Here is a 121,896-nt window from a genome sequence, read left to right as displayed (position 1 = left end):
CTGAACTACATTTACTTACTTCACTGCTCCACAGCTATTTATTGTATTGTGGTTAGGAGGCTAAACTAATACTTGCACAGCTATTGCAACATATATTCCTATATCTTTTTTGTAGCTTGGTGTAGCCATTTAGATAGATAGATAGATAGATAGATAGATAGATAGATAGATAGATAGATAGATAGATAGATAGATAGATAGATAGATAGATAGATAGATAGATAGATAGATAGATAGATAGATAGATAGATAGATAGATAGATAGATATCTGTTTTCCTCAATCAGTGGTGACTAGTGACTGAAGAAGTCACTTGGATGAGTGACGAAATGTTTGTCCCACTGAAAACGCTACGTCCCGATGAACATAATCAACTTTTGGAGATTTACTTACCTGGATGATTGAGCATGCATCAAGACGTTTTAACCCATTTTGGAAAGAACTGCCTAAAGCACGTACGTCAGTATGAGCAAACAGCACGTAAAATGGCGGATTACAGGAACCACCTGAGATTCAGCCTCAGATGCCGACAAAACAGGATTACTCCTAAAAGTCTGCAAATGAGCTCTTCAGTTAAAGGCTTCCGGGCAACAAAAATCCTCCAGAAGGCACAGCACCAGCTGCTTAATGAATGGGTGAGGCAAACAAATTTTACCATCGACATGCTAAAATCTCAAGAGGAGCGGATCCAACAGAGACTTACGATGCTTCTAGATGAGAATTCTCTTAAAAAGGTGTTTGACTTCACTGAGAAGGCTCATCTAGCACAACACAAGAAGTCTAAGACAAGACAACAAAAGAAGTTTGACTTACTTGTTGTACCAAAACCACAGCAAAATACGGAGAGTGTCCTAAGTGGCCAGAAGAGAGAAGGATGCGACACCGAGGATGTGGACAAGTGGTTGAAGAATTTGTCTGACAGACAGCTCAGCCAAACAGAGAAAAACATCCTTGCTAAAGGGTTGGATTTTGCTGTCACACCGAGACAAATCCCACTAGTGGAACTAATCACAGCCACAGAAACAGCAATTTGAAATACAACAATATTGCAGAAGTGGAAGCAGAGCAACTACAGACGCCTGTCTCAGCAATGCAAAGCCCCCAGCAGATACTAACCCCCACTTGCTCTATGTATGAATATATGAGTATGAGTGTATGTTAGTTAAAATCACTGACAAGGCATACAGTGCTTGTGTGAATGGGTGTGTATGGGTGAATGCGGTATAGAGCGCTTTGAGTACACTAGATTAGAAAAGCTATAGATATAAGATAGATATAAGAATCAGTCCATTTACCATCTACAGGAAGAGGATAGATAGATTGTCTGAAGCAGTTAGAACAAGACAAGGCTATCGACCAGAACCGTAGGCTATACCCAGGTGATTCTACACCAAGTCTGTATGGTTTACTGAAGATACATAAACAGGGTGCATCTTTAAGACCGATTGTCTGTATGATCAACTCGGTCACCTATAACATCTCAAAGTTTCTGGCTTTGATCCTCAACCCGCTGGTGGGCAGCTCTGAACACCACATCCAGAACATGTTGGATTTTGTTGAGAAGGTGAAAGATGTCATAATGGAGGCATATAAAACCATGGTCTCGTACGATGTTACATCTCTCTTCACTTGCATCCCAGTCACGGAAACGTTGGAGGTGGTTCGCCCAGTTTCACCCATCGTGGCCAATTTGTATATGGAAGAAGTGGAAAAGAGCGCTTTGCTATCCTACCCTGGAACACCACCAAGTTATTGGTTCAGGTATGTGGATGACACCTGGGTGAAAATTAAAACTGCAATTCATGGATCACATTACAGTTTTTTACAGACGCTAGGACACATTTCTCAATACTTAGGTCACTTTTGCAAAACTCCTCACACAGTGAGCACAACAGAAGTCTATGTGGGCTAAACTGAGGATCAGTTATCATTGTTTTGGCACAAAATGCATTCAATGACTACATCTCTCAAATTTCATGAATTATTTTCTCACTCAGACACAACAGCTGCCAAAAATCTTTGTACGCACAGGACATTTTGCATGTACTTACATACTGTTTTCAAAACTGTTAAACTTATGGTCAAAACAATAACATAATGCAAAACTGAATAAGACAGCAAAATTCAACAGCAATATTTTATTGAAACATATTTTAAATCTAAAAATGCAGTTTAACCAGCCACAGCTGATTCTCATTGTAGATGAAAATCTACACAGATGTTACTCCTTCAATTTCATTACAAAAGGAGACAACTGCTGAATAGGTTTGTTTTGTGATGTAAACATGGACCCAGCCAGAAATGGAAAAGTGGCTGAAAGAGGAAGAAGAGTGGCTGGGAGGGGGCGAGGAATACGTATGCGTGGTGGAAGAAGAATAAGAGGAAGATCAAGAGCTGTAGTCTCAGATGAGATCAGAGCTACTGTAATTGATCATGTAGTAAATCATGGTCACTCAATGAGAGAGGCTGGTCAGAGAGTGCAGCCAAATCTGCAACGCTCTACAGTGGCATCTATTGTTAGAGTTTTCCGGCAAACCAACAGGTAACTTGTATTCTGCAAGGGCATTTGCACATTTCAGAAGTAAACAAGCTTTTTTGTAATTGTTGTTGCATTTCTGCTTAGGACTCAACGGTTACCTCACACAGGAGGTAGAGGACGGATGTTCACTGATGTGCAGGAAACTGCCATTGTTGATATGGTCATCAGAAACAATGGGATAAAACTCACTGAAATTAGACACAGAGTCTTGGCAGACAACGTTACTTTCGCAAATATTCACAGTGTAAGCATAACAACAATTTCTAGAGTCCTGAAAAAACATCAGGTCAGGATGAAACAGTTGTACACTGTGCCTTTTGAGAGGAACTCTGAACATGTCAAGCAACTCAGGAACCAGTATGTCCAGGTAAGATCACAATAAAATACAGATCTGTTTTTGAACAAAACCAAACACACACAAAGACAATTTTTACAAATTTACTACTGTAACAGCTTATGTTGCCTTGTGGATTTATGTTAGAGAGTCATGGAGATTGAAGGCAGGCAAACACACCACATTTTCATCTTTGTGGATGAGGCAGGTTTCAACTTGGCCAAAGCACGGCGACGAGGGAGGAATGTGATTGGGAAGAGAGCCACAGTGAATGTCCCGGGCCAGAGGGGTGCCAACATCACAATGTGCGCAGCAATATCCACTGATGGACTGCTGTTACACAGACCACTAATTGGGCCATACAACACTGAACGGCTCCTTGCGTTCCTGCATGATCTCTATGGAAGGGTTGTGCTAGGTGAGGAAAGGGATGCGGAGAGAAGGAATCAGCCAACATTTATAATTGTATGGGACAATGTGGCATTTCATCACTCCCGTGCAGTCACCGAGTGGTTTGCAGCCCATCCCAGAATGGAGTCTCTTTTCCTCCCACCTTACTCTCCATTCCTCAACCCCATAGAGGAATTCTTTTCCTCATGGCGGTGGAAGGTTTACGACCATCATCCACATGATCAAATGTCCCTCCTGGATGCAATGAATGCTGGATGCCTGGAGATATCAGCAGCAGATTGCCAGGGATGGATCAGGCATGCCAGAAGAGTCTTTCCTAGGTGTATTGCCCTAGATGACATAAGATGTGATGTGGATGAGAACCTGTGGCCAAATGGAGAAGACCGAGTAGATTAGCATTACTATTGTATGTGTATCAGTGGATGGTGTGTATACAAATTCTTGTATTTTGGGATTACTTAGTGCAAAAAAATAAAAATACATAAACAAATATTAACGAATTCTGCATGATGTCTGATTCATTCCAGTAACATATATTGAAATTATAAACAGAGATGTGTCCTTGTTTTACACAAGAAAACACTGTGTAATGCTACATGTTGTTAGTGTTTTTTAGGTCATTGTTTTGTGGGTGACAAAGTGTGTTTGTCGGCTGTCAACCTTTGCTAGTGTTCTGGAAGAATGAGTTTATTTGAGACCTGAATAAAGTGTTTTGGTAGTTGTAGTGCATTTTGAATGTGAAATGAACTGCTTTGCCAAGCTGAAGGTCAGTTAGGAGAATTGTGTGAAGAGTTTTGCAAAAGTGACCTAAGTATTGAGAAATGTGTCCTAGCGGCTGTAAAAAACTGTAACTCAGTGGACCGACACATCAAATTCACCAGAGAGGATATGAAAAGTGGCAGGTTAGCCTTCTTAGACTGTGAGATTTCCATCAGTAATGGGGGACATCTAAAAGCTGATGTGTACCGGAAACCTACGCATACGGATCAGTATTTCAGGTTTGACTCTCATCATCCACTGGAGCACAAACTGGGTTTTATTAGGACGCTACAACACAGAGCGAACACCATCTCCACAGACACAGTGGCCAGGGAAGCAGAACAACATCACATCAAGAAGGCCCTGAGTAAATGTGGTTATCCCAGCTGGACTTTTGTCAAAGCTGGGAAGGCTCCTAAAGAAAGCTCCAGCTGATCCAGGAGAGAAGGACAACCTGCCTAAGCAAAAACCTGTAGTGATCCCGTACGTGTCAGGAGTATTGGAACAGTTGAGACGCATTTTTTCACCGTGTCTCTGTGGCTTTCAAACCCCAAAACACACTGCGCCAAAAATTGGTCCACCCCAAGAATCGGGTCCCCCAACACAAACAGAGTAACATAGTGTACGCTGTTAAGTGCCAGGAGGATTGCCAGGATTTATACATCGGGGAAACCAAACAACCTCTGGCTAAGCAGATGGCACAACACAGAAGAGCTACCTCGTCAGGCCAGGACTCCGCAGTCTATCTACAGGCCAGTGGACACTCGTTCAATGATGAGGATGTACACATCCTGGACAGGGAGGAACGCTGGTTTGAGCGCGGAGTCAAGGAGGCCATTTACGTGAAAAGAGAAAGACCATCTCTGAATCGAGGAGGGGGCCTAAGGGTACATCTTTCACCATCTTACAATGCTGTGATTGCAGACATTCCCCAACTCTCTGTGAATGGTACTCATGGCCATTGATCAGTGGGCCTTGATCAGTGGTTGTTGATGAATGGTCATGAGAATTTGCATAATTATGATTAAGGAACTGACCTCACAGCCCTTTCTTCCTTCAGTGGGCTTGTTTCAATCATTATGCAAATGTACAGCCTGACTGCAGGTCAGCTGAGACTGAAGAAGTCACTTGGATGAGTGATGAAACGTTTCTCCCACTGAAAACGCTACGTCCAGATGAACAGAATCAACTTTTGGAGATGACTAGCTGTCATTTTTGCAATGCCCTTTTTGCAACGCTTACAGCTTATCGACTTCAAGGCATGCAATTGTAAGTTAAAGGCTAAAGATCCAGCTATAGCATGCTAACCGAAGCCTGTAGAGTCTCAGATGTAGCTGTTGGTTTTTTTCTGTGTTGTACAATATGACTTAGGTGTCACGGGCTGTGACGGCAGACCGTGGAGTTGTAGAGAAAGCAGCGAGACTCTAGTGAAGGACAGTGGATTTATTTGTAGTGGGTAGACAGAAACAACAACTATATACAATTCTGTGACTCCTGTGGCGATTCCCCTATGAATCCCACACAGTGCACGTGTCCATAACAGTGAAAAAGGTGTGGGAACACTTCCGGGTTGCAGTCCCCTCAGCGACCCCAAAACATCCGGGAGCACACAGGGAGAAAGGACAAAAAAGGGAGAGAAAACCACCAAAACATAACATACGCAAAAACATATACGAGAAATACATGAGCTCTGGGTCATCAGACCCAGACCATGACATTAGGGGTTACTTTGCTGGAATATTCATCCCCTGGAAGATTGTGGCATTATGCTAACACACACCTGATTGCTTCGGTCCTCCAAACTGCTAAAGCTTCAGCTTTTATAGAGGTTTTCATGTTTGCTGATGGCCAGTTAACCAAGTGCATTTGATTAACAGCAGGTATATAACAGCACATATGTAACAATCATTTCAATTTCAATTTCAAGCAGTACATCGTTTTACCAGACATTGCGGACACTGTTTTCATCTTAAACCTGCCCCTGAAGACCTGATGCAGAATTGTTGTGACAACTCAGAACTGTGACACATAATAATCAAGCGGGGAGTTTCATGAAGCTTGCTTTTATTGAAAAGCAAGTATGTGCAAGTACTCTCACAAGTATTTCTCAAGTAATCATCTCAGCTGGGTTGTACAAATAGTTCACTATCAATAACACATGAACTATCATGGAGATATCTTCTCGGCAACACAGTTGTGAGATGCGTAATGAAATAATTACCATGTAAGACCTACAAGGTCTAAGTACCCCATAATTACAACTCAGGGTTTTACAGGAAACAATGAAATAATTAGACTGTAAGACTTGCGACTAAGGTGTAAGTACCCTGTAATTCAGTGTAATTTTGGACATGTCGCAGAAACATAATATTAACATCAATCGAAACAGTTTAGGGTGGCCTTAGGTCTGATCTCATGTTTCTTCTTCTGCAACTTTCTGGGCATCTCCTTCTTTGGAGATGACTCAGTCCGAGAGGTGTTATACCAGTTTATAATGTTTATTATTTTGTTACCATGTTGGCTGCACGTCATCTACCTCTGTGGCATTTTATGAATTAGACATGTGCAATTACCCTCCTTTGGCATATAGACAGGTGGTATGGTCATGTTCGACGCCACTGAGACCAAAGAACTCAAAACATAACAGTTAGCATAGGTATGGTTCATATACAAATTGCTTTGGATATGATTCTTTAAACACCAAGTCTTGTCTGAGTAAGACAGCAATAACTGTTGTCAATTAATTAATTCCTTTTCTTTTCCCTTTTAAAAAAATCCTATCCCCAAATTATTTTCTTAAAATTTTAAGTTATTTAGTTTTTTTAATTAATTTTTCCTATTTTATTTTCATTTATACTTTCTATTTTTCAGTTCTACCTGTGTCCACCAGGGATAGTGGGTGACATGCAGTATCATCCTCCCTGTACAAGATGGAGCCAGATAGTACTTTACCTCAATCCTACCACTACTTGGTACTCGCTCCTTTATTTTTCTTATGGTGGATACACACCGAACGCGATAGAAGGGACCAGAGCTTCAGGTTAACATGTAAAGTCAATGGAGGAGCGCGATGAAGCGCGACTGGGGGTCCCGCGAAACTTCTAAAGCAGATTGGCGACACGAAACGAATCAGGAGCCTGGTGACGTGACGATCGACCTAGTTCAAAGGGGTGTCGTGCCAAAGTAGGTATCCCCGACAGAATTTGTTTCCCCTGCCTTGAGCAAACGCTGGGCTGTCCAAATCACGGACAAACAGTATCCCAGAGTGTTGATTTTTACTTTACAAACACTTCTTATAATGACTAACTACTCCTGAAATTTTTGAGATGTTACCTCTTTATACAGGAAAGTTTTATAATGGGATACAAATAATATCAGGATGATCCTGCCACAATTTGTCCCCCCTGTGTAAATCATGGACAAACAGTATCCCACATTCTTGATTTGTAGTACACAAACACTTCTTATTATGAAGTATTACTCTGGAAACTTTGGAGGATTTAGCTCTTTATACAGTAAAGTTACAGGAGGATAAAAACAATTATCAGGCAAAATGTTCTTGTGTTAAAATAATCCCGTCCGATACCACGTGAGAACAATAAATATATAATTCTCTGTTGTAACCCTCAAACTGAATGGTAATGTAACGATAGTAATTGTTAACTTTTACAAAAGTAAAGCATCAGTACTTCCTGTGTGCTCCCGACGCAGGGGAAACAAATTCTGTCGGGGATACCTACTTTGGTGCAGGTCCAGCCAAAGCCATTCATTCTTCATTCAATATGGAGGAAAGGCTCATCAACGCTGTAGACAACCACCCGGTGCTGTATGACCCTATCTGCTTTCGTTACCGAGACCTAAAGGACCTAGCTTGGAGGAAGATATGTGAAGAGATCGGGCAACCTGGTAAGTTCATTCATTTCTCTTTTGAAATTTTTGACTGACCCGGGGAAGCCGCGCAAAAGCTAGCAAGCCCGCCTACTGTCCCGCTATTTTCCCACTCATGTACAAATACCTTTCCGCTAACAAGATAATGTGTTTATTTAGAGGACATCTGCAGGAGAAAGTGGAGGAGCCTCAGGGACACATACTCCAAGGAGAAGAGGATGGAGAAGGAGAAGAGGAGTGGGTCTGCAGCAGGATCGGGACGAAATGGAAGTTCTTCGCGGCCGAGGACCAGGGACAGCCCGAAGAGGCAGCAGGGGAGTCCCAGTCAGAAGGTATGTTTACAATTAATTAATGTAGCCAGTTAATTTATGCATGTTGTCATGTAGGTATATATGTTATTGTTTATTAATAAACAGTATACAGTGGTCCCGCTGTTCATCCTTCACTGCCTCGCTTTTTCACAGATTTGATAACCTTCACGTCCAATAGAAAAAAACAGCACAAAAACACCCATAACTATGACCCTCATTAGGAAATAGTCACCTGCACCGGGAGGGAAAAAGGCGCACAAAAGTGGCGCGCAGACGGAAAAAAAACGCGGCATAATAATACTTTTATGTTTTAAAATCTACAAAGGTTTGCACTTTGAGAATCAACTTGTGAAAACTGTGAGTAATGTTCATGTATGTCTGAAAAAAAAGTGTATAAAGTGTGTGGCGAGGGACTAGTTATTCTGAAAATCCCTGCTGCAATAAATGTGGGACCACTGTATATAATTTCTCTATGGCTATTGTTTTCAACCTGTTAACTGGGGTGGCTGTAGCTCAGGAGGTAGAGCAGGTCACCTACTAATCGGAAGGTCGGTGGTTCGATCCCAGTCTGCATGTCAAGTATCCTTGGGCAAGATACTAACCCCAACTTGCTCTCCGATGCATCCATCGGAGTATGAATGTCGTTAGAAAGCACTAAGTGTAGATGAAGTGCTTGTGAGAATGGGTGTGATTGGGTGAATGAGGCATGTTGTATAGAGCGCTTTGAGTACTCCGTGAGAGTAGAAAAGTGCTACATAAGAATCAGTCCATTTACCATTAACTTTAATATTGTCTTGACAGAGCCAACTGATTCTGCAGCAGAGCCATCCCCTGTTGCTTCTCCTGGCTCCCCAGTCCCTGGACCCTGAGCTCCTGCTGCTGCACCCACAGGTATGTAATTGTACATGTACATCAAGCACTGATAACTTTTTACTCGCTTGAATTCCCTTGTGATTACCTTTACTAAATATCTTCAACCAATCTGATTATACTCACTGCCGTGAGTTCTGGCACACTGCCGTGAGTTCTCAGAAATCTGCTCCTTGAGCACAAGAAATTACAACATCACAGAACGCAAGTATGGCGAAGCTCGCGGCTCTCCAACGGGAGATTGAGAGACCAGTGTTGGACTGTAGAACTGCTTTGAAATTCATATGAGCTGTTCGCACTAAAGTAAAAAGCACCATCACTTCATGCGGATAGCCCCTTTGGCGCCAGCGGCGGTCTCAAGGCTGGAGCCGAACAACAACACCCTGATAACGACTGTGTTTAGTCTGTTCCTTCCCATTCCATGCAAGGCCACCTGGGTTGGCTGGAAGACTGTTTACTTAGCCTGGCAAGGCGAAGGACACTGTCTCAGCTGAACTATGGACACGCACACACATACACTTACACTGATAAGCACACACTCATCCCCCTCCCTTTCCAAACACCTTCAATGCTTGTTTCCTGCGGGGGAACACGGCGGGTCTGTGTGCCGCGCTGGAATGGTAGCGCTGTGCAGGGCGGCTGCTGTGTTCGCTTCGGATTACTCCTCACCCCCGACCCAATCCTGTGGCTTGTCATGTCTTTCACAATGTTGTGCTGTGGACATTTATGTGCTTTTTGTGCAGAGGAGTTTTTTTGTTTCCTGTTCTCATGCTGTCCTACCATGGAAGCACAGCATGAGTAGAGGTCTCTTTTTTTCCTCTTGTACTTTCCCATTGTAGTGTACATTTCAGTGTTTTTCTGTAACGCTACCGATCTCCGACTTGTATCCCCATGTAATGTCTGTGTTGTGTGTCTAAGGTCGGGGGGGGTCCCATTTCACTGCAGGGCAACCTGCATGTGGCGAATAAAGCTTTGATTGATTGATCGATTGATATAGCCTGTTTTTTTCAATGTTGAAAATGAAAATCTAGTAGCAGCCTTCTCATTACTTTGTGTTGTTTTGTGCTTTGATTTACAGGCCCACAGAGGAGGACAGCTCCGAGGCGGACGAGGGACGGGTCCCAGGACTGTCCATTGGCGGTGGAGCTGGCCATCCTGGAGTCCCTGAAGAGGCCACACCAGTCTCCAACGGAGCATTTCCTCCTCAGCCTTGTTCCTGCTCTGAAGAGCATGCCACCTCAGACGAAAGAATTTGTGAAATTTCAAATTTATAAATTAATTTTTGCAAACAGCACAGCTGTGTTAAATTTGGACCATTTTTTGAACCATTTTTTGCTGATTTTTTTTTTTTTTTTTTTTTGGGGGGGGGGGGGTTGTTTTGGAAGAAGCACGGTATCTTGCACTTTCCCTAGCACTTGAATGCAGGCTACATTTGTGGATCTGTGCAAAGCTGACAGCATGAGGACGTTTCAAGAGCCCAAGTACTGTAGACCGCTGCAAAAGTGCAGGTTTTTTTCTTCCTGTTCACAGGAAGGAGGCACCACAGAAAACATCAATTAACTTTTGACTTTGTGGTAACTGCATCTTGAAGTGTCAGAAGCTCAAAGTGACAAGCAAAAAATCATTAGGAAGAAGTGAGACAGCTGTTTTACAAGTGCTTCTGTTAAATCTTCCATGATACTAGAAACCAACCCTGAAACTCAGACGGACACACCTGTCTGTTTGAAGGGATCATTTTAAAAGTTTTTACCACCAAATTATTACTCACATTTTCTCATGCATGACAATGTGAAAGAGGGACTGAGAGAAGAATTTGGCCTCAGTCTGTAATTATCTATAGTTAGTTATTGTGTTTCCCCCCCCCAGCAGACTGTCCAGCTGGGTAGCAGGCAAGGCAGGACCCAGCTCCAGGACTTTGAAACAAGAGCAAAAAAAGAGGCAGCTTTGTTGCTGTAACTTAGAAAACGAAAAGAAAAGCTATGAACTAGGGAACTGCAAATCTTGGAAACTAGAAAACTAAAGGAAAGACTAGGAACACACGAAAGACAGGACTCACAAGAAATGCAGGAACACAGCGTGAGTGAACAACACATCCTTAAACAAAGGGACATGCAGACAATATATACACACCGGGTATTTAGGAAGCTGGGAAACACCAGGGAATGCAGCTGAATGAAATAAGACTAACAAGACAGGGAGAAGCAAAACTAGACAATACACCGATGTTGACCAAGCCTATGAGCTAAACTTGAGGGCTGAAGCTGAAAATTGAGGATGGAACTGCTCAGGAGGCAGGCAACAGGTGGAGCCCGAGGGTCCTGCTCTGCCTGCTCCTGAGTGATACTCTTCCATAATAGTGGGTCACCTAGAAGACTGCCTGAGGAGTCCGGTCTCCTTTATTGACGCATGTTGCCTGCCTTTTAAGCTGGGATATTTGCCTGAGCATTATTTAAACCAAATTGGTGATTCCTGCTCCAATGTGGAAATCTGCTTCCTGTTATGCCATAAAAGATTAGCAACTCATCTTCTCCTTGGTTCAGATGTTCTGGCTTTTCCATGCAAGACAGTCACTTGTGGTCTAAAGCTCTGGAGACATTGGTGGACTTACCTTTCCTTGGATTTTACAGAGACTTTGTATCAAGCTCTGCTTGAAGACTCTTTAAAATAGTACTACTTTTACCTGCATTGTAAATGAAACCACAGAATTAGCCCTCCAAGTCTTGCATTTGAGTCCGGCCAGACTGATTGGTCCTGACAATTGATACATTTTGTTTTTCCATAAAGATGCAACTAGTAGAGATGGTGAAGATGGACAAGTTTAAATACTTTGGGATAACCACCCAAAGTAACAGACAATGCACAAGAAAGGTGAAGGCCAGGTGCAGTGGATGGAGAAGAGTGTATTTGTGACAGAAGGGTAGCAGCAAGGGCGAAAAAGGTTTACAAGATGGTAATGAGATCTGCTATGATGCAAGTGTGACCAAGTGGTTGGTGGGGTTAGATAAAAACCAATAACAACAATGTCAACTAGTGGAAATATACATTTAAGAAAAATAGATAAAAAACGAATAAAAGGCCACACAGATTCAAGGATGCACACCGAGGCAGGTTGGCTCCAATATTAATACAGTTTTATTTATGCTGATAAAAATAAAACATTAAGAAAATACTGAATGTAGCGTCGTAGTTGACAGTGTCCTAAAAGTACAATAAAACAACCATGGAACCGGGACTTGACAGCAGCCGTGGACCCAAAAGAAAACCGCACGAAAAGAAAATCACTACAGCCGGCACCCAGTGCTGTACAAAGTGTGAAACCACCACCTAAGGTCCCAGGGCCACTGGCACGTCCTCTGTTCACTGGAATAAAAACACAGAACAACGAGTTAAAAGAAAAGGACGCTGAGCGTTAAGCTCGCTACATATCATAAAAAACTAAAACTTCAATCTTTAATAGCGCTAATATAAACGCGCGCGCGCACACACACACACACTCTAACTGGTAGGCTTACACCACACGAGTCAAGCCACAGCGTGTGCTGGTTGTAATTGTCCAAGCCTCGATCACAGGCCGGTCTGGCTCCCCACAGACTGGAATCGGCAACTGAGGCGGATTAAAGTTCTCAGCACGACACTCGGGCAGAGGATCGCTCTAGCCCGATCACAGAGGGGTGGGTGCAAGCAGCAGGTCAGAATAAAATTTAATAAAATCAGGCGAACCAAAAGAAAAAAAAAGTAAGCCCACTTAATAAAAACAGTTCCACGAAAATAAAAGACGACACCACACAAGACAGCAGCTCCACCGAGGAGGAGCCCTCACAACAGCGGCTTCCAATTAAGGTCGGGCGGTTCGCCACGGAGAGGTCAAGGCAGCAATCAAACCCTAAAACAAAGGATAAATGTAACTTTAGCCTCCTGTAATTGTGAATGCTTAAAGTAGTTTGAGCAGCTTACCCCAGGACCGGAGGCGCTATCCTGCACTACCAGAGAACTCGGGCACCTCTCTCCGCAACGCTGGAGTGAGACAGACAGTGTTCTGGGAATCCATCCTACCTGACAAACCATACTACCCGTTGTTTCTGCGCATGCGCACAACACGAGATTAAGTGGCGAACCGTACTGCCTTTGTGAATATTAGGCAGAAAAATACTCTAACGGGTAAAATGAAGTGGCAAACCGTCCTGGCTTTATAATTATGAGCTACAAATATACTCTGATGGGCAAAGTTAAGTGGCAAATGGTCATACCTACTTAAATGTGTGCTGGAATTACTCTGTGACAGCAGAAATGTGCATAAACTACTTACGGTAGGACGTTTTGCCAAAGTAGGATGGTTTACGCTACAACCAGGCCGCAAAACTATATTATTTTCGGTACTCGGTATTAATTACGGTACTCGGAGGGAATCGGAGGTTAAGCGAGAGCCTACCTGTAGCTGTCATGCGATCTGCTCACTTGCTGATCGATCCGTAGCGGTGTACCAGCATTTACTGCTGCTTTTCGCCAAAAACACGAGAGGATGAACCAAGAGAAAACTTGCTTCCTTTTATACGGACCGACGCCGCCCTGCAATCAATATGCAGGTGGATTCACAATTAACCTAGTTGCGTAGCCGAGAGCGAGCGCAGGAGAGAGCGAGGGCGGTAGAGCGAGCGAGGGAGAAAAGGAGAAAGGCGAGTAGCCCATCCGGCTACATAAGGTTTAGAAACAGTGGCACTGATGAAAAGACAGGAGGCTGAGCTGCAGTGAAAGAGGCAGATGATTGGCTTGGAAAACATTGAGCGGTCTCCATAGCCAACATATGGAAAAATGAAGCTAAAAGGAGAAGTTTCCATGTATTTTCCATATTTTCCTCCTGTGTTTTCTCTGACTGTGTCTTACTATCTGTGCGAATCTGTTCAGTTCGTTCCTCTGTTAATTTGAAACTTTGGTCCTCATTGGCTGTCTTATTTTTTCTTTACTTTGTTCTTCTTCCTGTTATGTGTTGATTGTCTTTAGTCTGCCTGTTCTCAGTGTTTTGGGGACTTGTTGTGTAAAGACTCTAAAAAGACTCTTTGAATTTAACCTATTCACTGGGAGCTTTTCTTCAACAAGCTGACTGCTGTCTGTCTGATTATCTGTTTAATTTCCCCATTCATACATTTGATAACAAAACACATACCAGAATGCTATATACCTTGATATTGTAGAGTTATTATCAGTTTATAGCAAAATGTACAGCTGAGCCTTTATAACAATCCCCCTGTGGAAAGTAAGGGAGCTCCAAATTGTTAACTAGTTCATCTTCACTGAAATATTTATGGTACATTACAGTAGCAAAAACAGTTGAAATTAAATTAATCTGTACGTCACTTTAGACATATAACACACTTATCAGTAAACAATCATTTATCAGTTGCACAGATCGACAAAAATGTATTTCATGTCGTGTTGAAGATGATCTAAATATCTAAAGGATGATGAGTGTTAAAAGGGAGGCAACATTTTGAAATGTGTAATACATGTTTAAAATGTAAATATTTAACCTTTACATCTTTTTCATTGCAAATCACCAAACTCAGTCTTTCTGGGTCTGACTAATATCACACGTTCCTAATTAAACCCTCTAATCACCATTAGTTTGATCCATATTATTTATCTTCAGTTGCCCGAGTTTCCTGTCTTTCAGGTCACAGCTAATTATCAGATGTTATATCATTCATTTTTCCATTACCAGGCATTATTCTTATTACTCCAGGTCGATTGAACTAACTTTCCAATCTCAACTCAGGGCTAGACTCAAAGTTTGTTAAATCTGTTTTCTGTACCAGGTCCACTTTCCTGTTCTAGGTCTCACACGTTACTTTTTTCCCTGATGGCTCTTGGTATTGTGGATTTCTATGCTTTCTTGCTTTTACAACTTGAAACTTTCTGTATTTTATGTCAGAGCCAGTGTGCTCAGAATATATTATAATATTTGATGCATATAATACTCTGAAGGACCCAACCTAGGAGCATATAAAATCAATATTATTTTCCAGCCTTCATTCTGTCCTAGAGCTCCCTCTAAAGCGTTGGATTGCAGTGGCTACAACAATAGTGCCAACCTGAGGTGAAATGAATCCTCAGTGGGCCTTCCACCTCCATGACTCCTCCATTCACCACACCAATTTTCCAATTCATCCAGAAAATTTGCGCTACCTGGGACAACGTTATTTTGCCTCTCTCTCTCTCTGTCTCTCGCTCTCTCTCCCTCCGTTATGTAAGTGTGCCCTTATCTTGCTGCAGCCTACTGTCAGCTTGACACAAATACAGACCGTCACTCTCTGAGCAAAAGTTTCATTATTATTAAGGTCGGGCTGTGTGTGTGGAGGAGGTGGGCGGGTGAGAGGGAGAGAGAGAGGACTGAGGAGTCCGTGGAGAAGCGGCCGGGAGGGTGGAGGGGCAGATCTCAGGCAGAAAGCAGGAGGCGCTGCTTGCAGTCAGAAAGATGCTGCTCTGACATGCGGACCCCCAACGATCCTGACCGCGACACTACGCTTCTACGTGCCCGCCTGACCACAGATAAACCAGCTGACACTCTTTTCTTCTCTTGAGTCTCTCTTCTCTGCACTGGGTTTGTTGCCATGCCGCCGGCCGCCTGCTCGGTCGATTACCGACTCCGCTGCGTGTTGCCCGCGGTGCTGTGGATCGGGCTGCTGTGGAGCAGCGTCTCAACAGCAGGTATGCGTTTGATTTCTCGTGCGAAACCAGAGTGATGTCTGATTCTGCGCGTTTCTGCGCTCTCTGTCCTTCTGCGTCTTGGTTCGCATCCAAGTGGAATGATAGAGGCGCCAGTTGAGTTTTATGCACCGCAAAAACACCTCGTCTCCGGGCATCCCTCTGCTCCTCTCAGACACCTCCTCTCGCGCGACTCGCAGTAGGGCAGGGAGAGGAGCGAGTCTGAAGCAGCGTCTCGCTGTTTACTGCGCCAGCAGCTCCAACCACTTTGGCACAGCAGTACGGGCTGCACATGCAGCCTCAAATCCTCCATGTGGACACGAGTCCATTCGTGTGCGTGGGAGCCACGATCAGGCACGAGTGGATGCAGAGACAAAGAAAAATAGAGAAATCACCAGTCAGCCAGCTCCGCAGTTAATTGGGAGAGGGGATTCCTCGAGTCTGAGCATCAGCATGCAAATTAGAAAGCAGGCTGACACTAAGTGAGGAACAAAGTTGATGTCTCAAACACTATCTATCTATCTATCTATCTATCTATCGAAAAGTTAGCGTTCTAATCCCTGATATTTTTTTGGGACCCTTCTTTCACTTAGAAATAAGTCTTCTGTGTAGGCCACTTCTTATTTTCCACCATAGTGGTGACCTTATGAAGAAAAAAAAATCCTCAAAGAAAAGAAAATGGTGGTGAATGGATGGTTTGCCTTGGTTGAAACTAGCTGGCAGCTCATAGCTTCCCATTTTGACCTTTTAACTACCATCATTTCAGACCATTGAAATGGTGGCACCATCTGTGAAAGCCCCATGTTTAGCTAAACCTCTTATCCTGGCCTAAAGATGTTGTTGTTCCTAAAACCAACAGCATGGAAAATGCTCATGCCATGTTTCCTGCTTCTAATTTAGGTGACATTCAGTGAGATCTTTATGGACGAAGGTAACAATAGGTGGGTTGCAAGGAAAAAGAAAATTCTTAAATCAATAGGAATTACCTGAATCATTCCACTCCTTCGGTGAAATGATCCAGAACATTTGTCCCTTTGGGAAAGGGTCACTGTAAATCAAATTGTTGTGAATGATCATCTTCAGATGAGACTGTTTTCTACAGTGATGACAATAACCTGATCTGTAGAGAAGGAGAGCTTACTGAACATTTAGAGGACAAAAACAGTGAGAAACCTGTGCTATTTGCTTTACAGTCATTTCATCTTTACTTGCTGAACACCTAAAGGAGATTTTGTGTTAAACAGCATTTGTGGCAGCCTCATCAATTGCAAAGGGCACTGAAGCTGTTGTGACAGCATGTGGTTGTCTAACGTGTTTGAACATGTTTATGTTGCATTTTCCTTTCATTTTTCTGTGTATGTGGTCATTCGGGTTAAAATGGTAGCTGTTAAATGTATTCAGATTCAGCATTTATCTCTCTTTATTGTGCCCTCTGTTGCAAGTGGTGGAGTCTGTTATTCCTGCACTGGGTTAAAATAAAATCAGAATGTTAATCCTTTTACCGTCATTAAACATCAGATGTTCAACGAAATATAGAAGCAGCTACCTGGTAGCAGCATTTAGAATAAAAATAATAAAAACAAAGAAATAGCTAACAAAAACAAATCTAAAAATACCAGCTATAAAACTGTGCAAATGTACAAGGTTTATACAAATGTGCAAGGTTGCTCTCAAGTAGGGCTGCCACGATTAGTCGACTAGTCACGATTACGTCGACTATCAAAATCGTCGACGACTGATTTAATAGTCGACGCGTCGTTTGAAGCTTTGTAAGATCACAAAAGACGCAGGAATAAGTAGTTAAACCCCGAAGAAGAAGCTGTGTCCCTGAATTCATAGTGCAGCCCAGCTCAGTTTACAACAATGGATAGTTAGTTTTAATATTACTCTTATTATTCTTTCTGGGTCACAAAATAAACGTTTAACATATTTTCAGGCGAGAATGTAACTGTATAAACCTCAAATATCTGCTCAGTTTATCAAGACACCACATATTTTCAAAAGCGCTTTTTGTAGACGTCTGTTACCCACTAGCTCGATAGCTAGCCGGGGGCAAGGCTCACAAGAGCCCGTGAGAACACCGGACTCCCGGCAAATCGTTTTCAAACCCACTGCCGTCTTTCGCTACTCAGGTTAAATATATATAAGTCACTTAGATAACTTCAAAATGTTATTGTTTGGCTTTTTTTAGTATTTTATTTGTTCCTGAGTAAATCGGTTTGGCTGAGATTAAAGTTATAGTTTTTACACAGCTGAATAAACGTCAAGAAGACAACTGATTATCAGAAGTGTGAGATGCTCGAGAATATACTCCGGTGTCCTGTTATATTTTAGATAGCAAGGAGTTTATTAAACTTCACCGAAACAATCTGCAAATTTCATTAAAATCTAATAAACTATCATCTTGTCTTTATTTTTAGTTAGCACATACCGTAAACACTAAAAGCTGTAAGCTAGTGATAGTTATATAAGAGCAGGTGCATGCTGGTGCAATAAGCTGTACGTTGTACGTCCAATGGATACATGATCTGATTAGTCGACTAATCGCAAAAATAATCGGTGACTAGTCGACTATCAAAATAATCGTTTGTGGCAGCCCTACTCTCAAGTATTGCACTTGTCTTGTGTGGTAGTGATGTGTATGTTTATGTGTGAGTGTGTGTTACTGTATGTGTGCATATGTGTGTTGTATGTGTTCATGGTCCTGGTTTGGATTAACCTGTAGAATCTCCTAAAGGCCTACAGGTCGAACAGGTGGGATGCAAGAAGTAGGATGGGTGTAGTCTCTCAGCTCTGTTCAGGCAGTGGGATGTGTAGATGTCTGCAACAGAGGGGAGGGCGTAGCCGATGATCTTCTGTGCAGTATTGACTACTCTCTGGAGCTTCTTCCGCTCAGCCTGGGTGCAATGTGTGAACCACACCGTGATACACTATAGCGAGTGGTAGAAGGTCAGCAGCTTCTCACAGATGTTGTTCCTTCTGAGCACTCTCAGGTAGTGCAGATGCTGCTGTGAATTCCTGATGATGGTGGAGGTGTTTGCATTCCAGGAGAGGTCAGCTTATGTAGAGTGGAGGCAGGTCTACTCTGTGCCTTCTACAGTCCAGGATCATCTCCTTTGGCCTTGTGTTGTTTACAGCCAGATTGCTTACTGAACACCACACAGACATATTCAGCACCTCATATTCTGTACTGTGATGGGGTTTCAGAGCCCATCACAGTCTCTGCTATGCAGATGACACACAACTTTATCTATCATGAAGCCAAATAACACACAGCAATTGGTTTAACTGCATCCAGGTCTTTATAAAGACATAAAGAACTGAATGACATCTAATTTTCTGCTTCGAAATTCAGATCAAACTGAGGTTATTGTACTCGGCCCTGAAAATTTTAGAAATATCCAGATGCCATCCAGATTCTTACTCTGGATGGCATTACCTTGGCCTCCAGTAATACTGTGAGGAACCTTGGAGTAATTTTGACCAGGATATGTCCTTCAATGCACATATTAAACAAATATGACTGCTTTCTTCCATTTGTGCAACATCTCTAAAGTTAGAAATATCCTGTTTCAGAGTGACTCTGAAAAACTAGTTCATACCTTTATTACTTCTGGGCTGGACTATTGTAATTCATTATTACCAGGATGTCTTAAAAACTCCCTGAAAAGCCTTCAGCTAATCCAAAATGCTGCAGCAAGAGTACTGACAGGGACTAGAAAGAGAGAGCATATTTCTTCAATCTTGGCTTCCCTTCATTGGCTTCCTGTTAAATGCAGAATTGAATCAAAATCCTGCTCCTCACATGCAAGGTCTTGACTAATCAGGGCCCATCTTATAGAATAGAATAGAATTCAACTTTATTGTCATTGCACATGTCACAGGTACAGGGCAACGAAATGCAGTTTGCATCCATCCAGAAGTGCTTTAGCCATGATATAGATATATTACAATATATATTAGCAATAATATAGATATGTAAGTATATTACAGAAATGGGTCTATTATGGTATGTTATAATGTACACGGTATGAAGTATGTTATGAATATTCTATAACTATAAGTATGTACAGGCTGTAGTGAGTACAAGCTATGTACAGGCTATGAACAGGATATAAATATGAAATAAAAAACTATACAGAAATCTGAGATATACAGTTATACAGAAATGTGAACTATGCAAGTTATAAACAGTTGTAGGATTAAAAATTATTGTATGTACAGAATGATTATTTACACAGAACTATACAGTAGTGCAGTTAAGATAAGTGAGATATGTGGATAATTTCTACAGAGGCTATATAAAATGCTAGTGGTTGTGAGTGGTGGTTCAGTCCATGTTATTATTGTGTGTTTGAGGGTACAGTTGTCCATTGTGTGTGTGTGTAGGTGGTTGTGGGTGTGTGTATGTTCAGTCCATGAGTTTAATGTGGGTCAGATGTCAGGAGGCAGAGTTCAGGAGTCTGACAGCTGTGGGGAAGAAGCTGTTCCGGTACCTGGTGGTCTTAGTCCGGAGGCTCCTGTAGCGCCTCCCAGAGGGCAGGAGGGTGAAGAGTCCATGTGATGGGTGACTGGGGTCTTTGATGATTTGCCCAGCCCTTTTCAGACACCGCTTCCTGTAGATGTCCTTTATGGCAGGAAGTGGTGCTCCGGCAATGCGCTGGGCAGTTTACACGACCCTCTGCAACGCCTTCCTGTCCGAGGCAGAGCAGTTCCCGTACCAGACTGTTATACAGTTGGTCAGGATGCTCTCGATGGTGCAGCGATAGAAGTTCACCAGGATGTCTGAGGACAGGTGGTTCTTCCTCAGAGTCCTCAAGAAGAAGAGGCGCTGGTGAGCCTTCTTGACCAGCTTGGAGCAGTTGGTCGTCCAGATGAGATCCTCGGAGATGTGGACTCCCAGGAACTTGAAGCTGCTCACACACTCCACAGCCGTCCCCTTAATGTGGATGGGTGGATGTGAGTCAACATTCCTCCTATAGTCCACGATGAGCTTCTTAGTCTTCTCGGTGTTAAGCAGCAGGTTGTTTGTGTCGCACCACTCAGCCAGACGATCCACCTCCTCCCTATAACCTACAATAACCTTATCTTAATGACCTTGTAGTACCATATCACGCCATTAGAGCACTTTGCTCTCGAACTGTGGGCTTACTTGTTGTTCCTAGAGTATTTAAAAGTTGAATTGGAGGGAGAGCCTTCAGTTTTCAGGCCCCTCTTCTATGGAACCAGCTTCCAGTTTGGATTTGGGAGACAGACATCATCTCTACTTTCAAGATTGGGCTTAAAACTTTCCTTTTTGCTAAAGCATGTAGTTAGGGCTGGATCACGTGACCCTGAATGCCCCCTTAGTTATGCTCCAATAGGTGTAGGTTGCTGAGGGATTCCCATGATGCACTCAGTATTTTTTCTTCAGTCTCCTTTCTCACTCACTGTGTGTTAATAGACCTCTCTGCACTGAATCATACTTGTTATTACTCCCTTGCTCTCTTTCACAGCACATCTTTTATCCTGCTTCCTTCTCTCACCCCAACCAGCCGCAGCAGATGGCTTGCCCTCCCTGAGCCTGGTTCTGCCAAAGATTTCTTCCTGTTAAAAGGGAGTTTTTTCCTTCCCACTGTCGCCAAATGGCTTACTCATAGTGGGTCATATGATTGTTGGGTTTTTCTCTGTATGTACTATTGTAGGGTCTACCTTACAATATAAAGTCCCTTGAGGCGACTGTTGTTGACATTTGGCACTGTATACATAAAATTGAATTGAATTGAATCCCTGTATGCAGATTAGGGTTAGGGTAGTGTAGAACAGTGAGCTCAAAACACACACTTGTGGAGAGCCAGTTTTGAGTGTTCAAGTAAAGGAGAGGTGAGGACCGAGTTTGTCAGTCTGTGGGCAGTTGGTGAGGAAGTTGAGGATCAAGGAGTAAGTGAGAGCCAGGACAGGTCAGACAGTTTCCTCACCAGGATGTTGGGGATGATTGTGTTAAAGGTTGAGCTGTAGCTATTGTGTCCTCACTTGACCTATTTGCTGTATAGGCAAACTGGTGGGGGTCTCCAGAGGGATGGTTGACCATGGTAGAATGGCTTCGAATGAAATGTTCCAGGCGCTTAGTGATGACAGGTGTGAGTGGAATTGAGTTGAAGTCGTTCAAGCCTTTCGCCGATGATTTTTTAATGAATGTTTGGGTCCACAACCGTGTTTGTTTACCCTCTGAAGTTGGTGACACACTGGATTCCTTGCCACACCTGATGAGAGTCATTATTGGAGAGGTGATTTTCGAATTTCTTTTTGTGGTCCAGTTTTGCTTTCCTGGTCCCCTTCTTCGGGTACCTCTAGCAGCACTATGTAGTTTCCTATTACCAGACCTGAAGACAGAATTGCAGGCTTTGAAGAGTATTTTGACAAGGATGTTCATCCAGGGCTTCTGGCTGGGGAGCACACAAATTTATTTTTTCACTGTTACATTTTCAGCACATTAATTGTTGTAGTATAGAACAGCCTTTGTGTCAACAGTTAGGTCCTCATTGTGAAAAAACACTCCACACAGTGTGGGAAAAAAGTCTGTAGTGGCTGAAGCATGACCTTGAGCCATGTATGCTTGTTTTATGTTTGTATAAATGTATTCCAAAGTGTTTCCCCTCCGGTGGCACATCTTACATTCTGGTAGAATCTATGCAGGACAGACTATAAGTCCGCGTGACTAAAATAATTTGTGATAATATGTACGCTTTTGGGGTGAGGCCGTTGTAATGTTTTGATGATGTCTGCTAATATCGAGAGCGCTATGCTAGGTTTAGCATTGAGTAGAAGGTAAACATGTGTGATTAGCACGACTCTTAGCTTGCTTGATGGAAAAATGGTCTGTGTAATTCTATTATTATATGACCAGTATACAGATGACAGACTGATAGTGTAACCTTGTAAGACTGTACTCCAGTGCTACTGGTTATAAATCAAGCTCACTTGTCAGGTTTTTATTCAAATATCAGTTTAATTTTTGCAGGATTTAAAAATCGAGCTAGCATTTGTATACATTTTTATGACACTGTTTGGAGAATTGTTATTGGTGGTATACATTTTTCAGGTAAACCACTGCAGAAAACAAACACAAAATACAAAAGCCTACTTAACAGTAATCACTGTTACTTAACAGTAATCACTGTTAAGTAAAAAAAAATACTCTGATGCTGTAAAAAAATTTAAAGGTGTGATAAATAAATAAAACTGTTAAGGCCTAATAGCAGTGTTGATAGCTGACCAGACAGTAGAAACTTCAGCTTTGCTAATTTGTGTCTCCCATATGGAGCGTTTGACTGTCGCTGCTTTTGGAGTATTTCAATGACCTGAAAATCATATCACTGGCTGTGTGGTAGAGACCACCCAAGAGCTTTGTGCTTCAGCTTAAATGAGCGAAACGTTGCTATTTTATTAGTCTTAGTCTTGAGTTAGCTTATACATGTGTTTGGAGGTAGCTTGCCAACCTTTATTATTTGAACCGTTCAGTGTTCCACCCTGTGCTCTAAATAGATCACTTCTTTGGAGTCTAGATTGGGTCAGCCCCTAAGCTAATGTCGAATTCTCACACAAATAGCAACACCCATCTTTTATATACCGTCTGTGGTGCAGTTCTTGAATTCACAAACATTAACATTAGATTTAGAGTCTTCTTGCATGCAGAGGAGGATAGAAGCAATGTTGCTTTTAGCCCTAAACTCAGTAACCATCCATTGAAGTTGTAGAGACTGGATCCCTAATAAAAACCTGCAGGCAGATGGTTTTGACTTCTTCAGTGATTTCTCAGCACGCTTCAATCATCTTGCTAATCCTTGTCTGTCTTTTCTTCCCCTGTAGTCTTGTACATTTGTTCAATTTGTGAGTGTGCCCCACCACCCCGACACACACACACACACACACACACACACACACACACACACACACACACACACAAACACACACACACACACACACACACACACACACGTATCATGCACTGCATCATTGGTTTTTCTCACTGTTGGTGTATGTGTTTAATGAGCTTCCCTAGCAGAGATGTAGTGTTACAGAGCCGGCTCGTGATTGTGCGGTTATGTGTTAGTGTACGTACTAGTGTTTTTTAATGCGGATTGTGCCTGCAAATGAAGATAGACTGGATCATTGCGTGGTCTCATTTCTCGGGGTAAGAGTGATAATCTGCTAGAAAGAAAGCTTGACAACTGAGTAGAGATTCCAGAGCTCCAGCTGGGAAGCAAAACCAATTGCAGCTTGAATCCAGAGTGCAAAACAGAGATTTTTATTGACCCACACTGACAGTGTTTTTCTTGTAAAAATATCAATGAGGCATGCCCGCTTCATTTAAAAAATATAGATCTTCTCTCCTCAAAAGAGCATCCATCTTGTAAGCCGCTTTTCTCCTCTACTCTCATCACAGCACCTCTCCAACTTCCTTTCCCCGGTCTTCGTTCACTTGGCTTCTTTCTCTTCTTTTTTCTTTTCCCATTACTTGAGTGAAGAAGAAAAAAAATGGAACCAGGAGGCAGACAGAGGAAATTGTTTCTTCTGGTTGAATACACCCAGGCTTATTATGCAACAAGATCCTCAGGCACCAAACTTTAGAAAATATTGTGCCAAGTTAGCATCACAAAAAGAAACCAAATGAGAGGAAGTAAGGCTAAAGTGTAATGAACCAAGTTGAGAAATAAGAGCAGCAGAGAATATTAACTAGTAGAAAAGCAATATCTCGATTTCTGTATATGTCCACACCACATGTATACTTACAGACATTAAAATGGTTATTTTACACACTTACACACACCTGCGTAACCTAACATCACATTGATCCTATAAGCTGTACTTTAATTACAAATTTTATACCACTAAACATGAGTGAAATTAGTTGGTGGGACAGAGGAGGGACAGGGACAGGGTGAGATAGAAGCAGGAGATCCACTGTGGTGACTCCTAAATGCGGCAGCTGAAAAAAAAAGAAAAGATCTCACATCAGTTTAGACCAAAAAACTGAAAACATTAATGTTATAAAACTAATTAGATTAGAATTAGGTTAGAATTCAGGATTTTTAGTAGTTTGGTTATGGTATGAGTGAAACAAAAATATTTTTCAATATTCTTTCATCTAAATACCTGAAAAAACCTGGACTAAAGAGTAAAATAATCAGCAGCTGGATTCAGAGTGAAGCAAATGCTATCAAACACTCTGAAGTGTAAAAACTGAAAAGGAGAACGTGCCAGTAAGGGGGATAATGACTTTGGAAACCTTTCATATATAATATAAGGATTTTCAAGAGAAATGTTTTTTTTTTTATCTTTAATCAAAAAATATAATAAAAGCTGTTTTTGAGACTCTGTTATCAAAGTGGCATGAAATTAAGATCATGTAACAATAATGTAACATAATATGTAACATGGCTGTAAATATTGAGCTTTACTAATTTTAGCAGAGCACATTTCAAGCGTTTTTGTGCTGTATTTGATTCAGAGAAGAATTACAGCATTAGTGGTGGGAAAAGCAGCTTTACAGAAAATGTTCACACTCTCAGTTTGTGTGTGTTTTTGTGTTTGTATACTTAAAAGATAGACTGTGTAGTTTATCTATAAATCTTGCAATCTTAACTTTATGTGGCCAGAGGTACTAGAATGTTTTTTCTGTTGCAAAGAGAAACTACCAAGTCAATCATAATCAATAACAAGAAGTTATCAGGCTGTGGACTTGTCAAGTTATAAGACATTGTAGAGCGTTTAGCACCACTTATTAATAGATTTAAATATATTATTTAAATATATTATTCAAAACTGTATTTTTGATTCAAAACTTGTGCACCCAATTCTTGTTTTTAAAGTCAATAAAACTGTATGCTGTACAATGTAATTTAATAATTAAAAGCCCCAAATTACCATGACATTTTATATATAGTTTACTTTGTGTAATATGCATTACTCAACTGTTAAAGCAGTCTTTTTCAAGGGTGCAATTTTGTCTGTCGCCAGTCTGTCGAAGGGCTAACACATGGAGACAGAAAACCATTCACGCTTACATTCACACCTATGGGCAATTTGGATTAATCAATTAACCTATCCCCACAAACTGCATGTCTTTGGACGGTGGGAGGAAGCCGGAGTACCCGGAGGGAACACATGCAAACACAGGGAGAAAATGCAAACTCAACACAGAAAGACACCAGCCTGATGGTAGAATTGAACTCAGGACCTTCTTGCTGTGCGGCAACAGTGCTAACCACCGTGCCGCAATTTTGCAATCAGTGTTTTCATAAAAGCCTTTTTTTCATGCATTTACTACTACTGGTGACAACACACACGAGGTTTAAGGCCTGGACAAGTTTGAAACTTTTTGTCCTCCACAGTGGAAATTGCTGAAAATAAAAGTGGGTATCACTTTAGTCAGCTCCCAATTTTATAAATTCTGCACTCAGCTTTGTAGTCTCCAAAATAATTGAAATGCAGCCAGATGCTGCTCATTTCATATTTTCGCTTGTTTTTTTACTTTTCCCTGACATCCTTGCATTTAAATCCATCTCCCGTCTCTGTGTGTACCTGGCGTGTACCACTACACTTGCTGTCTGTGAAACTTCTGTCCCCCTTCCTTTTTTCGCATAATGCTATGATCCTAGTCAGTCTTTGCATGTGTGTGCCCATCATAAAAAAGTCGCCATACACACAGCAGGTAAGAAAAAAGAGGTTCTTTTAAGATGGAGACAGGCAGGAAACAACTGCAGCACAGGCAGAGCACAGGTGGGCTTAAGGGGTTTGGCCTTTTATTTCTAGAAGAGCTCCTCAGAATATGAGTCTCTGATTCCCATGATTATACAGATCACTGTGCTGATGCTGTGTTTTCTTATGAACTACATAGCTGCAGAGATCTGTGGTTGTCCACCCTTTTTGGGACAAAGCCAAAAAAGGTTAAGTTCTTTTAAAGTACAGTGGTCACTCGTTTATCGCGGGAGTTTCATTCTAAATATAACCCACGATAGATGAAATCTGCGAAGTAGCCAGCTTTATTTTTTACAATTATTATAGATGTTTTAAGGCTGTAAAACCCCTCACTACATACTTTATACACATTTCTCAGACAGGCATGAACATTTTCACAATTCTCTCTCTTGTTTAAACACCCTCAAAGTTCAAACCTTTGTAGAAAAACAAGTCCAGTATTATAGAATGAAACCAAAGATCAAACCCTGTTTTCAGGTCCAGAACATGGTCACAGAGCAGCTGTGAGAGAATTCAACATTAATGAATCAATGGTACGGAAGTAGAGGAAGCAAGAAGAATGAGTTGAGTAAAGTTTGCTTAATGTGCCTTATAATCCAAAAAATACGGTAACTTCTACCTTCCTTTAGCATGTGCAGAAGTCCAACTTTTTGTGCAATGGTTAGCATCTTCCCCTGCCTCTGGGTGCTACCGCAGGAGCCTCTGACTTCGTCAACATTGTTGTGCTTGTTGGGGAGAAAACTTACAAACATACAGTAAAGCACTTTAGAGTCACACACGAAGATTTATGTAAATTTTTCAAGCTGAACGCGTTCTGTTCTGTAAAAAAAGAAAAAAAAACATGCAAAATTGCACAAAAAAGAAAATCAGCGAAACAGCGAGGCTGCGAAAGGTGAACCGCATTATAGCAAGGGACCACTGTACAAATAAAATAGGTTAACACATTGATATTAGTATTAATTAACCAATCATTTTATAATAGTTTCATTTTATGGGAATTAAAACTACATATCCTGTTGCAACCCCTGTAGAGAAAATGTTGTATTTTAAGTATTATCTTTTCAGTTGGGAGTGTATCTATATCCCTGTTGGTGTTTGCTGCATCTGGAGTATAAATCCCTCACAAACTGTCTTTTCAGTGAGTCCATTTGCTCATTAGTCCCAAAGTCTCTAAAATATAGTCTGGGCTTCTGCGCAAACTTACAACATCTTATAACAACATCTTAGTGAATTATTAAGATTTGGGGGGACGTTATGTACCTCCTGTGCTGCCCTTCTGCTTCTAACCCAGGCAGTGTTCACATGTAAGGAAGATGCCCAAAGAAGTACCAGGTCTTAGCTGCAGTCATCTCTTCAGCTTGGCACATCTTCTAAGACCTTTATGACACAACTTTTATGAAGGGGTCTGAAAGTGTGTGTGTTTGCTGTTCAGTGTGATTTATTCTGTCTCAGCATCCATGATTATCCTCTCTAGGATGGCTTCAGGATTGCACAGATGCTGCTGACACATCCCTACAATAGAAGCAATTAAGCGAAGCTTAACTTTGTGTGCATCTGTTGTAATCCATGCTGTGTTTGCAGTTGAACTAAACTATTTTGGGTTGGTTCTGCTTGAGGCTTCTTCTTTCTAGAGCTTTCCTCTTTAAACCTGTTATGGGGTGGAAGTAGTTTTAATGTTTTATTCTGTGTGTTTTAATGGTTTGGTTTTAAGTTGTGGTTTTATGCATGTCTGTGTACAGTTTGCTTGCTTTTATTTTGAAGTTTTTAATCTTAATCAAAGAAAATATCCACACCTGCTCACTCTGCATGAAAGATGGGAAATTAGGGCAGACAGGGAGCAGTCACAGTACAAAAGTGGCACATGCATGAAGGCAGCAGCACTTCAGCTTGAGCAGCAGCAGGATGAATAGGCAGAATGATGCCAAGGAGATTGGCCTTGAAACTGTTTGTGGAACTGTTGTTGAATATGATGGAGGAGTTGGACCCAGTAGGAAGGCCTTTCCAAGCAAGACATAACCGGTGAAAAGAGTGATTTCTGTGATGGTTGGTGCTAGAGCATCTATTTCAAGACTGTTGCACCTGTACATATATGTATAGGATGGACTTCTAGCTTGGTTTTGTCGTAGTTTTTTTAATGCCCTTTGTTTGTTTTATTGTAAATAAATTGTTAACTGCTACACTTGAGTTTTTTCTCCTTGGCTATCACTTCCTTTTATTTTTTTCGCTGCTCTCTACCCGATGGAAAAGGACCCCCCTCTTCCTTCTCTCCCTCTCCCTTCTCCTTTTCCCTCTTCTTTACAAAAATGTGTATTAAACTATTTATGAATGGTTGAAAGGCACACAAATGTAAACATAATGAAGTTATAGAATAGCATTTTTTAAGGAAATGTAACTGTGGTCAGGTTATTTCAGTTTGATAGTTTCCTCTCAAAGGTCAGTACTCTCAAGATGGCTAGTGTCACTTGTTCAAATGGGCACTTAAAAGTTCATAAACGTTGAATACTTTGTGGAAACACTAATCGTAGCAATAGAATTAACTGAAGTTCTGTCACAGTTATAAAAAGTAATATTTTTAAGCCTTTAACGTAGAGTCAGTTGCTGTTTGATACTTTAACATCTTGGATAAGACATAACTCTCGTTTATGCGTTCCTGCATTTTAATGTTGTTACTGCACCTTACACTGTGTTCTGCATTTCCCCTGTTTTCATTCATCATTAGCTGCAGAGCACTAAGAGGATAGCATGATTCATTGTTGCTTAACTCAACCCAAGCACAGAGAATACACTACGCACGCACACAGACAGGGAGACAGACAGACAGACAGACAGACAGAAAAAGCTCAGAATTTCTTTTTTCTTTCTGGTCAAATACAAATTGCTGTGTCCTTTACTTGAATCAACAAGTTCTCCAATAAACCACATCCGCATTGGAAGGATGGTGGTGTCATAAATACACTTCCATTCAGGAGATTGGAGTGGGAATCTGACACCTTTCACATGAACCTGCAGTTAAAAGTGCTTCAGATGACAAAACATAAAGTGTTAGTGTTAAGTAATGCTGTGAGAAAGGCACATTTAAGATTGTGGGCTCTGGATGCAAAAATGAATTACTGGCAAGAAGTAAGAACAGAATCAACAGCTTAAGGCTGCCAGGAACAAGAGCAAAAACTAAATTGAGGAAATTTGCCCAAGAGAGAAAACAACCCTGGAAAATTAGGCTGGGGAAAACCAGAGGCCTACACTACAAAGCAGGATTTTGTATTAACCAGGTAAACAGGTAACTGTTTTTTGTACTACAAAGTTGGGTCACATCTTACCAGGGTACATCACCACCACAATCCATGCGGTGAACCTAAAAATACACAAAAAACAATAAGTTATCATCCAATTAGTTTCTCATCTCTTGGTTACCTTGTTAGGCTTCCTTATACATGCAAATGTTGGTTTTAATACTTTTTGGTTAGTCGATTTCAACAAAAAAAATAAAATAAATAAAAATAGTAAAATTAACCTCAAGAGAATCATGTTAATAAATGAAAGGTTTTTGTGTTACCTGACTGTTATTGAGAGGTATGGGACACATCTCTTAAATAAATCTGTTTTATTGATTTTTTCATTTTAATATTAATAACTAAAATGACATCTATGGTGTTACAGGTCAATTTCGACACATAGATATTTACATCAAGAAAAGACAAAAAAATTTTTTTTTCAGCAGTAGACCTTTAATATATAGGACATATAGGGTACACTGACCATAGAAGCAGTGGAAGACTGAATGGCTATAACATAAAAAGAAAGGCAAGTGGTGCAAACCTGTCTCCTAAAACTCAAAAAAAAGAAACCACGAAAGGAAGTAAGCCTGTTTCCCAAAAATGTCATGCTATCCCTTTTAAGCAGAAGGCTACGCATACTCAGAGCTCCTGGTTGGATATCGTTGCTGAATTTGTTCAGAACCTTTGAGCTTCAAGATAGGAATAGAAAAGCCAATAAAGAAAAGGCAAATGACAGAATTCTTGGAAGGAAGAAAACTGTTTCCTCCCCTCACAAAATCTATATTTAACGCCTGCTACCCACAGTCGCAGTCAGAAAAGACATTGAAAATGTTGTTCATTTTTGCTCCACAGCAAATGATGAATTGTGATCCAGAAAGAGATTTGATATGGTTGTCTGGGATTAAAGTGACATTTTGGAGTTTCAGTCTGAGTGAGTTACACCCACACAAACGCACCCTGACACTTTGCCCTGTCAAAGTCACTCCGAGCAGACTGGCAAAATCAAGTGTGTTTGCAACCAAGCCTTTAAAAAGTTAATATTCCCATTCCTATTTGCCTCAAAGCTAATAAACCATGTCACCGCTCTGCTCCCTTATCTATGTGCCTTTGATACGGGAATCCCACTGAAGAAGGTCTTTTGATGCAATCGGCAAACCTAGCCTATGTGTTATAATCCATGCTGCTGATAACTGCGCCTGTCATGCTGTCGAGTCAATGTGTTTGTCTCCACTCGAATAGCTTGGAAAGAGCTGGCTAAGTATTTTGTGATTGAGAGTATGTATGTTATTGCTGTTTGTTTTTTATTAATCCATGATATACTCCCATGTGGGCTGTAAGGTTCAATGCATCAGCTCTTCTCTGTTTTGTTGCCCCTCAAAGGACTGATTGATTGATTTATTCATGTTGTGTGGTGCAAAGACTTACAGAACAGCAAACCCTTGTCTGAGCTTTTGAGAGATTTAGTCTCCAAAAAGTTAAGAATGTATTTAAAGGCTGAGAGAGACGTGCTAAGCCTTCAGCCTTGGTCTAAGCAGAACTGAGCTTCCTGCAAGATGATGACTGCCCATGCAGGACAGTTGTTTTTGCCAGGTTGAGCAGAATCACAAAGAAGTCTTAACAAAAGTCTAAAAAAAAATGCCGAAAATGTGTGAAATGCTGCTGCTTGCTGCAGCTTTTTCATTCTAAAAACATTTTTGGGTGGTTCAACTTAGAAAGCCAGAAAGTACAGTTTGAAAGGATTATTTTGGAAGCTTTATGGGTTTCAATTTTTTATTTAGCTTCATATATATTTAAATTAATTTCCCACCCTCTAGGCAATCATTGCTTTCCATTATTTTCTGTGTACAACACAAATCAGCTTCCAGAGGCTTGAGATTTAGTTGTAATAGCTAATCCAATCACTGTATTTTTCCAAATTGTTACAGTTACAATGACACATTGTAACTAGATGGTAATGCAGTTGAGGAGAGGGATGGTTTTAACAAAAGTCAACAGCCTCTTGTCTTAGATAAACGAATGTACTTACCAAAAATCTGCTCCCTGTCCCCCTCACGACTGATGTGCCTGGTGCAAACATACATGTACGTTTTCAGGGTGCGGGGTGATGTGGTGTGGTTTTTGCAATCAAGAGCAGGAAATACATTAGAACATGAATAAATATTACAAAGAAGAAGCCTTGGTTCCTGGGTATGATAGGACAACTCATAGTCCTGCAGATGTTCAGGGATTCTATGGATCCTGCTAGGACCGGGACTTCGTGCATCATCCCGATCTCTGGATGTAGCCATGTCATAGGTGCAGCACATCTGGTTCGAGGGACTACTTTGACCAGAATGGTGTACGTCAGTTCAGTGCTGGGTTGTACTATGATAGTTATCTTGGTCAGAAGGAGAGGCTGACATCCAGGGAGTAGATTGTATGAGGTGGAGTTTATTTACATGCAGATGGATGGTACAAGGAGGTATGGCATAGTGTAGGAGGATGTGTCATGTTGGTCATGTTGTGTGGTTTCTGCGATCAAGAACATGAAATACATTAGAACTTGAATAAGGATTAAAGGGTAATACAGCTGCCCACGAATTCCACCACAACAAATCTGCTAAGGAAATGGATCGATCTAATTCCGCTCCTTAGGAGCGTTCACATTTAGTAAAGCACTATTCAAATAGGCCACAAGCTGTAACTTCAACACAAGGGATGAAATATTTATATTGAGGCAGGTGGTCAGTAGTCAACCCATCTAGTTAGCCACTACATAATACACCCATATTACGGCATTCAAAGTCACATGAATTGGTAAAAGGAACAAATAAAGCTGGAACAAGGCCAGAAACTATCAAATTACTGGGCCACACAGCTTTTGCTAATTAGCATATATGCCAAAGATAGTTAGAACCAATATGCACAAAAGTAGTAGGGTGAAGCATTGAACTCATGTTTATTCATAACAAACACAGAATGGGCTATTTGCTTTGGTTCCCAGCAGCTCTATCCTGCATCCTCAGCCCAGAAACTAAGTCAGGCTGTCCAGGTCAGGAGCTAATCCCATGACTGCACTAAGGCATCTGGGTAATGTAGTCCACCCTAACACAGACCTTTCTACAATTGGTTCAAATGACAAGGAGATGGTGTCTTTGCATCAGGTTCAACAGATTTATATAGCAAACGTTACTTACATAATTTCCTACTATGTTTATAATTTAACAGGAAACGGGACACAACCCTTTTCTCTTTTTCTTTGTCTTCATAACTTTGCTCATAGCTGCTTTGATTCTTTGCTCATACCAAGGCTGCTGTGTGAATAGCGTTACCTTAAGCCAGTTTGCATTTGTTTCTTGTCCTTGTTCAGCTGGGTGTAGGTGATTTAAGTGTCTGATCAGGTTTTTTTAAGAAAGACTTTGATGTTTTAGTTTGTGTCTTCGGTTACAGTTTCCGTACTATCGACATGTTAGTGAATGACTGTGAGTGTGCATGCAACTATTTGTGGTGCTGTGCATGCACGAAACAGACCAGGTTGTAATGGGACATGAGAGACTAATGGGGCATTTCTGGTCTCTGGCCTTTTTTTTAACATAGCTGGTAACATGAAAACACAGATATGTATAGACTGGGCTAAAACATGCATGCACACTAGAGTGAACAGCTTAACTTGCAAAAACAACTAAGAACATGGGAAGTCATTAATGGTCATGATTGTCTAAAGCAGTCAAAGTGTATCAAGATTTTTAGTCCGAGGAGAGTTGGAGCTGTCTCTTTTCTTTGGCATCACTCTTTCCCTTCCTTTCCCCTCCAGCCCTCCCTACTGCTAAATGGAGGCAGGCAGGAGTGTGAGGAGAGTTTCAATGACTTGATGTCTGCAAGTGCACTCACATTCCAATGTTTCTGCTTAGTTGAGTAGCTAACAAACATGTAGTCTTTAGCACGCACACACAGATTTGTATTGCTGTTGCATACTTGTTAGAAACTTCATTGACTGTATTCATTCCCATTCCCCCTGTGACATTTCCATTTAATCCTATCCTAATCTAAGCTTCTAAATCCAAATCTTACTCTACAGCAGCCCTGAAAAGAAGTAAAATTTTTCTGACTGGAATATTTTCTTCTTCCTCCTTTCTTTTTGAGGACATTTAATCCTTGTGGGGATTAAATAGGAAGACGTGTAGAGTTCCAAAACTGTGGCAGCAAAGAACACACTACTTTAAAACGTTTTGACTTTTCAGCAAGTTCATTTTACTGCAGCTACTTCATTTTCACATACTGTAGCACTCCACCTCCACCTCATTGACTAGATTATTTATCAAGGGATTCTCGGCACTAGTGCTTCTAATGCCCATGCTATGAAAAACATATTTATAAAATGTAATCGCTGATGTGAAATGTGAGGCTCAGCAATCATAGAAGTCCTTGACAGTCTTCTCTTTCTCATTGATGTCCACCTGTGAGCTGTGGCACAGTGCGCTATGTACAAACTGCCATGAACTTTTAAAAATGCCAAGACTGCATCATAGCAGAAACCACAAAAAGCAAAAATCTGGCTGTCTGGGTTTTCAAGATTAAAGATTAATTTATTTTTCTTCTACAGCACACTGGTTTCTCTTTTTCTAGAAATCCTGGATGACTGTCACATGATGATCTGTCAGGTCCAGCATCAACCCATGATCACAGACTGTATATAAAAGATGGACACAGCCACTATGAGGTCACCCTTTTGGTTGGTCAGTTTGGTGGTACATACAATTTGCTACAACATGACATCTGATGCTGAGAGTAAAGCAGCTACCATGTTTACGGGTGTTTCAGCCTCCTCAGCTCTAGTGCTGACTAACCTGTCACAGCTTGGTGCTGGTGCTCGTGATAACCCATCTGCCAGCATGATGTATTTTAAAGGCGTGCAAAACAACTGAAAGTCATAGCGCTGCAACGCCATCATCATGCGCTGACTTCTGGGTTACATGTCGTTGAGGTTATTTTTTCTGATTGAAATGAGAGCTTTGTGATCAATTCAATTCAATTTTATTTATATAGCGCCAAATCACAACAAAAGTCGCCTCAAGGCGCTTCATAGATACAGAGAAAAACCCAACAATCATATGACCCCCTATGAGCAAGCACTTTGGCGACAATGGGAAGGATCAGTCTCTTCTGTAAAGGCTGCTAATCCATATACATAGCTTTGAAATTTTCCACAACCAAACACTAAGCCCAAAGTCTCTTTTTCAATCTGACCATTGTGTTTTTCTGGACGCATATGCTACAAGTTGCCATTTGTGTCTGTTCTTCTGGAGCAGTGCAGCTCCCAAGTCTTTGAGGCATCTTTGGAAATTTTGTTGGTTTTGATGGACCAACGAATGTGAGGACTGAGGATGTGAGGATAGTTTCCTTAAGTTTTTTCCACTCTTTCTCATGTTGGGCCGTCCACTCGAACACTGTATTGTGCTCTAGCAGCTCCCTGAGGCATGATGTCTTAGAGGTAAGATTAGGAATGAACTTACTCAGGAAGTTGATCATTCCCAAGAATGCAAGACACCTTTTTTTGTGAGTGGGTGCAGGCATATCCAATATGGCTTGTATTTGACTGATCAGATTCCACCCCTTCACTTGTGACCTTGTCTGCCAAAAAAGGTCATCTCTGTAACACCAAAGAGGCACTTGTCTCTATTCAGTTGTAGTCCGTTCTTTTTAACTCTCCGTTAAAGTTTCTTCAGCCTTTCATCGTGTTGTTGTCTTGTATTTCCTCAGACGATGAGGTCATCTATGTAGACTCTGGTGCCTTCCAGCCCTTCTATTAAGGACTCCATTGCTCTGTGGAAGATCTCTGGTGCTGATTTAATGCCTAATGGGAGCCTTAAGAAACAGTAACACCCAAATGGTGTGTTGAAGGTAGTGTACCTGCTGCTTTCTGGGTCTTGCCTCAGCTGCCAAAATCCACGTGAAGCATCCAGTTTCCAAAAAAACGTAGCCCCTGTCATTTCACTCATTATTTCCTCTCTCTTAGGGATCTAATAATGCTCTCTTTTAATATTTTCATTTAGATCTTTGGGCTCAAGGCAGACTCTTAAAGTATCTGTATTCTTTTTCTTGACAGACGTGATAGAGTTCACCCAGTCTGTGGGCTCTTCCACTTGTTCAATGACACCCATCTAAGTCATTCTTTCAAGCTCTTTTTTTCAAACTAGCCCTGGGTGGAGCAGGCACTCTCCTCAGGGCTATTCGATATAACGATATATATCGGATGACGATATGAAAACGTCTATCGTTTCATACTACGCTATTGCTTGTTTGATGGTGCTGCAAAAGAAACTCTTTTTTTCATCTTTTTGATGGTCACTGTAGATTTTCTTAAAGTCCTCTCTTTCTCTTATATTTAATATAACCACACTACGGACGGACAAGTGACTGTTTTTATGCGTTGTCGTTAGCAACAACGACGGTAAAACCATCGCGTGGCTCTGCCGTCCGCTGTTTGTTTTCCACATAAACCTTTCACAATAAAGCTGAAGATCCTGTTGAGATTTTTCAAAATAAACGGAATCACGTGAAAGAGTGTGCAGAGTGTTTACGGACGAGAAGCAAAAAAAGAGCCGACAGGTGCTAAAAAATAAAGCTTGGAACAGGCTTTTCCCCGCAGCACGCCCTGTAATAAATACTCGTTTCAACTTATGTAACTCTCAACTCCAGGTGCACGACGCCCAGCTGAAAACAATTCACGCAAGTCAAGCTACCCGAGATTCACAGAATTTACAGAAAATGTACAATTTTTGTGATTTATATTGTTGTCGGGATGATAAATGTCTTATATCAGGATATGAGATTTTGTTCATATCCAACAGCCCTACCTCGGGGCATGCAGCACAGGCACAGCATCATCCTTGAGCTGGATTTTGTAGGTGTAAGGCAATGTTCCATGTCCTTTGAAGACTGAAGGAAATTTATTGATAATGTCTGAACTTCTTTCATACTGTTGGTGTTGTTCCAGTGTTTTGCCTTTTTTGACAACTTTCATGTTGTCAATATTACTCTGATAGATCCTCTTTACTAGTCCTAGGTCCTCAGATGTTTAATCTTCTAAAATTTACTTTGTCCATTAGGCACAATGGTGAACAAAATGTTATGCTGTTTGCCTTTTGAAGCCAATTTAAGTCTGCATCCACCTTTTGTTTGTATTCGCTGGTTATTGTAAGCCCTCAGAGATGGGACTTTTTCTGTAAATCTTTTAGGCTTCTCAGTCAGTGCCTTGAAATCCTTCTCACTGATCAAGTTAGCTTTGGCCCCTGTGTCAATTTTAAATGTTACAATTGTCCCATTTACTAGCAGTGGAGCAGTCCATTTATCATCTGTGACTGAACTAACAGTTTGACCAGAGTTAATTCTGGAAGACTGTGCACTGACATCTTTGCCATGTGACACCATCTTAATGAATAAAGGTTTCACTTAGTTTATTACTGTCATCTGTATCTTCCTGCACAGTGTGTACTTCTTGTCCTTTATTCTTGGAGAGACACATTTTTGCATAATGGTTTTGTCCTTACATTTTGCACTTTTTTTCCATGTCTTGGTCTGTGTTTCTCACCACATCTTTTGCAAGTGAACATTTCTTTATCATACATTTTGTTTTTGTTGTCATTGTTTTTGAATTTACTCCATGGCTTTCTTTTAATTAACACAGCATTCACTGTCTCATTTTCTTAATGCACTGGTCCTTGAGCAGGCTCTGTAAAAGTCAGTACATGTTGTCATGCTAGCTCACTGGCTTGACTTTCCAACGTCATTTCTGTTTCCCTAAACAGTTTCTCCCAGAGGTTTTTCTCATTAATTCCAAACACTATTTGATCTCTTATCATGGAGTCTCTGAGATCACCAAAATTACAAGACTGAGCTTTAATCTTGAGTTCTGTGAGAAAAGTATCAAATGACTTGCCTTGGTGCTGTAAGTATGAGCGAAATACATATCTCTCGTATGTTTCATTTTTCTTTGACAGACAGTGCTTGTCAAATTTCTTCATAACTTCATCAAACTTGTCTAGTATTGAAGACCTCTATTGCTTCTGCACCGGCAGTGGTGAGCAGCATGGCTATTTTTCTTTTATCTGGTTGTCGATCCACTCCGACAGCCCCAATATACAGCTTGAACTGCTGTTTGAAAATCCTACGTTTCCAGTCAGTTTCAACTGACTTGGTGGTTTTATTGCATCCATCTTGTTGTGTTGTTTTTTACTCTTGACCCTACTCTTAGTGCCATGTAATGTTCTTATTCATCTAAGAATAAAACATCAAGAATTGTTCCTTGTGCAAGCTTCAGCTAGCTGTTTATTTCTAGACCTCCCTGTCTTTTTCTCTTGCCTTATCCATTCCTGGGTGCCCCCTGTGGGTAGCTTCTTTAAATGCAACTATCATTGCACCCTCTTAGACTGCAAATTCCCATCAGTAATGGGGGACATTTAAAAATTGATGTGTACCATAAACCAATGCATACGGATCAATATTTAAGGTTTGACTGTCATCATCCTTTGTAACACAAACTTAGTGTCATCAGGACGCTACAACACAGATTGAACTCTGTCCAGACAGACACAGCGGCCAGGGAAGCAGAAGAACATCATATCAAGAAGGCCCCGAGTAAATGTGGTTATCCCAGCTGGACATTTGTCAAAGCTGGGAAGACACCTAAAGAATCCAGGAGAGAAGGATAATTGCTGCGTGGTGCCTTATGTGTCAGGAGCGTCAAAATAGCTGACGCTTATCTAAACAACGTGTCACTGTGACTTTCAAACCCCAAAACATGCTGCACCAAAAAATTGTCCACCCCAAGAATCCGGTCCCCCCAGAATAAACAGAGTAATATAGTGTACGCTGTTAAGGGCCAGGAGGATTGCCATGATTTATACATCGGAGAAACCAAACAACCTCTGGCTAAGCGGATGGCACAACACAGAAGAGCTAACTCATCAGGGCAGGACCCCGCAGTCTATGGACACCTTCAGGCCAGTTGCCACTCCTTCAATAATGACGATGTAAACATCCTATACAGGGAGGATCACTGGTTTGTGCTTGGAGTCAAGGAGGCCATTTATGTGAAAAGGAAGAGACCATGTCTGAATCGGGGAGGAGGCCTAAGGGTACATCTTTCACCATCTTACAATGCTGTGCATGCAGGCATTCTCCAGCTCTGTGAGTGGTACTCATGGCCATTGATCAGTTGTCATTGATCAATGGTCTTTGATCAGTGGCTGTTGATCAATGGCCATGACAGTTTGCATATTAACGATAAAGAAACTGACCTCACAGCCCAATGTTTATCGTCAATGGTGTTAGTGTCAGTCATTATGCAAATGTACTTGTAACACAGTATACTTAATCACTACAGAATGTAGAGAAAGTTAGGGTCTTTGGGCTTATGCTCTCTAGGCATTGACTAAGGAGTGAATAAAACAGCTAAAAGAACAGTTAAAGCATTTATTTAACCAAAACCATAAACAATCATTTAACGTTTCACAGTAATGTCCATGTTTGTCAGTCCGCGTACTCAGTGTCATAGTTCAGAATTCTTTTTAGTCTTTTCAGTTCAGGTGTGTGGAGTGTGTGTGTATAGTGTTATTATATATAATCTTCTGTGGGGTGAATCACCAGAAAGTAAGTTTTTCATGGTTTTACATAGGATGTGGTATACACTGGGCATACGCTAGCTGGAGTGACTAGCGCAAAATTTATGTTAGGCTGTCCATGGCGCTCTGCCTGTTCATAATTTCTTTGCACCTGCTCTACATATACTAGATTAACTGCTCCCTGCCATTTCAAAACATGTATCTCTCATCCTTAAAGAAGAATTATTTGGCACTATACCTGTTAGTGAAGAATGTGTTGGTTTCACAACACTGCTTTCATAAAGTTGTCATAAAGTTTCGGATACAAACAGAATTAACAGTTTTTTTCCATGTTTTCGTCAACGGTGTGGTTTACCTTAGCACAGCTGTAGGTTTTGTTCCTATTGGTCATGCCGAAATGTGTTACAGCACACCGCAGTCAAAGTTCCACCTGCAATATGCACGAGGACAGTATGCCAGTGCGCTTGCACTGCGCTTTTGACAGTACAATGGGAAGCATTATTTTCTACTGCAAGCAATAGAAAAGAATGGGTTTATAGTGCAGTGCAGCATCTGCCCCATTCTGTCTGAAATGGCCTTTACACTAGGCTACTCTTTACATTGCTTTCTCTGTACTCCCTAAAATGATCTGAAACACAATGCCCCAAACACTATGAAAAATGCCTATCCAAATGAAGACACACATATGATCTTACTTTTAGTTTTTATAAATGAACACAAAACTAATAGCACAAAGCAAAGATGAAAAACAGCTCAAAGAGACTTTAAAGCGATCATCACAGTGAGTCTACTGTAGAAACATGAACCAGTAGAAACGCAGACTGTAGCCTGACTGTTGATCACTTTGTTAGGTGTTGAAGACCAGGCTCTGGGCTGCTGGTCTAGGGTTGGCATGCACTCAGCTTTTCTTTTCTTCAATAGCTTTCTTTCTTTGCAGATTTTTTGCAAAGAGATGAAGTTCTGTTAGCAGTATAATGCCGCTGTTATTGTCCTAGAGGCATTTTCCACTTTACCATTGCACTCTTGACACTTTGTGCAATAAAAATAAAAGTTATGTCCATCTCTGTAGCGCTCCACCATTTAACCCCTTCTCCACACAAACTGAAATTGCACAGAATTTTTTTTTTGATGTGTACATAACTGAAGAACCTTTGTAATGCACGTATCAGCATAATTTTATCTATGTAATTAGTGAATTCAGTACAGTAATGCATTATATTATAACACTACTGAAAATTGAATGTGATTACACCTCCAGGATTACCTGGAAATATCCTTAGTTTGATTTATGCAACTATCACTTGGCACACACCGTGTACTTAGAAAACATATTTTTTATCTGATATTATAACTCGACCTGCATTTTTACTGCAGCCAAAAACTATGGTAGCCTGTGAAGAATGCAGCTGCGTGTGTGTGTGTGTGTGTGTTTACAGTAATTCTTCATGGGGAACACACGTATCAGGAATGTACTCTTAATATTGTTGCTGCCAGCTTTGGGTCTGATAAAGCACTATAAATAGCCACCAGCTCCTACATACAAATTACGAATGCAAATTAAACACAGTAAAGAAAGAAAACAGAAAAATAAAAATACAAAGGGGCTTTCTCCATATTTTACCTCAGTGTTTAGGCTGTCACAAAGGAGTTCATCACTATTGCTGTCAGGTTTCCCTTTTCAGTTTTGCTCAAACCTTCTTTGACATAGCTTTGCACTCTCAGACTTGACTGTGTTAGAGTAACAATGAAAGTTTGCAGTAACTGAGGATGACTGACTTCATCTCTTCCTTCTGTTATGAGCATGTTGCCTCCTTTGTCAAACAGACACAGTCACCTTCTTTTCCTGCAGTGAAGTCGCCACAGGTTTATTTGTGAAAAACACTAAAAATATACAACCAGCCTCTAAATGTCGAAAATAGTGTAATGTGGTGAGCACTGCTTCAGAATCATGTACTTAAGTCTCCCAGAATATAGAGTGAGCTTGGCGACTTCAAATGGAGACAAGGCAGTGAGTGAGAAGGAGTTTACGTTTCTGGAGTCTGATATTCATGGCTTCAGTCATCCAAACTAATAACAAACCACATGAACAAGGAAGATGCATCACCCCTTTACTTCTTCGACACTTCATTTTCTGCATTGTCATTAAGGTCAAACCAGCAGCAACAAAGCAGTTCTAAACCAGTATGTGATTGTCTTTATAAATGATTAGGGGCACTACTAAAGCATGGTGAATAGAACCAAACATGATTTTAACTCCAAACTCTTCTTACTCAACCTCATCTCTGATACATTTGTTGTCTTTTTTTTGGGGGGGAGGGGGGGGGTTGATATTTGTAAATAATTACTCAAAGAATCTCTTTTCAAAGTAGAATTACAGAAAAACACAGTTATTGTCTGAATTGAACCTTGTTACAGATAAAACCACACTGTGACTGCTTAGGTGAGATGTATTTTGTGAGTTCAGTAGTGTACATTTTGGCTAAACAGAGAAAAATGACTGTGTCATATACATGATGAATAAACTTATATGAAGCTGAGACCTCTCTGCATTGAATCAGACTTGTTATTAATCTGCGGCTCTCTTCCACAGCTTGTCTTTTGTGTTGCCTTCATTCTCTCACCTCTGCTGGAGGTTTCTTCCTGTTAAAAGGGAGTTTTTCTTTCCCACTCTCACCAAAGTGCTGCTCATAGGGGGTCATATGATTGTTGGGTTTTCCTCTGTATGTATTATTGTAGGGTCTACCTTACAATATAAAGTGCCCTGAGGTAACTGTTGTTGTGATTTGGCACTGTGTAAATCAAACTGAATTGAATATAGTGAACATATTGATCAACACTGGCAACATTAACCAAAAAAACATTTATATTCATTTACAGTGGCTTTGTGCCTACTAGATAAATCTAAAGAATAAATTGAAACTGTAAAGCTTGAGGCTGTAGAACAAAATATTACAGAGCTAGAGAGAGAGCCTGTTTCAGATAAAGGTTGATTTGAATCTAGTATTTTTCATGTAAATATATACTGATAAAGCCATAGAATACACCTAGGATGTGCATGACCTGTTCTAATATTGTTCTAAACATTTAAAAAAAATCCCGTCCCCTGAGAGAACCCACCCAAACACGGGGAGAACATGCAAAATCCACAAAGAAAGATCCTGGCCTGCTGGTGGAATTGAACTCAGGACCTTCTTGCTGTGAGGCAACAGTGGTAACCGTGCTGCCTCTCAGTTAAAAATTAACAACATTACATTTAAAACAGAAAGTACTCACTGTAACACTGAGCTAAACACTCCCATCTTCAGTCTAGACAGGAAAGCACAAACACTTGTTGTTGTGATGGCCATAATGGATCAATTCAATTCAATTCAATTTTATTTATATAGCGCCAAATCACAACAAAAGTCGCCTCAAGGCTATTCAAAGACTCAAAATCAATAAAACTGTGTCTTGAAATAGATGCAGCTATCCTGATCACTCTGAGCTATAGTCAGTGTTCTCATTTTCAACTAAACTTTTGTCAAGGACCAGCAAGAGGTCCTTTTCATCTGATCATTGTGATCGAGAGGTCACCCAGGTATCACTGTACCCTGGCGAGCTCCCAAAACAACTTATGCTACAGCTATAGCCTTTGAAACATCAAAGCTTTCCCAGACAAAAGGCACACGCATGCTGCCTCATGACCTTTCATGCTATTGCACATGTGACCTTTCACAGCAGATACATTCGAGCCAGTTAATCAGTTGTAAGGAAAAATGATTGCTAACCACCAGGTTTAGAGTCAGTTTAGCACTTTTGCTGCGAGTAACAACAGTATAGGTGGTGTATGGGTTAGGTAGTTAATTATTAATATTAACAATAAAATTACTAATATCAATATCCATGAAACTTTAAGTTTACTAATAGAACAGATCTGAGCTTTTATTTGATGGACATCCTAGCTCTTATCTCCTTCATAATAGTCAAACGAGCTTGCAAAGAAAAGCTGAAGAAGAACTGAAGAAGCTTCTCGGATGAGAGGTGAAACGTCTTCAAGCAACTTAAAGAAGTCCAGACGCTTTTCTTTGCAAGCTCCTTTGACTACGATGACCTGGATGACTGAGAACCTTCACAGACTCCTTCATAATACATTGGACATAATGCTAATATGAAAAAACCCATTTAACTCTAAGAGAATAGGATACTGTTATTTATGAGTGTACTTTTCATGGTCCTTCAGTCCTCCTGTGCATCTCTGTCCTTTCTCTTTTCCTCGCTTCATTTTGGTTTTCTCTCTGTCTCCCTCTCATCATGAATGTGTGGTGTGTTTTGTGTGTGTGTGTGTTTGTGTCTAACCACGCCTTACTTTGCAGGGGAGGGATCCTTCTGGGATCTCTGCCGTCCTCCAGCGTACATCTAAAGCAATCAAGCCCACTTGTTTGTCATCGGCTAATCAGCTGGCTTCTACTTATACTGACAGCAAACCTTCAGTTTTCGCCTGAGCGTAAAACAATCCTCAGATGAAGAGATGAATTGATGTTTTTCTGGTGCTGTAACACCAGCTGGAAAATAAGCTGATTGTCAAGGGTGAAAAATGTGAGTTTCACATTGACTCAATTTCCTACCTAGGCTACATTGTAGAGAAGGGGTTGATCAGAGCTGACCCAGTGAAGATCAAGGTGGCAGAAAAGGCCTTTTCGAGGATCTCATCATTTCTGCACCCATCCTCATCCAGCTCGTTACCACCCAACAGTTAATGATGGAAGTAGATGCTTCTGATTTCGCAGTTTGGAGACATCTTATTCCTCTGCAAAGAAGGTAAAATGCACCCTTGTGCCTTTTTCTCTTATTACGTAATACAACTATGATGTGGTGAGCAGAAGTGCTGGCAGTCAAGATGGACTTAGAGGAGTGATGCTGCTGGCTTGAGCTGAGTGGATCCATTAATTAATTTGGACTGACCACAAAAACCTTGCATACCTGAAGCGGCCAAGCGACTGAATTCAAGACGAGCCAGGTGGGCCCTCTTCTTTGCTTGTTTGAATTTTCTAAACACTTACCAACCTGGCTCCTGGAATGTCAAACCAGATGCCTTATCCTGACAATTTTCAACTGCTGACACTACTGTGGAGGAGATTACCATTCTGCCACCGTCCTGCATCATTGGTTCTGTCCTGAGAAATCGAGTCATTGGTCCGAAATGCCCAGCGGGACGAGACCAACCCAGGTAACAGTCCTGAGTCATCCACTGGAGACATACTGTGGTTATGAACAAAATTATGCTCAGACTTCCATCGCAAACATCCTAATAAGCCCAGTGAGCGCCAGGAGGATCCTTCTTGGATCTGTCCTCCTCCAGCGCACACGTGAAACAATCAAGCCAACCTTTTCATGATCTGTTAATCATCTGGCTTCTATTTATAGTGAGAGCAAACTTTCAGTCTTCAACTGAGCATTGAACAAACTGTGGTAGTGAAACTTCCTCTGATCTGTAAGTCTGCTTCCCTGTTGTTTCTCTGATTACTTACCTGTCTTCTAGTCTGCACAGAAGCCCCAGCATGTATCTCTGGAGGAGAGGAAATTGTGTGCAAGAGATTTATGGAGAAGAGACTGTTCCTGCGCCAAGAGTGATCAGACACATTGGATTTTCACGATCAGACAAACCTGCTTTGTTGACCTTTGTGTAAATAGAGATTGTGGATCTTCCCTTGATCACTGTAAACATACTCACTGATTCTGATCTTCTAAGTCTTGCGTTCAAGTCTGGCCTGCACATTGGTTATGACAATACTAATCCCTCTTTTAATTTAAAAGAGAACTAGAAACCCTTCAGTGTTGGGTAAACTATTCTAATGATGTGATGAGCACACTCATGCCATTCATTTGATTATGTTTATATTATTTGCACAGAGAGCTAAAGAAATTGACTTGGATTCATCAACCATAAGAACATAAAAGGTGATGGTGGGTCAGTTGGTGTTTTGAATGCACAGTCATAGGTGGGGCCAGGTATAATATTGATTCCAAAGTATTTTAGCACAATTTACTTTATTTCTTGAGAGGACACCACCCACTCTGATTACATTAGTGGTAAATATTGGTAAACTAGGAAATATTAGTAAAGCCAGAATCAAATACCAGCTATTGTCTTTAACTAACTTGTGAATGTGTGAAGAGCAGAGATTCTGGCAGGAACTTTGCCATCCCAGCCATGGCGGCAATCCCACCTTACTAGTTTTAAAGTGTTTAGTCTGCTGAGTGGTTATTTTCTTGCCCCAGCAATGTCCTCTAACCTTTTCTGCTCAGTGTTCAGAGGGTAATGCACTGCTGCTCAGTTGCTGTTACTATTTGTTGTTGCTTTTCTAAAGATAGTATTGATACTGCAGTTCCAGCAGTTTTGGTGGAAAGCAAGCAGGGTAATTATTTCCTGCATTTTGACTGAAGGTGCTGATCACTGAAATGTGCTGCTCTAGTTGCTTGGAGTGGGATAAAAATTTGCAAACGCATTTGATAACGATTTAAATGAAATGTAAAGGTCTTAAAATAAGACCTTATTTCGATTAAATCAGTGAGTTTTAGTCTGTGCAGTGAGTAAGAAGTCTCTTGGCTGACAATCTCTTCAGACAGCTCAAGACAGCCCCATCAAATAATAGCTGTCAAATAGTAAATGTCACAGCACATTTCCCTCAAACAAACCTCAAAAAATGCTACAAGTCTGCCAGCCATCATCATGTTTACTGGGTAACAACAGTAACACAACCTGTGCTTTAATGGTCAGGTCTGGTTTTTGTTATTTGCCCAGTGACTGAATGAAATGAATTAAGTTGCAGAGTAGCTATGGAAGCTGTCAGCACATTACTTGAGAATATGACAGGAAATTAATTATATTATATCTTCAGCAGACTTTGAGTTTTAAACCAAACTCAAGGATACATGTTGAGCTTCTCATGATTCTGTTTAGGAGCGTTTCCATTTGCTCTGTCTGTAAAGGACAGTGTTGGGAAGGTTACTCTTAAAATGTATCCCACTACAGATTACAGAATACATGCCCCAAAATGTATTTTGTAACGTATTCCGTTACGTTACTCAATGAGAGTAATGTATTCTGAATACTTTGGATTACTTATATTATCATGCTTTTTATAACTACATGAATGTATTATTGCTGTGTGATTTATTACTTTTACTGAAGGTTATTCGCCATACTAATACAAACTAGATTTTTAAATCTTAATATAAAATGAGTAACAGTAGGGTGGACATTAGGTAAGGCTGCACTTTTAGCAGCGATCTTGTATAGAAAACTATTCCGCGGGTATATGAAACAGGTCTGCGGCTCCGAACCGTAAAGACATAAAACCGTAAAGTGACCTCTGGCTAAAACATCGGGTTCCGTGTCGGGCTTGTAGCAGAAAACTAGCTTTACTTTGTTCTTTGGGTCAACTTTGCTAGCTAGAGACAGAGAGAGGTGAGAGACAGAGAGAGGCATTGAAAGGCTTCTCCAACTGAACTTATTGTGTCGGAGGAAAACACAAACACAGTGTACAGTCGAGTCTTAATATCTTACTTACAACTGGGCTTGTCAGGCACTCTTTTTGGTTGCAGAGGTTATTATTATATTTACATGCTTCCAGCTCCCATTTCTTCTCGGTGACAACTCGTACTTTGTGACTCCCTCCTTTTTTCTCCCTCCCTCGCTTACAGACACATAACGGGAATGGCAGTCCATTCTCCCTGCAGCACGGACTACACTGCCCATGAGGCTACATTCTTTAGGGCTATGCCTGTAACACTCTGCCTATTGCCTTCATATCAATTAATTTTTTTGAATAATTTTTAAAAATATTTCTTCACGTCATTAAGTAGAGGTGACATGGGCCGCGAGATTGAGACACAGACATTAGAGCCTCTTAATGCGTGTTTTGTTTGGGTTTCCACCAAAAATAGAGAGAGCATAGCCTAATGGAACAGGAAAATACCGCTGTGTAATCCATTCATTTCAACAAAGTAACTGTATTCTGAATACCACCTTTTTAAACGGTAACTGTAACGGAATACAGTTACTCATATTTTGTATTTTAAATACGTAACGGCGGTACATGTATTTCGTTATTCCCCAACACTGGTAAAGGAACATGTCTTTCTCATTAGAAATCATTGCTTACATAGTTCAAAGTCAGATGATGCCACTCTTCCCAGAAAGAGGGTAACTGGAATGAGTAGAACAACAAAATAAAGGTTTGAAGCACTCACTGGAGGACAGTTAAGGACAAAGCACCAGTCATCCATGGCCCAAACACTTCCTAGAAAAGTCTATCCACACTATAAAGCTAACTTAACAACACGTGGTGTTCAGGTAACAAACTGCTTTACTGATATTTTACCACAATTCTGTTTTCTGCTTTTATTTTCTTTTAATCATATCATGAATGTGATTTAGAAACACACTCTCACAGACCATTATAGTGCATTTCCATTGTGATTGAATGGCAGCTCTTATTTTGCCATGCAGCCCAGTCACACCAAAAAGATCTGTTGTTAGGCTTGTTTCCTTTATTTGTCTCAGTGTGGTATTTAATCTGTTTTTCATCTCAAGCTGTGAAGACAAGTCAGACAGAAGGTACACAGTCTCTTCACTCAAAATATACATCCAGTAATTCTTACTTTCCCCACTTAGAGACTCATTTATTCTATGCTGTAACATTTTCCATTGATTCTAGTGTGTTGTTTCATATTTTACCAGGGTCAAGCGCATATCAAAGATGTTCTATGAATTCATGCCTTCTTTTTTAAGGTCTTTGTTTGAAGAACAAACCAAATGGAGTGTTCACGTTTGTTTAAGAAGGAAAGAAGGGCTGGACTTAACTTTTTTGAAGGTGTTTCTCCTTTCATTCAATAGGTTTCTGAAGAAGTATACTGTAAAATCTAATTAGTTCCCAGAACTCAAAAAAACTAAGGAAACTCGTTGCCTCAAAAAAATTGAGTAAAGCTTAGCTAAAAATTACTAAATTAGGACAACTTATTTATTTTGAGTACTCTGTACAAGCTCATTTGCTCCCAGAACTCAAAAAAATTGGATCAAGTTTACTTAAGATGACCAAGTTAGGGCAACTTATTCATTTCGAGTACACCGTACAACCTCATTAGTTCCTAGAACTGAAAAAAACTAAGGAAACTCGTTGCCTCAAAAAAGCAAAGTAAGTAAGTAAACCTTACTTAAGATGACTGTTAGGACAACTTGTTCATTGCAAGTCTGCAGTATTAAGAATAACTTGATATTTCTGACTGTACAATACTAATTGTTTACCTACTGACAAACATTTCAAGTTCAACTAAATGAAAAAACAATTTGTGGTAACCTGAATATGATTAAAAATAATTAACAACACTTTTTGTAATGATGTTAAAATCAGCCCAACTTTTATTTTCAAATGCAAAAAAGTATAACAGCCAACATACTGGACACTGTTCTCTTGAACAACAAACAAACTCGCGAGTCGAGAGCGAAGAGAGGTGAAACCATCTCATTTGTGCCTTCATATTGTATGAAGTATGAAGTATGAAGGATCAGACTGAACTGTTGTGTTGTTCAATCATTTGTCAGACTGTGTTGTTCAGTTCAGTCATCTTACGATTTTAATATATTACCACTAAATTTATTGACTGATCACTGGTTGGTAGCACCACTCTATTAAAAAGTTAATTCTTCAGGCTGCAGGACAACAGGTTAACTGGTGTCTGTCAGCAGTGGATGAACTCAGAATTTGTTAGCCAGTGTCAAGTTTTCCAGTTTTAACAGTAATGAGAGATGTGGGCATGTTTGTGAGTGTAAGCTGGTCTTCATTGCGTGTTTGTGTGTGTGTGTGTGTGTGTGTGTGTGTTAGTAGGCGGGTAATGCATTCTGTTTTATTTTCATCTTTTAACTTTTGTTGCGATGCTTAGGTACCTTTCTCAACCTCCGCTTCAAGTCAGTCGGCCTCAGGTTTTCGTTTTTCCTTAACCCGATTTTCATGTGTCCCCACACTAAAAACAGTTTCATTGATCCTCCATGTTCTCTTCTCCCTCCTTGTTATATTGTTCCTCCTTCCCACCACTGCTGTCTGTCTCTCCCACATCCTGCAGCAGTTCATAGTTGTGTGCATTATCAGCAGTCATGTGGGCAGTTTTTCTTCAACTTTGTCTTGTTTTTCTCAGTTCCTTCCATTGAAACTTTTACTCCATGTGTGGCAAATCTAAAATTCAGACAAACTTTCCAGCTCCATTCACACACAGTGATATTGTGAACCTTCCAATTCCCATCTTGTGATTGGGAGAGCATGTGACCATCCATGATGGTGTTTGTATATGCTGCTGGTCTCCCAACCCTTTATTGACTAAGTATCATACAGGCCGCCTGGACCTATTTGGTAATTTTGTCTGTAAAAGGGCCAGAAATTAAGTGAATGCTTTTGCCTGTTTTTTTCAGAATAACCTCAGCTTTCAATATCTGGCAGTCATTTTACATTATTGTATTGTTAATACAATGGAACAATAGTCTAAAGTAAAAAAAACAAACAAAAAATTGACTTATAGTTAAGATTTATAGTTAAGTGGAAACTGATATTCAACATGAACAAAATGTAACACAACATCAACTTGCTCTGGAACTGTATTTTGTCATTAGAGAGAGGTTAGTTGTCCTTGAAGCTTGTTTTTCAGGATAAGACGTACATGGAGGTGAAGCTGTGAAATATTCTGTCAGGGTAGGTGTGGAAAACAGCACGGCTCCTTTTAGAGAAGACAGTGGATTTATTTACAGTGCGGTAAAGGTGCAACAGTTCAATATATATATATATATATATATATATATGTATATAAAGTGATGGGTGCCCAGGTGTGGTCTCCTCCTTCTCCTCTTAGCAGTGCTCGTGACCGTGAAGTGAAAACACACGTAGTGACTCCTTCCAAAACAGTAATCCCAAGTGGCTGTCCAGCTCCTGTGATCTCTCTCCGTTTCCCTGCTAGTGGCAAACACACAAACACACGCAGAGTAATTAAACAATCCTCAGCTCAACGTAAACTGCCACAAAAAAACATCTGCGCTGCTCTACTGTGCTTCACACAATGATCCAGTGCTGAGTGAAGCTTGATCGCCCTGTTAAGAAGGCAGCGCTGGAGATTGCGGATAATTGGCTACAGCTGGCCGGCTCCGATCAGCAACAGGTGCGGCCAGCCTCAGCGTGGGAACACTCTCGGGAATGCTCGTCACCGCTCAGAGGTAAACAATCCCTTTACGAGAGAGAGAGAGTGGAAGAGAGGGGGAGGGAGCAACACGCACACAATAACACACGGGCAGGCAGCCTGGCGAGGGCTGTCGGACCATGACAGTACCCTCCCTTTAACGGGAGCCTCCCGGCGACCGACCAAACTTGTCTGGGTGCTGCCTGCGGAATTCTCTCACCATATTGTCATCAAGAATAGCGGATCGCGGCACCCAGCAACGCTCTTCCAGACCATACCCCTCCCAGTCCACCAAATATTGGAAGTCCCTACCGCGTCGCCTAGCGTCCATAATCTGCGTTATGGAATATGCAGGTGCGCCGTCAATAATCCGGGCAGGTGGTGTTGACCCAGCAGGTGGGCACAACGGGCTGGTCTGGACTGGTTTCACCTGAGAAACATGAAACACATTATGAATCCGCATATTGCGGGGCAGAGACAACTTCAACGTCACTGGATTGAGGACCGAATGAACAGGGAAAGGCCCGATAAAGCGGGGGCCCAGCTTTTTGGACTCAGTCCGAAGGGGAATGTACCTGGTTGAGAGCCATACCTTCTGGCCAACCCGGTAAGCGGGTGCTGGGGTGCGGCGACGGTCTGCCAAGCTCTTGTTCCGTTCCGCCGTCCTAAGCAAGGCCGCCCTAGTTGCCTTCCAGGCGCGCCGACATCGACGAATATGATGTTGGACAGATGGTATGGCAAGCTCACCCTCCATGATGGACAGGAGTGGAGGTAGGTAACCTAGGGAGGCTTCAAAAGGTGACACACCCGTTGCAGTCGACGTACTGGCGTTGTGGGCATATTCAATCCAGGCCAACTGCTCGCTCCAAGTGGACTGGTTAGATGAGACGACACAGGCATGGCCTCCAGTTCTTGATTTGCCCTCTCTGCTTGGCCATTCGTCTGAGGATGAAAGCCAGAAGACAAACTGACCCGGGCCCCCAGTTCAGCACAAAACTCCTTCCATACCCGGGAAGTGAACTGGGGCCCTCGGTCCGACACAATGTCCTGGGGAATGCCATGTAAACGGAAAACATGCTGGGTGAGGAGTTTAGTAGTTTCCAAGGCAGATGGGAGTTTAGCCAGGGCCACAAAATGGGCTGCCTTGGAAAAGCGGTCAACAATGGTAAGTATAACAGTATTACCTGAAGATGGTGGCAACCCGGTGACAAAGTCAGATTGTGAGACCATGGACGGCTGGCGACAGCAAGTGGCCGTAACTGACCCGAGAGTGGAGAGCTATGAATTTTGTTCTGAGCGCAGATGGTACACGCAGTGACATACTCTTGGATGTCTTTCGCCAGAGCAGGCCACCAGAACAAGCGTCGTAAGAACTTAATGGTACGGTTCTTACCCGGGTGGCAGGAGAACTTAGCTGTGTGTACCCAATGAATGACCTTGCCCCGGACAGCTGTGGGAACATACTGTCGGCCCACTGGGCCCGAACTGGGACCAGGTTCCAGTTGCTGAGCCTCCCTGATCAACTTCTCAATCTCCCACGTCACCGCACCCACCACACAGCTGGCCGGGATGATAGTCCTCACCTCCTCCTCCTCCCCCTCCCCAATGGGAGCAAACTGGGGCGAGAGGGCATCTGGCTTGGTGTTACGCGACCCTGGCCTGTAAGTGATGACAAGATCAAAACGAGTAAAAAACACGGCCCACCTGGCTTGCCGGGCGTTGAGGCGTTTGGCTGTCTGCAGGGAAGACAGATTCTTATGGTCCGTCCAGACCAGCACCGGATGCACACTCCCCTCCAGCCAGTGGCGCCATTCTTCCAAGGCCAACATGTAAAGGAGTATGCAGGGAAACAAGCGGGACCCCCAATCTCCTGGCTAAAGTCTCGTCCATAAAGCTTTGTTCCGCGCCTAAATCCACTAGTGCATTACAGGAATGAGTTATGGACTGAAAGATAAGTTTGGCGGGGCAGCTGAGGTGGGGTAACACATCTCCCGTCGCACCCATCAGTAACCCCACCGCTACTGACGGGCCAAGTCATACAGTTTTGTTAGTATTATTTATTCAGCCTGGCAGTTTCTTTGATTCTTTTTTTTATTTTTTAAAGAACATGAAATATTCAAAGTTAAGCACAATATCAGCATACTGAAATAATAGAATTTTTACAGAATTTAACCAGTACTAAAATCAGGCTTTGTGTCTGTCATCTTATATCATCAGAGAGAAAAGACAGTTCAACTTCATGTTTGGATACTTCTTTATGAAATGCACTCTGCAAGTTTGTATAATAAAATCTCAGAGAAGATCTGGTTCATCTGGTTCTTTTTATTATAAAACCAGATCAAACACTCACCTAATGCCACCCTCTCTCTCTTTTCTGTTGCTGTTGTCTTCTTTTCTACTTCTTTAATCTGAACATACCACAGTGAATTTTAAAGAAATATTGTCAGTATCTCGCAGGGCCAAATGGCCGGTGTGTTTGAGGAACAGACCCAAAAGCAGAAACACGGGGCACAGAACTGAACTTTAACAAAAAGCGAACATTTTGTTCAGGCTGTTAGAAAAACACAAAAACAAATAGCAAAGGCGAAAAACTAAACCATAACCTGAACTGGGAAAACTAAAGCCAGACATAGTAAACCTCTAAATATAAACGTGAACATTAACATGAACCTGAGAAAACCAAGACTTGAGAAAACATTGATTCCAGGAACATGATGCGAGGAAGACAGACGACCCGACAATGAATAAAGGGAGACAGAGGACTTAAATATACAGAAGGGTAATGAGGGAAGTAGAAACACATGGGGAACACAGCTGACACAAATGAACATGATGCCGCTCAGGAAGAAAAACTAATCACACTGAACATTGAACACAAGACTGTCAAAATAAAACAGGAAACGTAGAGGGACGTAAGATGGGACACGCAAGCTTGACAAGAGGGTCGAGGGAAAGCAGACATGAGAGACAGAGAGAGGGAGCAAGGGAGAACGAGAGGGAGGAAGCACGAGAGAGAGAAAGAGGAGGAAGCATGAGAGAGAGATTTACAAAAAGACAATAAACTTAAAGCTGGTTCAAATGACACAGAACCATGGCACAGTAAACAAACGTGTTTCTTCCCATGTTTAAAAATTAATTATTAGCTACATTTTTGTGACAGATATAGTAGATAAATCTTTAATATATTTTTTTTATATTTATTGAATGGTAAACTAAAAAGTACCTTGAAACAAGTCTTTCAGCCGTTATTGTTCATGTGTGAGTGTGTGGCCCCTAAAGTTAATGATAGCTGAGAGAGAATTACTGAAGTTTTGTTTTATGAAATGCACTCTGTTTTATGAAATGCACTCTCTTCATAAACAACTCAGCAGATCAAGTTGATGCCAAAGAGCTCAATTTTGGTTTCGTCTGACCACAGCACAGAATCATTTAGATATTCACTGGCAAACTTGAGATGGGCCTGTACATTTGTCTTCTTGAGCAGGGGACTTTATAGACAGTGTGTTACCAATTGTATTCTTGTGGCTGTGGTCCCATCTGCCTTCAGGTCATTAACAGGTTCCTCCCATGTAGTTTTATTTTGATCTACCGATGTCTTCATGACCAGTTACACCATATCACGAAAAATCTTGCATGGAGCTCTGGACCAAGAACAGTTGATGTTCATTTTACATTTCTTCTATTTCCAAATGATTCCACCAACAGTTGTCACCTTTTCACCATGCTTATTGCTGATGGTCTTATAACCCATTCTAGTCTTGTGCTGTCTCTTGTCTCTAATGTCCTTTGACATCTTTGACCTTTGAAAATTTTTCCATTCCATGTTTTCTATCACCATGGATAAGACCAAAGAGGAGACTCTTTGGTCTTATCCATGGTGATAGAAAACATGGAATGGAAAAATTATTCTACGGGCAGGTGTCCTTTATGCACATAATCAGTTGAATTCAGGAGTATCTGAAATGTATTAACTGGCTATAATATGTGTGCCACATGGGCACACCACCAATCTGTGGGAACCACAATTTTGGCTGTGTTGAAGTAGATCAAATATGTATCTTAATCTATCTTTTTTTCTGTATCTTTGATCTCTCTCCATTAAAATAAAATTATCATAAAATTAGAGACTATTAATTTCTCTGTAATGAGCAAACTTACAAATGCAGTGGAAGATCAAATAATTACTTCCTGCACAGTAAACACACCCTGCAGACCATCCACTAAACTGGAGTAGAGCCACCAGAAATCTAGTGCATGAAAGACCCAGCAGGAAGGTCAAAATGAGCTGCCGAAATGGCAGTCATGTCCAAATGATAGAACCAAAAGAAAGTGTGTAGTGATGAACAATCAGGTGCAAGTAAAATATCAATAAGAGAATTCAGATCTGCTGCTGTAATCTAGTGAGATTCCAATTCCATTATTGATATAACTTACATATTCGATTCCTTATTGATTCCCTTATTGATTCTCAATGGCTCTACTTTGAGAGTCATCTCTAAACAGCATATCAAACATATTACATTCATGCAAAATAATTACATGCTTAGTGGTCAAATGTTTGTGCATGTTGGAGGTATTTCCCCTCTTTGTTGTGATCAGTGTCGGTGTCATAACTCAAAAAAACTAAAGTAAAAAAGTTATTACACATATTACACAAAAAAATTCTTAAAATTAATGCAGTACATTACTTAATTACACCCAGGAGAAAGACAATTATTAAACTACTCATTACGTTATTTGCATGTTACTCTGTAAAATTATCTGATACACACTGCCTCATAATTACCAATTAACAATATAAACCTACAGGCTACAGCCCTACACACCAACACAAATCCCTATCCTAGTGAGGACACAAGTGATCTTTCTCTTAGTATTTGGGTCTGAACACGAAGCTGAAAACACAAATCAAAGATGAAAACCACCACAAAGAGACTTTAAAGTGATCACCAAAATGATTCTACTTTAGAAATATGAACAGGTAGAAACGGAGGCTGCAACCTGACTGTTCATCAGTTTGTTACCTGTTGAGCTGGAGCAGCGGGTGGCTTCACCACAAATGACGGCTTACTTTATTACAGTGCTGGACTGGGGTCAGCATTTACTCAGCTTTAACATTACTCTGGATTCTTGGCTAGCTAGTCTGTGCAGGTGTTTGAAAAGAGTCGAAGTTGTGTTAACAGTAGTTTCTGTCCTGGAGCAGTCTCCACTTTACCATCAAGCTCTCACCCTTTTGTGCAATAGAAAAAAGTAATGTACCATATTCACGCTGTAAACCACACCACTATTTTCCTCCTCTGACACACAAACTGAAATCAGTTGATCATAGCGAGAGGGCAAGAACCAGTAAGTGAGATCGATAGGCAGGCAGACTAACGATTCCAAGGTATTGGACTACTGGGATTCTCATCCCTATTAAGGACATAGATCAACTGGTAAATCGAGAGCTTTGCTTTTACACACAGCTCCCTTCACCACAACGGGCTGGTGCAGGGTCCACATTACTCCAGCCACAACACCAATCTGTCTGCCGATCTCCCCCTCCCCTCTCCCTTCACTCGTGAATGAGACCAAGAGATACTTAAATTCCTCCACTTGAGGCAGTAAATTCCTCCCACTTGGACGAAATGAGGAGGCTGAGGAGTGTGATCCCTCTGTAGTTGGAGCACACCCTGCAGTCTCCACTCCAGTGTGCCAATCAATGAGGTATTGCCCCTGATCGCCACTCAACATTGCAGAGGCATGTCAACCAAGACAGTCCTAAAACATCCAGAGCCTTCAGAAACTCAGGGTGAACCTCATCCACCCCAGGGGCCCTGCCACCAAGGAATTGTTTCACTGCCTCACCCCCAGGTATAGACAAGTCCCCAGACTCTGCTTCCTCTATAGAACATGTGTCAGTGGGTGGGATTAAGGAGGTCCTCAAAGTATTTGTTCAGTTGAAGTCAGTAGCACTCCACTCACACTATACACAGTGCATGTAGAGCACCGCTTTCCCCTCCTGACTCACATGATGGTTTGCCAGAATCTCTTCGAGGCAGTCCTAAAGTCATTTTCCACGGCCTCTCCGAACTCCTCCCACACCTGAGTTTTTGCTTCAGCCACTGCCCCAGCCACATTCCCTTTGGCCTGTCATTACCTATCAGCTACCTCTGGAGTCCCGCAGGCTAATCAAGCCCAACAGGAGACCATCTTTAACCTAATGGTTCTAACTTAACCTTCACCTCTGGGATCCACCATCTAGTTCGGGGGTTACCACCACGACAGGCACCAACCATCTCTCTGCCCGAGTTCAGTGCAGCATGAAAACTGCAGTGGAAGTGCTGAACATGTTCCATTTGGACCTAGTAAGATGACAGAGTCCCCAGGTGGAGTCCCTTTAAGCACCCCGAGAAGACTAGGTACTCTGAACTGATGTTTGGCACTTAGGCGCAGACAACAGTCAGGACCTGTTCTCTGACCCAAAGGCACAGGGAAAAACCCTCTCGTCCACCGAGGAAAACCCCAATGCACAGACAGCAATCTGAGGGGATACTAAAATACCCACTTCAACCCACCGTCTGTCACTAAGGGCAGTCACCAGACTTAGACAGAGCCCAGCCCCTCTCCAGGAAACTAGTTCCTGAGCCCAAGCCGCCCAACTGTATCTAGCTGGTACCTCTTGACCTCATGCACTACCTCAGGCTCCTTCCCCACCAGAGAGGTGACGTTCCATGTCCCAGTCACTAGTGTTGGTAGCCGGGGATTGGGCCACCAGGCTCTCCACCCCTGGCAGCCGCCCAGCACATACTGCACCCGACCCCAACGGCGCCTCCTCCTCCCCAATTAACAGGAAAAGATTGAACCTATTTCTAATGGTCTGTGGTGTTTAAAAACTGCTGGATGAAGCTTGTTATTTTTTGTCACTGCATCAATAAGTGAATTACAGCTTCTGATGGGACTTGACAGGTTGAGCTCCTGTGGTGGTTCAAAGTTATATCTAATAAATATGTCTATATTCTTCCTACAGGGATCCTGCAGTTGGTGAAAATATGCATCTCTGGACATAATGATGATATTGATAATAAATTCTGAGATTATAAAGTGACAATACTTTGTCACTAACTAACTATAAGATTGTGAAAGGATGCAGAAAACCTAAGAAGGGATAGGTTAAAATTTAGGGGGTAACAGGTAATTTCCACTAATTTTTGACAACCCAGGTGACCCAGATCCAGGTATATACAGCAGTCTAATATGACTTAATCCAGAACGAAGTGATACTATTTTTGTATATGTTTGGCTTCTGGATCACTATAATAAGCATAATTTTGTCTAAAAATATCACTTAAAGAACTTGAAAAAAAAAACAAAAGCACACTAATACAGCAGATCTGTATCAGGAGCAAAAGTTTTCAGCATCTTTAGAAAACTAATGTTGCCTGCAAAGAATTCAGCTAAATGTCTGTGTACATGTTTACACATCTTTGTGAGGACAGAAAATTGGCATGCTACTATACTTGTGGGGATTAACAGTCACCTATGGGGACAAAATGCCCATCCCCGCAAATTTCAAGGCATTTTTGAGGCTAAAAATGTGGTTTTAGTGTCAGGGTTACAATTAGGTTATGGTGAGGTTTAGGATAAAGGCATTCATTTTTGATGACGGCTAGAGAAAGCATTAAATCAGTAAGATGTCCTCAGTAAGATATGAATACGAGGTTGTGTGTGTGTGTATGAGTGCTTGTATTGACAGCTACTGCTGTGTAGCTGCCTAAGTAATCACAAGCTGTGAAAGTTTAAATGAATTTCTTGATGATGGTGTGACAAGTTGAGCATAATGCAGGTACATCTAGAAATTTTTTTTTCTCTTACAAAAAGACTATTTATTTTCTGTCTCAAGATGGAAAAAGGCAAAATGAGAAGAAAGCTCTCAGAGTGTTGACAACACAGAGAGAATATTTTCACTGATTTATTTCCTTGTGATAAAAATGAGAGCAGCTGTGCTCTGTTAGTTCTTCTCCTGCTTGAGGAGTATGTAAATGACTATAAATTATTAAATCATGTTGAGGCTGCATCATGAGCACTTTTTAGGCCGGACTGTATGGCTGCTTATTGAGGGTTGACTGCAGAGTTTTAGTGGCAGGAGTTGGAGGATGTATGTGTAAATGCTGGTGTTTGCTGTTTTTGAACTAAGCTGCTGGAGATGGTATTTTAATCCTTCTCTCCTGTCATGCTTAACTGCCTTGTCTACTACAATGTATACATGTGTGTGTGTGTACTTGTTTAAACATCTTTGTGAGGACCCAAAATTGACATGCCTCTATACTACTCTAGGCTCAAAATATGGTTGTGGTTTTAGGGTTATAATTAGGTTATCCTTAGATTAGGGGTAAGGGTTAGGATGAGGCATTCATTTCTAATGGTTAGGATTAGGATAAGTGGCTAAGAAAAGCCTTATGTGAATTTGATGTCATCACTGAGATGTGAAAATGAGAGAGAGAGAGAGAGAGTGTGTACATGTTGTGTATGTGTGCATGCTCATTATGTTGTGAATGCAACAGCTTAACTGGGACTAGCTGTGCCGACCAGATAACTCCACTCCTGATAAGACCAGCAGAACAGTGACAGAACCACCAAGAGCCATACTCCCAACACTTTATAAAAAAATTTTCTCAACTGCTTTGCCAGTTCAAATGATTAATCCCTTATTTTCCATGCTTTTCAGATAAAGAAGTCTCCACAATAATGCCCTCTGCCAGGTCTCCAGTATTGCCATCAAGGAGCACAAAGCAAGGCAGCCCCAAAGAAAAAAACTCCAGTGCCGTGACTGGTGGTTTGCAACAATCAGTGCTGGCTCAAAAAGGACAACTGGTTTCCCAGAAAGGGGGCATCCTCCCTTCTGCTCTGCCACAGAACCTGCTCCCTCTTTTGGGCAGAGGACTTTCCATCAATCATACCCCGGAGCATCAAAGCAGAGGATTACCGAGGCGGGTAAAGTCCCCCGCATCAACTGCAGCATCAGGGCAAGGCAGCAGTCCAACTCAGCCACTTCCTACAGACGCACATTCTCGGATGCCTCACACAGAGAGGCACACCCCTGAGCAGGAGGCTGAGATCACCACTGTGAGCATGAGGCCAGACCTTGACGCAGAGATAGAATCAACTTCAGCAGGTATTTAAAAATAGTTACAACTTTGTTTAACTAAACCAAATATTTGTTAGGCTAGTTTTTTTTTTCAATAAAAAAAGACAGCGAAACACCAGATTTACCTTGCTGTAGTTATTCTTCCCGCTGTATCCTGGAAATTCCAAAAGCACCTCTAATGCATGAGCAAATCAGTTACAGGAAAGTACTTTTTGTCATGGTCCTGGGTCTGTAACCCAGTGTTTATGTATTTGTACATTTTGATTCTGGTTTAAGTAATATTCTAAGATTTAGTGTTTATTAGACACAGCTTACGGCCATACCACCCTGAGCATGTCCGATCTCATCTGATCTTGAAAGCTAAGCAAAATCAGGCTTGGATAGTACTTGGATGGGAGATCGCCTGGGAATACCAGGTGCTGTAAGATTGGGGTGGCTGTGGCTCAGCTGGGAAAACAGGTTACAAAATAATTGGAAGGTTGGTTATTCAATCCCCTTCTGCTTCAGTCTGCATGCCAAGTACCCTTTGGACAAGATACTAACCCCATGTTGCGTGTGAATGTTAGAGAGAAAGAGCACAGAAATAAAGTGCTTGTGCAAATGGGTGAATTAGGCAAGTTGTCTAAAGCACTTAGAGTGCTCAGAGTAGAAAAGCACTATATAATTCACTATTTGTTCTGGTTCTTTTAGTTGTTTTCTGCTTTGTGTTATATAATTTCTTGTCTTTGAGTTCTGTTTCCATGCCTCCCTTACTTTACTTTACTTTATTGATTTATATAGCACTCTTCACATGATAAAAACCACAAAGTGCTTCACAATAATATAAAACAGATAAACATAAAACAGTACAATCAAACATACAGCACAAATCTAATTAAAAGCTAGTCTAAATAAATGAGTCTTAAGATGATGTTTAAAAGAATAAATAAAATCCAGGCAATGTAGAGATGGAGGGAGAGAATTCCACTACCTGTGGGCCACCTCTCTAAAAGATCTATCACCTCTGGTTTTAAAACGTGTTCGGGGAACTACCAACAGCCTTTGATTAGACGATCTCAGGCTGCGAGAGGGAGTGTGACGTTCTAAGAGATCATAAATATAGGCAGGAGCATCATGATTCAAAGCTTTAAAAGTCAATACTAAGATCCCCTCCCCTATGTTCCACGTTCCATGTTTTTCAGCCTTATCTTCATATTTGTTTAACTCTTGTCTCCGTGTTCGGTGTTCCCTTTTTGTCTCCCCAGTCAGTTATGTTCCCATGTCTGCTTCTTCCCAGTCTCAGTATCAAGCCCATGTGTCTTAGTCTTGGTCTCCTTGGTTATCGTACTTCCTGTTTAATTTTGACATTCTCTCATTCTGTGTTCAGTTTTGCTTCTCCTGTCTTGTTATGTCTGATCTGTTCCTCCTGTGTTCCCAACTGTTGCCCATCCTCTTGTTATCCTGTGTGTGTATTTAAGTACTCAGTCTTTTGCTGCTCGTTGTCGTGTTGTCCCGATTTGCTGAGTATTTCCTTGTATGCCATGTTTCCCTAATTTCTCATAACTTCCTGGTTATTAATTCCTAGTTGTTTGTAACTTAGTTCCCAGTTCCTAGTTATTAGATTTTGCATTCTTGTTTTTTTGTGTTAAGAGTATTTTTATTACAGCTAATAAAGCTGCCTACCTTAGTTCATCCCTTTCATGTCTGAGTCCTGCATTTGGGTCCTACCTCTGCCTGCAACACAGTGTACATGACAACTTTATCAAAGGCTTTAGTATGCTGCCATAATTAAGTCAAACAAATAGCAATCAAATGTTTTCATGTAAAATTTCCTGTTCCCCCAGGAAGTATCTTTTTGTGGTTCTCTACTTTGGACTAATCCAGCCTAGTATTAGCTCAAAAAGCAGCATACAGCAATGGTCAGAGGTTTATATCTACTAATCACATCATGAATATCATGATAATTTGGGGCATTTAATAAGTTGTTTGAAAGATTCTTTCTCTATACCAGAATAATTGTTCAACATACACATTAAATTACTTTAAAAACAAGATTTCGCTGCAAAAGTTTGAATTTAGATTTTATTTTCTCTAATCTACACAGGGTCAAAAGTTTATACATACAGGTTCAAATATATAAATACATTGACTTAAATCATTGAGTTGGGGTCTACAATGTATTTCACCTTGACAAAGCCAGGACTATTACCTTCTTTGCCAAGGTCTGGAAGAAACTGGTTAGGATATTAAGGAACAACCCAGGAACCACCAAGGCTCAAGCCTGCCATGAACTAGAAACTGCTGGAATACCAGTGTCAATGTAGAGAGTGAAATGAGTTTTAAATTGCCACAGACTAAGAGTGTGCTGACCAGGAATGAAGCTCCTGCTTCAAAATCAATAACTTCAAGCTCATCTGATCCAGCGCTAACTATATGCTTTAGCAAGAAGGAAAGTTTTAAGCCTAAACTTTAAAGTAGAGACAGTATCTGTCTGGCGAATCCAAATTAGAAGCTGGTTATACAGAAGAGGGGCTTGAAGCTGAAGGCTCTGTCTCCCATTCTACTTTTAAATACTCTAGGAACAACACGCTTTAGTCTGTCAGCAGCTACTGTTCATCTCCACTCAGCAAAAAACTTTTACCTCACATATTGCTGGTTTAACCAGTTTCATTTCTTTTAAACACATATCTTTAATTATAGCTGCCATATCAAAATTTTAAATAAAGAAATTGTATTTTAATACCTCAAGAATGTTTTGCTAAAACTACCTTTTCATAACCATTCATATTTTTCATGTGATGAAATATAACAACTTCTGAATTGGGTCTGTCATCAGATCAGAATTAATTCACCTATGAAATTTAAAAAATGAGTTTGTGAAAAAAATCACCATTTGTATTCCAATCAGCTTCCGTACCCTGCTAACAAGTAGCAGGGTACTGATAAACTCAACTGAGATTTCTGCACATATGCGCTTGTTACCATGACAATGTTTCTAAAGTGAATGTACAAAGATTATTATAAGCTTTTATTTTGATGTTAATTCAGCTTCATACAATTTATATTGTTGGTATTTTAATAACTGCTGATGTTTTTCTGTAAATATTATTCTGCAAAATAACAAAATTGTAGTTAATCAGTTAATTAGTCACATTATGCCTTTTAAACCAGGATATTTAATCAGTAACACCACAGGCCTTTTAAAATCTTTAGAGGAATAGAGAACATGATTATTTATATAGTTTAGATCCTTGTAACTTCCATCATTAATTATATGCAGTAGGGCTTCCAGTGACTTTCCAGTCAGGCTCACAGTAAACGGATTACAGGGCAGGATAGAACAAAAAATAAATAAAGGCCAATGCAATATAAATTCCTGTGTTTTCCCTCCAGCTGCATCCAGCTGCATGGTGATTTTTACTGATCCAGAAGGATACATTGACTCCTCTGATGACCCTCCTCTTCCAGACGGTACCTTCCTACGCTGTACCTACACTGTGACTGTGTACACTGGCTATGGAGTCGAGCTGCAGGTACACATCAGCAACATGTCAATGACATCACACACAGCCCAACTGCATTTATAGCATAATGACTCTTTGCTGGGTTGCTGGTTATCTTACTGAACAGTATTTTGTAAAGGCATGCTGCTGTGTTTTGTAGTTGTGGCTTAACCCAAGTTAAACTCTGCCTCCTTGTAACAGCTAATGGTAATGCTGTTCATTTCTGTATGACCCTCAAATATTTTTATGCTTTTAAATGTTTTAAATGTTTTCTTTATATATTATGTCACTTCTTTAGTCCAGAACTCAAAGATGCTTTATGTTAGTATGCACAAAAGTTAGTGTCAGAGGCAGATAGGCAAAGACCCAGGGGACCTCAACCAAACACTGCATCCAAAAGAGCTGAAAATCTGTGGCCACATGTCCCAATGGCAACCATGCCCTGGGGGACGAGGGAGGCCCTGGACGGAGCTCCAACAGCCAATGGTGGGGGTGTCGGGGGACCAGAGGCAGTGGGCAACCGACCCTGCCGGTGACAGACCACAGACCCTGAGAACCACCCGCACCCTGGCGGAACCCCCACGACATAATGTAGAGGCCCAAGCCAGCCCAGACCGCAACTCCCAAGAGAGCAGGCCAGCAAGCACACAAAAAATGTGGTGAGGGGAGGAAGACAGGACAAAAGACATGCTGTGGGAGAGAGTCACAGATTAATAATAAATAATGATTCAAGGCAGAGAGGTGTAAAAACACATACTGAGTGAGAAAGGTGACTGAAGAAGAAGTACATCACGGGAATCCCCCAGCAGCCTAGACCTATTGCAACATAACTAAGGGAGGATTCACTGCTAACTATATGCTTTGCAAAAAGGACAGTTTTAAGCCTAAAGTTAAAAGTAGATACCTGTAGAGATCTGTCTCCCAAATCCACCCCTGGATCCAGCCTCTCATCTTAATATAAGATGGGGCCTGATTGCTCAAGACCTTGTATGTGAGGAGCAGGATTTTGAATTCAATTTTGGATTTAACGGGGAGCCAATGAAGGAAACCCAATATAGAAGAAATATGTTCTCTTTATAGTCTATGTCAGTACTCTTGCTGCAGCATTTTGGACTGGCTGGCTATTTGTCACACGGTTTTTAGGGAAACGCCTTTTCAGGAGTTTTTAGGACATCCTGATAATATCGAATTACAGTAGTCCAGCCTAAAAGTAATAAATGCATGAACTAGTTTTTCAGCGTCACTCTGACACTTTTCCAACTTTATCTTCAAGGATGGATAAAGTTGGGTGCCATCTGCATAACACTGAAAATGTATGCTATGCCTTCTGTTGAGACTGCCTAACGGAAGCAAGTATAATGTAAACATAACTGGTCCAAACATGGAACCCTGTAGAACTCCATAATTAACCTTAGTGTGTGAAGAGGACTCTGCATTTACATGAGTCTATTAGATAGATATGATTCAAAGCACTGCAGTGCAGTACCTGTAATACCTACAGCATGCTGTAATTGCTCTAATAGAATATTATGGCCAACAGTATTGAACTCTGCACTGACGTCTCGCAGGACAAGCACAGAGATGAGTCTAATGCAGGGGTCGGCAACCTTTTTGATGATGAGTGCCGTCTAAAATTTCCTCAGAAGTCAATGTGCCATATGATTGCATTAGCAATAAATTTAATAACACTCTATATGAACAGTTACACACTATATAGAAGAACTTTACAGAATTATATTTGTTCGCAGATGTTGGCAGCTATCAGCGAATAGTTATCAGCTATTTTGAAACAAAAAAAGACACTTTTTATCCATAACAGCAAATGAACTGTACAACAAAAATGCAAATGCTATTTATGGTCTCCTCACAACAATGAAAACAAACGCTGTTGTGACAGTGATGTACACTGTCTTGTTGGTATATGTATGATTTCTATACATTTTACATCAGATGAAAACTTTGGTTGTACGATTCAGATATTTATTAAAAGCTAGACATTTTAAATGAGAATAAGAAAGAAAAGTATTTCTTTGTGCCCCCTTTTCACTGTTAATGCCCTACCTGGCCCCCTGGCAAAACTTTGCCAGACCCGCCCCTGCACAGTTACCAGCTGTCAGCTACAAAGGATCCTGGTGTTATTTGTCTCTCAGAAGCAGTTCATAACTTCCCTTCAACTCATTCATGTCACCTAAAAGGTAAACCTGTTTGTCCATCACCTGTTCAGCTCTGATGATTCAGTAAGGACATCTCCTGGTTTCATCTTCATGTTTCCCTCTCACCACATAACCAAACCGATATCATGACCAGCAGCTTTTACGACTGTGGCTCCAGCAAACATCAGCTGATACTAGAAATTAATATTAAATAAATTCTAACATCAGCTGATCAGTCTTAAATATGTTGCTGTTGTTTAGCGTGACATCCGCTGGTTTCCTCTTTCTGGCGCAAAGTGAGCAATAAACAAGCAAGAGAGAAAAGCCGATCAGCTGATCATTGATCAGTTTCATGATTAAAGTAGCAACAGGAGAGGGAGGGGGAGAGAGAATGAGAGAAGAGGCAGCTGACAGCGTAAAGACACAGAATAAATCCAGCTTGTGTCTTTTTCCATTGTAGCTGAAGTCCGGGACAAACTGCGTTCCTTTTCAGCTCAATATCAGTCTGCCCCAGGGCAGCTGTGGCTACAACTGTAGCTTGCCTCCACCAGTGTGTGAATGTGAGAGTGAATGAATAGTGGACTTGTAAAGCTCTTTGAGGGTCTCGAAAAGCGCTATATAAATGCAATCCATTATCATTATTATTATTAATATGAAACGCGTAATATTTTCCCTGAATACGAGACGATTCCGTTTTTTACGGGACGGTTGGCAACTCTACTAACTAACCTTATGAATAAAATAAAGTTCACTATCAGTAACATCATAGCACCCACCCAGCTGTTTAGAAACTCCATCATGCTAGCTAGTACGCAGTACAAGTTATTGTAATTGACTGTAAAAAGTCAGCAGAACGAAAATAAACTCCACCTAAACTTGGTTTATATCTGACCCAGATAGACTGCAGGTCATCACTTCTTACCTGAAGTTCAGTTCACCTGACACTCGGACCGGCGGCCGCCCCGGGTTTCTGCTCCTCCTGCCTCCCCTTTCCCTCATCCACCAGCTGGCCTCTGTGGAAGCTCCGCCATAGCCACTACCAAACAACTGAGTTATTTTTACACATCGGCTAGCACCTCTCATTGTTTATACCATTACAAAAACAACAACAACAGCAACAAAAACCATTGGCCGGTAAAAACGAAAAATCACCATAGCTGGACGACCATATCCAGTCCAGCTATGGTCGTGCCATCAGTTAACCCTTCGCGTTCCAGCTGTGGCACGCGTGCCCAGGGTTGCCGACCGCTGGTCTAATGTCAGAGGCCATAAGAAGATAATTTGTAACCTTCACTAAAGCTGCTTCTGTACTGTGATGAACTCTAAAACCTGACTGATACTCTTCAAATAAGCCCTTCCTCTGCAGATGATTGGTTAGCTGTTTGACAACGCTTTCAACATTTTTTGAGATGAAAGGAAGGTTGGAGATTGGCCTATAATTAGCTAAGACAATTGGGCAAGAGATGGTAAGTAACGGTTTAACTACTGCCAGGTTGAAGTCAGATACGCAGCCAATTATTAGAGATTGGTTGATCATATTTAACGTTGACTTCTTTGAGGAGTCTTATAGGGATGGGGTCTAAAAGACACATTGATGGTTTGTAGGAAGTAAAATGTTGGGTTTCAGAAAGCAGGACCCAAACACAGGAACTTTAGAGTTGGCGACAGTGTGTTTATTTACATTTACAAAACAAACAAACAAATAAAAACCATGTACTGCAAACAATCCATAGTGTGTGATTTCTTCCATGATGACTTCCCAGTTCCCATGTACTGAATCCTTCCTGTGGTCGGTGGTGACAAACACAAACTCATCTCAGTTCAATTTACAAAAAGAGCTCAGCTCTCTTGGGTTTCCTAACAAAACATGACACAAAGGTAAGTACACTTATTGTATACAATGATTGACAAAGACGGATTCACCTGGTGAGCTAGAGTTAATGGAGTCACTTTTCAGGACCCGGGCTTTTATGTGATAGTCGTATTAAATCGTATGAAAAACAGAGCCCACCTGACCTCACAAGAGTTTAGGCTCTTGGCTGCGTGCAGGTACGCCAGGTTCTTGTGGTCGGTCCAAACGACCAATGGATGTTCCATCCAGCCAGTGCCTCTAATGCGTTTGTTGGCTAGCAGTTCACGGTCACCCAAGTCAGAGTTTCTTTCAATCTGAAAGAGGCACTGAGAAAAGAATGCACAGGGATGAAGCTTACCCTCAGAGGTCTGGAATAACAGCCCCAACCCCTGAATCCAAAGCATCCACTCCTACCATGAAAGACTTTGAGAGATTAGGCTGAACCAAAGGCTGAAGGCTGGAGAGAGACTGTATAACGGACTAGTGGGAAGTGGAACATGGGAGCAAATCTATCCCACAGTTGTAAGGATGATGAGGTGGGATAAAGAGAGCTAAATCCTTGCTGAAAATTTTTGCCAAATCATGGTAGACCGTAGGAACAAAGGTTAAATCAGGGGTGTTGAACCCCAGGCCTCAAGGGCCGGTGTCCTTCAGGTTTTCGATATCACCCTGGGTCAACACACCTGAATCAAATGATTAGTTCATTACCAGGCCTCTGGAGAACTTCAAGACATGTTGAGGAGGTTTTTAACCATTTAAATCAGCTGTGTTGGATCAAGGAGACATCTAAAACCTGCAGGACACCGGCCCTCGAGGCCTGGAGTTCGACACCTGTGGTCTAAATGGTAAATGGACTGATTCTTATATAGTCTTTTTCTACTCTTCCAGACTACTCAAAGCGCACTACACAACATGCCACATTCACCCAATCACACCCATTCACACAAACACTTTCTGCTAAGCTTTTTAGTGCTTCCTAACTAACATTCAAACACATTAATACTCAGATGGATGCATCGGAGAGCAAATGGGGTTAGTATCTTGCCCAAGGATACGCATCTACTCTTGATTAAACCTGTTTGATCAGGATGTATTATGAATAGGGTGATTTTTTTCTAATCCCTACATTTATGACTGAGATTGGGTGGTATCTGGATGGGAGTATGGGATCCTTGGTTTAAGCAGTGGACTAATGATGGCAGTGTTATTGTTTGGAGATGATCTGTAAAGATTCTGAATTTGAGTTACCATTCTGAAAAAAGTGGTTGCTAGCATAGACCACCATCTAGCCCTAGGGCTTTGTTGTTTGAGAGATGTTGTAGGGTTTTGTGAAATTCAGATATTGAAAGAGATGAATCAAGAGACACAATCTGTTTGTCCTTTAGTTTTGATAGATTTAGATTTAGATACATTTAGATTTAGATAAACTCTTCAATGTCTTCAATATGGATTAATCTGTGACGAGTATAAAGCTTTGTAAAAGTCTTTAAAAGATTTATTTATTTGTTGTGGATCATGAATAATGTTCCCAGTTGAATCCTTTATAGAATAAATTGTTGTTTTTTCTTTATTTAGTTTTAACTGTGGTTAGCAAGGAATTTTCGAATTTATTGCTATGTTCAAAGTTAGTTAAACAACTAGTAGCTCAGTGTTTCAATATTCGGAAGAAGGGATTGCACTCATGTGTAGAGATTGACGAGGTACAACACATATCCAACCACTCTGACCTGTCATCCTGGGATAGGTTACCAAGCCCCAAGTGTGATGAAAGAAGGGTCGATGAGTGCGAGAAGAACTGACCTGAAAGATATATAGCCGATCCATAGCTGGTTACCAAGACTACGTGAAGTACCCTCAGAAGATCTATTATATGATGTGAATACAGCACTACGGGCAATACCTACCCCCACTATTACAAGACTAACCAGTGATCAGTACAGAAAGGTTCAGTGAAGGTGCCTAAGAAGTATAACAAGCTGTCCATACCTGAGGTCTTGGAAACTGCCAAGCAAAGACTCACAGCCTTGGCCAGCCGCTTGAAGAGATACACCAGAGAGATAAAAGGCAGGAAATAAGCCAGCTGTTCTCCAAAGAACCAGCAAACGTGTACTCTCAGTGGCAGGGGAACAATATTAGCACAACACCACCAAGGTTGGAGACGGAGCAATACTGGAAGAGCGTGTGGCAGAAGGACGCAATCCATAACAGCAATGCTGGGTCTAAGAACAGACCACAGCAACCTCCCTGAACAGGTCCATTTTAAATAGCAGTGGCAGACATCCAAGAAAGGGTCTCCAGTATGAAGAGTTGGACAGCACCAGGCCCCGACATGATTCATGCCTACTGGCTGAAGAAGCTGAATGTATTCCACGAGCATCTGGCAGCACAAACAAACCCGCTGCTAGTTGATGAGAGACACCCAGAATGGCTGGAGTGTCCTAATCCCCAAGGACCCCCATAAGGGACCAGTCCCATCCAACTACCGGCCAAACACCTGCCTCAGTACCACATGGAAGCTCCTCTCAGCCATCATAGTGTCCAAGATGAACAGGCACATGGCTCAATACATGAGCAGGGCACATAACGGAATAGGCAAGAATACCAGAGGTGCAAAACACCAGCTACTCGGCTGACTGCTCTGTCCGAGACTGCAAGACTAGATGCTAGCAGGCAAGGCACACATGGAACGCTACAACAAAGTGTCTGGCATAGTATACAGAAACATCTGTGCTGAGTATGGACTGGAAGTCCTAAGGTCAAAATGGGAGATGTCCCCAGGGTGGTCGAGAATGACTGAGGTAAGATCCTGTGGGATTTCCAGATTCAGACTGACAAAATGGAGGTGGCTAACCAACCGGACATAGTAGTGGTAGACAAGCAGAGGAAGATGACTGTGGTAGACGTAGCAATACTGAATCACAGCAACATCAAGAAGAAGGAACAGGAGAAGCTAGAGAAGTATTAAGGGCTCAGAGAAGACCTTGAGAAGATGTGGAGGGTGAAGGTAACAATGGTCCCAGTGGTGCACTTGGTGCAGTGAGTCCCAAGCTTGGCAAGTGGCTCCAACAGGCTCCAGCAGGAACAACATCTGACATCTCTGTGCAGTATCTTCTCCTCAAGCTCCCAGGCCTCTGGTAGATGACCTGAGCTTGAAGGATAGAAGTAGTCAGATACAAGTAGTCATTTGAATCCTTAATTCTCTCCCTTCCTAATAACATCCCGCCATCTCTCTTTATTATCTTTTATTATGTTAGAAAAACCAGTTTCCTCAGACTGTGAGAGACTTTAAGGGAGCTCTGTTTGACTTCAGATGACCAAGTACTTCCTGATGGAGTGCAATCTAAACATTAATACTGTATGTATTCAAGCTTTCCTACAAGATGTGTTAAACATGGATTTTTTTTAATGTGTTTGTTTCCAGGTGAAGAGCGTGAACCTTTCAGATGGAGAACAACTGTCTATCACAGGTGTTGATGAACACGGTTCTTTGCTGGTCTTGGCCAACCATACACTGCTTGTTGAAGGTCAGGTGATCCGCAGTCCCACTAACACTCTCTCTGTCTACTACTGCTCTGGACTGGAGGGAAGCATGGGTATCTTCCAGCTGCACTATCAAAGTAAGTCTACACACCACTCATTTACACACTTACTGAAAAGAGTGTACAAAACTCAGTTTATGCCATGACTAAAACATGAATATTCATTTATATTAACAGGTTATAGAAATTCAATAAATAGTACTTTCATTAGGGCCTAAGGGGCTGTTTACACTTTATACACATGCTAATTACAGAATCATAAACCATCTCACCTAATCAGTTTGCATGGTGATTGAATTTTTCATGTTAATTAGCTGATTAGAGCCCTGATTAATTGGCTCTCATCTCATTATGACACTATATGGGATATGGGAGTTTGTATAAAGAGTCCCCTTGTTGTGTATGTTTCTGTGTGTATATGTGTTCTGTGTCATCCATTAATAAATATGGTAATTATTCCAAAGAAAGAAGCATCCAAGTACTACGATCCACTTTCTCCATTAATTACAGCCATTTACTCTTTTTATATTACCGCTAGACAGAAGAATAGTGCTGACGTGTTATCAAGGTTAAAAAAACACACACACAACATAAAGAGACAAGGAATATTGTCTCACACAGCTTACATGGCTTGTTATAATTAGGATTTTTCAATTGCCCATGACTACTTGATTTCTTAAGTCATTGGGTTCTCAGTGTGAGAAATTATGTTGCACCCTTGGATGTTTTAATTAGCTGGTTCTTGGCACCATCTGTTATGGCTCTGCAGCTAGATATGTGAATGTCATGCACCATTTACATACATCTGTAATGATAAGTTACACTATGTACTGTAGTCTAGCCCTACATTTTATAACACTGTTCAGTATTTCCCATAATCTTTTAATATTATCTATCTAATTGCTTCTTATAGTATTTCTTTTTACTATATCTTAGTATATTGATTAACTTATTTTAATATCTTTTATATCTAATTTCAGCATCTTCAGTTCTCTTTTTTTAAGAAATCTCTGTATAGTGCATTTTTCTTTCTCCACGCATTTTGCAGACCTTTTGTTATCCATGGACAGTATATAATTTATGTTTCCTACCATATTGCTTTATTGGACAGTTTTATACAATAACAATTATTATACAATAATGTAAATATTCTAAGGAATTCATCATACGCACCATTAACGTCTTGTTTCTGATATATTTCACCCTGTTTCATTAAATCTTTTTTAAATACATTTATTCTTTCTTCTGTTCTTACTCGTCTGTACTCTTTTTTTCTGTCCACTTTATGAATCTTGTAATTCCTATCGTAGACTGTAAAAATTGGAAGATGGTCACCGTCTTATTTTCAATGTCATTTGTTAAAATGTTTTCTATCAGAGTTGCATAATGTGATGTGATCCTGGTAGGTCTAGTAATTTTGGGGAATAGGTTCATATAGTACATCGTGTTAATAAATTCCTCAGTGATTTTGTTTATTTGGGTTTAGCAAATCAATATTGAGATCTCCACAAATGAAAAGTTTATTGTGAGCTATTTCTGTAAATGTTTCTTCTATCAAGACTTTAAAGGTCTCAATACTACTACCTGGAGCTCTGTATATACAGCTAATGATTACATTTTTTCTTTTTTCTTTAAAAATTTCAACTGTTATACAAACCACCACATTAAATTTCAAGGATTTTCCCACATACAAGGCCACTTCTCCCCCACCTTTGTTTCACAGAGTTATAAATGTGACTTCATAACCCTCCAGTTCAAAGTCTGTTCCATTTTCCATGTTAATCCAAGTTTCCGATTAGGCAATGACACTGAATGCATGGGCAAACTGGTTAAGATATTCTTTGATATGATTAAAATTAGCATATAGACTTCTACAGTTAATGTGGATAATTGCTAATTTATTCTCAGTTTTAATCCTCTGATTGTACTCTTCATTTGTATAGTAGCAGCAGTTGTTATCGATAGACGAGAAGAGGATGTTGTCTGGATTTATTTAATATTCCAAGTCCTGTGTATTTTGATCCACATAGTTAAATGTTTTCAGTTCCAGTTGATCATACTCTGCAACAGTCTGACTGATGCAGCTGCTTTTTACAGATGCAGCTGAGCTGTTCCTTTCAGTGTGTGTCATAAGTGAGTTTGTTTGTTACCTTAAGGTTTGAGGTTGTTTGTTACCTTGTTTATAGTCCAGATCATGTTGCTCACTGATATTTTTCTGCATCAGCAGAATCCTTCTCTTCATTCAGTAGAGAAACACTGGGATATGAGTTATATTATAAACTACAACCTGAGATTCATGGGTGGTGCTGTTATTTGGTGTTTGCTGTCGCTGCAGTAGAGTATTACTTCCTGTTCCTGTTCCAGCACACAGTGGTGTTTTTGTGTAGCATGTCGGTATAGCCACTTTAATTAAAAACTTATATATAACCTCATATTTTATAACCTAATGTATATGTGCTTTATCAAAAGCACACTCTCTGTTGATTCGCTCTCTAATTATATTTACAGTATTCCGTCACTGTGTCTTTAGGGATTCGCTAGCTTAGCTTATAGCTGACTTGCTACCAGCATGGATTCTCACCTGTCCCTCCTGAACTTTCCTGCTCATTGTGTCAGATGTTTAATTAATCCTCAGCCTTCTTTAGCAATAATGTTACTGGTAATAAATGTAGCCCATTGGCAGCTTTGGAGGCTAGGATCACTAAATTGGAGACCCGGCTTTGCATCCATAAATACTCGTAGCTTGCCAGCCCACTGTAACCGGTGCAGCTGAATGTAATGTAGGCCCCATTACCTCTCCCCGAGCAGCCGGGAACACAGGATGGCTGGGTGACAGTGAGGAGGAAGCATATTCTCAAACAGAGGCCCCCAGTACACAATCAACCCACTCATGTGTCTAATAGTTTTTCCCCACTCTGCAACACACCCACCAGGGATCAAACTCTGGTTACTAGTGATTCTGTTCTGAGACATGAAGCTAAAGACACCAGAAACTATCGTCTAATGCACATTTCTAATTTAATTATATGAATTAGACATGTCCAAATACCCTCCATTGGCAGGAGCAGAGGGGAAAACATCTGTTTTATTCTCAGAATTAACATGAAAATCCTTGAAGTGAATAGTGCCCGTGGAAATAGTCCTGGGATCGGAAGGAGCCAAGCAAGAATAGTCTTTGCTACTCCCCACAAAAAACACTGCCCCAGAGTAAACGGTCAATATTTTAGTAGGTATGATAGAAATGTCATTGTTAGTCACCACAGCCAGCTGCTCTGAAGTGGAGAGAAACTTCTCAGGGGTTCATGTTCACCACACCACCTGAGAAGAAAGAACTCAGAACGTAACAGTTAGCTTAGGTATGGTTCATATGCAAAGTAATCATACAGTGTAAACCTTTTGATTCTTTAAACATTAAATTTTCTCTCAGCAAGACTGCAATAGCAACTGTTAGTGATGTTCAGTAATAGTTTGCAAGTATCAGTTAGACAGTCATGTTACTATAATGAGCAAAACCAGAGTTATGAATGATTAAGGCAAGACCATTAGAACAAGATCAGACCTAAAATTTATTGTCATCGCGATATCAGCCTGTGCGATGGGCCCATCGCAAAAGATGGCGTAAACTGCGATAATTGGGTACCTTAAAATGTTTACACACGCGCTTTAAAGAATTTACCAATCAAAGAAACCCCTTTACACATTTGACCAGTCGAATAGAGCCCTTCACGGCATTAACCAATCAAAGGGATTAGAGGCCCGCCTCCTACGTAGGTGGTGAGCGAACAACGCTGCAGCAATGAGTCAGAGTTGTAACGGCTGAGAGCGAGACGCATGACGAGAACGCTACTATGAACTCGTGGCTAAAAAAAATAGTACCTGGCTTATTTGGAGGTACTTTGGATTTGATAAAGACGACGTTCTCCAAACACAGGTACTCTGCAAAACTTGCCGAACACTCGTGGCAACCACCAGAGGAAACACGACTAATCTCCACCATCATCTTCAATACAACCACAGAGAACTGTTTGAAGAGTTCCAGAAAGATAGGGCTAGCCAAACAAAGGTTGCTAATGTTAAGACAAAGAGCACAGCAGTCCAATAGCCGTCTCTGTATCAGAGTTTTTGAAGTGGAACTCCTTATGAGAAAACGTCGAAGCGGTACAAGGAAATAACAGAGGCATTACACATTTTTTGGCTAAAGACATGATGCCTGTAAATACGGTTAGCAGAGAGGGCTTCACCAGTCTGATACATAAAGTGGACCGGAGATACCGCATCCCCTCACGAAACTACTTTTCCCATGTCGCCATTCCACAAATGTACAAAACATGCCACAAGACCGTCATGTTTGAACTGAGCCAAGCTGAAAACTACGCAAGCACTACAGACCTATGGTCAAGTCATACAACGGAACCATATATGAGTTTCACAGTGCACTTCCTCACCGAAGACTTTGAACTGAAAACACGGTGTCTAGAGACTGTGTATTTTCCAGACTCTCACACTAGTGAAAATATAGCCCATGTATTACGTGAGGTGCTAGCCAGCTGGTATCTTAAAGAAGACCGACAAGTGTGTTATATTTATTTAAAACTAACTATAGAGACTGGGAAGGATGTCTTTCAGAATTCAAGCCTCAGAAAATTTTTATATGGGGGCAATGTTTCAATGTTAAAGTGCACTTTGTTTGATGACATGACGCCACAGGGGAAGTGAAACTAAACACACTGAACATGGACCACAAGACTGTCAAAATAAAATAGGAAATAGGCAGACTAAGACACATGGACTTGACATGGTGATAGGGAACTGGAGATGAGACATGGACATAACTAAACAACAAATAAAGAGAACATGATGGCTAAGAAGAACACACATGACAGAATGACACAAGAGGAAACGTACAGAAGAGGAGGAGACGAGACACAGAAGGAAAGAGAGGGAGCGAGAGCAAGATGGACACAAAGGGAGACAAAGACATCACTGAGACACACAAAGGGCGAGGGAGACTCTAACACAGGGGACCTGACAGACTCACACACTGAAGACACGATAAAACTCAAAATGCTGGGTCAAGAGACCCAGAACCATGGCATATGTGAATGTAGAAGCAAGAAATTACAGGCCCTTCATGTCTTTATGGCTGTGTCCAAATTCAGGGGCTGCATCCTTCAAAGGATTGGACTACAGACTATAGGCCTATAGACTGGCCTACATTGGAAGGTCTAGCCTACAACATGTGGTTTCTGTTGCCTAGCAATCACACCATAAGCAGCTACGGCTATGATTTGACAGCATGTTCGACAGAAATACAGAAAATTTGTATTTAATGTTATTTAACTTTTATCAGAGAAAAATGTGTTGTTTCATTTGGGTGCGATGTATTTGTGAAAACACCATAGCCATGAGTCCCTTTAGCCAACAATGATGCTAAGTTTTGCTAGCTAGTTTGCTACTGTAGCTCATGAGACTAATCTCATTTCATTTTGATGGCACAAACGTAACAGGATTTATATAGTTGATATTTTACTATATATACACTTTGTGCATTTTTTATAAAGAAAATGCTCAGTGTTTGTTACGTTTGTTCCCTCCCATGCCTGTCTTTTCTCTCTGTCTTCCGTCTTCATGGCTGTCTGTGCTTGTAGTCCTGTCCCTGTGTTTTCTCCCTTCATGTTCCTATGTTAATCTCCTATCTATCTCCTTTGTCTTCCTCGTCTGTCATGTCTCTATGTCTGTTTCTCCCCAGTACAAGTGTCAAGCGTTTTATTTTGATAGGCTCCTGTGTTATGTGTATTATGTTCGATTTTGCTTCCCCTGTCTCCTCAGTCAGACTGTGTTCAGCTGTGTCACCGAAGTGTTTCTAAGCAACCCTAATCTCTTGTGTATATCTTATCTGTGTCTCCCTGTGTTCTCTTTAATGTAGTCATTGTTTCCTCTCTATTAATGTTTTCTTTTCAAGGCTTCGAAACAATCTAACATCCATCTCCACAGTGACATCTTCTGACCAATTTGACTATCACTACATCTTGATAATGCTCTTCTGTGAAACAATGATCCAGAAAAGCCATGCACAGTTCCAAACAAAGCTAGTTATTATACCGGACTGTCAGTAATTGCAATCAGCAGATGTTTTGAAGAAATCCTCTCACAAACAAGGAAAGAAAAATAATGAGACTGTAAAAGACAGTAGTGATCAGTGAGTGTGCTTCAACAAAATTCTACATCTGGTAATATTCGTGTTGGTCACAATCAATCAGTTTCTAAAGTAAAATATACAAAGAAAAGACTGCAGGGTTTACTATAATAACCACACTGATTTACAGCTGGGGTTTTTTTCTCTCTGTTTTTGCTCATAGCCTTGAAACTCTGGATGTGTTTGGATGGCTTTTAAGTTTTTTGGGCATTCATGTCATCAAAATGCTAAACGCTGGCATAGTATTAGATTTGATTTTAAATTGACTGAAAAACATATATTTAAATAGATTCTTATATAACAGTTTTCTACTCCCCCAGAGCACTCAAAGCGCTTTATACAGCATGTCACATGTGGCTATTCACGCAAGCACTTTGTTCTATGCTTTTCACTGCTTCCTAGTTAACATTCACACTCTAATGGCTGCATCAGAGAGCAACTTGGGGTTAGTATCTTGCCCAAGGATACTTGGCATGCAGACTAGGGGAGCCAGGAATTGAACCACTAACCTTCCAATCAGTAGATGACCTGACGTGCACATCTTTAAATCATCCTCTGCTGAGGAGCCTCTGAACTATTGCGAAACTTTCCTGAATTTTTATCTTGTAACACTGGCATGGCGTTTTACTGTGGGTCTGGTGATTTGGTCATAGTGAATCTGCATAACTCCTGTTGTTGTTTAGATATTCACAAGAGGAGTGTCAGTGGGAATAAAAATAGGAAAGGAAAAAATACATCTGTCATTAAAATTGTTAAGAAATAGATTGCCTGTAATTAATGAATGTGTTTTTCTAGCTTTTCTTTTTATAGTATTAATGTATTCTTTATGGCAACCCAGTATGCGAGTAATGGATTGAATTGAGGATTAAGTCACTTAATGCTGCAAATTACATTTTCTGTTGAAAGTAAAAAAAGTAAAAAAAACCAAAAAAACAGACAATGTCAGAACTGAAAACTCCTGCCTGTTTTATTTTCTCCTTGAAAGCAGAGGTGGTGTTTTATTGAGATATTTAAATGATTTTACAGCACAGTGACCTGCTCTCTCTCTGCTGATAGGAGTGATTTGGAGCTCACCCACCAGTCTCTGTTTCTTGCTTTTTCTCCATTAATAATTCAAATAAGATATTTATATATTATTTATATATCTATATTATGTTTATTTGATTATACTTTGGATTCCAGTGTTTAAGTGATTGCATAGTGTAGTCCAGGGGTTCTTAACCTTTTTTACCTCTGGGCCCAACTTTTCCGCTACAAAAAAACCCAGGGCCCATTCAGATATTAACAATGTATCAAAAAGATTAAAGTTTCTTTTTGTTTGATTTATATTTAATAACTAAATCAAATCTGAACCTGCAGATACAACAAAATGCCAAAAAGGTTAACTATTCATGGAACAAATCAAACTGCAAGTAGAAATTGAAAGGCTTAAGTCAGGCTTAATAACACAAAAATAATTAATAATTAAATTTTACTACAGCAAAAGAGACAAGAAAAAGGGGAAAAATCAAAATTGGATAAATAATGTGGTGATAAAATAAATATATTCAAAAATAATTTTCTAAATAATAAATGAATAAGCTTATAAAATGTAAATAAACAGCAAATGAAAATATTGCCTGTGAGTGAATATGAAAGTTGCTTCAGCAGTAAATCTTTTTTCATTGGCAGAACCAGAAGTTAGTCTTTATATTTGAGACAAATGAACAACAACAGTCACAACATTTTTTTGGTAAGCTGCAACTCCCCTTTTATGTTCACCTCTTAATGAGACACTTGAGCCTGCCTCTGAGACACAAATCCAGGTCCAGTCTGGGTGGAATGCGGGAAAGGCTCATTCTCAGAGTCGGGCTATGGTCTTGGCTGAGGCCACGAAGGGAAATCCTGATTCACACAGATATGTCGTTGTGAATGGGAGAAAGAGTTTCAGAGCTCTCAGTGCCAGACATGGGTACTCCTTTGAGACAGCAATTCAGAAGGAGCCCCCAGGTCCAGTTTGCCCCACTTCAACTTTAAAGTGCTGTCGGTGGAAACTTCCAGAAGCTGGGACTGCAGATATGAGGGCAATGCAACATCATTTTCAGCGGGATCCACAGTAAATGGGTCCAAAATCCACATGTGTCCTTCTCTGGGATCCTCAGGGAAATATTCATCAAATATCTCTGTCAGTTGTGAAAGGTGCTGACAGACAGGGTCACAAAAGTGAAAACATGTCCATCTCTTTTCCTGGGCCCTCTTAGTCCACAAAGCAAGTTTCCTCTTGTAAAGCTTCAACTTTGTCTGCAACAAAAACATGTTGCTGTTTCTCTCTTCAAGTGAGATGTTCAACTCGTTCAGCAGTGAAAAAATGTGACAGAGATAAGCAAGCTTGGCTTAATGATGTGCAAGAGGAGATTTTTTTTCCCCGTGAGAAAAGAAGAGACCTTATTCCTCAGTTCAAACAAACACTTCCTCTTGAAAGCCATCTCTCCTCACTGTGGTAGCAGCAGCTGGACATGATCTGCTTCCATGTCCTCACAAAGCTTGGCAAAACATCTGGAGTTATTTTTAATGAAATCTATAGTTTTTACACTTACATCCATCACCTCGTGGAACTCTGGTGACATCTTTTTTGCTGCAAGGCTTTCACTGTGGAGAAAACAGTGGGTCCATTTAGCTTCTGGTGCACGATCAAGAATCTGCCAAATGATGCCTGCCAGTCATTGAAGCTGCACCATCAATGCACACCCCAACACATTTCTGCCAGTCCAGGTCGTTCTCAGTGAAATAGTTGTCAATGCAGTGGAAACATTCCTGAGCCATGGCTCGTGCTGGTAGCTCTCCACAAAACCGCATGTCTTCATGCAAACTGCTGTCCCAGCGATAACGAACAAAAATCTGCAGCAATGCACCATTCGTGACATCAGTGGACTCGTCTAGTTGCAAAGAGAAAAATGGACTACTTTTTATTCTTTCCAGAAGCTGATGCCGTATCTAAGTCTATGTCTGTGATACGGTGGCTCATAGTGTCGTTTGAGAGTAGGATGGTCAGTAGCTTCTTTGCAGCAGCCTCTCTGATCATGTCATGGCACATATGTACAGCGGCAGACAAAATCAACTCCTCCGCTATAGTGAAAGAATTTTTACTCTGTGCCACAAGTCTGGATACGAGGTAGCTTTTAAAACACATTTAGAGTTATCAGTCAGTGACACAACACACCGTTTCTGCATTAGCAGCTCCTTTTAATATTGCTCTTGAAATATTTCACTGGCTTTCTTGCGAGTGTGGGATGTTTGGTTTCGAGATGACATTTTAATTTCAAAGGCTTCAGTGCTTCGTTGGATAGCATTAGTCCACACTCCACACATTGGGTCTGCCTCGTTTCCTCCATTCACAAACCCATACTTCAGGAAGTCAGAGTTATACTTGTACAAAAATTTTGCCTTTTGGGAGGTGAGCTTGCCACTTTCATCTTCATTTTTGCATTTTAAGAGCTTCTCCATATCTTTTGCTAACTGCAAACGGGGTCTTCTTCTGCTTGCTTATTTAGGCTGATTAAACAACTCCCATCAAGCGATGGGAAGCTGTATTGTAACTGAGATTTTCATGGATAACAGTAGTCCCTGGTGTCTTCAATTAATAACTTATGATGTCCCACGGCCCGCAGGTACAAAGCAAAAATTTTTTTGCTGCCCTCAAGCTGTGACTTGTGGCCAATTGGTTAAGAATCACTGATCTAGTCCAGTGTTTCCCAACCTTTTGGAGCCATGGGACATATTTCACATTAGAAAAATCACACCACCAAACAAATATGTCACAAAAAGCATATTGATAATTTTTCCCCGCGCACCTGGCATAGTGGAATTGGCTCGATTTGTCCTCAGTATACCTTTTTTTGCTTTCTTCTGACCACTACTCATGCTAGGGCCTTCATCCGGGTTGGAATTTTCTCCAGGACCCAGGTCAGATTGCCTACTTTTTCATTTCAGATATTTATGTATTGCTATTATGCGCTGCGTTGTCTAACTCGCAGCATGACTATGTAATTTCTTTTTCGTCTTCTTCTGTTTTACTGGCAGTTGGCAACCCATTTGATTGGAGCAAAAAGTTGTACTGTCCACTAGTGGAAGAGAATGTAATTGTTCTGCCCGTTACGCTAGTCGCTTAGAGAATCAATCAGGTGAAACCAGATAATCTTCCACGGCACACCTATGTGCCGCAGCACAGTGGTTGGGAAACACTGGTCTAATCTTCACAATCCACAGCAACAATAAAAATGAGAGAGAGGGTATTATTTTCTTTTACATGTGTGTGTAAAAAAATTGAAGCAGTAGTAACAAAAGCATTATTTCAAGAATTACAAGGCCCAGTCTAAAAGACTGGTTTGTAAAAAATGGAAGTCCTTGCTCCTGGCAGTGCAGCAAACCCGGTTACGTGTGTTCTGCACTTCAGAAGCAAAAAAATCTATAGCAGTAATATGCAGTAGACATATGAATGTAGCAGTAATATTCATAAAAACAAACGATTTAACGAGATTAATGCTGATAGCACAAATTTTAAGTAAAGCCCCCCCCCCCCCCCCCCCCCCCCCCCCCGAAAAGAAGATTGGGCCGCAAAAGGATACACCTTGTCTCATCGTACTAGTCTGAACTAACCTAATGTTATTGTATTAGTACTCACTTACTTCACATTCCTCTATCCTCATGTAGTCTTCAGGCTGAGTTGCTCCCTGCCAAAGAGACCTCATTTCGGAGATGTATCTGTACTGGACCTGCTCCCTGGAGGGACTGCGCGCTTTCACTGCCACATGGGTTACCACCTGCGTGGGGAACCAGTGCTTACCTGCCTTAATGCCTCCTTGCCAGTTTGGAGTGATAAGGAGCCTGTGTGCAGGGGTGAGTGTGTATAGAACGGTTTCTTTACAGTTTTTCTTAAAATCCTGTAGCAAAAAGGATACTTCATTTCACTTTTTGTGAAAGATACTCCACTAACAAATTCAAATTGAGTGTTCTGCTCTTCAGCTCTTTGTGGGGGAACAGTGAAGAATGCTACAGTGGGACGAGTGCTCTCCCCATCTCCCCACCATGGCCCTAATGCCACCTTGGATCGCTCCTGCTCCTGGTCCCTTGAAGCACCCAAAGACCAGAGGCTGCATCTCCACCTGGAGAGACTGGCCTTGGGACCAACTGACAGGTAAAAGCAACCATATTGTATGGATGAATATCTGAATAGGCATATCAGGTACAGCTCCAAAGGCCCTAAGGGTCAGATGCAAAATGACTAAAACCAGAAAAGACCACACAGAGTTGCAGAAAGATCTCAAACTAAACAATTACCGCTGGTAATTATCAGTAATTACCACAAAAGATACAAAGATGTACAACAATAAAAATGATCAGATATCTGTTCTTGATATCAGCAGTACTGGCACTGTATTTAATTGGTACTAAATTTTGTATTATCACACACCACTAATCCATTCATTGACACCATCTCTGTATCGCCTTAGGTTGGTGTTGTGGAGTGGGCTGGACGCTGGCTCTGTGGTGCTGTTTGATTCAGGTCGGGGGGGTCAGATACCCTTTGAAGGAGTGATCAGCGAAGGTCCAGCTGTAAGAATCCAGTTCATCACGGATCAGCCCAACCACAACACAGGATTCAATATCCGCTATGAAGGTGCAGAAGCCACTGTAGATCTAGTTGAGCACAAAAATTAAACATGAACTACATTCTTGGAGAGCAGTTCAAACAATTATATTTATAATTAATGCATAATTATGTAAGCAAACAGAAGACCACTGGTAAAAAGACCAGTGTTTATTTTTGCAGATGGACTGTTAATCAGATTTTTAATAGATTGCCAGGAAGCGAGCAGGTTCTTAATCATTATATTAGCCAGCATGTTAGTTGTTTTTGGCAGTCTCAAATAGCCAGAGGATGGAAAAATACCCTTCAAAATGTTTGTCAGTATCAATGAAGAGAAGAAAACAACCAAAGAATAATCTCTATACAATTTATTATAAATGTGTGGTTTAACAGATAATTAATGCAAAAACTATACATCATTTGACATTTAGTTATGGTAAATTGGAGGCGATGTGTTAGGAAAAATTACAGTCAAACAAGCATAAACATTTTGGTATTCATTTTATAGAGCTTTCTATTTTCTCTTTCAGCTTTCGAACGCGGCCACTGTTACGAGCCATATCTTCAGAATGGAAACTTCACCACCTCCGACCCTCTGTATGGAGTTGGAACAGTGGTTCAGTTTACTTGTGATCCAGGCCACTCCTTAGAGCAAGGTCCCCCTGTGATTGAATGCATCAGTGCCAGAGATCCATACTGGAATGACACTGAGCCTCTGTGCAAAGGTAAAAATGAAGGCAGAAAGTGAAGAGAGGAGGCTTCATGACAGATTAGGATAAGACCATAAATGTTCTATTTTTGAGGGTTCTGTCAAAATACCTTTCACGTCAGATTCAACAGAGTTCCTTAACTACATAACCTTATTTCGACCTGTTTTATCCACCTATTCATGAGTAGGTGTAAAATAATAAATTTGTCATTCGGATATTATTACAATAACTAGAGGTGGTATTTTTTATCCATTTGACTTGTAACCCAGGCTAACACACTTTGTTTTCTGCCACATATGATTTCAATTCTTGAATCAAAATCTGCTTTGACCACTTACTGCACTGAACCTCATTACAAAAGAAAACATTAAAATAATGAGCTTAGTCTCAGAGCAGATCATGAAAAACTTATAAAATGTAATTTTTAGATTTTAAGCAATTTTAATTGTGTGTGTGTGTGTGTGTGTGTGTGTCTTCATTCCTGGACATGAATTATATATGACTAAAAAATACATAGACAGAAAAGACATAGTTGTTTAGTAATTCTAGTTCTCAAAACAGGAACTCTCACGTTTTTTTCTGCCATATGTCCTCCACCTTTCCTATGCAGCACAGTGTGGAGGTGATTTGTCGGGTCCAGGAGGGTTAATTTTGTCTCCAAACTGGCCAGAATGGTATGGAGAAGGAGAGGACTGCAGCTGGAGGATACATGTTGGCGAGGACAAGCGGGTGCTGCTTGATGTACAACTGTGAGGAAAAACACCAACACACATACATACACACTCATGCACATTAAAACTTCTGCTCTCTTCGTCTTGATACATGCTCAATCATCCAGGTAAGTAAATCCCCAAGAGTTGATTCTGTTCATCTGGACGTAGCGTTTGTGGGAGAAACGTTTCGTCACTCATCCAAGTGACTTCTTCAGTCTCAGCTGACTGCAGGTTTCCCCATCCTTATAATAATGCAAATGTACTGTTTATAAGATTGGGGAAACCTGCAGTCAGCTGAGACTGAAGAAGTCATTTGGATGAGTGACGAAACATTTCTCCCACAAAACGCTACATCCAGATGAACAGAATCAACTTTTGGAGTTCTGCTCTCTTCCAAAGTTTGACGCAACCAAACCTAACTTTTGTCTTTAACTTTTTTGGAGGCAGAGAGGGTGGAGGTTAGGTGTGTGCATGGGGACATCCACGAATATCTGCTGCAAATTAAATACAGGGGAAATTTTCTCCAGGCCCAGGAATGACAGGAGCACCTGTACAACAGAAGGGACAAACTCAGGCATCTTTCACCAGGAGATAAAGTACTTGTATTGCTCCCTTCTTCTAGATCAAAGTTAATTACCAAGTGGTAAGCGCACTTTGTGGTCACACAGAGCACCATTTTGAAACACACCCAGGCATGACGTGTTAATGCATGATGAATCAAGGCCCTACATGTTGCCTGAACATAAAAGGCAAATTGTTCAGAGGTAATTGGCTAAAATGCTAAAGCTGGGAGTAATAGAAGAGCTACACAGTGCGTGGTGTAGCCCCATACTTCTTGTGGAGAAGAAAAATTGGTTCTCAAGTCAAGTCAAGTGGCTTTATTGTCATTTTAAGCATGTGCAGTGGTACAGTACACAGTGAAACAAGACAGCGTTCCTCTAAGACCATGGTGCTACATATAACAGACAATCAACACAGGACTACTCTGTACAGTTCGGGACTACTCTGTACACCTCATTCACCGTTCTACCGAAAGGTGAATGAGGTGTCACAGGATGATGCCTAACCAATGCCACAGGTCGATGAGCTCCTGGACCATGAACAGTGGAGTGAGCACTAGGTTTAACCAAGGGCTTCTGGCAGATACCCTTGTGTGCAGAGTTCAAAGAAAAAATGGCCTTCTCCACTCCGTACGGTTTCTACCACTTCTGTTTGGCTTGTTCCCAGCCACATTCCAGGGCAGGGCTCATGGGCAACACGAAGAAGTGTGTGGTTAGATAAAGGGAGGTACAGTATTTGAGGTATTTTTTGGATGAAGGCAGGTGCATCCACAGATGGATGAAACAGCAACTGTCGAATTCTGTCCCAAGACCATAAAAGGGGTGAGGGGGCTGGCTGGCTGGTTACTACCTCCAGTTCATGCCCGGCTTGGCAGACCTGACCAACCCTTGACTGATCTCACCTGAAAGGGTGCAGGTAAAGAAAGCTCTCTGTGGGGAACCCCTGCTCTACACTCCTAACTTCTCCCTACCTTTTATTCTGCAGACGGACACTTTGTCCCAGCAGGTAAAGGGGTGTCAACTGTCCAGCTGTATACATCAGCAGGAAATTGTCACAGTGGGAGGCCAGGTACGGTATGGTGAAGAGAGGTCACCTTTGCTGCTGAGCATAAATTCATCTGCGTCACCACCCCAGAAAAGGCAAGTTAACAGCACCTCAGATTAGAGCCCAGATAAATGCAACAGGGAGTTCCAGCAGCAGACAGATCTCTACATCAACTGTTCAGAGGAGACTGTGTAAAACAGCCTTTTTGGTCAAACAGCTGCTAAGAAACTACTACTAAGGAAAAGCAAAAAGCAGAAGAGATATATCTGCTCCTAGAAACACAAAGAATGGACATTAGAAGAGTCTAATGAGTCCAAATTTGAGATCTTTGGTTCCACCCGTGATGTCTTTGTGCAGTGCAGAAAAGGTGGATGGATTGTCTCTATGTGCATGGTTCCCACTGTGAAGCATGGAGAAGGATTTATTCAAAATTGAAGGCACACTGAAACAGGATGTCTACCACAGCATCCTGCAGCAACATGCCATCCCATCTGGTTTGCAATTTTAACAAGACAATGACCCAAAATACACCTCCAGGCAGTGTAAGGGCTAACTGACCAAGAAGGACAGTGATTGCGCCAGATGGCCTGGCAATCGAGATGGTTTAGGACGAGATGGACCACAGAGTGAAGGCAAAGGGGCCAGTAAGTGCGCAGCACTATTTCAAGACTGTTGACTTTTGAAAAATTATTTCAGGTGAATACTAGGGGTGCAACAATACTCGTATCGATATTGAACCGTTCGATACAGTGCTTTCGGTTCGGTACGCATGTGTATCGAACAATACAAAATTTTTCATTTCTTTTATCAACTTTTCTTCTGGCGATGCTGTCTGTGTTGAGCGCTTAGTGGATCTGCGCTCGACAGTGCAGCCTAGGCGGAGTAGTCGAACGCAGATTCACTGAGCACAGGGCAAGTTAGCAAGACAGAAGTTAAGCTCTTGTTGCAACTTGGCAAATTGAACCTCCCCCCCTAATTCAGATCTGGCGTTTGGAACTATTTTGGTCTTCATGTGAAGCATGACCCTGAAGGTAAGCGCGTCATGGACAAAACTAAAACAGTATGTTGGATGTGCCACACAATGCCCAATTACATAGGTGGGAACTACTGCGTTAGCGCAGTTTGCTCGTTAACGTGCTGGCCGTCCAGCCCCACGCACGGGGCGATCCGCGGTAGCTCGTTAACGGAGATTTGCCGTGTTGTGGCGTTAACGTCATTTCAACAAGATTAACGCTGACAGCACTAGTGGGAACACAACGAATATGACTGCACATTTACTCCGACATCATCCTAGTGCAAAGACAAGTGGAAGCAGACAAAAACAACAAGCACGCATGCTACAAACTTTACCCGAGTCATTTAGACAGCCGTTAGCACATGATTCTCCTTATGGGGACCTGATATGTTTAATATGCTGCTGAGAATATACCCCAGAAGAAGCGTATAGTATAGCTTTTATTTTGGAAAGAGACATTTCTCTGTAATAAACTCTCTTTTCCAAAGATGAGGGATTTCTCGATCAGATAGATTTATTTTTGTATTACTTTGTTGTTTCGGCAACATTAAATTTAAAAACTGTACTTTTGAGTTAAAATATATATTTATAATTTTAATAGATGACAAATTAAAAAGGCATGAACATTTTTTTTGTATCGAAAAAATATCGAACCGTGACACCAAAGTATCGAACCGAACCGAACCGTGAATTTTGTGTATCATTGCACCCCTAGTGAATACCTCATGCGGGCCATCGAGAGAATGCCAAGAGTGTACAAAGCAGCAATCAAAGCAAAGGGTGGCTATTTTGAAGAATCTAAAATATAAAACATGTTTTGAATTATCCATCCATCTTCATCCACTTTATCCGGGGCCCGGTCGCGGGGGCAGCAGCCTAAGCAGAGAAGCCCAGACCTCCCTCTCCCCAGCCACCTCCTCCAGCTTATCCAGGGGAACACCAAGGCGTTCCCAGGCCAGCCGAGAGATATAATCTCTCCAGCGTGTCCTGGGTCTGCCCCGGGGCCTCCTCCCGGTGGGACATGCCCGGAACACCAACCCCAGGAGGCGCCCAGGAGGCATCCTTGTCAGATGCCCAAACCACCTCAGCTGGCTCCTTTCAATGTGGAGGAGCAGCGGCTCTACTCTGAGCCCCTCCCGGATGGCCGAACTTCTCACCCTATCTCTAAGGGAGAGGCCAGCCACCCTTCAGAGGAAGTTCATTTCCGCCGCTTGTATCCGTGATCTCGTTCTTGCGGTCACTACCCACAGCTCATGGCCATAGGTGAGGGTAGGGACGTAGATCGACCGGTAAATTGAGAGCTTCGCTTTTACACTCAGCTCCCTCTTCACCACGACGGACCGGTGCAGCGTCCGCATCACTGCATCACTGTTCATTAAAGTTTCAATGCCTTCAGTAAGAATCTACAATGTAAATAGTCATGAAAATAAAGAAAAAACATTTTAAATCAAAATCCTGCTTCATAGTATAGATCTCTGCCACACCGTATTCTGTCAACTTCAGGGAAGCAGAAAGCAAGTTTTAAACTTTCTGACTTTCTATTTTCTGCAAAAATAGGTCAAATATGGACAGTGGTAAGAACAGCTAGTCTTTTCTGCCAAATCCAGCCCCATGACATCTACCCAGAAAAGTAATCTGTTAACAGTCTAACTGTGCAACTGTTAACTAAGTAATTTAGTAACAACAAGTTTACTTTAACAAACATTAAATGCTGTCAGCTTCACTGAGAAACAAATTTAAACACACTGATTACAAGGTTTTTTTAACTGGGCATACTTGTACCCAAGCGGAAACTCCTCTTTTTGGCAGACCAATCACAGTTTAGTGTACTGCTTCCTCCTACTGGTGAATTAATGTAAATGTTTTCGTTGTTGTTACTTGATTGCTTTAAGTTAACTTCACTTAAAACAGAGAGTAAACTGTTATTCATACTGCCTATTCAACAAAGCATTTCTTTTTTTTTCATGAAGACAGCAAAGTGAACCAAAACATTCGTTGTTTGTGTGCACAAGCTTGGCCAAATGAAGATTTTTCCTACAGCTAAGAATAACTTGGGAAAAAACAAGTAAAAAAGTATATATTGTACATGATTTTACAGTGTAAGGTGAAACTGTGCACATTGGAAGTGATTTGCAGCGATGTGTTAACCACAGGCCGCACAAAGTAGCATTCAGTGATTTCAAGCGACTACAGGCAAAATAACTGCTGGCAAAATGAGGTGGGAGAGACCCAAGCTAACTTTTCTCAACTTCGAAGATTCCCTCTATGAGGGAAGAAGGAAGAATAATGTTGATTGACATATGACCTGGTAGTAAATACACTAGTGAATCACCTAGGCAACTAAAGCCTGGATGCAAGTGAGCAGCCATCAACATCAAAGTGCTGTGCAATGAGTGAACTGTTTCCAGTGTGGATGCAGCTTAAGATAATCAATGTTTAGTTTTCACTTCATGTTCTAACACACAGAAATGTGAGCGGTTTCAGTTTGGTCATGTAACTGTTGACAAAAAAACATCCACTCAAAAACCGGAAACTACTCCTTTCAATTTGTATAGAAGTATTGATATTAACAATGAGTTGATACCTGCTTGAGTAAAAGAAATATCTGTAACTCACCAACAGTCCAAAAGCACTATTGTGAAATTAATTTTAAAGTAAATAACTCACCTTAAGTAAGGCTTTACTATTGTTTTATTTAAATTAAGCTATTATACAATTTTCAATTATATAAAAAGGGGCTGGACAAGTTTAATTAAACTCTCTGGCAGCTTTGTTCCAGCTACACTTGTTTTGGTATGCCATATAATATTTTCAGATATTTCAGTATTCAAAATCTTGCAAACTACATCTTTTCAGAGCCACTGTGGTGTGATCAATCAAATGTGTCTTGGGCAAAAACAGTGCAGTCATGCTTACATACTCCTGTGAATGAATGCAGCATTTAGACTTTGATGTCATTTTGTCTCCCACACAGTCAGCTGTTTGTACAAATGTGTTCTGAATCATTATAACTCATCCTGAACTGATATCATTAGCTGTACTGCAGTATTTCTTTCCCTTCCTCCTTGTCTTCAGACTCAACATCAGTGACAGTGACATGCTGACGATCACCGATGGAGATGAGGTCACAACTCGTATTCTGGGACGCTATGTTGGAGGCAGCAGCCCCTTCAAGCTTTCCTCAACGACCCCTGATCTGACTGTGACCTTCCACTCTGACCCGGCGGGGCTTGTCTTCGGCAAGGGGGAAGGCTTTATTATCAACTATATAGGTGACAATAACCGTTAAAGGTCTATTTTTGCTTTAAGTGTTAAAAAAGAGTATAAGCTGCGAAAAAGAATCTTAAAATCTATTTATCCATCCATCCATCCATTATCTTCTGCTTATCCAATTTTGGGTCATGGGGTGGGGGGGTGGGGGGTGGAGGGGTGGGCATTGGATGTGTACTTATCACAGCAATCTAACATTGGATTCCACACTCAGTTATAGTTCACTATTTACTTCCCCTTAATGGTGCCACATTTGTACGGAAAATTCATTTAGGGTTTTACAGCATTTTAGCAAGAGTTTTTTACTCTGTAAAAATGATTTGGGCTTTATAGATAATTGGGAAACTTTCTGAAGAAAACCTGGTCTTGTTAGGAGACATTGCAACTATCCCAACTATAGTGGACGGATACTGGATGGAGCAGCTGTCATTTCTAGAAATCTGGCCACATTTATTAAAGCCCCAAAACTTTAAAAAACTGCTAAAAAAATTAGAGCATCCCACTATTCATCACTGAATCGACACCATTGATATTTATTTAGATTCTTTTTCTCTAATCGATCTTTCTGAGTTAACTTCAGTAATTATTTCCTCCAAACCATCATGTCTTTTAGACCCCATTCCTACCAGACAGCTCATAGAAGTCCTGCCATTAGTTAATGCTTCAATCTTAAATATTATCAGTCTATCTCTTTTAATCCTGAAAAAGTTGATTCTGTTCATCTGGACGTAGCATGTTCAGTTGGAGAAATGTTTTGTCACTCATTCAAATGACTTCTTCCCACATAGCAAGCAGGTCTGGCCCGGATCTGGTATCAAGCCGGCATTGCTGGCTGACTTCTGGCATGATAAGACGTATGTCATCCAGATATGGGCCAGGCCTGGCATAGGTGGCACTGTCTATGTGATGGCATGCCACATCTGGTTCGATTGTGGTTTGGTTTATGTGGCCCAGGCTTATAGAAAACAGGCCTGGCCCGGATCTGGCATCAAGCTGGCACTTCTGACTGACTGGTGTCATGGCAGAGTGTATGTCAACCAGATGTGGGCCAGGTCTGGCAATGATGCACTATTTATGTTCCTTTTTTCCTATTTTAGTTAGAAGACCCAAATGCCATGTTGCAATACTATACTGCTATGGTAGCCAACGTTTCAAATGCAGGTTTTGACAGGTTTGTGAGTGTACACTTTATCCAAATCTAGTGAGGGTTTACTCACCTTTGCCAGTGGGTGGCTGTAGCTCAGGCGGTAGAGCAGGTCACCTATTGATCGGAAGGTTAGTGGTTCAATCCTTGGCTCCTCTATGGCAGGAAGAGTTAGGAAGCACTCAGTTAAGAGAAAGTGTGTGATTTGGTGAATGTGGCATGATGTATAAAGCACTTTGAGTAATCTGGGAGAGTCGAAAAACGCTATATAAGAATCAGTCCATTCACTGGCTGAACAGAGTTTGGTCATGTTCCTTTTGTACTACTATGCACATGTTATTATTACATGGTTTAATTAAGGTACACATTAGGCTGACATCTGGGGCCAGAGCTGAAACTGTTCTGGGCCAGCATTGTGTCTGCAACTGGCCCGTGGCTGCACACAACTTACTCTGTGTGGATACAGAGGTAATCCACACATGGGCCAGCAAAGGACCACCAGCCTGTCTGCAACTGGCCTTGTGCTGGCCAATGTGTGGGCCACCTTTGGCAAACCAGATCTGGGCCACCAAGGGGCCGTCATTCTTTCTGGTATGTGGGCCATGTGTAAGCACACTGTGTGGGCCAGATCTGGGCCATACCAATTTTGCTATGTGGGTTCAGTCTCAGCTGACTGCAGGTTTCTCCAGCCTTTAAAACAGTACATGTGCACAATGACTGGAACTAGCACTCCCGGTGAACAATGGGCTGTGAGGTCAGTTCCTTCATTAATATGCAAATTGTTATGGCCACTGATCAACAACCAGTACTCAAATATCATTAATCAATGACAATGATCAATGGCCATGAGTACCAGAGTTGGGGAATGGCTGCTATCACAGCATTGTAAGATTGTGAAAGATGTATTCTTAGGCCCTCTCCTCGATTCAGAGACGTTTTTTCCCTTTTCATGTAAATGGCTTCCTTGACCCTTCCCAAACCAGCAGGATGTGTACATTCTCATCACTGAAAGAGTGGCCACTGGCCTGTAGGTTTGAATACGCTGTGTCCTTGCCTCACAAGTTAGCTCTTCTATGTTCTGCCATCTGCTTAGCCAGAGGTTGTTTGATTTCCCTGATAACTATATCATGGCAATCCTCCCGGCACTTAACACTGTACACTATATTGTTCTGTTTGTGCCAGGGGACGGGTTCCATGCGGTTGTCCAATTTTTTGGCAAAGTGTGTTTTGGGGTTTAAAAGCCACAGAGATACTGTGTTTAGATAAAATGTGTCTCAATTGTTCCCATACTCCTGACACATAAGGGATCAATAAGGGTTTTTGCTTAGGCTGTCATGGTCCTGGGTCTGGTGACCCAGAGTTCATGTGTTTTTGAGTTTTTGTTAATATTCTAATGTCATTCATGGTTTTTGTTCTCTTTATGGGTTTTGTGCTTATCTATAGTTTATAGTCTTTAGGGTTCTGTCTCGATGTCTTCCCTGTGTCTCCGTGTTTCATGTTCCCTCTCGTCTCTCCAGTTAGAATGTCCCCCTGTTTGTTTCTCTCCCCGGTATAGGAATTTCTTTTATTTATGTATTAATCACATTATTTTATTGTATAATGCCTTGGTGCCACTGGATTTTAGCATGTCTCACACTCATACAGTTAGACAGATGGTGGGGGTCTGGTAAGGAAGTTGGGGGAAGCAGACAACTCCACAGGAAGAATCTTTTGTCCCTTCGAAGACTCTGGGAGGTAGCAAGGGAGTGTGAACCTTAAGGTGTGAAACAGCTGTGTACTGCCTTTTGTTCCCGAAGAAGGTATTTAACTGAGAGCCATGCTAGGCTCAGGGTGAGACTCTGCTGACCATCTGCCCCATGATCATGCAGGCGCTCCACCAAGCTTGGTTTTCTGTTCTTTGTTTGTGATTAAAGAATGTTAGCTACCGCTCACCACTTGTCCGCAGGCTTTATTTAATGGAAAACTTCCACAACACCCCGTTCTTGGAGTTAAGCTTGTGTGCCTTTGTCTGCTTTTTCATATTTCTCGTGCTTCCAGTTTTTTTTTTTTTGATTGTCCTTGTTCTGCGTAAAACGTATTCAGTTTTGCTTCCCCTTTGTCTCCTTATGTCAGATTAGTCCCCAGCTGTGTTCCCACCTGTTCCCCATCCTCTCGTTATCCTGTGTATTTAATCCCTCAGTCTACCTCTATTTGTTGTCACATTTTCCACGTTAGTGGTATGTCCAGTCATTAGTGGCCAGTCAGGAGCGTCTTAGTTCTAGTTTATGTTTGGTTTTTTTCTTTAGTATTCATGTATTTTGTTTTTTAGTTAATTTTTCCTAGCAAATAAAACTGCTGCTTTGAGTTAAGTTTTCCATCTAAGAGTCCTGCGTTTGGGTCCTAACTTAGCCTGCCACACAGCTTACCACACAGCTCACCACATAGGTAGCAGTTGTCCTTCTTCTCTGCTGGATTGCCTGGAGCTTTCTTTGGGCACCTTCCCAGCTTTGATTAATGCCCAGTTTGAATAACCACATTTACTCAGAGCCTTCTTAATAGGGCTGGGCCATATCATACCGTTCACGGTAATACCGGTATGATGTCGGGCAACGATAAGAAAATGAAATATCGCGATAGAATATTGGTAAAACGCGCATGCGCCGTGCCTTTGTTTTCATACGCACATGGCGGAAAAAGTGTGCCGGCGACAGAGAATGTGAAAGGCGAAAGCGGATCATTGAACGAAATGGATGAACCAGAATTGGTTTGTAAAAATGCTGCAACTTCAGTGGTGTGGAACTGGTTTAGCTTTCGTCCGTCAGATACGCAACAAAGCACTTTTTTTGGTAGCGCATGCTAGCAGGCCGTCGTTATTACCGTGTTTTTTGGAAAATACGGCACACTTAAAATCAATCCTTTGATTTTTCTGAAAATCGACAATGCGCCTTATAATCCCGTGTGCCTTATGTATGAATTCTGGTTGTGTTTACTGACCTCGAAACGATTTCATGTGGTACACGGCGCTGGAAAATCTGTCAAATGTTTTAGTACGACTTTGCTAAGCTACGAAGCCGCACCGCTTGATGGATTGTCGGAGCATTACGGCTACCGTAGGCAGGAGCCTCGTGGAGTGATACGTACTGTGTTTCAACATAATATTACCGTATTGTGTGTGTATAACCTCTTTTTAAGTTTTGTGGATATTCTACATGGTTATGCTGAGGATATGTCGGCCAGTTTCCACTGGAAATGCCTTTTGGTTAAACTGTCAGCAAGGAATTTGCATTTGCGCTGTTAAATTTTTATATAACTTTAATGCACGTAAAAAACAGCTACTTGTTTAAGTTAAAATACGTTGATTTTTTTTTTTTTGCACGAATAAAGTTGTGGAGTTGTAAAGTATTTTGTCTAGTGTCAATTATATCGTCAGTTATATCGTTATCGCAAATTTTCAAATGCATATCATGATAAATATTTTTGGTCATATCGCCCTGCTCTACTTTTTAATATGATGTTCTTCTGCTTCCCTGGCCGCTGTATCTGTGGGGATCGTGTTCGCTCTCTGTTGTAGTGTCCTGATGACACCCAGTTTGTGTTCCACTGGATGATGCAAAACAAACAAAAATGTATCCGATATTATATCTGTCAAACAGGGTGCACTGAAGGGTATGAGTTGACGGAACAGCTGATATGAACTGGTTTTCTGATCTGCAGGGATTGAATTTGAAGAGTTTACACTGTGCATAATTTATTGTCTGTTATTCTTTTAAAAGTTTAAAGGTTGTGGTAGAAAACACTGGGTTGCCAGCTTAAGCCCACAGAAGGGAAGTCAGAAGCATTAAGCGCTAAGGCATACTTGTTTTAAACTTTGGTTATCACTGACAATCAGAACACAAAATAAAAAGACACTGGAATTATCATTTAAATAGTTTTTAACTTTAATTTACTTTTCTAATTAATTTCAGTTCTGTCCATTCTCAAGCTGCCCACTTTATTTTTCATCTTCTATTTTCTGTCCTCTCATCTGTACTTGTTTTTTTTACTTATATTACTCTGCTCCTATTCAATCACATCCTATTTATTTCAAAAATCATGCTCATCCACAAACAACCCTGAAGTTTCACAAAAAAACTAAAGAAGCTCTCCTGCTCGTTTATACACTGTATTCTGCAGTGCTTCCCATATCGACACCTTATAGTAATTTCTATGGGGACTTAGACACACTGTACAATTTACTCGTCACACGCTCACCGCAGGTTTCCCCAGGGATTATATCAAGTTAACAGTATGAATAGATAGTCTGCTGTCTTTGACTATATGTGGGTGTTGCAGTGTGTGTTTGTGAGGAGAATAAATTACAGTGCACACACACTGAGGCTGCACAGAAGAAGAGACTCAACTCAATAGAAATGAAAAACTGATTCAAGAACTTTACAAATCCCTAGAGGCCCATTATATCCTACAGTGTAATGCAATACTTTACATTCTCTGATCAATCATCAGAATTACATATCTTCAGTCTGCACATTGGTCCCAGCAGGAGACTGCTTACGTATGTCTCTTGGCTAACTTTTTAAAAAATCAAACAGCATTAACTTTATAAGTATTCAATATTTAGGAGGAGCTGCTAAAATTGGTTTTGTTTATTTTTTTGTTTGCACTTGAGACATTATAACTTTATATTACAATTGCATTACAACATTATAGGGAAAATGCAGGCCAAAGCAAGCTTAATATTGTGTTCAATATATATAAAAATCTAAAGCATCTTGAGGCAACTACTGTTGTGATCTGGCGCTACATAAAATTAAAATTGAAATGAAGTGATAAGGTCTATCTGCATTAAAAAAGTATAGACAATGCTGTATATGATTGATCACATAAGTATATTTTGTATGAACTACTTTTCAATACTGACATCGGAGAAGAAGTCCAAATAGACAAATCATAGAATAATGTGATTTTCTCTGCAGTCCTTCATAAGTCTTCATAAGTCTCATTTGGAGGACTTGTTTAAATGGTTGTCTTCCAAAATTTGCCTTCACAAAGGGCAACTTATACAAAAATCTATGCCATTAAGACAGTTACAAAAATAAGTGTGTCCATGCCAGCTTTGTTCCTCTTTATATTATTAAAATAAAAAGGCAGATCTGCCCAAGACCTAACATAGCAGGAAGGTTTGAACTGCACACTTTAATGCTGGAAAGATCAGATGATCCAATCCAAGATCAAATCAATTTGTTTAAAAAAAAACTACTCAATGATGAGGAATGCATTGATCTTGCTGAATCTCATTCTGCGTAATTAATTCATGATGTCTGAGGGCTTCTCATCATGTTACAGATGTACCATAGCCAAATTTTCAATGCAGCCTCTTTAAAGCTACACTAATCACTATTTTTTATATAAGCAGTTTTTCAAATGACTTAAACAATTCAAATCAATTATGTTTTATTGATTGTTTTTGATTTATTGAGTTGAGCAGAGACTTGCAAATGGGGCAAGGGACGACTGAGACAATATATACAAAAAGTGGTGACAAGGAAAATGGGAGCACAGCAGGAACAAATTAAAAATAACAAAACAGGGAAAGCAAACTGAGCACAAAGGACATGATACAAGTGACCATCAAAATAAAACAGGAACTGGCACACAGACAGACCGAGACAAGGACACTTACAGTTGACAAAAGAACAGAGGAAAGACAGGAAAACGTATGACACACTGGAGAGACAATGGATGAACCACGAGGAGGGGAACATGGAACAAGTAAGGGAGATGAAAGCAGACACGACTAAGGCATGGATTGAGAGGGCGAGGGACTCAGGGAAAGAGAGAAACACAGAAGGAGGGAACGAGAAACATGGAGGAGGAGTGCGAGGGACATGGACGGAAAAAGATTTAAACACCAATGACTTGACAGTCACATACAGGCAACACAGGGGAGAGACCAAGACACAAGAGTAACCTAACAAGAAACTAAACTGTGAATACAAAGGAACTCAAGAACTTGGAAAGAATAAACTCAAGATTGACTAGTGAGACTTGAATATCATCATCAAAATATAAAACAATCAACAAAACACAGGAAACTCAAAATACTGGTACGACGACCCAGAACAATGACAGTATATTAAGTGGTAATAAGTAGGAGTAACAGTTGGTATCAGTGCTATATACTGTCAACAATCAGCAATGACCTGGAAAATACTCTAATACTAAAATAATTTAAAAAATTGTAAACATTTTAAAAAAAATGCCTAGAAAAGGTTCTAGTGTATTGTCTTTCTTATTCCAAATGAAGGTAAAATTTATTAAATGAACATCACATTCTTTATGTGATGATGTGAAACAAGAACGTGAACTCACAAAACACAGATCGTCAGTCAGATCATAGACTTCTATAGAATCAGTCATAGACATAGTCTAGACATAATGCAAGTTTAAGGTATATTCATTTCTTTTCCACATATTAGATTATATTAACAGATATTAATAAATATATTTAATTTTCAGTATAGTGTTGAAAAAGTACTTCAAAAAAAGTGTTTGGTGGTGTTGTCATAGGGAACATGCAATGCGTAAAAAGACATAAGTGCAATATCCTTCTCTGACAAGTGCAATATCCTTTCATTGTGTTTCGCAGAACTGTATTTGTGTGTATTTATACTTTTACATTTACTATTTTATTTTATTATACTCTCAATTTTATTATATTGTTATTTTATTCTGTGGAATGCTAAGTGAAAGCATGTAAGAATGTATGCATGCTAGCTCTGCTCCAATTTCGCTGTACAATGCCTAAGTATAGTGATAATAAAGGAATTTAATTTTTATAAGCAGGAAGAGGTGCTAGGCTAAAACTAAACCCTTGTTAATCCTACACACACTCAATACTTCCCAAGGGCTTCATGGTTTGCACTTGGTCAGCAACTATCCTTTAACACCGCTGTCACAAGCTCACTGACCTAATAAATCAAAAATATGATATTTCTATGGATTCTTCTTCTTCTTCTTCTTCTTCTTCTTCTTCTTCATGTCCTTCAATGAGGGAAGACTAAGTACTACTTTGGCTCATTACCCTACCTTCAGGTGGAAAAAAGGGTGAAGGCCCACCTGAGTAACTTCATTAGATATCTCTGCAACGTAATACATATGTTTGGATTTTCTTAACATAGTGTGATAGTATTTAATTATTAACAATTTTGTTAAGAATTTTAGTATTTTTTGATTGATTAAAGTAAAAATCTTATATAGGAAAGTAAAAAATATTAGGAGAAAATTAGTTACTGTAATGTATGAAATTGAAAGCAGTGAAATATTGTGAGACAGCAAAACAGTGGCATACCCTGAGACCAAAAAAACAACATCAATGTGAAGTGCCAATTGATAGAAGTTCTTGCATTTTATTACTTTGATGGTATGTTGTATCTGCACTGTTTTTGAACGCAACTTGGTAATCAATCTCGCTAGCATTAGATAACAACATAACAAATACCTTGCCTAAATGTGTTTGCTTCTTCACCAAAAAACAAAACAAAAGTGAGAGTCATTGCAAAATAGTTTGAACAGCTTTTTTGGGGGGGGGGGGCAGGCAAAGTGGTCCGGGAATAAACTTTACTTAAACTTAGTGCTGTCAGTGTTAATCTCGTTAAAATGATGTTAACACAATAACTGCATTAATGCAGCAAATCTCCATTAGCGAGTAAGCGCGGATCACCCCGTGCGCGGGGCTGTACGGGGCTGCGCGATGCTAATGCGTTGACGACAAAGTGCTAACATTGAGGCTTCAAGATGTGTTGTCTAAGCTGGCTATGTTCGTCTTTTATGCACAGTGTTGTATTTGTTTTTTGTTTCATTAGAGCTCTTTGAGCGAGCACAAAGTCAGCCATTTGTATTGTTTTAACTCAAAGGTATGACTTTAAGTGTCCAGAATCTGCTGGAGTAAGGCAGCAGCAGAGATTCACATGAGAATGTGTTAATTTAAATGCATTCTGTTACTTTGCAGCAACCCCCCAAAATTATGACTGGTGGTACATCAACACAGCCAAGACAATTACCTGAGAGCTTTTAATAATTTTGTTGAGGACCCCTTCAGTGGAAATCTGAATTTAAACTCTGTCTTTTCATCAGCAGCTTTAGTAGCAAGGTGTCTGTGCCAGAGTGAATGTACTGGAGAGTTGATATTTGAAGACAGTCCATCACTGAGGAAATCCATACATCCATCACATTCTATCATATTGGAGTGGCTGTAGCTCAGGAGGTAGAGCAGATCATCTACTGATCGGAAGGTTGGTGGTTTGATCCCTGACTCCCTCTAGTCTGCATGCCAAATATCCTTGGGCAAGATATTAGTCGCTCTCCAATGCATCCATCGGAGTACGAATGTGTGTTATTTTAGATAGTAATACAAAAATATTCACTATTTACATGGAAATCAGCTGTGCTGTTGTCTTGACTTGTTTTTTTTTTCTTGACTTTCAGCTACCTGAACTAAGCCTGAACAATATATATTGGCATCGTAATAATGAAGCCATTAATCAGAATGTCTTTTCTTTCGTACTCTTGTCAGAGGTGTCTCGAAACGACTCTTGTCCAGATCTGCCTGAGATCCAGAATGGCTGGAAGACAACATCCCATGTTGCACTTGTGCGAGGGGCTTGTATAACCTACCAGTGCGATCCTGGTTATGACCTGGTGGGGCGAGAGACTCTCACCTGTCAGCTGGATCTTTCCTGGAGCTCACAACCCCCATTCTGTGAAAAAAGTCAGTTCTGCTTGTTTTATTTGTTTGTACAATAACCTTTATCTGTTCTTCATGGAATTAATTAATTTTAGGTATTTCCTTGGTCCCTACAGGAGGAATTTTTAATATAGTTGTTGACAAATTGGCCATTCATCTACTGCCATGGGCCTCATTTATCAGTGTGATTCATCAATATTATCATGTGCATGCGCATGAAATTGTCCAAAATGTCTTGGTAAGCTGGAACCAAGGGGCTGAGCCCAACTACTTAAAAACAACTCCACACTATGGAGTATTGTGAAGTTCGCTGATGACGCAGTGGTGTTGTGCCTCATCTCCAACAACGATGAGGTGGCCTACATGGACAAGGTGACAAACCTGGCATTGTGGTGTCAGGACAGCCACCTTCTGGTCTTGCAAACCAAGGAGCTGGTGGTGGACTTAGGAATGAGTAAACACCGAGTCTACAAGCCCCTTATCATTAATGGCGCTCTAGTGGAGAGGGTGTTGTCCTTCAAGTATCTCAGTGTCCACATCTCCTCAGACCCGACATGGTCTGCTCACATTAAGGTCCAGTCCAAAAAGGCTAGGCAGCGCCCGTACCATTTCCAACAACTGAGGAAGTTCGGGGTCTCTCCAGTGATCCTCAGGACTTTCTATTCAGGCGCTGTGGAGAGCATCCTCACACAGAACATCACATCCTGGTATAGGAATAGCTGTGTTCAGGACTGAAAAGCTCTTCAGAGAGTGATTGGTGCAGCAGAACACTGCTGCAGGTCTATTCTCCCTCCCTCCCTACAGGACATTTACACCAGGAGATGTTGGTCCAGAGCAGCAGATATTAAAGGACTCGCCCCAACTGTTTCAACTTCTGCAATCAGGCAGAAGTTTCCGCACAATCGGGGCAACAGAGAGACTCAAGAGGAGCTTCTATCCTCAGGTCGTCCAAGTCCTAAATCTGAACATGCCCCCACTACCCTTATGGCATCCCTAAGTGAATGAAACAGGACCATACATCATGTTCTTGTCCCATTCCAGAACTTTCACGGTCATATTTCATATCATATCTGATTCATTATTACATCACAGGCTGCTACACTGATCATGCTCGTCACTCTGTTGAATTACTCTGTTTATATTACTTCGGTCACTTGTTTACTCTACGTGCTATCAATACATTGCTGTGCTAATATGGCACAAAACACTTTAACATTCCGTTGCATGTACATTTTAAGATTTTTAATTTAAATTTTCCAGATATTTTTATTTATTTAATTTACTTATTGTCTATAATGTCTTGCACAGTCAAATGAGGAGTTCAGGACACATTTCACTGTGTGTTGTACTCATATGACTATGCATGTGACAAATAAAGAATCTTGAATCTTGAATCCACTTGATGTAAGGCTTGGATGCAGCTGCTTGACCATGACCATTCAGTGAAGCTCTCTGAGCACTGTTCTTGACCTTATCTGAAGACCACATGAAGTTTGGAGGTCTGTAGAGGTTGAATCTGCAGAAAATTGGTTACCTCTGCACACTATGCACTTCAGCATCCACTTACCGCACTGTAATTTTATGTGACCTACTACTTCATGGTTGACTTGTTGTAATTCCAACTGCTTCCACTTTGCTATAATACCACCAACACCATTGGGGTGGCTGCAGCTCAGGTGGTAGAGCAGGTCAGCTACTAACTAACCTTGTTGCTCTCTGTTGCATCCATCGGAGTGTGAATGTGTTTGAATGTTATACAGTAAGCACTTAACAGTTAGAAAAAGTGCTTGTGTGAATGGGTACAGTTGACTGTGGAATATTTAGTAGCATTAAATTTCACGACCGCACTCGTTTCACAGCTGGAATCCTGTCATGGTACCACACTGGAATTCACTGAGCTCATGAGAGGGACCCAGTCTGTCACAAATGTTTGTCGAAGCAGTCTGTTTGTCTAAATGCCTCATTTTTTACACCTGTGGCAATGGAAGTGACTGGAAGACCTGTGTTCAATGATTTGGAGGGCTGAGTGAATACATTTGGCAACATAGTGTGTATTATAGTACAAATAAATTTGTACTATAATTTGCCAGACTGATTTTATAAGTCAAATTGTCTTGTGGTGGGATGGGACCAGAAGTTGTTATAGTACTAATTTCTGCAAAGAACCCAAGGTTTAATCAACATGATTCACCCTCTCCGCAACATCTAGAGTGGAAGGCTCTGCAACTGTGACACAGGACCTGATGCACTAGCACAATGTGATGCGTTTCTTAGCACTGCTGCCTCACAGCAAGAAAGTCCTGTGTTTGAATCAACTGACCATACAAATAAAGGGCCCAGTAGTGTCAAACATCTATGACATTGGCCCTTCTGTTTTTCAGCTTTTGCCTATTCCAGGAGCTCCAGCTCTAACAGGACATTTTAAACAGTATAAAATTTGGGGAATTTGGAATTCAGTGACACAGTATGGAATTTGGGGGGGAAACGTTTACTGGATACCCTTAGTTCATTCTTAATCTTACAAATGAACTGGTATTTGTAAAGGACCTTTTTAATTTTACTGACCATCAAAGCTTTATGTAGTTCACACAGTAAGAACAAACTTCACACACTTCTTGTTGTGCTGCAACTATGGTGACCTCTGCATCGCTGTGCTGATATACAAGACAGATAAACTTATCAGAATTTTTGCCATCCTTTCAGCAAAACCTGAGATTTTAAGAGTAAAATTAATATTTTCCATTCTTTATGAATTTGTTTTTGTATCAGGCTTGAACATATACACCCTAAGAGTGATAAAACCCCACTCTAAATATGTAACTTTTACTGCTTGGAACCATATTTGTGCATTTTGGATCTCAAACAAGTTACCTTGAATTAAAAAAATTAGCCCTAGCAAGTACATTCATGTAGATTGTACCTGCTCTGCTCTTGGGCATATAATAGTGTCTATATGGGCTTATTTTATTTTTTATCAAAATGTATTATTGTTTTTATAAAATTATATCTCTTATCATTCATCACAGTCTCTGCTGTCTTTTTTCTCAGTCATGTACTGTTCAGATCCTGGCCATGTTGAGCATGCTACCAGAACCCTGTCTGACCCGAAACTCCTAGTGGGGACAACCATTCAGTATAGCTGCAACACAGGCTTCATCCTACAGGGCGGCGCCACTATCACATGCTATGGACGTGAGCCAGGAACGCCTGTGTGGACATCTCATCTGCCTCACTGTGTCTGTGGGTATTTGAAAGAATGTTTCCAGACATAAAAGAAGACATGGGAGGTTAGTCAGTTCTCAACCGGCAATTGCTGATATGTATTTTAGCAAACTGGTGAGCTGAAGGGTCCCGTAGTTTACTAGTAGTATGTTAGCATCAGAATTTCAGAAGCCTATCATCTGGATAGGGAGTCGCATATGACACTTAACTGAAGATAAGAGGCTCTTTTCCCTGCTTTTTCAGTCCAAAATGAGTGGGTTTGTGTGATTTCTTGCAAAAAAGGCCTGGCTCTCTCTTTCCTCTGCTGACAAAGATCACAGCGTCTCTGCATGCCAGAGACGATGCTTCATCACTCACATTTTATCTCAGCAGTCATGATATTTGCGTGTGTCTGTGTGTGTGTGTGTGTGTGTGTGTTTTCAGGGTTATTAATGTTTGGGTGAAGTGTTTGATATGTAAATGTGATGCTAATGCACCATAGCAATCAACCCTCAGCCACCTGGAGGTGGAGGCGGAGATTATCCGTGAGTCATGTCACCTCAGCCAGGGTTTGTCAAAACCTGTCAGTCGAGCTATGACGCAGAAACCTCTGATTTGTGCTGAGAAACTCAATGAGTTCCATGCAGTTTCTTTTTCTTTCTTCTTTTTATCTAGCTGAGGATTCTGTTTCCTGTGAAAACCCCGGTCTCCCTGACAACGGCTACCAGATCCTGTCCAAGAGACTTTACCTGCCTGGCGAGTCCCTAACCTTTGTCTGTTACCAAGGTTACGAGCTCATAGGAGAGGTTGCAATTAAATGCATCCTTGGAAATCCTTCTTTTTGGAGCGGCCCACTTCCACTCTGCAGGGGTGAGATTTTTGAAGGACAATTTATTTTAATATATGTTATTATAGAAATTTTTTAGAGGCTTTAGATTATTCTGATTCACAAGAACACTAACTCCTGTAAAGTTGCGATCAGACGTTTATATCCACCCATCATGCACATGAATGTAATGGAAATATGGGGTTTCTAATGATGTCTTTGAACTATCAGAAGTCAGAAGTATACATACAGGCTTAAATAAAATAAAAATAATATATATATATATATATATGTATATACACATCCACTCTGGATATATATAATAAATAATTCCCCCTCGCCCCTGTGGGCGGTCTATCCTTCAAGTTCGGGTCCTTTACCGGAGGCCTGGGAGCTTGAATGTCCTGCGCAGTATCTTAGCTGTTCCAAGGACTGCGCTCTTCTGGACCGAGATCTCTGATGTTGTTCCTGGGATCTTATGGAGCCACTCGCCTAGCTTGGGAGTCACCACACCTAGTGCTCTGATTACAACTGGGACCACTGTTACCTTCACCCTCCACATCTTCTTGAGCTCTTCTCTGAGCCCTTGGTACTTCTCCAGCTTCTCATGTCATTCAGAATTGCTACATCTATCACTACGGCCATCTTTCTCTGCTTGTCTACCACCACTATGTCTGGTTGGTTAGCCATCACCATTTTATCCGTCTGTTTCTGGAAGTCTCCTATTTTAACGTCGGAACTTGTTTCTGTATATTATGCTGGCCACTTGGTTATGGTGTTGCCCTGCATAGCATTCCACGTATGCCCTGCCTGCTAGCATCTTGCAGCCTACTGTTATGCTCTGGATTGTCTCAAGGGCATCTTTACACAGCCTGCACATGGGGTGTTGTCTGGTATGATAGACCACAGACTTTATGGATCTTGTACTCAGAGCTTGTTCCTGTGCTGCCATGAGTAGTGCCTCTGTGCTGTCTTTCAGCCCGGCTTTGTTCATCCACTGGTAGGATTTCTGGGTGTCAGCTACCTCCTCTATCTGCTGGTGGTACATACCATACAGGGGCCTGTCCTGCCATGATGGTTCCTCCACTTCCTCAGGTTTATTGCTGCCTGAGGTATTCACTCAGCACGTGGTCGATTGGGGCTATCTTCCTGATGTATTCCTGATGTCCCCTGGCTCCTTCCTTCCGCTTAGCATACAAGTTCAGGGTGCTGGACTTGGGGTGAAACCCTCAATCCATGGTCAGGAGCTTCCTGGTCTTGATGTCAGTGGCTTCTATCTCCTCCTTTGGCCAGCTTATTATCCCAACCTGATCACGGGCAGGGCGTAGGTGTTGATAGCCCAGATCTTGTTCTTACCGTTCAGGTGACTCCTCAGGACTTCCCTGATCCTCTGCAGGTACTTGGTGGTTGCAGCTTTCCTAGCAGCCTCTTCATGGTTCCCATTTGCCTGTGGGATCCCAAGGTACTTGTAGCCGTCCTCTATGTCTACAATGTTGCCTTCTGGTAGTTCGATCCCCTCAGTTCTGACTAGGGGTGGGTTTTGATAATCGATTTATCGATTAAAATCGATTCTGGCTTGGATAACGTGATATCGATTCATTAAAGTCCTGAATCGATTTTTTAATATTAATTTATTTTGCCCGAAACGGCAGAATCTCAGGTTAAACCTCACAAAATTTCAAGAACCGCCAAACAGCTAAAACAGTAAATGAGAGCAGGTACACGGACTCTGCACAAAGACGTAAACACAAAGCGCGGACCCGCCGACGGATCAGAATCAGTGAGATGTCGCCTTTCTCACCCGACGGCACGGACACGGTCGGGGCTGAAAGCCGACAGATCACTGATTCTGATGTTTCGGCGGGTCCGCGCTTTGTGTTTACGCCCTTTTTGCGCTGATAGTTGCTGTTAGTTTTATCTCTCTCCAAACAATATTGACTGAACCAGCAGCAAAAGGAGATCCAAACTACGCTTCACAAAAACATCGTCATTAATTCCCTCTGACTTTTGCTGTTTTGCTTCCACCGAGATAAAATCACACTTCATGCAGAGCTCTCTCTCTCTCTCTCTCTCTCTCTCTCTGTGTATACTTCAAGAACAGTTTCCCATCTAAAAATCTGTTTTCTTCATTATTCGCTTGCTTGTTACGCACAAGTCTACCATTATTTACAGCGCTGTCGGCCACTGTTTTTTTTCCTTTTACTTACTTCCGAAAAGAAAACCTAATTTCTGCCGTTCAATAGGCTTCTGGACAAATGTAAACTTTTAAAAATTATGCAAAATGCAAAACGTGTAGCCGTGTCTCTAAAAAAAACGCTGTAACTTCAGAGGTAATGTTCATATGTTGATTAATGGTTTTCTTTCGTTTTTGATGTACTGCAGAATATTTTTTAAAATCCCAGGCCAGGAAAATCACCTTCATGTTTTTCTGTGTTTTATCTTCAGCTACTTTGACACAAAGGCATCTGCTGTGATGCTTACACCTTTGATAAAGTCTTGCAAGTGTCAGCTTCCCTTTTATAGATACAAAAATATGTAAATGTACTGATCTGAATTATAATATTTCTGACTGTCTGAGGCAAAATTTCCCAGATTTAAATCGAATTGAATCAAATCGAATCGAATCGAATCGAATTGTGGATCGAATCGATTCGGGACCTTGTGAATCGGAATCTAATCGATTCTAGAAATCAGTGACAATACCCAGCCATAGTTCTGACTACCTTCCCTCTCTTTGTTATCATCCGACTACACTTCTCCAGTCCGAACGACATTTCGATGTCATTGCTTTCTTTCCTGGTGGTGTGGATCAGTGAATTTATGTCTTCTTCACTCTTGGCATACAGCTTGATGTCATCCATGTGGAGGAGGTGGCTGACAATTGCTCCATTCTGTAGTCGGTATTCATAGCCAGTCTTGTTAAAGATCTCACTGAGGGGGTTCAGGCCTATGCAGAACAGCAGTGGGGCCACTATGTCCTTGGTAGAGCCTGCACTTGATGGTGACTTGTGCTATGGTCTTGAAGTTGGCATCTAGTGTTGTACCCCACATTCCCATCCCCATTCTTGATGAAGACTCTTAGGGTCCTGTTGATCTTGTACAATTCTAGACATTCCAGGATCCAGGTGTGGGGCATCGAGTCATAGGCCTTCTTGTAATCAATCCAGGCAGTGCACAGGTTGGTAAGCCTACAACTGCAGTGTCGGACGACTGCTTAGTCTACCAGTAGCTATCTATGTGTATAGCCTATATACTATTATTAATTCATTATGTAAATCTCCAATAATCTAGGAAAATGAAGGCCATGTCAAAGTTTTTGCATGTCTTTTCCATGCTGTTATCCTTGTATAGTTTTTGCTGTTGTGCTAAAAACTCAAGGAGATGAGTGTCAGGGTCAGGGTGCTGTCTCACTGCAGGGAATTTTCAGGCTGAATCCTCCTGAAGGTTCCCAAGCTCAGAGCTGGAGGCATATTTAAAACGTCTTTTGGGTCTTTCACCTTCCCTCTGCTTTTACCATCACCTGAGCTGCCACATAATATAAATGGTAACATTCCATAAAATTGCAAAGCCTAAAAACAAGAAATCTTTAATATGCTCTGTGAATTTTTATTTATAGACATTTATCAAAAAATAGCTGGCTGTGTCACTGAATATTGTGCAAGTATCATTTTGTTATACCATATTCACAATGGACCAGCATTATGGTTTGACTGGGGCTTATTGCTAAATTCTGGAAATTACTGAGGCTCCATGAGTCACCTTTTCTGAAAAAAAAAAAACAAGCATCTCTTACTTGCTTAATAGCTCTGTTTAACCCAAACCTCAATCTTTTGCTAAACTGAAACAAAAATAATCCCATGGAATTAATGTTGATGGATTAAATAAAACTGATCAATTAAATATTACATGGTCTCCTATTTCACAAATTGCTGTGAGACAGGGTTGAATTGGAATACATAAGAAAAGAAAGCTTGACAGATATTAACAATAGGAAGAGTGGGCATTAGCGAACATACAATTCAAGAGAACGTTATGTAAACAAATTCAACATAAAAAGTTATGTCAATTTTCATATGCACTGACTGACAGAATGATGTCTTGCAGCCAACCAAGACTGCTTTGGCAACCATGCTTTGGAAGGTGAGTGTCTGTGTACAGTATGTGCTGTGGGCTAAAACCCTACACAGTCTGTTTTATAGAATTACAAAAAAAACCCTCAAACAAACCACCTCACAGGCAACAAAGCTTTACCTGTCTGTGTGCTCTCCCTGCATTTGCATCAACTTCATTCCCATGTTTTGTGATTTCACAGAGCATCCACCTATGTTTGCTAAACCACCTCTAATGAAACCTTTAGAAGATTTATGTATTCTCTGGATAATGATCTGCGGTTAAATAAACCTTGTTTTATTCATGTTTTGTCTGTCAGTTGCAGAAGCGACTGCAGGTTCCCCTTTGGATGGAGGAAACATAGCACTGGCCATTTTCATCCTCATTCTGTTGCTGTCTGTGCTGCTGGGAGGAGTGTACGTCTATGTCACTCGGTAAGATCCTAGACCATGAAATTTATATACAAGGGTGAGACCTTAATTGTTTCTGACTGTTATTGTCTTGATAACATTTGTTTAATTAGCACAGTCTGGGTCACAGCTCATACTATGCAGGCTCTTGGTCAGAACCCCATTGGTGTCACCTTTTAACTCACTTACCGCTATAACTGTAGCAAAAAGTTAGGGGTCTTTCACATAATCTAGACCTCAAAAGTAATGCAACATATTTGTTTCTTAGAAAACTAGAAGAAAAGTCTTTGGCAGTCGCACACTGGCGCTGAGCCATTGTGAAGGAACAGGTACTAAAACTCTGAATTTGTGTTTTTTTGTGTCTGTTTTTTCCTCATTATGTATATTAGGTGCAGATATAACTCCAACTTAAGGCTGCCACTTATCTACCCTCACCCTTACCGACAGATCACTGTGGAGACAGAGTTTGACAACCCGCTCTATGAAACAGGAGGAGTAAGTTCTATTCAGTTAAGTTCAAACGAATTGAATTGAATTTTATTTAGATACTGCCAAAATTGCAACAACAAATACCTCAAGTGTGGGGTAAAAGCTGCAGGAGTACATTCAATGTGTCCATTCCTTTGATTTAATAATTCTCATTTCAATTACAGCAGGACACTCGAGAGTATGAAGTATCGATATGAGAATCTTCTCAAAAGATATTTGTGAAGCGTGACAAGACTGACCGCCCTGACCTAACTCTTCACACTCTCCTCTCTCGCTTCTCCACCCAGGAGGAGGCGATGTAAATACAAATAATGATGTCCAGCCCCTTCTGCATTGATGGATCCTGTTCTCTCCTTCTCTGATGTGACAGCTTTTGTAGACATTATGGGAATTATGAGAGGTTACTTGAACCAAAAAGGAGAAAGACAATTGATAGTCAGCAACTGACCAGTCTACCAGTCTGGGAGAGGTTGAATGATAGAGGAAATGGGGAAAAGGCCCAAATAACATCTGAGAACATCAAACATGGGTCATTTTCACACATGTACTGCAGTTCCTAACTTTTCTAGATAATACCTAACTGAGGTCCGAGAGTTGGATTGAACATTAGGCAGCCATTAACTTGCCAGCTGCCTAGTCTGTGTGATAGCAGGACTAGTGCACCCACTAGTGCAAGTAAATGCACGAGTGAGTGTTGTATGTACTGCCTAATGCACACTCTATACAAGCAACTTTCTCACCTAAAACACATGAATCATTTTCCAGAAAAACAAATTCCTCTGAAGTATTTCTTGTTGTGTATTACATATAAGGAAAAATATGGAAAATATTCCAGTTAGGTTCTTGTGAAATTGTCTGAAGTTCATGTGTGAAAATGGCTATTGTGGGAAATGAAGGAGGGAGGGATAGGAAATGAGAGAAATGTGGGTATCAAAGCACTTTTTAGTATATTTTTCTTGACTGTAAAAGTCTTAAGAGGTGAAGTTATAATCCTTAAGATTTAACAGATTTTTGAAACTATTTATCATGATTTTTTTCTGCAGTAGTCTTTGAATAGTCTCAAATTCTGTAATTCTGTAATCGCTATACATTAATTACCAGTTCCAGGCAGGATTCAAATTGTCTTTACACAAAGAAGATATTCACAGAAATCAAGACTCACAAGTATGCACAGCAGAGTGCTGTATCATTAATCAAATATCCACTTAAATGTTGAGAAATTTCCAGAAAATCTGCAAAGGATCCACCTTGTTATGTAAATATAAAGAGCTGGTTTATAGAGGTTAGCAGTTTTGTTTTGTGTTCCTCTCACTGCAGAAGAACAGTTAATGTGAAAAACATCTCTAATGTATTTATAAGTTCCTTTTCTGTACCAGATTAAGCTTAATGTTTATACTCTGAAACGCTGTTGAGCTAGTTTCAGTTTGAAGACTCCAGTTTTAAAAACTGAGACTTGAGACTGTGAAACAATGAAGCACATATGGCTGCCACCTAGAGACTACTTATATATTTGAAATCACACAAGTATGTCTTTTATTCTTCTTCTGTTGGTACTCTTTTCCCATTGCCATGCTTCCTCAGGATATGGATAATGCTAACATTACCATTGCATTTACTTTACGATTAATTCCTATCTGTGTTTAAGCAACTTTGACTGATTAGCACTTGTGTGCTATTTTCAGTAAAACTTTACCTCAGCGCACGTATGATCAGTGTACATGAATAGTCATTGTGATATGCAGGTTTGTTTGTATAGACACGGGCCGTTTCAGAAACTGGATAAAAACAGCATTTCAGAAAACATTTTTTTTTTTTTTACCTGTTGTGTAGTTGTAAGCTAGCTTTCTAGTAAGTTCCTGTTAAATTCAGCCTTTGACTGAATTCTGCAGAAACTCCAAGAAGCATTTTTTATGTTATTTCCATAAAGTCTCTCTGCTTTTTTCTTTTCATCTTTGTATGTTTATGATTCAGGACTTCGTATACAGTGGTCTCCAAAAGTATGCTAACAGTACGGTAAAATTTCACTTTACTTTAGCATCCATTTTTATCACATCATGCTAGCACACCAGCTTAATGGATACAGAACTTCTGCAGAATAAGAAACAATAATATGAACATTTTCAAACAGAATTTATAGTGACAACCTGTTTCAGATGTACCTCAGATGTTGGTGCCCAGTGCCCAATGGAGCTGTGTGGTACAGCCCATCTGATAAGTGTGGATATTTTCAGTAAGGTTATACTATATAATCAGTCTATTACTTAACACTAGTTAGCTGATATTTGTGTCTTTGTATTGTAGACATACACTTTAGGAAAACAACATGCTAAGCATGCTCACTAGCATTAAAAATTATTTTATGGCAACACTGATCTTACTTAATACATCTATGGTCTGGTAAAAGCACCGTTTGTTGTTACTATGGTAAACACAAGTGTTCTTAAATTACCCAGGACTGAAATCTTAAGGATTACAACTTCTAAAATGTCATATAGAATGCTAAAGGTGGGTTTATTTCACATATCCATTTCATATTCACATTCATGAGTCATGAAAAGTCCTGTCTTTTCGTAAACTGGAAATCAATATTTAGAAAAAAGTAAAGGTCAGTGCTTTCTTTTATTTGTTACCCAGTCTGACACAGGATTTGCAGTACTGTTGTTATATTTCTCTCACATGTAGTTCAATTGATGGACTGTAACAGACTGGCCTCAGTATTGCTGGGTCTGGACTAGCAGCGTAAATAGTGTAGCTGTAGTTAACTTATTGGTCTTCTGGTACAAGCTCAGCAAACCAACCAGATGATGTATTTATTTTGATGTACTGTACATGTGATGTTTTATGCAGATGGATAAATGTACATTTTCGTTATGAGAATACAAATGTTAACAGTTTCCCTAAATAAATGGTAAAACCTTAAAAACTTCAAAGGATTCTTTTTAAACACTGAGGTATTTTGTTTTGTCTTATTTTGCTAAAGGAAACCAATGGAAAAATGATTACACCTTTTTTTTAATCCAATGTCTAGCCAGACAAGACATCTGATACTCCCAAAAAGTTGATTTTGTTCCTCTGGACGTAGCAATTTCAGTGGAAGAAACATTTCATCACTCATCCAAGTTACTTCATAAGTCAGCATCCCTCCTTGTACAGGATGTGACTTCCTGTTCATTGAAAGAGTGGTTACTGGCCTGTAGGTGTGAATAGACTGCGGAGTCCTGGCCTGACGAGTTAGCTCTTTTGTGCTATCCACTTAGCCGGAGGTTGCTTGGTTTTCCTGATGTATAAATCATGGCTATCCTCCTGGCACTTAACAGCATACACCACATTAGTGTGGGCGATCGTTGCTCAAGAGTTGGGTGTTCGTCTTGTAATTGGGAGGTTGCCGGATCGAGCCCCGGCTCCGACAGTCTCAGTCGTTGTGTCCTTGGGCAAGACACTTCACCCGTTGCCTACTGGTGGTGGTCAGAGGGCCCGGTGGCGCCAGTGTCAGAGGCAGCCTCGCCGCTGTCAGTGCGCCCCAGGGCGGCTGTGGCTACACTGTAGCTTGCCATCACCAGTGTGTGAATGGGTGGATGATTGTGTATAGTGTAAAGTGCTTTGGGGTCCTTAGGACTATGGGGCTATACAAATACAGACCATTTACCATTACTCAGTTTGTGCCAGGGAGATTTCCATCAGTAACGGGGGACATTTAAGAGGTATACTGTAAATCAACGCATACGTATTGACTCTCATTGTATAAGTATTGACTCTTACTCTGTTTGTGCCAGGGAATGGATCCTTGGAGTGGACCAATTTTTGGCGCAGTGTATTTTAGAGCTTGAAAGCCACAGAGACACGGTCGGCTGGCTGTTGCTCAGGTGGTACCGCAGGTCACCTACTAACCCGGAAGGTTGGTGGTTCGGCCTCAGTGTGCTCCAGTCTGCATGCCAAGTATCCTTGGGCAAGATACTAACCCCATGTTACTCTCTGATGCATCCATCAGAGTGTGAATGCTAGATAGGAAGCACTTAGAAACAGCATTAAAAAAATGATTTGTGAATGCACAAGTTGTGTGAAGCCCTTTGAATGCTCAGATAGAGTAGAAAAGTGCTATATAAGAACCAGTCCATTTACCATTTTGGGAGAAAATGCATCTCAGCTGTTCCAATAATCCTGACACATAAGGGATCACTGAGGGTTTTTGCTTAGGCAGCAGTTGTCCTTCTTCTCTCCTGGATTGTCTGGGGCATTCTTTAGGTGCAGGTTTGACAAATGTCCGGCTTGGATAACCATATTCACTTAGGGCCTTCTTGATATGATGTTCTTCTGCTTCCCTGGCAGCTGTTTCTGTGGGAATGGTGTTCTAGCCTCTTTTAGAGTTGGATGTCTCGAGACTGGTCTTCTCGAGACCACTTTTACGTGGTCTTGGTCTTGTCTTGGTGTCGACGGACTTTGGTCTTGTTCTTTTGTTCTTGTCTTGGTCTCGGATCCCTCGGTCTTGTCTTGGTCTCGCTGTCTCGGTCTTGCTTTCTCAGATCGACATAGTGTTCGGGAGATTTGGAGTCAACCATCGGCGGAGCGGGGGGTGGCTTACTGGGCTTAAGCCCGGGTCATTTTTTCAGAAGCCCGGGGTCTTTTGGAGTGTAATTTCTTTCATAGTTAGATGCCTGACTGACACCTGTATAAAACAAAAACTACACACAATATTCAAAGCACATAGCGCACAGTCGTAAATTCCCCCTAATTTTGGTATGATTCGAGCTCAGGCACTAGGCGACTGAGCACAGCACTTACGCCTGTGAGCGAGGGGGGAGAAGCTGCTGCCTCTAAGTCTGCTTCTTGCTGGTGGAGAAGCGCAGCCAGGCAGACAGAGGAGAGCTTAAGTTTGACCTGGTACCAAAGCAAATCATTTGTACTGTACAAATAATGTAAATATGACGATGTATCACAAAAGATTGATATCAAACTGATCAATTAACCCATATTACGTTACTTGCTCTTCGAGTGAATCAACAAATGGCAAAATGAAAAGCCGAACAACAATGTTTTTTGGGGGTTTTTTTAGAGAGAGACTTAGCTTACATGTGTGTTTATTTCATATTTTCAGTTGTTACCCTCCACGGCTAAATAAAGCACTCTAAATCAGTTTCAGTTATGTAGTGATGAACACAACAATGGACATAAGGGGCTTCTTTCAAAGAAATAACTCAGGTAGATGTTATTTTATATATTATGCTTTGTATGTTGTTCAGTATATTTCTATGCAAAACAACAGGTATTTCAATACACAGCAGTACAGTTGAAACCAGATATTTACATACACTTTAGGGAAAAAACATAAAAAAAAAAAAAAATTTCCTGTTAAACATCAATTTAGAGTAAACTTGTTTTTTTTGTTTTAGATAAATAAATATTCAAATATCTTTTGAATTAGTTAAATGTCAGAATAAAGAGAGACAGAGCTGTCTATTTTTTTTATCACTTTCATCAAATTTAGGAATACATGTACACTAAGTTTACTGTTAATTAATAAGAAAACTGCAGACGATTCCATTCTGAGCTTAAGAAGCTTCTGATAGGTCCATTTGAGTAAACTTGTGGCACACCTGTGGATGCATATAAGGCAAAACACAGAGCCTGTTTCTTTCAAATCAAGAGATATCAACCAAAACACCAAAACGCTCAATTTTGAATACAATTTGGTGCCATTTGCAATTAAGAAATACATAAAATTTCTCTCTTTACTCTTAAATTTAACAAATATGTTTTTTATATTTATCAATCTAAAAAAAATAAACATTTAGTCTGATTTGATGTTACAATTAAAAAAGTGTTTGTGTTTTTATCTGAAGGGTTTGTTAATATCTGGTTTCAACTGTATATATGATGATGTTGGTGTTTGGATTGATTGTCAGCACAGAGAGGGAGAGAGAGGAACAGAGAGGGAGATGGAGAATGAGGACACAACAGAGATGGAACAGGAGCCAGGTGAGACAGACATGTTAGTCAAATGGTTGTTTGCCAAAACTCATCAGAACATGTATCTAGTACCTAGTGTACCTTTTTAGATACCATTTGTTACTTTTCAAATTCTATATTTGTTAAGTTATGCAGGCTTGTTTGCACAACAAGGCTAAATAATTATATAAACTTTTCTGAATCTAAATAGTGTACTTTGGTAGAATTAAAAAGTAAGTGTAGTGCAGGTCTATGATGATTTTTAGTGCTATTATCATCTACTTTTGATTCTGGTTCTGTCTTGGTTAAATCCTAAGTAGTCCTGATTTTGAACTGTTGTAGTCCTGTTTTAATTCCGGATCAGTTCTGGGTCTGGTTGAATTGGGGTTTAGTCCACGTGTCTTGATACAGCCCTCATTTTGTTCTGCCTTGCTGCTTAATTTAAAAAATTGTTTAAGGTGTCCTGCATATGTGATATATATTTTTTTCCTATATGAAGTCATTCTTTTTTTAACAAAACTCAAAACACAGCCTAATAAATCTTTCAGCCCCCTGGGTAGTACATGCATACTACCCTTTAGGGCTAAGCCCCGGGTGTATAAAATGTCTGGCTCCGCCTCTGGAGTCAACAGTATCCATGACACACAACGTAACGTTCGATGATGTGTCATGCGCAAAAGCATCAGCTCTAAGAGCCGTGCTTAGAGAGTGCTTTGTAGTGAATCAGAAGAGTCGACTCCCATTGAGCGAGAGCTGGCTTCTCACTTAATTTCCTTTCGCTGCTCAGCTCTGACACAGTGGCTCAGCTATGCTCCAATCCCTCCATATTGTGGTCAATCACATGTGAGGATATAGGATAATATCATTATGTGAAAAACAGAGAGGGTGAGAGACGCGACAGTCAAGTGGAGCGTGCGTCTGTCCTCTCAGTAAGTGAGTGAGACAGTAGACAGCGGTGAGGAGGACTGTGCGAGTGCATCGCAAAAACACATAAATATGCCTGACACCCATAAACAAAGCAGCGGTATATGGTATACACCTTATAATGTCCCACCTCTAATGGGTGTCCCCCAGGGCACCCATTAGAGGTGAGGTATGACTACCTACCTCTAAGTCAGGGGTAGGGAACTCCAGGCCTCGAGAGCCGGTGTCCTGCAGGTTTTAGATGTATCCTTGATCCAACACAGCTGATTTAAATGGTTCTGATTTAAAGTTCCCCAGAGGCCTGGTAATGAACTAAACATTTGATTCAGGTGTGTTGATCCAGGGTGAGATCTAAAACCTGCAGGACACCGGCTCTCAAGGCCTAGAGTTCCCTACCCCTGCTCTAAGTGTATTAACATTAACAACCTCAATTAAATGTAGGTAAATTATGCTTAATATATTATAAAACACACACCACACAAGAGTTTTCCATTAATTACTTCTCATTTATTTTGTAACAATTGTAACAATCAATTGTTATTATTTGAAGAGTTTCAGTCAGGTTTCAGAGCTGTTCACAGTACAGAAACTCCTTCAGTGAGCGTTTAAAATGATCTTCTTATGGTGTCTGACGGTGGACTGTCAGCTTGTCTTGCTGGACCTTAGAGCAGCATTCAATACTGCTAACCATAATATTTTATTACAATGACTAGAGCATCTTGTAGGTCTTAAAGGTACTGCGCTACAATAGATTGCATCATGTCTATCTAATAAACTCTCATTTGTTCATGAAAATGGGGAAGCTAAGCATCGTCGGCCTGATTAGCACTTGGATCGGAGACCGCCTGGGAATACCACGTGCTCTAAGCTTGAGAAAGACACCCTCCTGTTAAAAGGAAGTTTTTCCTTCTCACTCTCACCAAAGCACTTGCTCAGAGTGTGTCATATGATTGTTGGGGGTTTCTCTGTTTTCTTTGTATTATTGTATGGTCTTGTTTCACCAAGGCAGTATGATTAGAAGGCATAGCAGGCAATTTTATTGCTATGCAGATGATATCATGGATATCATGGATACAGGTAACACACACCAAGTAGTTTAACTACAGGACCGAATGACCTCTAATTTCCTGCTGAGGTTTTTGCACTTGGCACAACCCCCCCCCCCCCCCCCCCCCCCCCCCCCCCCACTTTCTACAATTTGTGCAATAGCTTAAAATTACAAACATCCTGTCCCACAGTGATGCTGAAATACTAGTTCATGCATTTATCTCTTCTAGACTGGACTGCTAGAATTCATTATATCAGGATATTCTGAAAACCCCCTGAAAAACCTTCAGTTCATCCAAAAGGCTGAAGCAAAAGTACTCAAAGGGACTAGAAAGAGAGAGCATATTTTGTCCATACTTTAATGACTATTCTTCATTGAACCCTTGAATTAAAAATCCTTCTCCCACCCATACAAAGTCTTGAATATTCAGACCCATGTTATTTTAGAGCACGCCGCTCACAGACTGTTGGGTTACTTGTGGTTCTTAGGTCATTTGAAAGTAGAACGGGGGGCAGAGCCTTCTGTCAGCCGGCAAGCTTATATCTGTTAATCAAGTGCAGCAGCGGATCATCATTCTTCGCCAGATCGTCTGCTGATCAACCCCGGTAAATTGGCTTCGTAACTTCCTAACTTTATTTTCTCCAGTGATTTTTTTGTGTAATTTTGTAATCTCATCTATTCAGTGATCAGCACCTTTGGCTCACTCTTCACCCCATCTCCATACCTACCTGGACCATCTCTGTTGCCGGCCCCTTTTCATGTGCTGCTGCCCTAACTCTTGGACTTCACACCCATGACTCTTTCTAAGGAAAAGAATGGAACTCACCTGCCTGCCCTCCAGTCAACTGCTGCTGTCTGCTGCACCTCTGGAAGACTCACCAGATTACGCCTCTCTGCTGACTGCCTGCCCACCGACTCCCACAGAGCTTTCCCTCACCTCCACTGCTTCACACACCTGGAACCCAAGTAACACAAACCTCTATCTACGAATACACATACCTTATCATAAGATCAGTACAGCGACTATCTCTGTTCTCTTCCGTTACAGAATAACCTTCCCCTGGTAAACCCTCCTAGTGTCTGGTTTTGCCTGTCTGACAAAAAAATCAGTTAAGGACTTTGAAAATTTGACTTCTGTGTCTGCTTTTGGGTCTATCCTTGCACCGCTCACGACACCTTCAGCTTTCAGACCCCTCTTCTGTGGAACCAGCTTCCAGTTTGAATTTGGGAGAAGGACATCTCTTTTAAGATTAACCTTGAGGCAACTGTTGTTGTGAATTGGTGCTATATAAATACAGCTGAACTGAACTGAACTGAATTTGGAACGAAATTCCCAAAGACACAGATTGTTTTAGAGCAAAGCGAAATTCTAACCTTGCAAACTTAACCATTTGCATGTAACAGGTCACTTCTGAGAAGTATGATGAGGGTTAGGTCAGATTTGCTTAAAAAATAGCTTCAGAAGAATGAAATGAAAATCTCATTACATGCATGGTGGCATCACAGTTCTTCTAAGATTTCTATTTGGGTGTCAGAAACAGAAAAAAAATCCATAAAAAGTGTGGACGTGAACCTAACTCTTACACATCTGCTAACACTCAGTAGTAACCTGGTGGATGTTATAACCTGGTGGGAAAGTGAGGTATAAACTCACTTTCCCTACTCCATACAGTTTTGACTAGCTTTCTATTTGACAAGGAACATTTCTTTGAACAGATAGCTGTTGTCCTGCAAATATACACCAAAGGGTTGGAGACAAATCCTGCCTTGCAGCATTTTCCCAGCCTCCAACACAGTTTTATGTCTCAATTATTTCATCTATTTTATCTATGAATGGTAGAATAAGAGGATCATTCTTGCCATAATAACAATTTCCACAGGCCTTCCTGCTGAGTGTAATTCTACTGGTGAGAAGGTTTTAACCAGATGCTTGACAACTGCAGATGCTCTGAATAAACCAACTGCTAGCAACACAAGTTTAATGATGCAAAAGACATTCACAGAGAGTGAAGTAAATTACTTTAATGTGCAATTTTAAGGGATTTAGTTGGCCTCATTATGCAGAGAAACTCATAATGAGACCAGTAATAGAATGAAATGATTATTATTACAACCAGCTAACAGCATGGGTCAGTTCACCGAGGCAGAAAATGGAACAAACACTGTGTTCAAGTGGTGCAAATAAAACTTGTGAATTCCATCAAATATATAGAATACTTGAGATACATTTAAATATATGTGTGTTTATATGTGAGAATTGCAAGTCCTTAACCTTTTTCTATAGTTAGTTTTTTGTCCTGCTTGTTATTTTTGGTCTTTCTATGTTCCTCTTTCCCCTCCTCACCAACCTGGTTATGGCAGATGACCAGCCCTTCCTGACCAACTGGAAGAAGTGGTGAAAGTCAGCTGTTGTTGTGAACTGACTATAGAAATCTAATTCAGTTTAATCCAATTCAGTTTCATTTATATAACTCAAATTCACAAGAACAGTTGCCCCAAGGTGCTTTATATTGTAGGGTAGACCCTATAAATGTATATAAAAAACCTCAATAATCAAACAAATCTCTTTGAGCAAACGCTTGGTGACAGTAAGAAAAAAGCTTCCCTTTTGACAGAAAGAAACCTCTGGAAGAACCAGGGAGGGCAACTGGTTGGGGGTGAAAGGAGAAAAATAAATAAATAAATAAATAAATAAATAAAATTGAACTGAATAATTTGCATCTCTTTTGATTACCATTAGTGTTGTTTCTCTCTGCACCATGTTAAATTTAGTAGCAGTTCTTTTTATTCTCTTTACAGTCCTATTTAAATGTCTTTGGAGTAATTTTGTCACATGCCTGGTGTTACATTCATTTATGTGGTTGTGTTCCATCCATTTTTTAGTCACTGTTTTGTTACTTGACTTTCCAATAAGCAAGCAGTTAGAAAACCGTTATGTCAAACTGAAGCTCTAGATAAGAAGGTTCCAAATGCAGGGGGTCATTTCCAAATGATGGCTGTAGCTCAGGTAGTAAAGCAGGTCATCTACTAACCGGAATGTTGGTGGTTCGATCCAAATATCCTTGGGCAAGATACTAAACCCATGTTGCTCTCCGATGCATCCATCGGAGTGTGAATGTGTATGAATGTTAGATAGTAAGAAAAAAAACATGCTTGTGTGAATGTGTGTGAATGTGTGTGATTGGGTGTGATTGGGTGAATGAATTAGTTGTATAAAGCGCTTTGAGTGCTCAGATAGAGTAGAAAAGCACTATATAAGAGCCTGTCCATTTACCATTTACCATGAAGTTTTCGATGTGTATCTGTTGTTGTATATAATAAGAATACAAAATGTGACTCTTTAGGGCTCAACTTAAAGGTCGCAATTAGTTTATTTTCTTTGGCAGCTTATTTTCACAAGTCCTGAGCTCGAGGCAGTAGATGAACTTGAGACAAAATCTTGTGTTAGTGATTGTCTGAAATCAGAATGTAATTAGAAGCCATTGTGCATGTGATACAATGTACTCTTCTCCCAGAGCCTAATCATATGTAGTTAGTCAGTAGTCTTTCAAAAGGTGCTATATTCCCTAATAGCTGAGTAGTAATGAAGAGTAACCTAAAATAAAAAATGTCCCTCCTGTAGGGAACAAAATGCATAAACACTGAGTCAGTGCATGACTAATGACTCGGGGGAGTTTGCTTATTTAACTATTAATTCATTATGTCCTTACCTCCAAACATGAACTCTGCTATCATTAACCTACTTCTTAAACCAGCCAAAGATCCGACACTCCAATCCACCTCCTACCCAATCGCACTCTTAAACATAGACCTTCTGCAAAGCCCTTACCAGAAGTTTAGAAAAAAAAAATCACTCATTCAAGATACATCCTGATCAGACAGGTTTTATCAAAGGCAGACACTCAAACAATAAAATGTGCAGACTAATTAATGTAATAGATTATTGCTCCATCAAAAATTTGAAACCACAGTTGTCTCTTTAGATACAGAAAAAGCATTTGACCTGGTAAACTGGAAATTCTTATTAGAAGTTCTGCACAAAATTGGATTTGGGGCATTCCTCATAAATTGGATCAAAACACTATACATCTCTCCAAATACATGTCTTAGGACATATGACCTTACTCCCCAAGGCTTAAATCTAAAGAGGGGAACCAGACACGGCTACCTGCTTTCCCTTTTGCTTTTTGTTATTTTTATTGAGCCACTAGCAACAGAATTCCGACAAAAGGTAGGTAATTAAAACTGAAAATACAGACTTTAAGATAAGACTATATGCTGACAATGTATTACTTTTCCTCTGGAACACATAAACCTCTCTTACATAGATATATAGATAAGTTCTCATCCATATCGAACTACTCTGCGAACTGGAGTAAATCAACAGCTCTGCCCCTGAATTGTAAATTTCAAAAAACTTCCACCACTCCACTGCAGTCTGGTAGCATTAGCTAGATAGCTTAGGGTATACATTTTTCCACCAAGCTCTCAGACTTGGCTCAATTCAATCATATTCATCTACTATCAATGGTAGAAGATGATCTCACACATTGGAATACTTTACCTGTATCACTCAAGGGTTGAGTCACCACAATTAAAATGATGTTTCCATCTAAAATAAACTAAAAAGTCTCATACATCTTGAATTTTTTGTTTCAAAATGCATCAAACCAAGCTCACTATAGAGCCCAAGGGTAGACCAAGCATTCTGTGATAAAGTAAAAATCTTGAATCTGCCTTTCATAAGCTTCAACGTTCAGCATCATAACTGCTTTAAAAACCTTAACATAAATACCTTCCTGACAGTCTTGTGGGAGACTAAAATAACTAAATCTCAATTTGCTCAGTGTAAACTAATGCATATTTGGAACAATCCAGATATCTGCCAAGAAAAAAATAATTACTATATTTTCCATCATGGCAACCAAAGGGAATGAAAAAATCATGAAAATGTTATTCAAGATGGAAACTTTATTTCATTTCAGGAACTCATATCAAAATATGGAATCAACAGCAATAGGTGTCTTGAATATCAGCAGCTATAATCCATAACACAGAAGAAATTTTATCTCAGTGAACTTAAATTACAAATACCTTGCTACTTGTGTAGCAGAGTTTTTATATTTCAGCACCCATAAATTGTTATCAAAAACATATAAGTTCTT

At 40.8% G+C, this 121,896-nt stretch overlaps 2 protein-coding genes, 1 long non-coding RNA gene and 2 pseudogenes across 6 annotated transcripts; 4 read left to right on the top strand and 1 right to left on the bottom strand.

The window, feature by feature from the left end:
- The first annotated feature begins 406 nt into the window (after nt 1-406).
- LOC146384216 (uncharacterized) lies at nt 407-5,007 on the top strand (annotated as a pseudogene).
- Nucleotides 2,318-3,781, top strand: LOC146384217 (uncharacterized). The gene is made up of 3 exons (XM_084936109.1): nt 2,318-2,541; nt 2,623-2,905; nt 3,020-3,781. Exons 1-3 carry the CDS (start codon nt 2,357-2,359, stop codon nt 3,677-3,679), a joined length of 1,128 nt encoding a protein of 375 aa, XP_084792235.1. The 5' UTR covers nt 2,318-2,356; the 3' UTR covers nt 3,680-3,781.
- A 7,218-nt stretch (nt 5,008-12,225) lies between the features above and the next one.
- Nucleotides 12,226-15,293, bottom strand: LOC146384215 (uncharacterized). Its single transcript, XR_014800824.1, has 2 exons — nt 13,066-15,293; nt 12,226-12,994 (listed from the first exon to the last, which is right to left on the bottom strand). It is a non-coding gene; the product is annotated as an uncharacterized LOC146384215 (long non-coding RNA).
- A 226-nt stretch (nt 15,294-15,519) lies between these two features.
- Nucleotides 15,520-111,739, top strand: sez6l (seizure related 6 homolog (mouse)-like). Of its 4 annotated transcripts, none has more exons than XM_084936106.1 (17): nt 15,523-15,813; nt 59,334-59,780; nt 63,126-63,265; nt 70,662-70,857; nt 81,665-81,850; nt 81,977-82,148; nt 82,465-82,631; nt 83,132-83,326; nt 83,922-84,060; nt 89,720-89,916; nt 99,610-99,804; nt 102,829-103,020; nt 103,657-103,851; nt 107,912-107,947; nt 108,237-108,351; nt 108,717-108,822; nt 109,104-111,739. In XM_084936106.1, exons 1-17 carry the CDS (start codon nt 15,717-15,719, stop codon nt 109,116-109,118), a joined length of 2,790 nt encoding a protein of 929 aa, XP_084792232.1. In that variant the 5' UTR covers nt 15,523-15,716; the 3' UTR covers nt 109,119-111,739. The 4 variants fall into 4 exon arrangements, with proteins under 4 accessions (XP_084792234.1, XP_084792232.1, XP_084792233.1 ...); XM_084936105.1 differs by having other exon boundaries at nt 15,525-15,813; nt 108,981-111,739; XM_084936107.1 differs by lacking the exon at nt 107,912-107,947 and having other exon boundaries at nt 15,524-15,813; nt 108,981-111,739.
- Nucleotides 60,063-60,181, top strand: LOC146384214 (5S ribosomal RNA; annotated as a pseudogene).
- Nucleotides 111,740-121,896: the final 10,157 nt, after the last annotated feature.

Source organism: Perissodus microlepis, chromosome 7 (assembly GCF_051167445.1).
Source record: "Perissodus microlepis isolate ML-2025 ecotype Zambia chromosome 7, ASM5116744v1, whole genome shotgun sequence".
In the NCBI taxonomy this organism is placed as follows: Eukaryota; Metazoa; Chordata; class Actinopteri; order Cichliformes; family Cichlidae; genus Perissodus; species Perissodus microlepis.
This window is presented reverse-complemented; position numbering and strand designations above follow the sequence as displayed.

Excerpts from the sequence above, each read along its gene's own strand:
- sez6l (XM_084936105.1), top strand. The coding sequence starts at position 15,717 with ATGCCGCCGGCCGCCTGCTCGGTCGATTACCGACTCCGCTGCGTGTTG. Across the intron at positions 63,266-70,661 it reads GCTATGGAGTCGAGCTGCAG|GTGAAGAGCGTGAACCTTTC; the intron begins GTACACATCAGC and ends GTTTGTTTCCAG. Across the intron at positions 82,149-82,464 it reads GCCTTGGGACCAACTGACAG|GTTGGTGTTGTGGAGTGGGC; the intron begins GTAAAAGCAACC and ends GTATCGCCTTAG.
- LOC146384217 (XM_084936109.1), top strand. The coding sequence starts at position 2,357 with ATGCGTGGTGGAAGAAGAATAAGAGGAAGATCAAGAGCTGTAGTCTCA. Across the intron at positions 2,542-2,622 it reads GTTTTCCGGCAAACCAACAG|GACTCAACGGTTACCTCACA; the intron begins GTAACTTGTATT and ends ATTTCTGCTTAG. Across the intron at positions 2,906-3,019 it reads TCAGGAACCAGTATGTCCAG|AGAGTCATGGAGATTGAAGG; the intron begins GTAAGATCACAA and ends GATTTATGTTAG.